The sequence below is a fragment of the Camelina sativa genome, chromosome 4 (genome assembly GCF_030686135.1).
Source record: "Camelina sativa cultivar CO46 ecotype springtype chromosome 4, ASM3068613v1".
Lineage (NCBI taxonomy): Eukaryota > Viridiplantae > Streptophyta > Magnoliopsida > Brassicales > Brassicaceae > Camelina > Camelina sativa.
The window spans coordinates 17,681,364-17,818,004 of record NC_141883.1 but is presented as its reverse complement, the minus strand read 5'-3'; the positions used below and the strand labels follow the sequence as shown (position 1 = coordinate 17,818,004).

Genomic DNA, 136,641 nt, shown 5'->3' with positions numbered 1-136,641 from the left:
TCATTTAATCTTTCTTCTTCGTCTTTCTCTTTACTTCTTAATAAAAATGTCAAACACACACACATGAAAAAAAACTATAGCAACTGTGGGAGCCAATCACACATTCGATGATCTTTGTGACCAAATACAAGTTGGATCTCAAAAACAAGTTTAAAAAAGAAATTTATATTATTGAGTTTTTGTCTTTGAGAATTGTTTGTCCCTCTAGGGGTTACAAAGTAATCTATTTATATTAAAATGCATAATTATTTCGATAATCAAAACAATTATTCTTCATAAATGTGACCGAATCTCTTTATAGTCCGAGAATCTCTCTTAAATCCCAAACTTCTCTCCTTTCATCTATCTCGGCTTCCGAGCTCTTCCCATGCTTTCCAAGCCAAACGGTCTCGAGATGACCCATCTCATCTCTGAAGTCACAGACCCCTGTATGATTGTCTACACGTGCCATAAAAGGGAGACCCAAAGTCAATGCTCTGCCGTTGACTTAGAACCCAAACCTGCAGGGTGTTTTTGTCAACCACACATTAATTAAAAGAAAACTCAATTTTGTTTTTAATCATAGTGTTTTTTTGCTTTTTCTTAATCATACTAGGGATTATATTTGTTGATATTAACTCTAGACAAATGATGCAAGCATCAGACCAAACTGGAAGAATGGCGAACCAACTGGTTCACACACTAAACCGATTCATGAAGAGCATCTTAGAGAATCTTTTTTCCAAATTGAGTACTGATCAAGCACAAGGAAAATTGTCAATTATATACCATCAAATTAACCCTAAGAAGTCCAATGGTTCAATAGGGAACAAGCATCACCAAGTCAAATCACCTCATTGTTTGGATACTGTTGCATTCTTTTTCCCTCCTTGTCTAGGGTTTTCTCAATGGATTTATCTAGAAAGGTTTTTAATAAGGTAACACTAAGTCATCAAGGAATCATTTACCATCCATCTGATTTGAGGATGACACAAGAAATCATAGATGATGTACTTGCTGATACACATGCTGAACTACTCGTTGACAGACTTGAAATACTCGCTGATGAATCAAACATCATTGCAAGCTATGAAGAGTTTTGGCCTTTTGACACTTGGACCAGCTCTAGAGGAAGCCCACATACCTATTTGATTCACCACAGGTCCCCAGCCAATGGAGAATAACCCAAGAGAAGACCCAAGTGTAAACCACCTTTTGAGTCATGTCCGTTGATCTACTTGGAGTTAAATAAGGAAACTTTCATTTGCCTTCACTTGGACGTGACCCAAGCTACATATGGAAACCAGCAAAACCTCTACAGACACCAAAGAATATTGGGAGAAGGTTAATATGGATGTTTTCCATGGAAGTGTTGGTGTCTGTAGAGGTTTTGCTGGTTTCCATATTGGGAGAAGGTTAATAAGGATGTTTTCCATGGAAGTGTTGTGGCAATGTTGGGGTGTCGAGCGACACCAGGGTGGTGTCGGTCGACACCAGCTTATTTTTTTTTGTGTTTTTTGCTCATAGGAGAACAATTAAAGTTAGGATTGTCGAGGGAGGATCGTTAGAGGTGATGTCGAGGGCATTTGTGTCGATTGACACCACATGTGTTGGATCGCAAGTGGTGTGATAGATGATGATCAACACTAGGTGGAGGTATTGATCGAAATTGGATAATTTGTTTGTGATTCTTATGCTTCGAATGGAGAAAGCGTATCAAGCAGAGCAGATCAAGTGGAACAAGAGCGGACCAAGCAGCTCAAGCAGAACAAAAGTAGATCAAGCAGATTTGGCTATTTAAGTACTAATTAAACAGTTTTAAAAACTTAAACTATATGTTGAATGGTGAAAACGGATAAAATATTACGGATCAAATGTTTATATAGTAAAAAAAATATTAATTTTATTTAAATCGCTTTTTAATTTGGATATCATATAAATTTAAATTGTTTTATTTTGATGCTTATAGTTTAAATTATATTTTAAATAGGCTATAAAAATTATTAACTTAAATGTCAAGTAATGTGGATAATATATATGATAAAAATAAAATAATCTTTTAGCTTTTTCTTTCTTTAAATCATGCATAGAATAATCATGTTTAATCCAAATAGTGAAACATCATTGATAAATAGCTCAAAACATATTTTTGTATTTATCATATTTTTGACAAATTAAAATTTCAATATATATGGTTTATGGTTTTTTTTTCAAGACTACTGTTCATGAATTTTTTTTTGAACTACCCTGTTACAATGGTGTTCGGTCTGCTCTGCTTTATCTGGTAAAAATATGACCATAAAATAAAATCCTTTTTTAGTTGTAGAACTTTGACGTTTGAACCACAACTGTAAATGATACTTTTTTTTTTGTGAATAGGAAGTGAAATGCACTCCATCTGTTCCACACCATGAACTGCTTAATATCCGTCTCTCCATTCATACCCTTAGTGTGGGTTGAAGCGGATTATTGGTGAGGTGAAGTTCGTGGCTGGAGTGGAATGGAGTATTCCAGTCCATCTCTCTTGATACTTGGTCGCTTAGAGGTGGTTGGTTGTGCGAGTAAGTACCAAGATGAGGTGGTGTTCGAAATATATGATTTAAGCGAAGCTTGTTCATGGAGGTGGAGACAAGTGGCTTGTCTGGTCGGATGTCGAAGGAGTTTCATGCGTAGTATAGGTTAGTTGGATCTAATGTTTGTGGAGGTTTTTGTAAGGAGCGATTTTTATGTTGGTTGTCTTGTCTGAATTATGGGACTTCAGTGAGATCGTTTCTCGTTGATCCTATGAGAGGATTGGAAATCCGGGTGCGGTCATTTTAGTTTGGTATTAGAGCATATACAGTTCTAGGACACGCTCTTCAATGGAAATAGACTTTTATAGGTCATTTAGACGCGATAAGTGCTACGGAGAAGCACAAAGGAAGTTTGACTAGTGTGTCAGAGGAATATGCAGCTCTAAAAATAGAAAGTTCTCTGAATAGTTAGAAATTGTCTATTTCAGAGGAGGCATGTTCAAACACTCATAGTGGCTAGGATGTTTAGAGGTATCCCTGAAGAGTGTTCATTGATGTGGTTATATTCCAGTGAGGGAATATGGTAGTTGGTAGGACATTGCAATGTTTTACGTGGACGATGATAAGTAGTTATGGTCAGGAGATGTTTATAGACGTTAAGACTTGGTTGCTCTAAGTACGGTGGGTCCTAAACAACTTGTGAGGAGATGATTAGTCATCCTGAGGGGATGAAGGTTCCCTTGGGTATCGATAGCTCGAGGGGCTGTGGCAGAGGAGATGGTAGTTCTTTTATGGAGATGATTAGTTATCCTAAGAGGATGAATAGTTCCCCTGATACCGAGATCTCGAGGATTGCGATCTAAGAGTGAGACAATATGAGTCAAAGACAGTGGTGTGAGAGTGAGAACGGTATAGATCAAAGGTGTTGACCTGAGAGTGGATGAGTTGGGAGTAAATATTGTCCAAGTCCTCAAGGTGAATATAAGCATAATGACTGGATGTAGACCTTAGAGGTTGATGGTGGTTCAATCTGGAGATTGGTTGTGTGGGCCTGATGGTCAGGGTTATTGGTTGAACCATTGCGATGGTGGTAGGATGCATCTTATGGATAGACGGTGTTTTAGATTCGAGGACGAATCTATTGTTAGAGGGGGAGAATTGTACCGCCCGTGAACCAATTTTCAGTTTTGGAGGTTGGTGTCGACCAACACCAAGGGGGTGTCAGTCAACACCATAGGGTTTAAAAGTTTCAGGTTGGTTCATCTCTGGTTTTAGAGGGGCTTTAGTGTGCTTTTGGAGGAAACCCTAAACCTTCCCTATTTAAGGAGAACTCCTCTTCGTTTTAGGGGTTCCTTCCTGAGCATCTCATGCCCTAGAAGAAGAGAAGAGAGCTATGGTTTCTCTCTTGGGGAAAAGATGAGAAAGAGGATGGTTTGGAGATGGACGGAAAAGGGAAGGAGTTCTCGGCGTGAGGGAGAAGAGGATACCGAGCAGTAGACTTAAGGGGGAGCTTCTCTTGTCGTTCATCAAGGATGTTGGAGGAAGAGATCTTGTGCTTGGGCATAAGAGGAGGACAAAGGAGATCCATCTTCTTTATGCGTGTGGGGAAGGATGTGATTATATGGTGGTGGATTGGGAGAGATAAGGAGGCTCTCTCATGATTGTTTTCCATGTAAGTTATGTTGTTTAATCGATTATGGAATCGATTGTTGTGAGGATTTGAGTTTTATGGTGAAAATGAGCTTAAAGGGAGGCTTTGGTCGTGGTTTATGGGTTGGTGTCTTTCGACATCATGGTAGTGTCGGTCGACACAAGCACTTACATACGGACAGTGCGGACTAGTCCGAGATGGCTACTTTAGGGCAACGTTTGATGATGAAACAGAGTCCAATTTGGCTGAAATTTGGTGAGGAGCTTCATGGTGATATAGACTTTATATCTGACGGTGGATTTGTCGAATGAACATTAGTTTATTAAATTAATTGAAATTTATTATGGACGTTTTTCATGGACGTGTTGTGGCAATCTTGGGGTGTCGAGTAATACCAGGGTGGTGTCGGACAACACCAGCATGTTTTTTTGTGTTTGGCTCGTAGGAGAACAGTTGGAGTTAGGATTGTCGAGGGAGGATTGACAGAGGTGATGTCGAGGGCATAAATGTTGATTGACACCATGTGTGTTGGATTGCAAGTGTTGCGATGGATGACGATCGATACTAGGTGAAGGTGTTGATCGAAATTAGAGAAGTTGTTATGCGATGTTTAGTGTGGGTCAAAGTGGATTGTTGGTGAGGTGAAGTCCGTGGCTGTGGACTATTCCAGCCCATCTCTCTTGATACTTAATCGGTTACGGGTGGTTGGTTGTGCGGCTAAGTACCAAGATGAGCTGGTGTTCGGGATACGTGATTTAAATGAAGCTTGTTGATGGAAGTGGATACAAGTGGCTTGTTTTGTCGGATGTCGAAGGAGTCTAATGTGGAGTATGGGTTAGTTTGACATAGCCTATGTTTATGGAAGTTTTAGTAAGGAGTAATTTCTACGCCGGTTGTCTCGTCGGAATTATGGAGTTTCGGTGAGATCGTGTAACATCCGCGAACCGGAATCCCGGTTTAGGGTGTGGATAAATCGATGCAAGGATGGTGTCGATTGATGCAAAGTTGGTTTTCGTGAACGAGTTTAAGTTAAACGTTGCGTTTTGGGTTGGGAAAACCCTGAAATCGTGTATAAAAGAAAGAACTCGAGGGTGTGGCCGTTTATGGAGAAAAAGAAAGAGAGGAAAAAGTTCTTGAGTGTTCTTGGGAGTTTTGAGAGATTTGGGGTTGTTCCTGTAGAGATCTGTAGCTGGGATCATTGTAGGAACTTCCTAGGAGCGTAGATCTTGTTTGAGGGTCAGAATCTTCTTGGCAAAGGTGAGTGCATGACCATGGCTTATCTAAGCTTGAGATTTCTCTGATTTTCTTGTTTATGTGTTTATTTGGCTTGTTAGAATGTTGGTTAGTCGCAAAAGGCTTTGGGAAGCTTCTTTGTGGCATTGGTTTGTGTGTTTTGGTGGTTTAGGGACAGAGATCCGGCAAGAAGCTTTGGGGAAAAATGATGCTCGGCATGTGCATCGGTCGAAGCATTTGGTGTGTCGGTCGATGCAATGCGAGGACAGCGTAGTTTGACATAGGAGCATCGGTCGATGCTATGTGGCGGCATCGATCGATGCAATTAGGGATTTTGTGCAATGTCGAGCATGTGTCGGTCGATGCAGTGTTAGTGTTGGTCGATGCAGGTGAACCTTGTATCGGTCGATACAAGCTTGTGTCGGTTGATGCAACCCCAGTTGGTGTTGGTCGATACATGGGTTGGTGTCAGACGATGCAATGTCCTAGTTTGTTGATTGTTGCTTGATGGTTAGAGGTATCTAAACTGCTTGTGTGTATAGCCCAGTAGATGGGAAGATTGCCCCACTGATTGTTTATAAAATACTCACGCATCTCATATGTGTTGTGGTGCAGGTAAAGGCAAAGTGTGATCATGGAATGAAGGCGATGACGAGGAGGATGTTCTAGTGGCTCATTGATGTGTTGTCTGGATTTTGTTAGGTTGCTAGAGTTGAGTCAGTAGAATATTGATAGGTTGCAGATGTTATGTTTTATGACTTGGTTGAATTATTACCGTTATTGGTTTTTTGTTATTGGTATCTGTTGATTATTTTACGTTGTTTGGTTGATTGTGGTTAGGTGGCTAATGGATATGAGACTACTAGTTAATTAATTAATTATTATTATTAAAAAAAAACGGGTCGGATCATTTCAGATCGTTTCTCGTGGATTCTGTGTGAGGATTGAGAATCTGGGTGCGGTCATTTCAACGAGATACAAGGCACACCTCACTTGTCTTACTTGGACTGATTCTACACTTAGTGGTCCAACGTCATATTTTAGTTAATTATTGTGATTTGTCTATTCTTTCTAGCTCTAGAACGTGTGTATTCAGCCTATATGTAGGTTGATCGATCATTAGTCTCATTGTAATGGACACTTGATCGTTTTTAAAGTAATAGAAACGTTTTCTTCTTTACAAAGTTTGAGTTTTTGTATTGCTTGTTCTTTAGTTCTTTGCGAGTGATTCACTTAGTGCTTTAGAAACATGTGGATTAAGTTTGCTGAGTGATTCAACATCCTTCATTCGTTCATTGATCGAGTGACTATATTATCCTACTGATTGAGTGAGTCAATCACCCAGCTATCTATCATATCACCCCTTAATTCATGAGAAATTGCTTTAGAGCCAACTCGTGAATTTAATCTTCCGTAAGTTAAGTTTGGAATCTCTTGATCCTTGTATGGTCTTAAGTTGGAGTGATTCCAATCTTATAATAAAATATTTATGGAGAAAATCTAACTCCTTAACAAATTTTATTGCTCATACATGTGATAGTAGTCCTGTTAATGGTGTCAATGCACCATCATCCATATATTGTAATTTGTTGACAATAGTTATTTACTAAAGATTAGCTAATTGACAACTAAATTAAATACAAATTTTTAATTTTTTAAAGTTAAAGTGTTCAAAATTTCTGATTTTTATTTAGTTTTTTTTGGAGACTTTATTATTGCATTAGTCAGTTTCATTTTTTTGTAGTTTTTATCTAAATCTTGCGGACGTGTAACAACTATGTGATATGAAAAAGAGAGAAGAAAACAGTGTGTTGCCACTTGAATAGATTGTTTATGAAGATGTTTTTGTGAAAAAAAACATATATATATATATATATATATATATATATAATAAAGTAAAGTTTCTTCCAAACACAAACTCTAAAAACCTGACATGTTATACTTTTCCTTTTGATGTAGGTCTTTTATTTTTAAACTCATGTACACTAATAGCTATTTTCATTAATTTTAATTATATCATTGTATTCAAAACATATATGAGAGACACACTTAAATTACATTTCATTTTGGAGCATTTGAAAAAATACCTTTTTCTATACCTTTTTGTAAAAATACCCTCTTCTTGTTGTTCATTTCAGTAATACTCTTTTCTATATACAAAATTATTAAATTCTACGTCCTAAACTCTAAATACTAAACATACCCCCTCAAAACTATACCCTAAATGTAAAATAAAGAATCCAAACCTTAAAAAAAAAATTTAAAAATCAATTTAACACATTGTAACTACGTAAAAAGGACAAAAATGAAAATGACAAAAAAATGTATTTTTGAGAAAGTGTATCTATAAAAGGGTATTTCTAACAATTTCTCTTTTATTTTTCATCATTTCTAGTAAAGAAATATGATTAGTATTTTAATTTTAATTTTGTAATCTTAGAATTTTTAAGTAGTGTTCATTCACATATTTAAACAAATATATTAGATGTATTTTTTGTGCAAAGGCTTTTTCTCATTAAAACGAAGGGCCTGACCCATTACAAATGAGTGAAGAGATATTTTGGCCCACAAGTCGATAGTTATATTAAATCTATACTATTTTATTTCTTTATATGAAAATAATGGTGAAACAAGCGAATTTGTTTTAAAAACATAACACTAAACAAATTTTAAATTATATTTTTAGTTTTAAAATCGTTAAAATGAACATCATAGAAATTGATAATTATTTTTTTTATGATGTGTGATAATTAAAATCCCACACTAAAAAATGCATGTCTTTAGGCTGACTCTAATAACAATAAATTCATTAAAATGTAATGATAATTTGTATGATATTAGTACAATTAAATTTATTCATAATGGTATGAGACAATTTTTAAAGATGAATACTTGTAATGCATAAATCTTCTTTAACTACATAACAACACAATTAATTTATAATCTTCAGAAAAAAATTTTATAGAAATTGTAAGATATACTTTTCACTAACCATCACAAGTCATGTCTCACATAATTTAACTTCTTATCAATGGTGTTTCGACCTTTTTTCGTCACCTTTTTTGTAAAAATGTCATTTCAATTCTTTTATGCTATTAAAAACATAATGGGATCATATAATTTTGAGCTTCTTATATTTTTTTAACAATATTTTGTGTATTTTTTTTTAAATAAGAACTTTTAGAATCCTAATTAAAATTATCCCCTCCAATTGTAGAACTCTAATTGGAGTTCTTATTTTGGAAAAAAAAATCTTTTCAAAATAAAAATATTTTAAGTAGAATATAATTAATAGAAATGTTTAAATATTTTAGATTTTATAAAAATAGAAAATTATAGCATTTCATAAATTTTTAAACATACAAAACATAAAACATATTAAAAATAAAAGTACAATTCATAAATGGGGGAAAAGATTAAACAATTCATAAATGGGAAAAAGATTAATTGTAATCTTGATTGTAAAAAGTGCAAACCAATGATCTCTTCCTCGAGTATTTGATATAAGAAGATAAATATCTTAAGGACCTAATTGTAATTAGTAATAAGCTAAACCCTAGTATCTAGTCTATATATACATTGTAAATCATTCATCCTAATGTATCAAAGTGTATTTGATCATATGGTATCATAGCACCTAAAGATCTAAAAGACCTAAAAAAATATATTTTCTCTTCTTCTTGCCGCTTTTCATTTCTTTTTCTTCACGCTTCTTCTTCTTGGCCATGGCTGCTACTGCCGAACTCGTTGCCACCTCTGCTGACGCCTCTCTCGTCAATGTCAACACGTCCAACATACCAAACTCACTGCTACAAACTTTCTGATATGGAATCGCCAAGTTCATGCTCTCTTGGATGGTTATGATCTGGCCGGCTACCTCGATGGCTCGGTTTCTTTACACGATGCCACTCTCACCACCAATGGTGTCTCTACTCCGAATCCAGCGTTCAAACTCTGAAAACGCCAAGACAAACTCATTTATTCTGGCCTTCTTGGAGCAATCTCTGTTTCCGTTCAACCACTTCTATCCAAAGCTTCGACATCACGTGATATTTGGGTGACACTCAAAACACCTACGCTCAGCCTAGCCGTACACATATCAAGCAGATCTGTGATCAGCTTACACACTGGAAGAAAGGTACCAAAACGATTGATGAATATGTTCAGGGTTTCACAGTCCGTTTTGATCAGTTAGCTCTTCTTGAGAATCCCATTGCTCGTGAGGATCAGACTGATTACATACTTGGCGGTCTCTCCGTTGACTATAAGCGCGTCATAGATCAGATCGAAGGCCGTGATACTGCTCCCACCATTACCGAGGTTCATGATAAGCTTATCAATGAGGAGGTCAAACTTCAAACCTTGGTGAATTCTTCGTCCTCTGTTCCTATCACCGCGAACACTGCATCCTACAGATCTGGTGGTAGCCAACACTCTCATTCTCAGCAGCGGCATGGTTCTCGTGGACAACACCAATACTATCCTCGTGGTGACTCTCGTGGTACGGGACGCGGTACCAAGGACGGTGTCAGCTGTGCGGTGTCTTTGGTCATAGTGCATGGCGCTGCTCGCAACTCCAGACCGGTGGTGGTTATTCTGGATCACAGAACAACTACCAAACATCTCCTGGAGGTTATCCACCTACTCCCATGACGCCAAGGAAACCTCTGTGCAAATGTTGCCATGGCTCCAGCGTATAATCCGCAGAACTGGATTGTGGACTCCGCCGCTACACACCACTTGACCTCTGACTTGGCAAACCTCTCGGTACACCAGCCATATATCGGTGGAGTAGAAGTTACCATTGCTGATGGTTCCGGCATTCCAATCGCTAAAACTGGTTCAGCCTTACTTCCGACACCTTCTCGTCCTCTTGCGCTTACTGATGTGTTATATGTCCCTAATGTTTGTAAGAATTTAATTTCGGTGTACCGGCTTTGTAATGCTAACAATGTCCCCGTGCACTTCTTTCCTGCATTTTTCCAGGTAAGGGATCTTCACACGGGGTCCGGTTACTCCAAGGGAGAACTAGGAATGAGCTTTATGAGTGGCCGTTAAGCACCAATAATACCATCACTAGTTTTGCGGCCTCACCAACCCCAAAATCTGATTTATTCTCTTGGCATTTTCGGCTTGGCCACCCATCTTTACTAGTTTTAAAAGCGAGTGTTTCGCAATTTCTCTTCCATTTGTCTTCTACCAAACAAACACAATTCTCTTGTTCGGATTGTTCTATAAATAAAAGCCATAAATTACCATTTCACTCAAACACCATTGTGTCCACACGTCCTCTTGAGTATCTTTATTCAGATGTCTGGACATCGCCGCTTGTTTCTATCGACAATTACAAGTACTATCTTGTTCTTGTTGATCATTATACGCGATACACTTGGTTATATCCGTTGAAGCAAAAATCTCAAGTTAAAGAAGTGTATGTGGAGTTTAAGGCTCTGGTTGAGAATCGGTTTGCAAGTCGGATTAGCACACTATATACTGATAATGGGGGTGAGTTTATTGCCTTACGGTCGTTCTTAGCATCTACAAGCATCTCCCACCTTACTACGCCTCCACATACGCCAGAGCACAATGGCATATCAAAATGCAAGCACTGTCACATAGTTGCAACTGGTCTCGCTTTGCTTAGTCACGCCACAGTTCCCACTTCGTATTGGACATATGCTTTTTCAACGGCGGTATATTTAATCAACCGTATGCCGAGTAATGTCTTACATGGTGTGTCTCCATATGCCAAACTGTTTCAACAACCTCCGAACTATTTGAAGCTTCGTGTTTTTGGCAGTCTCTGTTACCCTTGGCTGCGACCGTACACCAAGAACAAGCTGGAACCGCGGTCTTCTCCCTGTGCTTTTATTGGTTACTCTCTAACACAAAGTGCATATCTTTGTTTGGAGATTACCACTGGACGCATTTACACGTCGCACCATGTCCACTTTGTCGAAGATCAGTTCCCATTCGCCGTTGCTACACCGGTTGTATCCTCACCACCTGATGACACTCGCATACCATTGCGTGTTGTCTCTTCGATCATACCGCCACCACCAGCTCATTCCTCTCTCCCCCCGTGTACGATCCTTCACCCATCGCCACCACCAGCTCCGCCATCTACAACGAGCTCGTCACCGTCTCTGGCATCCTCGTCCGCTGCAGGATCCACGCCACCGTCATCACCAAATCCTCCGTCATCATTGTTGTCACCAAATCCTTCTTCGGGCTATCTAGGTCCCACGACATCACCTAACCCAACTTCTCATGGATCCCTTAATCCACTACCAGGCCCACGAACAAGCCCATTACCGACATCACCCTTATCCAATCCAATACCAGTCTCACCATTACCGAGTCCATCATCCGATTCATCATCTTCGTCTTCTCCAAACACCACCTCCTCGTCATCGACCTCGATTTCCCCTGAGCCCACTTCCTCCTCCTCTGTTTCCCTTCCACTGATTCCAAACCAACCTCCACAACCACCGTACAATCATTCCATGCAAACCCGCTCCAAGAACCATATAACCAAACCAAATCCTAAATATAACCTCATCGCCACAACAAATCCTCTTCACCCAAAAATTCCCACGACGGTGGCACACGCTCTCAAAGATCCTAATTGGCGAAAGGCGATGTCGGATAAATACAATGCTCAAATGCGATATCACACTTGGGATGTTGTTCCTCCGGCTCCTTCACATAATGTTATTACATGTAAGTGGATCTTCACTATTAAATATCATCCTGATGGCTCTATTGACAGATATAAGGCGAGATTGGTGGCCCGTGGATTCAATCAGCAGTATGGGCTGGACTATTCGGAAACGTGTAGTCCGGTTATTAAATCAATGACTATACGCATGGTTTTGGAGGTGGCGGTCAAGCTCAATTGGAATATTCATCAGGTGGACATTAATAATGCTTTCCACCAAGGCACCTTGAAAGAGAAAGTGTTTGTTACTCAACCTCCTGGGTTCATTGATAAGGATCATCCGCATCATGTCTGCCGTCTTAATAAAGCGTTGTATGGTCTCAAGCAGGCCCCAAGAGCCTGGTACCAGGAACTCAAGGCTTTTCTTCAACAACTTGGGTTTAAGAACTCTCTTTCCGATACATCCTTATCCATTTATCATAAAGGGACTGATCTCATGTATGCCTTGGTGTACGTGGATGACATTATTATTGCAGGATCACCACCACATGTTCGATCCTTCAGTGTTGCTCTTGCTAATCGGTTTTCCTTGAAGGATCTTGGACCCTTAAGCTATTTTTTGGGCATCGAGGTTCACTGCACAGCTAAAGGGATGCACTTAATGCAACAGAAATATATTATTGATCTTGGTTGATGCGAAGCCTGTCACTACACCAATGTCATCAGAACCGAAGCTCACACTCGATTTGGGTACACCACTTAGAGATGCAAAGCTTTTACCAGACCTGATATTGCCTTTGCGGTTAACCGCTTGTCTCAGTTCATGCACAAGCCTACGGATACTCATTGGCAAGCTGCAAAGCGTATTTTACGGTACCTTGCAGGCACCACCACTCAGGGTATTTTCTTACGCTCCAATACACCTCTCACCACTCATGCCTTCTCTGATGCAGAGTGGGTTGTGATCATGACACATATACTTCTACGAATGCATACATTGTCTATTTTTGTGCTAGTCCCATCTCTTGGTCGTCTAAGAAGAAACGTAGTGTTTCCCTTTCTTCAGCGGAGGCTGAATTTCGGGCAGTGGCCAATGCTGCTTCGGAGCTTCGCTGGATCTGCTCGTTGTTGTCTGAGATGGGCATTCACTGGCCCGTTGCACCGGTTCTCTATTGTGATAATGTTGGAGCCACATACCTCTGTGCTAATCCAGTCTTCCACTCTCGAATGAAGCATATCGCCATCGATTACCATTTCGTCCGTGAATTCATTCAATCCGGGGTACTCCGTGTCGCACACGTCTCCACCAAAGATCAACTGGCTAACGCTCTCACCAAACCATTACCACGGCCACAGTTTCAGGACCTTGTTTTCAAGATTGGAGTCAAATTATTGCCTCCGTCTTGAGGGGGTGTATAAGAAGATAAATATCTTAAGGACCTAATTATAATTAGTAATAAGCTAAACCCTAGTATCTAGTGTATATATACATTGTAAATCATTCATTCTAATGTATCAAAGTGTATTTGATTATATTTGAAACTACATTAAAAAATCTACGAGGGTCTCCACTCTCCACGTTGAGTGGTCTAAGAAATCCCTTTTGGTTCTTTTACTTGCTTCAAGTTCAACAAGCTGTAAGTCCAGCTCCATGATACAGGAAATGGGATGTATCAAATATGGTGACACGTGGGGTCTGGTGATTGGTGGAAGTGAGGGAAAATACGTGGGCGACTGCAATTGGAGCAAGCTGAACTTGCTAAAGACTTTAAGATGAAGCTGTTCATCGTCGTCTTCATTATGCAAAAGTATCATTTGATAAAAACTTGTAAAACTCTAAAAATATCTGAGACTCTTGCTAGGTTTCTCTCATCTTGGGAGCTAGCTATGTTGATTCTGTGTTTCCTATGAACATTGGATCGATTGGTTACCGTTAAGGTTTGTTGGTGAATTGATTTGTGTTGATTGTGAGATTTTGCTGTTACAAAGGTATCATAGCTTCGTCTCTCCTCGGAATCAATGGTAGAAACAAAAGCTAAAACGATGGTGGAAGAGGATGTGGTTCGTGAAACGACGGAAGCGTTGGGGTTACGAGTTAAGAATATTCATCGGAGAATTTCATGGGAATAGTTTAACGAGAGATGGTCCAAAGGCCTTTGTATGTTTTGCGATGAATTGGAAACTCCAGATCACCATCTCCATCACAAGAATTCAGGAATTTTCATTATGAATTGTGAGGAAGATCAAGCGCTCGATGATAAAAAATTGGTTGAAACTGAAGTTGCTAAAGAAGTGATTGAAAGTGAGGATTGAGAAGTGAAAAACGAAGCAAACACAAAAGTGATTTCAGCAAGTGATACAGAATAATCGATTCCACCATTTCAGATGGTGACAGAGGAATCTACTTGTGTTCAGCATACGACCTTGGTTTTACAACATCAGGTTCTTATCTCTTTCTTGGAACGTAGCCTTAAATTTTGTAAACCAACTTTGGATGTTAGTGAGGATTGCCAAGTGTTTGATTCAATGCCACTAAGGACATCTCCAACCCCACTCTATTTTAGAGTCAAATCTCTATTATACAGCAACATTTCCTCTAATCCTACTCTATATTTTACTGTAAAATAGAGAAAATGATAGGATTGCTCTATATATAGAGCAACTCTATTTCCACCTCTATTTTTTTATACTAACTCTATTTTAGAGTTGAAAATAGAGTAATTCATTGGAGGAAAACAAAGCTCTATTTTTGAGTTACTCTATTTTAGAGAAAAAAAAATAGAGATACACATTGGAGATGGTCTAAGAACAAAACTGTTGCAAAATTTGAGGAAAAACGGCTTTCAAAGACTTGGTGGTCCAAGTTCAAAAAACTTGATGTTATGCACGAAGATTTCCAGCAAGTCTCACTGAATTTTCAACATAAGAGTGATACTGAAACAAGATATGATAAGGAGGAACATGAAGAGACGTTCAAAGTGGCAAGGGCTGTAGGGGTGAAATGTTGGTTGCTTGGTAAAATCCTTGGGATAACAGATAGTAGTCCAGGATGTGAACAACAAACTGTTTTTGAGAAGATTATAATGGCGAATGAGTGGCTAAACCAAACCGGATTTGTTCTTCAACGAGTAATGAGAAGCAAAAAGTGTAAGTTTTCTAAGAGGTGGTGGTTCGAGTATAACGCTGTGGTAGACGGACTGCTGCAGGATTTAAGCAATGATGGGGCTTCAGAAGAACCTCTCTTATGGCTGCAGAAGAACTCTAAGAAAATGCACATACCTATAGAGCTTGAGAAAGAGAAAAAGAAACTAAAGTGTCCCAAATCTTGGAAATTTAAGTTTAAAAGTAAGGATTTGTGTGGTTGTGACTGGGACATAGAGAATTTTATGTTTCAGCACCGTTTGTGATTCATTGGGCCGTGAAGATGGTTAACAAGGATTCAAGGATGTGAGCGATGTCATCTGTTTATTAAGCTTACATATGGGAAGATGGTGGTTCAGTATACAGAGCATTTGCTTCAAATAATGATGCCATTGAGTGTGGTTATTTTCATGAAGGTAACTATTAAGCTGATGAATGCTGAGACATTGCTCTTTCTGAATGCACTGGTCATGTTAAGGAAGTTGACTCACACCGCAATCGTTCTGCAATGCACATATGATCAAATGCAAGGAGAGGTGGCATCACAATACAAACACAAGACTAGGCACCTACGTGCAGTTTCTGGATTTCACAATGCATCACAATACCAAGAGTATTTGTTCTTATGCAAGAAGACAGCTCACATGTTATTCCTTAGAAGGAGCTGACTGCTGTGAAAAACCAACATGTGGGACGGCTACGCCTGGAGCATCTCACTTATTTGATCAATGTTCTCTAGTGGTACAGCTGAATGTGGGGAAAAAGGTTCCTAGTGTTGATATCATTGCAGCAACAAAGCAGCTTAAGAGGTTTAAAATCAAGCACAAATGGCGATTAAATTTTTTGTCATTGGTCATCAAGCTGGAGTTCTATTTGGAAGGTATTGGCATTAAAATGGAATATACAATCGCAGTCCACTTGCCAAATCAGTAGCCATTCTCTACCAAACCTTGAGGTCAAGGTTTCTTGAGAGGGGGAGATTCGATACAGGAAATGGGATGTATCAAATATGGTGACACGTGGGGTCTGTTGATTGGTGGAAGTGAGGGAAAATACGTGGAGGGCTGCTATTGGAGCAAGATGAACTTGCTAAAGACTTTAAGATGAATCTGTTCATCGTCTTCTTCATTATGCAAAAGTATCATTTGATAAAAACTTGTAAAACTCTAAAATATCTCATACTTGTTAGGTTTCTCTCATCTTGGGAGATAGCTATGTTGATTCTGTGTTTCCTATGATAATTGGATCGATTGGTTACCGTTACGGTTCGTTGGTGAATTGATTTGTGTTGATTGTGAGATTTTGCTGTTACACTCCATTCTAAGGTTTGATTCATGTCCCTTTTGGTTCTTTTACTTGCTTCAACTTCAACAAGCTTTAAGTCCAGCTTCATTCTAAGCTTTGATTCATGTTCCAACAAGTGCTTCAAACTGTTGAATCACATCTAACAACATATATGTTTTATAAAGTAAAGCATAATCGAGAAAACCTATGCTTTTAACAACTTAAAGAAGATAAGAACATTGACTGAAAAAAAAACGAAGAAGGAAAAGTTGGATGATGATATGAATAAATTGCCAAGTACCAAACATCTTCCTGTACATAGTCTTATAGATAAGAAAGAAACCATTAAACCAAATTGAAATCATTTATTGCAAGGGTTTACCTCAACCTTTTTATATCTAGCATTGAAGTAACGTAACCGAGTATTGAACTTGTATCCATCATCTCTACTTGTGGAGGAAAATGCACCGACTCCATCCACCGTGGGAGCACCAATTGTAAAAACCTAACATAAACTTTAAAGCCGCATATATCATCCATAGTCTCCTCACAAATACACTGGTTCAAGAAACAATCTTGATGATGATGATTTGTATCTCTGAGGATTATGTTGTTTTGTGTTTGCAAGTTACATGATACCACATGATGATTATCTTGACTCCATAGATAAACAATGTAACTATCAAATGATGCATTGCCATGGGTACATAATCACTAATGAGTTGAGGAGGGAGGCAGATATTCTACAAAAGTTGCCAAGATGAATCATTGTTCAATCTCCAAGCCTTGAATTGTAACGCTCCGACCGCCACCTCTCAGTGGGCCCCATGTCCAATCCCAATCCATGGGCCCACTTTCCTTAATGGGCCTCATGTCCTCTCACTAGGGCCATGAGCCCATCGATGTCTGACGGCCAGTTTGCTATGTTCGGGAGGTTTTTAAAGACTTGTTACCATCCCTACAAATCACCACATGATCTTTCTCTGTGTTTTGTCTTCACTCGCATAGTTCCAACAATCACTTCCCAGAAGGTCACCCATCCTGATACTACTCCAGCTCAAGCACGCTTAACTCTGGAGTTCTCTCAGGATCCTTGACCAAAAAGATAAGTGCACTTTGGTGACATAGGTGGCCAAATCAATTCATTTAAACCTCTTTGCATGTCCCTGAAACCGGGGTGTCGCAATTCACCCCCACTAACAACTCGCAACGTTCTTGTTGCGCACCAAGACCGTCACCCCCTGATGGTGTGAGCCCACTCGACTCCACACTCGAGTGGGTTTGGCTCTGATACCACTTGTAACACCCCGACTGCCACCTCTCAGTGGGTCCCATGTCCAATCCTAGTCAATGAGCCCACTTTCCTTAATTGGCCTCACGTCCTCTCACTAGGGCCGTGAGCCCATCTATGTCTCACGGCCAGTTTGCTACATCTGGGAGGTTTTTGAAGACTTGTTACCGTCCCTACAAATCACCACATGATCTTTTCCTGTGTTTTGTCCTCACTCGCACAGTTCCGACAATCACTTCCGGGAAGGTCACCCATCCTGAGACTACTCCAGCTCAAGCACGCTTAACTATGGAGTTCTCTCAGGACCCTTGACCGAAAAGATAAGTGCACTTTGGTGACATAGGTGGCCAAATCAATTCTTTTAAACCTCTATGCATGTCCCTGAAACCGGGGTGTCACATGAATACATTAGACGACGACGATTGAGCTAATGTTTTGATATACATGCAAACCCTCACTAAACGTGAAACCATTTAAAGCCTCACTAAACAAGAATTCATAGTATTAGAATGAGAAATTTACCATGAGAAATAGGTTTGATCTCCTCCGATGCCAATTAATTCAATCTCTTTCGATTGAATCGACTCCAAATTCAACCTCCTGTGATACAATCTCGTCCAAGTTCAATATCCTCCGATTCGAATCTCCTATGATTCCAATCTCGTCCGATTCCATCTCCTCCGATTGAGAAATTCGCAAGTTCGAGTGAGAGAAAGAGAGAGAGAGAGAGGAAGAAAAAGAAATCAATCGACCAAATTTTTTTTTTAATATCATTTAAAATGTTTACCCAACTATTTGGTGGCACGTCACAACCTCTTATACGAAATTGAGCTTACTAAATAAGAGAAGCTCTTCTTTTTTTTTTTTTTCAACCAAACATTAATCTAGAAAATAACTCCAAGGTTGGTTGCCCAAACCGGAGGGTAAGAGTTTACAAAGGAAGCTTCAAAAGATAAAGACCTCGAAGAACGAGCAAGGCAGTCTGCCCGTACATTTGACGTCCGCGGGATCCTCGAAAGCGTGAAGGATGGGAAGGATGGTCGAAGTAAGCTGAAATAATCCAACAGGTTGGAGAAAGCTGTCCATTCATCGGGAGAATGCACCATTGCCATTAATTCTGTACAATCCGTCTCAAAACTCTGACAGTCAACACCTGCCGCCAGTAGGGATTCCATCACCCAAATCAAAGCCTGAAGCTCCGAGTGAAGGGGGGAAGGACTGCATCGCTGACTCTATGCTCCCAATAAAAACGTAGTATCCTCACTATTACAAAACCACCAGCCCAGACCTACAAAAGGATAAGACGCCTTCCAAGATCCATCGACCTGACACCGGGGAGAAGGATCCCGAATCTCCAAGAGCAAAGGATCTAGGGAATCCGAGTAGAAAGACTTGGCCTCTTCCCATAACAAATTATCATTGGCCGCCTGATTAATGACATCAATTGGCTCTGCCTCAATTTCCTGAAAAACGTTTTTATTCCTATCCTTCCAAATTGACCAGATAAGCCACGATAAGCGGGGACATATATCTGGTGCGTTCGACGGGGTTGGCGCCCGCCAAAATACGAATAAATCGAACCAAAAAAGAAAACCCCCAGAATTTAAATCCACCAGGAATAAGTCCCATATCCGGCGCGAATGGGAACACTCAAAGAGTGCATGATTTATAGTCTCCACCTCCGAGAAGCAAAACGCTCCATCACAGGAAGGGAACCAGAGGCAATCTGCCAGAAAAAATGTTGAACCTTCGGAGGGACCTCAAGTTTCCAAGCTTGTGCCCTAAGGGCCGAACACGATGGTCCATATTCAACCTCTTTAATTAATTCACGTGCTAGCCGATAATCCGATTTGACCGAATATTTCCCTGATTTAGTAAAGTGCCGAATCAATTTATCTGGTTTAAAAAATTTACTGATCTCCATAGTTTGAATAATCTGGACATCCATCGGGTCCATGAACTCCTCAAGGATTGGCATATGCCACTCCTTAGTGATTGGATTAATCAAATGATTAACCATTAAATTGGGATGTAACAATCTCCCTCGGCCATTAGCTGGTCTTGGCTGAATATCCGGTATCCAAGGATCTCGCCATACCGAAACATGACAGCCCGAACCTATCGCCCACCTTGATCCATGTTCCACCAAACCTTTAGTTGAATAAATACTCCTCCAGTAAAACGACGGGGAGTATGGCTTCTTAGCCTGTAAGGGATGTTTATTCCAAAACTATCTACCTTGCAAGACCCGAGCCATAAGGGAATTCGGGAAATGAATTAGCCGCCAATAATGCTTAGCCAACATTGCGTCATTGAATTTTTCTAAAGCACGAAAACCCAAACCACCTTCACATTTGTCCTTACACAATTTATCCCAAGCTACCCAGTGCATGCCTCTTGCCTTATCATTGGACTTCCACCAAAATTTTGAAATAGCACTCATTAATTTAGACGTTAACTCATGTGGTAACTTATAACAAGACATAACATGGGTTGGAAGAGCCAACGCTACCGACTTAATCATAACGTCCTTTCCACCTTTCGATAAATACTTCGCAGACCAACCATTCACGCGATCATCCAACCGCTCATTGACATAACTAAAAACCTTTGTTCTCGAACCCTGTAGATTTTCAGGAATACCCAAATACGAACCCATACCCCCTTCTTTGGATATACCCATTACAAGTTTTAACTGAGTCCTTATTTCAGGTAAGACTTTCTTGCCAAACATGATGGAGGATTTCTCCAGATTAACCTCTTGTCCCGACGCTTTCCCGTAGTATCCTATAATCTCCATAACCGTAGAGCAATCAGCCGCCTCAGCTTTGCAAAAAAATAAACTGTCGTCTGCAAACAACAAATGTGAAATAGTGGGACAATCCCAAGCTAAACTGATACCCGTAATTCTATTCTCCCTTTCCGCCTTTTTAATATTGGCAATTAAAACCTCTGTACAAATTATAAACAAGTAAGGAGATAAAGGATCCCCCTGACGTAAACCCCTTTGTGGCTTAATAGAACCCCGAGGCTGTCCATTAAGAAGGACTTGATACAAAACCGATGATACACACCACATAATCCATGAGATCTATTTCCTATTAAACCCCAATTTGACCATAACCGCTTCTAAGAAATCCCATTCAACACGCTCGTAAGCTTTACTCATATCTGTCTTAAAGGCCAAAAACTCAGATTTACATCGGGGATTTGTATTTAAACCATGAAACATTTCCTCGGCGACAATAATATTATCTGTGATTAACCGACCAGAAACGAACGCCGATTGTGTTTCTGAAACAAGAGATGGAAGAAACCGCTTAAGCCTGAAACATAGGACCTTAGATATAATCTTATAACTCACATTGCAAAGGCTAATCGGTCTAAATTTCGTCATACGTTGAGGCCTTTCATTTTTCGGGATGAGACAAATATTTGTTTCATTTAACTGCAGATCAAATTGATCCGTACAAAAGAAATCTTTAACCAAAGCCACCAAATCTCCCTTTAGTGAAGACCAAAAACGCTGAAAAAACAAAGCTGTCCTCCCATCAAGTCCCGGTGATTTCTCGAAATGCATAGCAAACAAAGCTTTACGAACTTCTGATTCCCTAATGCCCCTTGTTAAGCCTCGATTCATACTATATGTAATTAATGGAGAAACTTCCTGAAGCATCTATGGAACCCCCCTCACCTCAGACCTCTTAAAAAGGTCCGCAAAAATATTTTGATGCAATATCCTCCATACCAGATTTCGTCTCGGTCCAGACATCGTCGGGACCGTATAAACCAGCATTCTTATTTCTTGCCCGCCGCTGTTTCGTGGACGCATGAAAGAACTTAGTATTTTTGTCACCAACTCTTAACCAGAACTTCCTACTTTTCTGTTGCCAATATAACTCCTCATCCCGATAACCCTCCTTTAGTTTCCTTTCTATACTCCGGATTTCTTCTTGCGAAATCGAATCATCCATTTTTGCCTCCTACAAAGCCGCCTTGAACGAGGAAACAAGGGTCAGCCCAGAAAAAACAATGTTTTTTCGCCACCAAGAAATCGTATTATGGCAATTCCTTAACTTATCCACAAAAACCGGAGTCCGAAATTTTTTTGTGCGATTCCACCCAGACTCCACCGCCCCAGCTAAACCATCTTTCCCTAACCAGCGCTTATCAAAGCAAAACTGTTGATGCCGCCGTAAATCCGTTTTAAAACACGTGGCTAAAATAGGACAGTGATCAGAACCAATCATTTCCAGATAATCAACCTACCTCAAAACCGTGACTTATAAGGGTAAAGATCGGGTGGCGTTGAACACCAAGTTGACACCGCGTTACATGGGACCGTATCGAATCTTGGAGAGGATCGTTACGATGGCCTACAAGTTGGAATTGCCACCGGCCATGGCAGTTTTTCATCCAGTGTTTCATGTGTCTATGCTAAGGAAATGCATAACGGGACGGGAGAATGTGATCTCTGAACCACCGCCTGATCTACAGTTAAACATGATAATCATCGGACGACCGGTTCGGATAACTGGTACCAAGATGAGAGGTCCGCATAAGAAGAAAAAGCTGAAACTGATTCAAGTTGTATGGGATTGTGAAGGAGTGGAAGAGACAACTTGGGAACCGGAAGAAGTTATGAAAGTAAATTTCAAGAAATGGTTCGAAAAGAGGGAAGTTCCTCGGAAGGAAAGCAAAGATTCGAGGACGAATTGGCCTTAAGTAGGAGAGAAATGTAACAACCAGCTTCCTCGGTACCGGCGGTTCGTGCGATAGTACGAACGCGGTATGAACACGGTACGAATGCGGTACGAGAGATGGTACATGGACGTATCCGGAAGGATCAGGACGTATCTAGAAGGATCAGGACGTATCCGGAAGGATCAGGACGTATCCGGAAGAATCGGGACGTACTTGATACAAACCTCAGAACGAGAATAGGACAAATCAGGATCCGTAAAGGACAACGGCCGTGATTCGATAGCCAATGGTTCCAGATCGAAAGGGAGAGTTCGAGACTACCGAAGTAGTGAACAGATGTTTGAACTGAAGAAAACGAATTCTAAACCTTACGTTGTAGATGATGCAGGCATGTAATTTTCTGGATGGAAATGGGAATATTCGGTACTTAGTCTAAGTGATAGTCCGAATGATAGTGGGAGTGAAAGTCCTAGTGATGGTGATAGTGAGAGTGAGAGTGATAGTGAAGTAGGACTATCCGGAAATGGTCGCATCAGTAAACGATGGATCGGGCCGATGGACAAGGATGGACCGATCAGACCATGGGCCGATGGGTGGCCCGGGAACTCGGAAATCTTGCGAAGATTTAAGCCGACTCAGGGGAAGGAAACCCGCGAGAAATGGAAACTCGCGGAAAAGGCAAAAATTGGTCGGATAAGGATAGATGCGAAAAATTAGGAAGTTGGGGGACGATACGGCTTATCGTTTTGGGGCAACTCAAGGCGGTTTAGTCGACTCTATTTAAAGGATAGAACCCTTAGAGAAATTCTCTAGTTTTCGCATAAGACCTTTTTAGCCACCGCAAGAGAAAGAGAGAAGGGTTTCCATCGAGCTTGGCCGAGAATTCTTAAGTCTAGATCGAGAGAAGAACGGTAAGTCTTTCTCCACCTTGATCCGTCGATAGTATATGGTTCATACATCTATGGTTAACAATGTAGATCTGTCCGTGTAGAGGCGGGGATCAGAATTGGGCATAGGGATCGAGAGATTAGCACCGTAGGTCAAAACCGAAGGTGAGTGTGTGACTGTGGCCAAGTTCCATGGTTGATTCTCTTGACCCGTGGTTTATTTAATCTCGTTAATTGCTTGTCTTAGTTAATGGTTAATGTGTTCTATTGCAATATGAATGGTGGTTGGTCTAAACGACTTGGACAACTAACCTATGTGAATTGTTTGACTTGCGTGACTTGATTGGAATATACCCTGTGTCGGTTTGAGATTATTGAACTGAGCCTAGTGATGAGACGGGATGACCGCTCCACTAAGCAAACTTGTTTGCTTACGCCTCCTTTATATGGACGCAGGAAAAGAAAGGTCCGGTGAACAGGACTTTAGTGGCTGACCAGCTCGTGTGACGGAGGCAAGGGAGGAAGAGGATGGTGGCTTTGGGTAGTTTAAATTATGGCTTTTATTTCTTAGGATTGTATTGGTACCATGCATGGTGTTAAGAATGGTTGTTAAGGATAATTTGAATCTGTAAATTAATGAATGCGTATTGTTAAGTTATTGAACCTGTTATACTTTTTCCGTTGTTGCATATTGTTAAACGAACGAGTAGATATTGCATAGGCCCTAAAAAAAAAATTATCGGCTTGTACGACCATGTACGCGTTTTTAGGGTCGGGGTCTTACACATATCCTCAAACTTGTACCAAATAGCATCATCAACTTTGTACGTTCTTAAATGATTTACAACTTTTTTTATTTTCCTCTACAAATCGAGTCTTTTATGGATTCTCCTTCTTTTAAACAATTCATATCTTCATAAAAATGTTTATCGATGCTTTTTTTTATTAATTTTCACATAATATTTCAAGTGTTGAAAACAAATTCTGTAATTTATATCGTATTATATATCTACTAAGCAAACAAAATATATCATATATCAATCTTCAAGCATAACTTTATTTATATAATTTATTTAATATATATACATTATATATATATATATATTATTTTCAAATTATGTACAAAAAAAGCATTCGATACCGCTTAATTATGCATTGCCTACACATTTACATAATATTATTTATCAACAATTTTTGTATAAATAGCAAACATATCAGTAATCATCACCATCAAATGCCCCATAAATTTTAATTTTATAACATCGCTATTCTATTGAAGTAATGGTGTTTCATAAAATTCTTATATAATTGTGTAAATTTGGAATCAAATGTTGATTTTAGTTTGTATATGTTACATATTACAATGTTTATAAGGGGTTTAAGTGATTCAATAAGCTATAACGATAAAATATGATACATAATTGTGTAAATTTGGAATCAAATGTTGATTTTAGTTTGTATATGTTACAGATTACAATGTTTATAAGAGGTTCAAATGATTCAATAAGCTATAACGAGAAAATATGGTTCGTGTTTTAATTTTATTATATACTTTGATAAATTTATAAATTTACCGTTTTCCTTACCTTTAGTTGTCATTATAACATAACATTGATGTTTTCGTATATATATATATATATATATATATATATTATATTTTTAAAAAAAATCTCAAATATTTTTTTAATGATGAAGAGAAAGAAGAATCAGAGAATGAAGATAAATTTATTAGTTTTTATCTTGTTGATTATATTGAGACTGATGATGGTTTGGATGAACTTTTTGATGGTGATATCGAAGAGAAGATTAATCTCCATTTTCATAAATCTAACAGTAAAAAAAACAGTCACTCAACTGTGAATTAGTTATTAGGTAAACATTGCTTATTCGAGAATGGTTATGAAAGCAATAATTTGCATTTCTATAGTAGCGTCATTCATGCGTTACAATGAAAAATATCATGATATATACATAATGCTATTTCATTAAATTATTTATCCATATTTTGGGAAATTTATCTTATATCCTCATAATTTAAATCATATAAGATACAAAGCAAAAATGTGTACTTCACTTACCCACAAAGAATTGAGTATAAAGGCATGTACAATGTTGACAAAAAAAACTATGATCATTAATAAAAAAAAAAGTATATGTTATGATAGTCTTTCTAACTAATCGGTATTAATAAGTAACCAAGATATGTATTTCATTAAAAAAAGAAAAAGGGGAACAAAAGATAAGCAATGACAATAATTGTAATAAGAAGTAACAAAGAAAATAACAAAAAAAAAACGAATCTAATATTATAGTTATTTATGATATAACTAATATATTTTAGTGAATTTATTTTCATATATATTTTTGGTACAAGATTTCTTCTATATATACAATAAAAATCACATGGCATTTTGCAATTTAATTAACGTTAATTTTATAATTAGGGGTATAATAGGTTATAAAACTTATTTCACCAATCCAAACAAGATAAAGCATATATGGACAAATTGAAAATCTATACTAGTATTTTTGCAGCAGTTTTTGCTCAAAAATCGGTTTTGAAAAGTTTTTACATTTAATGCCGTGTAATGCTTATATTCATATCCAAACAAGTTTAGTTAATTCTCTCTACTATCCTTATAACCAAACAAAATTAAAATATTTTAAATATCCATATATAAATAATATTCTATAATTAATATAGATATTTAGAAGATTTATTTCATATTAAGAAAAATTATTTTCCTATCATCTCTTTTTGATTTTAAAATTTAAATGTAGTGAATCATCATATAATACATAAAGTTGATAAAAATGTATATTCTTTCCTACATATATTGTGATTTGAATTTTTTTAAACGAAAATATATTACTCAATTAATATAAAAAGTGTGTGTTCAACATACATATATCCTAAATTTACCGTATATAGTAAATTATAGAATTTAAGAAGTTTATAATTTATAACTGATATATCTAAACTTGATAAAAAGTTTAAAATTATGAATATTTAAACATATTAAATTTTCAAAATAACACAAACGAGTTATATTACATGACGGGTTACATGATATTATATGATTGAATTGAAAATACTAAAAGATAAAATATCATTAATATGATACTTCAATACAGGTTAAATCCTTATTTTACTATTTTAACAACACCAATATAATATGATACTTCAATACAGGTTAAATCCTTATTTTACTATTTTAACAACACCAATATAAAATATGTTGAATCAAACTGATTTAATTAAAATTGTATTAAAAAAAATTGGTGTGCAGTATACCACGAATTATATACTAAATCACTAAAATTAACAAAAGTGTACATTAGCAAAATTAATATTAAATTAGTACATCAAAAAAATTAAGAAAAAACTTTCCTGCGGTATACCGCGGTCATAATCTAGTATATATATATATATATATATATATATTTCCTTTATTTCCAGTTTTCTCTATTTTTTTCATGGGCAAAACATGTATGTACACAAATCTTAGTATATTAAGAAGTCTTTCCAAAATTTGATTGTTATTTCTGCATTGAATCTTAGTATATTAAGATTTTGGAAAGATTTACGTGTGTGTGACCATGGAATCAAGTGTAGTACCCACTATCCAGTTTGATTTTGAATGCAGCTTTAAGCATATGATCTCCACTGACCATCGCTCATGGTCATGCCTTCTCCCCGGCAAAATTGTTACTCATCTTGCCTCTTCTTTGTTACATCTCCACTGAGTCACTGTCTCACTGACCATCGCTCGTGATTCAAGTTGGTTCTTATAGCCAACATTCAACGTTATAACTTATAATGTTATGACTTAGTTTATGTTTGTTTCTGCAGTTTAGAGTCAAATTGGGCCCAAAGAGAGGGTTAGAGCCATTCGGTTAGTTTGTATGGTCTATTACCAGAATTACTGCCACGATCGAACACTAAAATTTACTTGAGAAAAAAGAAACATTTTTGATCGTTTTAAAGTTTTATGATTGGTGTTGTGGTGCAAATTTATTCTCTCTGGTCATAGTGCTACCAACGGGCAATAGGGAAACGTTGATAAACAACACCAAACGTCAAATTACAACATATTTACATGTAACAATTATTGAATCATACTCATTGAACCATACTTTGTATATGCTTACTCAACCAAAAGTATATTTATAGAAGGACAACCAACTCTATGTCATTTGGCTACATTCTACGTAATGGTTGTACATGTATCATTATCAAACACCTGTTTTGGCTTTGTTATGGCCGTCTACCACAGACTTCGGGTTTCTCCACCGAGCCACTTTCTTCCCCATCTTTCTGTTTGGGCAACCCCATCCTTGAACTCCTAAGACAACATTAGTTGATTAAATATATCGCCATTCGCCATTAAAAGAACACGTAAATCCCAAAGTCACCTCAAATTCTATAGTTTAATAAAACTGATGTGACTTTTTGTGATTATATTGTAAATTTCACGAGGACTTTCCGGTAAAGAATAAAAGTGTAGACATCGTGCCGTTTAACTACTCACAGTCTCTCACCAATCGTTGGCACTTGGCATGGTACAACTAGAAAATGTCATTTAAAAAAAAATAAAAAATAAACATCGTGCCGTTTCACCTACAACGAAGCGAATTGATTGTCGGCATTTACCTATCAGTATTGCAAGAAGAAGACCTCATCAAAGCAGGAACAAGTTCCTTCTTACTCTCATCAATCAAGCTACCACTAAAATACTCTTTCTCTTCCAATTTCACCCTTCCAAAACTCCTTAATTCCTTCTCTGCCCTCTCGAGCCTATAACTCCCTGTACCTCGTTCCACCGTACTCCTCCTCGTGCTCCCATTCATTAGCATCGTCGTCGGCCCACATTTCCTAAACGACATCGCACCGCACGATAACAGCTGCATCAGAACAGCCGACGGCCGCATCTTCTCAACCGTCCGATCTTCTTGACGCAATACCAACCGTCCATCTGCTTTCATCAATGATTCTAAGGTCTCCGGACTCGAATCTGACTGTGGAGGTGAAGTAATCTCTTCTCTACTCAGCTCCGTGATCTCATTCACTTCATCATCCACCTCTTTCGCTATATGTTTCCTCCGCCGCCGGTGATCGTCCGTCTGAGTGGAAGCATCCGCCGCGAGCATAAGACTTGACGACTCAGCGGAGGCTTTGTAGACTTTGTACTGATCAGTAGAGCTCCAAGACTGGTTACGTCGGTGAGTGACGACGGCGGAGAAGTTAGATTCTTTGCCGGAGTTGCTGTTATCAAGGTCGAGAATTTGAGAGCCTTTGAGTACATATTCTTGGCCATGAACGGGGAAAATGAAATCTTCTTCCGATAAATCGTGCCATACGAACCCGTTCTTGTATGTTCTGACATTAGAAACAGAGTAGTAAGTCAACAAAAATATTATGAGAAAGATTTACAGATCCAACGGTGGAAAAGTGAGATATTTACCGTTTTGAGGACCACGAGTAGAGACAAGCCATTCCTTTGCCTCTTAGCTCGTTCAATCGATTGATCACATCTGAGAGAGAAAAAAAAAAATCAAAACTTTATGAAACTAAAAACAGAGCAAAAACAGAGGATTTTTTTGCTACCTTTGAGATAGAGACCGTTTTGAGAAGAGAGAGGTACTTCGATGAAGTGTGGGTGATCGAGTTGACCATTACGGCTGAGATAGTAAACGACGGAGACTTTTGGTTTTGAGTCTAACTCGTGGTGATTCATTCTGCTGGGATCTATGATGAAGTTGTCTTGTGTTGTTGTAGCTCTTGAACTCATCAACGCCATTTATGTTGTTCGGTGTATATAAGTATATTGGAGCTGTATTGGGTTTGTTCAGTTGTTCTTCTGCTTCATAAAGTGAAGAAGTAGAGGAAATAATGTTGAAGACAGAGTTTGAATGTATTAAAGAGAGAGAGACACAAAATGAGAGAGATTTGAGAATGAGAGACAAAACAGCAAATACGACTTTTTGTTTCTATCTTTGTCTTTTTTTATGACCGGCGCTTACTTCTATGATATAAAACGTAATCATTCGTGCAAAATTACTATCTGACACAACGTCGAGTTTTTCAAAAATTTAAACATAATTGAAAGTTTCTGTTTTTTTTTCTTTGTTAGCAATCATCGAAAACGTTGTAAGCTTATGTAAATTGCGTTCCAAAATCATTAAAAACTTATGAATTTGTGGTGGTCAAAAAAGTTATACTAATTGAGAATTCAAATATTTAAGAGTTGAGTAAGTGAGTCCACTCAGAGTCATACCCTCACAAACTTTGACTACATGTCTAAACACGAGAGCCACGAGTGGAGCCCGTTGCAACGTGTTCATAGTTTCACATGCCATTAAGAAAAGAAAAGTGTTATAATTACCTCAAGTTTTCAATTTCTCTTTATGTAGAATTATGTTAAATAACATCTCTCGGCCTAATATTTACGTATGTTTGAAACAAACAAACAAAAAAAACTCTCTTCATTCAAAAGATTTATGTTTTGTTTTTTTTTGTTGGCAAATGTAAAATTTTTGTTGTTTTCTTTCTCTTCAGTTCACGGACGATTTATGTGGCCCCTGATAAGATTTGAGAGATTTGATGAATTGGTCAATATCGACTAAAACGTTTTTTTGTAGTCAGTTGCATGTAGTATCAAACATTTCACACTTCGTACAATTAATGATTCTGGTCAGTGGTCACCGTCAATTTGTTATCCTCATAATCAATCAGAGCGGAAATGAACTGAACCAAACTGATTGGGCTTTAACGGGAAATGAATTGAGCCCATTATAGGCCCGTTCGTTCATCTTGTTATCTCTTTTCTTCTGCCTATTCTATCTCTCTCACTCAGCTGCTGCAATCGAAAAAGAGATGCGAGGAGCAATTCATATGCTCGTGACGACGCGATTGAGTTCGAGCTTTAGGCCAATTCTTCTTGACTTCGTTTTTCCTTGTTCGCCTCCTTGCAACTTCTCTATCCCTAGGCGTTTAATCTGTGCCGCCGCGACCAAGGCCAATGGAGGAGGAGGAGGAGGCAGGTCAGGTTCGATTGTGGCTCCTCCGTTGTTGACTCAAGACGAAGACTTTCAGAAGATCGATGTCAATCCTCCTAAAGGAACTCGTGATTTCCCTCCTGAAGATATGCGCCTTCGCAATTGGCTCTTCAACCACTTCAAAGAGGTCAGAGATGATGAAACTCTACTTGTTCCTTTTGGTTCGATGAAAGTTGAATACTTTGTTCACTCTCTATTCAAAGTTTGACACTTTAATCTCTTTGAAGGTCTCACGGTTATTTGGGTATGAGGAAGTAGATTTTCCAGTTCTGGAGACGGAGGCATTGTTCATCAGAAAAGCAGGGGAAGAGATTAGAGACCAAGTTACTATTTCCACCTTTATCTTTTTAGTTTAGGACTGTTCAATAACCTCTGTTTACGTAGAATTGTTAGACTTAGTTCCTTGGCTTGAACTCTTGCAACCTTGTTATGTGTAGCTTTACTGCTTTGAAGATAGGGGAAATCGCCGTGTAGCATTGAGGCCTGAGCTTACACCTTCTTTAGCCAGGCTTGTCATACAGAAAGGGTAATAAACCCCACAAGCCTAATATAATTTTTCCATGAAATCTTTCAAAAGGACAGATTTATTTATGTTGCTTGTAATTGTATCCAGGTATGGATGTGAGAAATGTTGATTACCATATTCTTTTTGGTCCAGAAAATCAGTTTCCCTTCCGTTGAAGTGGTTTGCTGTTGGACAGTGTTGGCGATATGAGAGGATGACTAGAGGAAGGCGACGTGAGCATTACCAGTGGAATATGGATATCATTGGTGTGCCTCAAGTAACTGTACGTATCTCTCAACTCACAACTTCACACAATCACTCTAAGGCCTTCGAGTTTCTTGCTATATTAACCTCACTTGTGTTTCCCTCAAACCTTTTCTTTTAGGCTGAAGCAGAACTAATTTCATCTATAGTCACCTTCTTCAAGCGTATTGGAATCACTCAATCAGATGTGGGTTTTAAGGTTTCAAGCCGCAAGGTATTTTTGCTTATTTTTCTCTTTCGATGTGGATTATATGATCGTCTTGTTATTGGTTTTCCCTCAAGATACAGAACCAAGGAATTTACTTGCAATGGCTGATTGTTTTGCACGATCTGCAGCATCTGAATATCTACTGTAGCTATCATTTCCCATAACTTCTTTCTTGTACAGGTTTTACAAGAATTGCTAACTAAATATGGTGTACCGGAAGACATGTTTGGAAGAGTTTGTATCATTATAGACAAGGTTAGTGGTCTAAACATCAATATACTACTTTGAAATCTAGGCTACTTCATCTACTGATATCAATAAATACTCCAGCTTTACGAATGTTTCTGCTATTGCTGATTTTGCCACCCTACTTTTTTATATGTTGCATGCTAAATAGATAGAAAAGATTCCAATTGATGAAATAAAAAAGGAACTTGGGTTCACGGGAATATCAGAAGATGCTATTGAACAGTTACTGCAAGTGCTTTCTGTAAAGTCCTTAGATGATTTGGAAGGTATGTTCTTTCATTAATTCTAGCGAGTCGCTTTCTCTGAAAATTGCTGCTGATAAGAACCTCTAATTTGTATAAGCAGATATACTTGGTGGAGCAGGAGAAGCCATTGCAGATTTGAAACAACTCTTCTCACTTGCTGAAATGTTTGGTTATTCAGAATGGATACAGTTTGATGCATCTGTTGTTCGCGGTCTTGCTTATTACACTGGTATCGTCTTTGAGGTTAGATTTTATGACATAATCTTCTCCATACATGGATACTTGTCCTTTGTTTTATGATAACAACTGATAGAAATGTTTTGTTACAGGGATTTGATCGGAAAGGGAAGCTACGAGCTATATGTGGTGGTGGGAGATATGACAGATTACTCTCTACTTATGGAGGTGATGACATTCCTGCCTGTGGTTTTGGTTTCGGCGATGCTGTAATTGTTGAAGTAAGTTAAACTTGTTGGTCATTAAGTTTCTATTACCCGCAGTGAAAAGTTGTGCGTCTCTGAATATCTCTGGTTCTTATTTCCCACACTTCCATGTAGTTACTCAAGGAGAAGGATTTGTTACCAGAACTGGGACAACAAGTAGAGAACATTGTGTGTGCTTTGGACAAAGATCTCCAAGGAGCTGCAGCCACCGTTGCAACTGCTCTCAGAGACAAAGGCCAAACGGTTGATTTGGTATTGGAGAGTAAACCGCTGAAGTGGGTGTTCAAGAGGGCAGCTCGGGTAAATGCAAGAAGGCTGGTTCTGGTTGGGAAGACAGAGTGGGAAGATGGTTCGGTAAGTGTCAAGGTGTTGTCTTCAGGTGAGCAGTTCCAAGTCAAACTCAGTGACTTAGAGTAGTATTTAAGGCTATTTAATAACTTGAACCATATTGCTTCATTGTCCTTACTCCTTTACATTCTTAAAAGCAATTGAGTTGAGATTGGATCTTGTATCTGATCGTGGAAGTTTTTATCAATGGATCTTGAATATACTTTTTCATTACGATAACAATGATTACAAAATATACCCTTTGACTACATTACATGATTAGTTGGAAAATGGTTCTGAAACTTACAATGAAATTGGGCGAGAGAGACAAAAGAAAAGAGAAGTGATCCTGCAAAAGTGCAAACTGTCTATATGTAGTTAAACTATATAGTAAAAGGACTAAATCATTCATATCTCTAATCGTCAAAGTGGATATAATACTATTGATTAGGGATTCCAATTATAGATCGAATATAATTAAGTAACCATGTTTAAAAATCTAAAAATCTTATTATGTTATCAGGTAAGAGACTAAGAGTAAGATGCTTGTACAACTCTTAGGTGTAGTAAAATTCAACAATCAAGTGGTTTATATTCGGTGATCTTACATAGATAATTAAGCTTTATACATTGGTTTTCTACTGGAGTATGAATATGAGAGAGAAATTTTAGCGGGATATAAACTTAGTGAAAAAGAGACATGTTAGTTTGTGTGTTCTAAGAAGAAACCGCGTTGGAATATATCAAAAATGTCGCATCACATCACTCTCTCCTTTTCTTAATTTCTTCTGTTTTGCTTCAAAACATTTCTCTCTAGTTTCCGTACAACCCACCACTTTCACACTTTTTTTTTAATTCATAATTCTCATCTTTCCGAGAAACACACACACTCACACACACACCTCTTCTTGTCTCTCATGTACGTTACTGTGAGAAAAAAACATTAGATTGAATGAGAATATGAGATGACGATCTGAATAAGTTGACGCGTGCATTCCATTATTTATATGTGGTTTAGAAGTTGATAGGAATTAGGATATATGGTATCCAACCAAATTATGAACGAATAAATATCAATCATATATATGGAGATGTAAACATAACAACATATATCAAGTTGTAGGTAGTTTCGTTGTCTTAACTAGATCACAGGATGGTCCCGGCCATAAGAAGGTCTGACTACACAAGCCCGAGTTTCAAATCTTCTTGAAAAATACAAAATAACAACTCATAAGAAAACGCCAAATATATAGGGAGTGATCTAGTGGTTTCAAGTCCTTTCAATGAAATGAGGTTGAACCTAGAGACCCCTAGCTAGTTCGATCTGTTCTCCGAATTAATGTTATTTATCCGTTCTGAGTACCCATGAAAGTATGTAAAAAGTTCTTCTAGTCTAGCAGCCAAGCCGGCAATAAAAATGAAGGAATTCAGCATCTCCATCCCCCTGTCCGATTCTTGCCTTGTTGACGTTCCTCGAAACTAATATTTTTACTTTACTTCAAATCTTTAGATACTATTATAAGAATATAAAAAGTAAAAAAAAAATGTCCTTAACATTAAAACTAAAACAAAGAAAAGTATATAAAAATGAATAATATATGATGAGTAGATAAGTTTAACGAATAAATATTGACCATCCAACCAAGAAAATTCTAGTTGTATATATCTAGACTGTGTATAAAGTAGCTTAGTAAATTCATTTGCTCAATCCATGACGACGAAGATTATAGTTGAAGAGTAAACTTATTAGATAAGAGAAACTTCGAAGACCAAAAAAAAAAAAAAAAGATAATTAATAAATTAATAACTTGTTCTTCTAGACGACAAATATTGTATTGTGTAAAGGAACGCACCAAGAACATTCCTTTTTCTTAACTTACGTATAACGACTTATTCCATTTTGTTCCGAGTCAGTCTCCTAAAGTGTTAACGCGGTGACGCAACTCGTGACGCGGTGACAATGATTTTTCCATTTCTATACACCTCAGATTACTTACGCAGCAAGCCACAAAGGGTAGTTACGTTATTTAACATTCGTCTTTTACTAAACCCATTTCGATATATAAATAGGAGTACTCATCACACAACACAACACACAAACAAACTAAAAAATCCCAAACAACCCTAGAAGTGATCACTCAGTCAAATCCAAAGATGGTTGCGAGAAGTGAGGAGACTGAGAAAATGAACGATACGGCGGCTAGATGTCTGATGTTGTTACCGCGAGTTGGAGAATACGGCGGAGGAGAGAAACGCGTTTTCAGATGCAAGACTTGTCTTAAAGAGTTCTCGACGTTCCAAGCTTTGGGAGGTCACCGTGCAAGCCACAAGAAACTCATTAACAGTGAAGATCCATCACTTCTAGGATCTTTGTCCAATAAAAAGACTAAAGCGGCGATGACATCTCATCCTTGTCCGATATGTGGCGTGAATTTTCCAATGGGACAAGCTCTTGGTGGTCACATGAGGAGGCATAGGAACGAGAAAGTATCAGGCACGACGTTGGTTACACGATCTTTCTTGCCAGAGGCGACTACGGTGACGACTTTGAAGAAGTGTAGTAGTGGGAAGAGAGTGGCCTGTTTGGATTTGGACTTAGATTCGATGGATAGTTTGGTTAATTGGAAATTGGAGTTGGGTAGAACGATCTATTGATTTCTTGTTCTTTTCTTCGTATTCGTTAGGTTTTTAGTTTCATCTTGTAGTACTCTTTGTTGGATCCATTTATAGTACCCATCGATGTGAATATTATCTTGATATATACTATCCGAGATTTCTTTTACTGTTTGCTAATTTTTTTGGTTTCCTTAAATTATACCCTTGAAGGTTAAATTGAGCTATGAATGGTTTAAGTAGTGTTGAAACTATAATATATTATCTAGTGTGGTCAAAACTAGAACAAGAAGAACCCATGTAAGAAGGAGCAGAGACGAGACTAAGCTAACAGTACTAGATCTCTTAATTTGTTGTTTGTTAACACAATCCTCAACAGACTTCACACTAACCTTCTTAATCAACTAGTTTTCTCTTAGTTGCTTCTTTAACTTTCTTGTTTTTTTCAAGCTTGTTGTTCTTCTTCAGTTCCAACTGTTCTTTTAGTTGAACTTAGTTATTCTTCATGTTTGGATCATAATCTCACACTATGTCGATCGTGTATATATTGAGATTTTAGTTCTGGTTCATAAGGGGTTTTTTTTGGTCACCCATTATCTTAAGACGAATATATTACAAAGAAATATCATTCAAATCCGTTATCGTCAAACTACAGTACAGATCATCATTGAATCATTTCATTGGTATTCTAATAAGTAATAATGGGTCGAATATAAATAATGAAGTTTATAATTAAACAGCCAAACTAGCACATGTAAATAATCAGGTAAAAGATGCTTATAAAGTCTATGTTTAGTAAACTTCAACAATCAAATTATATATATATATATATATATATATATATATTGATAATTCGAATGTTTATTATATTCATTGCATATATATTTTTATATGGATATTATGCTATATAGACATGCTAATCTATAATTGCTGATCTACGGGGAGATGAATATGAGAGATACAACTTTGTGAATTGAAAACCCTTCGAAGAGATATGTTATGTGCGTGTGTGTTAATGAAGGAATCGCGTGGAAGTGTACAAAAAATGTCGCAATCACATCACTCTCTCCTTTTATTAATTTCTTCTATTTTGCTTCTGAACGTTTCTCTCTAGTTTCCCTACAACCACCCTTTGATTTTCACATTTTGTATTCGTCCCATTCTCTACTTGTTCTTTCAAAAACTCAAGACTTGAGTTCTATTGATCATTGCAAGTAAACCAGACGTCGGATCAGAATATATCTGACTATAAATAAATGATATCCAAACATGTATCTATTAGTAAGTGATTTTAAATGAATAATAAACCAAATATATTGATTATATATCCAACCAAAAACCACTCTACATGCATGTACTCTGACTGAATATGGGATAAGTTGATTTTTTTTTTTTTACTTCTTTACAGTGAATATGGATAAGTTTCCAAGTAGATTTGCACAATCCACAATTCCACATCTAGAAGAGTTATTGTTAATTATACCCAAAAAAAAAAAAAGGAAAAAACCTTTATGGCGGCTTATATGAATAAAAATTATTAGTGAATCATTCATATTAATAAATAATTAGAACTTGTTCTATACAATAGTCTTTGAATAAATAATTTATTTTCTTATCAAACGATTTATTTCCATTTATCAGAGTATCCCAAGTATTAATTAACATAAACACCACTTACACTAACTTACGCACCAAGTCATGAAGGGGTACTTTCGTCACTTAACATTACGTCTCTTCCTTAAGGCATTTACAACGGGAGAACTCTTCCAGTTACTCAAAAAATAATATATATATATATATATATATTTTATTTAGTAACTAATAAAGAATTGATAGGTATAGAATTATTTTAAGTAATATTTCTTCTGTATGGAATTTGAGAACCGTTCTTCCTGTTTCTCTCTCTTGTATATTATTTTATTATTTTTTAATAAAAAATTTTGTGTGAGTAACTCAGTGAGCAACACCACTCTAAGACCATCTTTACTGGGGAATACTCTGTGAGTTACTCTCACATTTGGACCCCATTTGTGAATAAAAAATCCATTTTTGAGTCCATCAAGCAGAGTATCGATACTGTGGGAAGCCATTGGAGCAACCGATACTCTGCCTAATAAAATATTAAAAAAACTCTTCTCTCTCTCTCAGTCGACGAAGCTTCAAGCTTTGGTGGAACCAAACCAACGGAAGAGGATGCGATTCTCGTCTCCTTCAGCTACAGAGATCCTCGCTACTAAAAAATCACTGAACCACCAGCGACTCGCATCTCATCACCATCACTCTTAGGAAAAAAAACCGATCGAATGTATCCTCCGCGAGTCACCATCAAGGATCTGCGTCTCAGACGCATCTCCTCTCCGAGTCCGAACTCCACCGACGACAGCGAATTAAACGGCAAAGAAGAAACTGAAGCAAGGAAGAACAATACCATATATCTCGTTGCAAATGTCCGGATTCGAACAGTAAGTTTCTTTGATCTTTTAAGCATCTGTTAGACTTGGATCATAATTACAAGAATTATGGATGATGATTTAGTTTTTTTGTTTGTGGTGAAAAGATGGAATCAAAGCTCATGCTTGTGGATTAAGAAATGTAGAAGCAGAGGAGTTACTTCAAACGACGTTATAAGAGATTGCTTCCATACTTTATGTCTGGTAAGTCTTTGGTTTTATTTATGTGCATCAAACGAGGAATTGAAATTGAAATTGAGATTGATATGCTAATTTGGCAATTGTCTCTACAGATGGAACGTCATCAAGCCAGTGCTCAAACCTTTAAGCCAGAATCCTCTAGATATTAGTTTATCCTGTAACAGAGAAGCTGGATAAACTGGTGAAGACGTAGAGGAGGAAGTTAGTGAGTTGATGCTCATGGAGATGATTGTGGCAAATGCATTGTGTCACGTTTGCTAAGCTTCAAATCCTTTCATTGAAGCTTTTGTTATTGTCGTTTAGTTCTTGCTCTCTGCAAATAGGTTAGTTACTTTATATGTTGTGCAATTGTGTTTGAAAGAAAGAACATGTTTTGCTCAAAAAGGTTAAGATATTAGGGATGTCTGGTTAGTCCTCTGTCACATGTTTGATGTTAGGGATGATATATGCAAAGGTTCTTGAGATGTGGTGCTACACAGAGCGACACTGTTGACTGTTGAGTTTTGTTTTCTCCCCTAACACTGATGATTTAAATTTGTTACTTTTTCTGTGACTGTAGGCAATCTTGTACGTGCTATGCTTCCGAATGAGATCAGTCCTGGACGTTCCTAGCTTTCGATCGCAGCTTACACCATTGTTGTCAGTTTTATCTCACAAACTAGACCCGTTGAAGGTAACTGACACTATCATTTTTCCTCCCATAGCTCATGTGTTATATATATCTCAAGTGGTCTGAACCAAAGTATCAAATGCATAGAAGTGCCATCAATTGGTAGTTTCTGAGTTCCGTAAACAAGCCAAAGCAGCTGGTCTGTTCATTGTCTCGGAAGCCTGCATTTTGAATGGCCTACCCAAGTCTGAGCTCTCTCGTGAAAGGCTTGTTTTGTTCATCCCGTTCGACCAGTGCTTGCTACAAAAATCTAAAAGGTTCACTATCTTAACTGGTACGTAGATGAAGAGAAGCAGCAGATTGTTAAGATGGATGGAGAAGCAGCAGCAGGTTCACTATGCTAACTGGTACGTAGACTTGCATATTGGTACAAATGCAACCAGAAAAATCTATCAAGCATATGGAGGGATGATTTTGTATAAATAACATAAATAATTTGTAAAATTTTGTTAATTGAGCAACCTTCTTTGGGTTCTCTAGTGGAGGTATGTTTTTGCTAAAGTTCTCTTAGAATTGCTTTAATTAATTTAATATTAATTATATTATTAATTAATATGTTAGTAATTTAGGAGGGTTACTCCACTAATGATGCTCTAAATGGTCTTAGTAAACCCTATAAATATGCGTAGTGTATCCCAGAAACACGCACGAGACACACAAACTTAACACCGACACTTGAAAGAAACAAAAAACAAAAAAACCCTAGAAGAGCGTCACTCAACTCGATTCAAGACTTCGAAACCATGGTTGCGAATACAGAGAATCTTGAACCGACGATGGATAAGGCGGCGGCGAACTGTCTGATGTTGTTATCGAGAGTTGGTGGCGGCGGCGGTGGTGAAGGAACAACAGCTTTAAAAGAGAAACGAGTTTTCAGATGCAAGACTTGTAAGCGAGAGTTCTCTTCGTTCCAAGCTTTAGGAGGTCACCGTGCAAGCCACAATAAACCCACTAACAACGGTGACTATACTTCAATTCCTGGATCACCTAAGAAGAAGAAGCCGACTAAAACGACGACGTCGATTCATATTTGTCCGATTTGTGGCTTGGATTTTCCGATGGGACAAGCACTTGGTGGTCACATGAGGAAGCATAGGAACGAAAAAGAAAAGGCCTCAAACAACGAGTTGGTTACGCGATCTTTCTTGCCGGAGAACGCAACGCTTACGACGACGACTTTGAAGAAATCGAGTAGTAGTGGGAAGAGAGTTGCTTGTTTGGATTTCGCCGACTTAGCTGCGGTGGAGACTTTGGTCACTACGAATTTGGAGTTGGGTAGAACCATGTATTGACACACTTTCGTATCCGTTAGGGTTTTGTTAGTTTTATAGATTAACAAACACATTGCGTAGAGCTTTTACATGGTTTAATTAGTCTTCTGATGTTTTTATTTTATCTTTACAGATCGATGTGAATACAGATCGATGTGAATACAGTTCTATATACTATCACAAGATTTGTATTCTTGTTTCCTAAAATTTTTGGTTTCAGGTTTTATAAAAATTTTTGGATTCACGTTTTATGAATGATTTAACTAGTGTTGATCACTAGAGTATAAGTGTGATCAAGCTTAGTTACTGTGTTGCAACTAAATTATGACAAGTTTCGTGATCTCTGGATCGAAGAGATTATATGTTTATTTTCTCTTCAATCTGGCAGTGTACATGTTAATGGTTGTGTCAAAGGTAAGTGAAAAGAGAAACATAAGAATAGAGGATAGTATAAGAGAGAAGTGATGATGACCAACATAACAATTCAGCCACCGTCATAAAAAAAAAACAGCAACAGAAAAGAAAAATACATGTTTCGATTAAACCTTCGTACAAATAAGAAGGACAATTTAGAACGAATCAGAAGTGATGGAATAAAACAAAAATTACAGAAGCACCCAACGAGATATCTTAGTTTTTTTTTTCACTTCAACTCAAACTTTTTTTTAAGACTTAAACTTCACTTTAAGACTTTCAACTTCTAAGTTCCACAGCATGCAGACTTCTGTGTTGCCTGCCCGGCTCCAGCTGCCTGGTCTGTTTGGCTTATCTTGATAGTTGCAGGCTGCAATTGAGGACAACAATGCGTTTTCAGACTGTCGAACGAGTAACAACGCAAAGATGTGAAAGAGAGAAGAGAGAGAGAGGGATGTAACAAACCTCTGCCCTTGAGTCAGTGTCTGAAAGCCTCTGCTTAATGTCCCTCCCTATTGAGAAGAAAACTTCTTCCACGTTTAGGTTTGTCTTGGCACTCTGCAACAACATATATATAGCTAGATTTGTAAGCAATGTGTACACTACCTATCTAGTTTCGATGACTGAGAGCATTGTTAGACTTACTGTTTCGAAGAACTTGATTCCGTACTCATCAGCAAGAGCCTGACCCTTTGCTGTAGGTACTGCCTGAAAATTGTGACAGAACCAAGAAGCTATTATTATCAGGATTAGCCGTGAATAATGAACAGGGATAAAGGCTGTGTGATTCATACCCTTTTGCTTTCATCCATGTCAGCCTTGTTCCCTACCAAGATCTTGTTAACATTATCTGAAGCATGCTGTTCGATGTTACGAATCCAGTTCCTAATGTCTGCAATTACGTTAAGAAACTTGTGTGTGAAAGAGATGATCGTTTCAGTTTAAGGAGTTTTATAGAAACCAGTAAGTGAAAAGACTTGATGGAGGGAGTTTTACTGTTGAAGGATGACTCGTCTGTGACATCATACACCAGCAAAATGCCCATTGCCCCGCGGTAATAAGCTGTGAAAGTGCAAGAGAAAAAGAATCTTCAAACAGATGTAATGGAAACAGATCAATATTAACTGTCGAAATATCCCAACAATACTAACTATACAACACCTTCAAAAGTAACCAGCCAAAGAAAGCAAATCAGTAAAGTGACATTGCACAAATACATCCCCTTTACCTATAAGTGGCTACCTAACAGTCTAACACTACATATAAGATGTTTGTTGCCAATCTCATCTCGACAATCTTTCTAACTTGACTTCTATTATAATGGCCAATGCTAAGTCCAGTGATCACCAAGCAGATTTATATAAAGTTCTGAGATAGCCTAACAACACCAACTGTGCAAGACCTAGCAAAGTAACCAGCCAAATCAATCATTCCCTTTACAAGAGATCACAGCACATATAAGTGGCTATTTAAGAACTGTTATAAGTGTTCATCACCTTGAGAATCTATCAAATTTGATTCATAATAAGATGATTAATGCTCTAAGTACTGATTCAGCAAACAAAACTCACCAGTAGTGATAGTCCGAAACCGTTCTTGACCAGCAGTGTCCCAAATCTGAAGCTTGATACGTTTGCCATCAAGCTCAATCGTTCTTATCTTAAAGTCAATGCTACATCAAGGCAAAAAAAAATGACTCTGTAAGTAAAACGCCAAGGAACAAAATCAAAACACACATCACTGATTTCAAATTTATCCATAAACCGAGAGAACACAAACCCAATGGTGGTAATGAAGCTAGTAGTGAAAGATCCATCAGAGAAACGTAGAAGAAGACAACTTTTACCAACACCTACAACCAAAAAAAAAACAAACCATTAGGTTTACAGAGAGATCTCTAAAATACAAAGACCGATCAAATCTGTATCACCAAGTCCACACAACGATCTCATCACAAACCAACAAAATCAAAATCATCACAGTGAGTAGATCGATTCAAAACGAATCGAATCAGGAAAAGTTCAACGGATCCACTACGATCGAAGAGGTTTTCAGATCAACGAACGTACCGCTATCTCCAATCAGAAGAAGCTTAATGAGATAATCGTAATCAGCTCTGGCTCTAGCAGGTGGAGCAGCCATTGAATCTAACGGAAACCAAAAAAAAAAAAACTCAAAGATCAAAATCTGTATATCTTAGTTTCATCGAAATCGAATTAGATCAAACAAAAAAAGAGGGAGAAATCGAATGAATCGGCTGCGTAATGGAGAAGACCACGTACCGGAGAGGGAGAGAGAGAGAGAAGATGAAGAAACCGATGTAATCGGAGAGGAGCGAAGGTTATGGCGGACGGCTAAAATGCGCCAGTCCTGATTTAGCTTTTTCAGATATTTCCCGTCTTCTTCTATTTACTTCGTCTTCTTCGTCTTCGTGTGCACGATAGGATACACTGCGCACGTTAGTAATTGGAACCGAAGGAGAGAGTGTGCGCACAAAAAAGAGAGAGAGAGAAGAGATACTTTGGGGAGGGCCTATTGAAGGCACGAAGCCTTATGGGCCTTTTGTTAATTACTTTATATCCAAATCAATTAGCTGGACTAAAACAATAATATAATATTCTGATAAATTGTCAAAAATAGGGAGTGGACATTTCGGTTTAACTTCAGGTTCCGTTTGGTTCGGTTTATTCGGTTTTGGTAAAACTGTAACCACACTCAACCAAAGTTAGTTTGGTTTGTGTTCGGTTCGGTTTGGTTTTAGTTTAGTTTGGTTTTAATTCGGTTTAAAAATTATATTAATGTAACAAAATTTTATTGATTATGGTTTTATAATAGTTAATTAATCTAATAAATTAGAAAATATAGAAAATTAAAATTAATACCTAATATTATATATAGTTAAATCTATATTTATATTAAGTTAATTTTATTAAAGAAGTTAAAATAAAGTAAAATTAAAACTAAATACAAGTGGTAATAGATAAGATCACATATTTATAATTTCAATAATATTATTAATTAATTTAAGAAACACATTGGGTTATTGGTTCGTTCGCTTTTAAACCAAACTAAACCGAATCATTTGGGTTGAGAAGAAACATAACTTAATGGTTGGAGTGTAGGATTGGGTTTGGTTTGGGTCGGTTTGAGTTTGGTTGGTTCGGTTTGGTTTGGTTCAGTTCGGTTTAAATGCCCACTACTCAAAAAAAAAAAAAAAAGAATCTGATAAATCATTTTTATAAAAATATTATCTCTATATACAAAAGTTATACTAATTTTAAAATTTACTATTTTATTATTTTTTATTAGCTATAAAATACATTTCTAGGGGTTGTAAAAACTATAGATAATACAAATATATTATATTGTTACATTACATTAAATTATACTTCTATCTTAATAGAGATATAACCTAAATATTTTAGAATTTTCTTTTGCATTTGAAATGTATTATTCACTATTGTTTAACTTATATAATCGCTTCTATTTGGTTCAGAAAAAAAATCTTCATTCTAAAGTTTTAACGGAACTATCAAGCGATTCTCGTGAATTAGATATTTTGTTTCTTTAAGACTTCGAAAATACTAAAAAGAGTTATCGCCTCGATATGGTCCAAGACTTATGAAATCTTATTTTTTGTATTAGTAACTTATATGCTTGATCTCAGATTGTTTTCTTATATTGTTTTGTGTTCTCGTAAGTTCCATATCAGAGGAAGTCAGATCAAATAGATAAGTTACTAAGAAGTTCGTGAACAACATGCTTGTAATCTGAGCTGGACCAAACCAATATGAGCTGTTGTTATAATTGGTTCGAAATTGTTTCATAATGTTTTATTGGTCCATCTCTGCTCTCGTCTACAACATAACAAAATTTTCCACATCTGGTTTATGCTCTATCTATCCACATGATACGTTAACTTCTGTATCTATCTACGATCATCATTCTTTGCCAAGTTGTCGTTAATTTTGTTTACCAACTTTTATAACCAAAATACCAAATAGTTATTTAACTTGCTCAAAAATAAGAAAATAAAGAATGGTGAGAGAGGCAACGACTTTCATAGAGAAATTAAGTTTTTTTTTAGAAAATTTATGTGTCATGGAGAGAGGTGCTAAGTCAATTCCATATTGTTACCACCCTTAACCCTCTCTTTATATGATAGATGATTATTCATATAGTTTTGAAGGTTTAAATTATATTTGAGAACTTCATTCCATGTAGATTCAAGTGAGCATTACCCACTCAACGATAAACCTTTCACTAGCTGTAGTAATGTTGATGTTTATGTTCTTACGCAATTGCATATATAATAGTATAAAACTCACCAACATAATTTCGTTCGTTGTTTTAATATACTCGAGATGTTTTACACAAAAGAATTTAGTACTCTCGCTCAAAAGTTTATCATAAACTCCCATTGACCAATATGTCACAATGGCATAATTCACAAAGAAATCCAGAAAGAGGGTCTAATATATTACAAGGATACTCATTCTTAGTAAAAACATTCTCAGACCATTCAACAAATCCCCAAATCTTTCCAAAACCGCGTTTCTCAAATGAAATCTCTGCACACCAAGAGGGGTATTGAATTTGGTATTTTATAAGATTTTAGAGTATTCTTAAAATCCTATGTTATTCAACTTGAATTTATGTAAACTTATTTAAACTACTCTAGAATCTTTTGTTATTCAATCAATGATTTATAAAACTTACTTGAAATCTACTGTTATTCAAAATTTCACAACTTTTTTAAAAACTGATACTTTGAATGATTCTATGAGATTTTTTTCTGGTTTTAAGGATTTTCAGTTACTACTAGGCTTCCTCTGTTGTTTCTCTCTGGGCAATTGGAATGTCTACAGGTTTCCTCTTCTTCTCTCCTTCATCATCACCAGAGACGCTTAACAACTGTTTGATAGAATTCCTCATAGAGAGAAAAATAAAAAATGTACGTGGTGAAACGTGACGGGAAGAAGGAAACTGTTCGCTTCGATAAAATCACTGTGCGGCTAAGGAAGCTTAGCTATGGTTTTAGTATCGATCACTGTGACCCTGTCCTCTTCGCTCAGAAAGTCTGTGCTGGTGTCTTCAAAGGCGTTACCACTACTCAACTCGATGAGTTAGCCGCTGAGACTGCTGCTTCTATGACCACTAACCATCCCGATTACGGCTCCGTCAGTCTTCTTCTTTGTTTCTTCCCCTTTCTTTTTATTTTTAGTACTATCATTACAATTTGATTTAATTGGTGTTTTCTTGATTTGATAGATCAGTTTCGGATTTACATGTGAAATTGCATATTTGTGATTGACTGAGATTGTTACTTGATCTGATTCATGTTGTGATGCTTTCCAATTTTTATATTGTTATTGGACATTAGGCAATAATTTAACAATGGTTTTAATGTTTATAATGCCAGCTTGCTGCTAGAATCGTTGTCTCCAGTTTCCACAAGAACACTAAGAACTCATTTTCTGAAACGTGAGTGTTCTTTCTTCTGATCTCTAGACGTATCAGTGACTATTAGTTATTCATATGTGTTGTTGACTTCGATGGATTTTGGGAAATCTTCAGGGTTAGAGATATGTACGATCATGTCAATGAGAGATCTGGACTCAAGGCTCCTCTAATTGCTGATGATGTATTCGAGATCATTATGAAGGTAGTATAGCTTTTGTTATAATCCCTCTATCTGATGATGGCGTAACATTCTATCATTTTAGAGAGTGTTGGGATAATAGAGCCTGTGACTTGTGTATGACTGGGATAAACAATTTTTTTTTTTGTTTATGTTGTGAAATATTCTAAAATCACCCAAAGTTTAATAACAAAATCTCGTAGAATCACATTCATTTTCTTGTTTTTTAAATATAAAAACTTTAAAAAATAATCAAATCTCCTAAAAACTCAATCAAGTCTTTCAAAATTCTAAAATATTAAAATCCTACCAAATCCTACTAAATACAAGTTCAATACTCCCCTCCAAATCTCTGTTTTACATTCCTTGATCGGTTTGGAACCTAGACGATGGAACACCGCCGACTCCCACCAAACTGTTACTCTTCTTCCTCGATCGGATTTGGCCACCGAAGTTAGATAATCAGGAAAAGTTGGATTACCGGGCAGTCCTTCAAGCCCATCAACCTGACACCACTCAAGATTTCCATTTGGTTCATACTAAACTAACACCCCATCCAAAACCTTTGTTTGGTACATCATGTTATCTATCTCCACCAAGCAAATATTCCTCTGAAACTTAAGCTCTAATCTATTCATGTCATAAACTTTCCCATCTACACTACAAGAAAACAGCTCAGAACCGATAGATATATCTGTCAGTTAGCCGTCGGAAACACTCATTACCGACGAAAAACAGACATAAACGTCCGTCGGATCTAGATTGTCGAAAAAATTATTCTGTCGGAAATTCATAGGAAATTACTGACAGATTTCCAACAGAAATATAACCGATGGATTTCTGACGGAAGTTTTACCGATGAATTTCCGACAGTCGTTTTATTGACGGATTCCTGACGGCTAATGGTTCCAAAATTTCTCGTTATACCGACGGATTATATTTATAATTAAAAAAAATTTGGAAAAATAAAATTAGCATAATTATAAAATTTTAATTAAATACTAAATTATCTAAATACTTAAATGTTTAAATTCAGAAGTTTAAAAGTTTAAAAAAAATATATTCTAAAAACCCAAAACAAGAAATTGTTAAAAAAAAGACTAAAAATTGTTCCCAAAAAAAAACATTATATACTTAACAATATTAAAAATTCATAATATACATTATATACTTAATTGAAAATAAATAAAAGCAAAATTATCAAAATGTATAAAATCAATACTTAACAATTTTAGAAACCATTGCAAAAAAACTAATCAAAATATATCAAAAAATTATAAAATGTATAAAAATCTTACACCCACCCCTGTAAAAAAACTAAACAAATTCATCAAATCCAATTTATCAAAACCAAATCATCAAATTCAATAAAACCCAAGTCTAACAAATCTAACACACATCTCTTACAAACCAATTCATCAAATCAATAACACCCAAATAGAAAAAACTGTCAAACCTAACAAATCTATCTTATTCCTAAGAATTCTAAGAGAACTAACCAAATCTATAAAAAGATAAAAAGAGAACTTATGCTATAAGAAGTTGGAGAGAGTGGTAGGAGAGACTTGCCAGATTGTAAGGAAGTAATCGTTGGAGGTTAGATATAGTTGGAGAGAGGATTTGAGAAAGATTTTGAGAAAAATAAAAACAATCTGGGAAGAAGAAGAAAAGAAATATAAAAACAATCTAGGGAGAAAAAGATGAGAAAAATAAAAACAATTTGGGGAGAAGAAGATGAAGTTCTTTGGTAATATCGACAATACCGACAGAATAACCGACAGATAGCGCATCAGTTATGACTAAAAATTTCATTTTCCGCATCTCGAAAATTTATCTATATTGTCTCACAGAAATTTCGATATCCGTCGGTTTTGAAAATAAACATCTATATGATTAAATTAGAGAAAAAAATAATTTCAAAGACAAATGACAAATACTTACCCATAAGATGTAATACCACACCATAAGTACTTTAAGTAAACAACCTATTTTTTATAAAAACACAAATTTTGAAGAATGTAGTTTAAAAGAAGAGTCATTGAAAACTCATCTTTTATACGACACTTATAAAAAAAGTGCATTATGGAGCTAAGTAATGGAAGATTTTACATTATCCACATGTAAACCGTGAGTTATTTCTGACAGATTACCGACGGATAAAAAAAACAGACCAAATATTGACACACCCGACAGAAAGTTAATATTCGTCAGTTTTCTGTCGGTTATTTCTGACGGATTACCGACAGATTAAGAAAACACCGACCAAAATTTGACACACGTGAAAAAATTAGATATATGTGAGTAATCCGTCAGAAAAACTAACGGATTACCGACGGATTTTGTCCGTCAGTAATTTTCTGACGCACAACCGACAAACTAATCTTCTGTCATATAGTCGTCGGTAAGCCATTGGTAATTACCGACAAATTAGTGCCATCAATAAATCCGTCAGTTATCGCCTTGTTTTGTTGTAGTGCTATTACCAATCTACCTGGAACCACACTCATTTGAACGGTGAGATCTAGTGTTGTAGGCAATATTGGCTCCCACGTTTGGGTCTTTGGGTCATAAACCTCTCCCCAATCCTCGATAACGTTGGAACTAGAGCCTCTAATCACGCAGATCTTACCATCGATTACATCAGCTACTGCATTATCTCGAGGTACATGCATCTTGGGGAGTGTACGCCATTCATGGGATCGACAATCGAGTACTAGCACTCTCATGCTACTCTTACCCTCCGTGAAGCCTCTGATCATGTAAATCTCTGAACTGATTGATATAATGGTTGTTGAGAATGGACAAGAATACGAAAGGATGGGTTTAATTTTCTGTTTGGTAATCGGGGAAACTATGTACCATCCATCGAGGAGTATAGCTCATCCTATACAGGTCTAAGTAGACATAGAGGGAACTCTCGGTTTTTCTGATGCGAGATCGTGTTACGTGGAACTCACGGGAGGCGAGGAGTGATCGGAAACACTTGGAGACTAGGGATAGGTTTGGATAATGGAATCTCGAGACACGAGCCAAACAGTTGAGAACGATGTCTTTTGGTAACGAAGAGAACGACATCGGAGGAGAGTCTGATGATTTCTTCATCTCTTTCGTCGTCTACGTCTTCTTAGGTTTTTAGATCTAGGGTTTTATGCCTTTTCAGATTAGTTAACGAAAAAACCCTAAAATTAAAATAGCAATGTGAAGAACACAGATTCTTGGTTTTGGAAGAGTATGCTTAAGTTGAGGCCGCTCGTAAAGAATTTTATCAAATGCAGGGTTGGAAATGGAGACAAAGCTTGGTTCTTGCATGATAATTGGACCCCTTTGGGTCCATTGTTGGAGATATTTGGAGATTCGGGTCCCTCTACTCTTCAAATCCCTCGTGATGCAAGAGTGTCCGCAGCTTGCACTAGAAATGGCTGGAGACTAGCTTCTTCAAGGTCGGATCAGGCAGTGAAACTTCAAATCTACCTGTCCACCATTCAAATACCAAGCGTTTCTCAGGATACTGACTCTTATGAATTGTATATTGAAAACAAGTCATGTGACGGCTTCTCTTTGAGTGCAACATGGGAGGTTCTTAGACCAAGAGACTCCCTTAAAGACATGAGCGATTTTGTTTGGTTCAAAGGGTCAACACCAAAGCATGCTTTCCACATATGGAATCACAAACCTGGATAGGCTTCCTACAAGGTCTCGGCTAGTCTCCTGGGGAAAACAAGTTCCCATAATCTGTTGTCTTTGTTCTGATACAGAGGAGACTAGAGACCATTTATTTCTTCACTGCTGGCCAGTTTGCTCAGACTTTATGGAGATGCAGTTTGCCTATACGACTGAGACTCGCCCCAGCTATGTTTCCTGATTGGTCAGCTCTTATGGCTTGGGCTAAGGTTAATAACCCTTCCTCCCCTCAAATCCTCCGCTTGTTGCTAGTTCATGCTCTAGTCTACAGTATCTGGCGCCAAAGGAACAACCTCCTACACAATCAGATTGTTGTACCAGCTCTCACCATATTCAAGGATATTGATCGTCTAATCATCAACTCCATTTCAGCAAGGAGGAAGTATAAAAATTTCAGGAACCTTATGACTCTCTAGCTAAGGTACTCCATCTTTTTTCTTTGTTTCTCTTGAGAATGTGTATCTATATGCGTCCTTGTTTTTTATCTTTTTTTTGGCAAGGTTTATTTTCCTTATGCTCTGTAACACCTTTCAACTTATGATATTTACTATTTAGCTTAAAAAAAAAATAGCAATGTGCTTTTTTTTCTTTAACTACGACTTAGCAGCTAAAAGCCTAGATTTCATAAGCTTTTCTAAAATTTAGGAAACTATATGAGATCTTTACTATAATAGCATTGTGTAATCCTACTATATTAATTGAGAAGTACAAAAATGAAACTAACCTTCAAATGTGTAAAAAATTACATTCAATTGACTTTAAATTTTTTAATTAAGCTTAATTAATTAATTTAAATAAATATAATTAATTAAAAAATAAAAACATTCACATATTAAATATTAAAAAATCTAAAAAAATAAAAATAAAAAAATTTTCTCTCTCTAATAAATTATGGACAAAATTTGTAAATATATATTTTTTAAAAATAAAAACCAATTAGAATTTTAAAAACTAAGATTTTATATCCAAGTATACAATATAATTATTTTTAATAACTAAATTCGAAGATTTTGTTAAGATTTCAAATTATGATTTTCCTATCATCTTTATTTTATTTTATTTACAAACTGTTTAGAATTTTCATATAATACTTATGATTAATAAAATGCATAATTTTTTTCTGCATATGTTGTTATTTGAAATTTTTAAAAACGAATATATATTATCCAATCTATGAAAAATGTGTGTTTTAATTTCCACATAGGCCGGTTGGTAAAACTAAATTTAAATAGATGATAAATTAATAGTTTTTAAGGTTTGGTGCAAAAAAACACTTCAATTAATTTTTTTTTTGCAAGAATACCCTCCAAATCAAATAAATGCAGGTCAATACTATGAAATCAAAAGTCACCCGCAATACATCCCTCCACTGTATCGATGACGTGGCAGTTTTATTTGTTCTTTCCAGAACTGAAAAATGACAAAGCGTTGAGTTATATTTATTTTTAATTAAAAAATAAAGGAAAAAAAAATTCTTCTCTCTTCTTCGTTCTTCGTTCTTCGTTCTTCGTTGGGTCTCTTTCCACATGTTAATCAGATGCTTAATTCACAAACCCAAATTATAAGTGCTAAAATACAATTGGGTTACTAAAAATTCAAATCAAAAACTCAATGAAACCAAGATTTCTAAATTTCTAAACAACGAATCAAACAAAAACCAAAATTTATGCAAACAATCATTCACAACTATGAACTGGTTATGATAATACCCATTGAACCAAATCTTCATCGGCGATCCGCAGAGACGACCCGCAGTAGAGGTAATCGTACTTTGCTTTACGATTCGAGTCCTAGAGAGCAACATCGACGGCGTTTGGAGCTTCGACAAGGACGGGGATTGAACCGGTGATGTTCCGATCTATGTCTCCAGTGGTTGCGTGGAGGAGAAGAGTACCTCCGGTGTTTCTAGGGTTTCTCACGGTGGTTGATGGAAAAGTACACTTTAACGATACGGTTGTGTAAACCTTACCGTAACTCAATCGGTTAAGATTTTTGTATTGTCAGTTAAATCCGGTTATCAGATTGCTTAAGCGCGACATGAAGCGGTTTAGATGATAAACCGATAACGGCGAACATGTTAACGCCTCCTCTGCAATTTGTTTTGGATCAGGGGTTTAGAAACGAAGAACGAAGAAGAGAGAAGAATTTTTTTTTCCTTTATTTTTTAATTAAAAATAAATATAACTCAACGCTTTGTCATTTTTCAGTTCTGAAAACAACAAGAGTTTTAAACTGTCACGTCATCGATACAGTGGAGGGCTGTATTACGGGTGACTTTTGATTTCATATTATTGACCTGCATTTATTTGATCTGGAGGGTATTCTTGCAAAAAAAAATTAATTGAATGATTTTTTTGCACAAAACCCTAATTTTTATTTGCTCACAATTATAATATTAAAATTATTTTTTTATATTTTACAAAATAATGATGCAAGTATAACAAACAAACAAACAATATAAAACTGTAATAATATGTCAAAAATAAAATACTATAATATTCTAAAATAATTAGTATTCAAATAAACTAATAGATTTACAGAATAATTAAAAATAAATATTATCTCAAACAAAATATTTTTTTTAAAAAATATAACAATAACTTTTATTATTATACATTTTTTTAAAATGTTGATCCGTGCTTTAAGCACGAGATATCTCCTAGTTAGATGTAATTGGGAAAATATGGATTAGGGTCTTTAATTCCCTTAACCCTACACACCCAAATCATTCTTTAAATCCCATTAGAATCGATTAATTAACACATATTTCGATTCAATTAATTAGAAATTTTTTACATGTGAAATTCTTGTGAGTGAGTCCAAGTTTTTATTATAATAAGATTTTTTTAATGTTTTTTTAAAAAAAGAAAATACACTATTTTATTATTATTATTTTGGGTTTTACTAGTAATTCATTATTTTTGGTATTAGAAAAATGAGTTGATTTAATGATTGTTTTGTTTGTTAATTAGGATTCGGTGAGACATACCTTTGTTTTTTAATAATACTCGAGAATACAACGTTCAGACGGAGAACGCCGTTCCGACGATGAGTACAGACTTAAATCTAGAAAAATAACAATCTAACTAAATCATAGATATATCAGACGCGCTTTTGTTTTTGGATTTCAAAATCCAAAAATTAAAAACCTTTCTCAAAATTTCTATTAATTAGGTATTTGTTTGTTTCGAGATGACTATGGTAAAAGTAGTTTCTTTAAAAACATATGAATTCTAAGAGATGTTGTCAATTCTTTTATTTCTTTCATAAAATTTTAAAACCTGCTTTTATTAATTTATAAAATGTTTGTCGCGAATTCCTTTTTTATATAAATATTTATTTAATTACCGTTTTTTTTTTGTAAAATTTAAAATATAAAATGAAACGAAATAAAAATTGAAAAACTAAAAACCAAAACCTATTTATAGTCAGCTAAATATTCATGCAGTAATTTTGTAAAAGTTTTTCCCATTTATTTTTGAAAATTCCAAAATCAGCAAGCATCATATGAAACTAAATGATTCATATTTGGTCGCTTGGTAGTATTTCGAGATTACATTTATATCAACGTAAATATTTCCAAAAAATAAAGATTCATTTGAGACAATAAACTTTCATTATAAACAAACTGACATGTCATAATAAATATTTATAATGAAACTGACTTATCAAAATCTATATTATTATTTTTGAAGTACATTTTGTGTTATGCCCTTGAAGTTTTGGTTATTTAATTTGTTTTATTTACAACATTAACCCCTAAAACAATTCCATAAATAACATTACAGAGAAACTCAAAAACTAAACTTTCTTAAATTGACCAACATTTGTTACATTTATTGCCATAAAATCTTAACAACATCTATACATTCCGATTTTTCCAAAAACAACTCTACCCATTAAAGTTTTAACCCATTAAATCTCCAAAACTATTTTATGGATGCTAGAATCTCTCAAATTTAAATGACATACAACAGATTTTCCATAACAAAAGTTTACAATCTCCATAATTATATTAACATTAATAAATTTCCTAAACCAAAAATCCAATTTTATAATGATTTGAAAACCAATATTCACAAATATTTAACTTTAGCAGGAAGACATAAATTTAATTGAGTATATATTTTATTTAGAAACTGAATATTGTTTGGTAATAATATAAACAACTAAAAACAGAATACAATTTAATTTCGCTTTTATTGGTCTCGATAAAAGACTCCTTCCTCATCAAGCATATTTAGATATATAAATATCAACTTCAAAAACTATACAAAACATCTACAACCAAAACCTACAACCTCATATCTAAAAGAGAAATGGCTGCAACATTTGGTTTTTTGAGAGATCTCCGCCCTTACAAGACGGCGTGGAGGGTGCAAGTGAAAGTCCTTCACTTGTGGCGTCAATACACAAGCAACACTGCAGAAACCCTGGAGCTGATCTTGGCACTATAAGAATCACACAAAAACATAATTTCCATTATTCTCTTTTATTATTCACATGAATCTTACTATGTTGCTTTAATCATTTTAGAGAATGAAAATCCACACATCAGTCAAAAACGACATAGTTACACGGTATGTTTGATTATTTTGATTATTCTTTTACGCAAAAACTTATTTTGATTATTATTTTTTTTGCAAAAACTTATTTTGATTTTGGTGAGACGGATTGGCATTAATCCCATATAGGGAGTTAAGTAAAATTGTTTTTTTTTTAACACTTTTAGATGTGTACCAGGAGATAAATGTATTACTAGACTATACATATACCACACAGGTTAAAACTTTGAAAACACTACAAAAATCCTATACTTTGAATACTTATATCAAATAGCTGTAAAATTTTCTTTTTTTAAAATTAATAAAACAATAATAAAATAACAAATAAATATAATATATATTTTAAAATTAAAAATATTGTCTTGCGGTGTGCCGCGGGTTAAATCCTAGTTATATTTATAATATATATCCTAGTTTGCATAAAGTCAGAATTACATAGTTTTTATCAAACTATATATCCTAGTTTGCATAAAGTCAGAATGTTAGAATTTTGATCCAAGAAAGGAAAAATTTACATCGGTTGATTAATAAAAAAAAAAGGGGGAAATTTTTACATCATCGGGTCTTCTTTGAAAGTATTGTGAATGATTGCAATTTTCTAAAAGAATAAAAATTTCATTAGCTAATGTTCACTTCAAAATTCTTAACACATGCAATAGAATCGTGTATAAATTTCTTCTTACTTCTAAAATCTCTACTGAATTTGAGCAGCTCGAAGATTTGTATTTTAATGAAACTTTTCAAATTGAAAAGAGCTAAAGCCAAACGTTTTAAGAAAAACAAAACAAGAAGAGCACGTCTCCAAAATGGGTAAATGCCACATTTAACGATAAGTCAAGAAATTTGATTTTGCTTTCATAAATCGCAAGTCTAACGAATTCAAAAACTGAAATAAATTTGTCTACTCATCTCCAAAGTTCTTAAGCATCTGAGTAAAACGACATACAAAAAGCTACTACTTTTAACATTGAGGTCACAATCCAATTACTACTCCCTCCACATAAGGAGAATCGAAATATAACCCGATAAGATAGATCTCAAGAAGCTGCTTCAGTAAAAGAAGCCAAGAACTTTGCCACCAACATTCTTTCTCCTGGCTTCTTCGTGATCCATGATTCCCGCTGAGGTCGTCAGAACAATGTAACCAAACTGCACATAGAGAGATGTGTTCAATGAAGATGTGACATTGAAAGATGAAGTAAGATTATGTTCTACAAGTAATGCCACTTAACACCTAATTACACCCTAAAAGGAACAGCAGTGAGCAAACTGATTATGTTCTATTAGTAATGCCACTTAACACTCGATTACACCCTAACCGGAACAGCAAAGTGATTACGTTCTATTAGCGATGTCACTTAACACTCGATTACACCCTAACCGGAACAGCAAAGTGATTACGTTCTATTAGCGATGTCACTTAACACCCGATTACTCACTAACAGGAACAGTAAAGTGAGGCACCCGATTACGTTCTATGAGAGTATTACGTCGAATCTTATGTTCTAAACCATAAATGATCGGTACCACAAACACAGAGTAAAGGCTAGTGTCTTAGACTAACCTGTCTGGAAGGAAGTAGACGAGCAGTCCATCCTTCAATCTCCTTAACACCAACATCAAAACGAGGACTGATGACTCCACACTTGTTCAACCTTCCATTAAGCTCAACAACAATCTTACCAGACCTGTGGTCATCAACATACTCAAACTCGCCAATGTAACCTACAAAATTCCAAAACACAAAGCATCATCATTACACTTGGAAACAACAGTACACACACATGAAAGCAAAGTAACACAGAGTTATAACTACTAGCTCTGCAAAAATCACACATACCGTGCTTTTGCATGACGATAAGGAACTTGATGATCACTTTAGAAGAAGGCCTGATCATGACCTGCCTCTTTCCCCTCTTCTCAGCATTGTACATACTCTTAAGAGCATCATTGAGCACACTGATTCTCACCATTCTTTCAAAAATTCAAAAAAAACTGCAAAATCATAAACCAACAAATCTTAAGCTTAGTGATATTTTCATAACACTACACACACCATGGCTTCTGAAAATGACATAAAACGAAAGCTTCAAACCTAGATTCTCCAGAGAAACAATTAATAAAACGATAGTTCCAAAAGAATCAATAGAGCAGTTCATAGAAGTTGAGGAGAGATGAAGATTCCGGCGATTACTAACTAACCTGACACCTAAGTAGCAGCCGCCTCCGACGTCGCCTCTCGCTTTGCCTTCAACAGATTAAAGAACAGAGAAGATGGAACAAAAATTAGGGTTTCCGCTTATATCACTTCCACGGGTTCCATTAGGCCCATTATAGATACATAGTTAGAGCCCATTTACGCCCGTTATAAGTGTAGAGTCCAATTAAGCCGATTTTTCTCGTTAAACTCGTAATTAATTTTGATTCTGCGTATTTTAAACCGTTCATTTGTTCTAATCTAACGGTACGTAAGAGAGTCCATGTCATCAATCCTCGTGAAACCAGAACTAACCAATCAGTATCTAATACATACTCGTATATATACATCAGCTATGGAATCGATTGAACAAAACAAGACACACGACAAAAAAAAAAGCTTGATCTCACAATTTTATCCTTTCTAAATTCCGAAACTTTTCTTTTCTCTGATACTTTGTTTGAAGAATGGCTCCAAAGGCAGAGAAGAAGCCGGCAGAGAAGAAACCAGTGGAGGAGAAATCAAAAGCCGAGAAAGCTCCAGCGGAGAAGAAACCAAAAGCCGGCAAGAAGCTCCCAAAGGAAGCTGGAGCTGGCGGCGACAAGAAGAAGAAGATGAAGAAGAAGAGCGTCGAGACGTACAAGATCTACATCTTCAAGGTTCTGAAACAAGTTCATCCCGATATTGGTATTTCGAGCAAAGCTATGGGGATTATGAACAGTTTCATCAACGATATCTTCGAGAAGCTTGCTTCGGAGTCGTCTAAGCTCGCTAGGTACAACAAGAAGCCTACGATTACTTCTCGGGAGATTCAGACTGCTGTGAGACTTGTTCTCCCTGGTGAGCTCGCTAAACACGCTGTTTCTGAAGGAACCAAGGCTGTTACCAAATTCACCAGTTCTTGAATTGTGTGGATCTATCTTGTTGGAATCGATGACTTGGTCTTTTAAGGTGTTTGTAAAATTAGGGTTTTGACTATTAGAATTTGTGTAATTCGATTTCTGTTTCGTGATCTTTTGGGTTTTCTTATTGCGATGTAATATCAAACTAAGATCCAATCACTCTCTATAATCAAATACTAAATCTTTCTTCTGAAATTATCTTTTTGTTCTGTATCCTCTCTGCAAAATGTATCGAATTAGCATCTGGATTCATTGAGAACGTCGTCGTTTTCGAACGGAATCTGTGTTTTTTACCGAAACGCCACCGTTTCGCGTCTAACCTAAAGTGTTTCGCAGTGATTTCTTCTTCTCGAAACAGTTCGGATATAGCTGATAATAACAACGATGGCTAAGAGAATCTCAGCTCAACTCTTCGTAAGCAGTATGATAATTGTTTACTCACCATCTCAAATTTTAGATTCTTCTTTCGTTTTAGTTTGCTACGGTTTGATCAGATTTATATCTTGTGCAGGGTTATCAGCTTACACTACAGATCAATCTCTGAGGCAATTGTTTTCTCCGTTTGGTCAGATCAAAGAAGGTATATATAATAAGCACGAACTCGAGTATGTTTAAGAAGGCTCAGTTAGATTTATATCTTGTGTTTTTGGGTTTTGGTTAGCTCGGCTTATTAGAGACCCAGAAACGCAGAGACCAAAAGGGTTCGGCTTTATCACATTTGAGTCTGAAGATGATGCTCGAAAGGCTTTGAAAAGCTTAGATGGGAGGGTAAGAAGAAAACCCAATTGACTTTTTTTTTTTCATTTCTACAATAACATTTTTGCCATTTCTTCGTTCTTTGGATATGAACTTTCAGTTGATGTTTTTGTTGCTGTGTTGTTTGATGTACTACTACTGACTTTTGTTCTGTTATGAAATTTTACATATCCTGAAATAGTTTTCTTTGGATATTACTGTCTTAAACATCACTAGTCAGTACTCTTTGGTGATAGATGACTCTCTCTATATCCATTTATTTACAGTCTCAGTGTAGAAATGTCGATTAGGGTGGTGAAGCTATATAGATTTTGTTCCTTTCATTATGATGATAACGTTGATGAGATTTCTTAACAAATGTACTGAAGTTTATAATTAGTTCTTTCGTTTGTTTCAGATCGTAGATGGTAGACTAATATTTGTTGAAGTTGCCAAGAAGGCAGAGGAAGTGACAACGGATACCAACAGTAAGAAAGCCCATGACCGCGGGTAATTTAGGCAAAGAGAGAATCACTGTTATCATGTACACTTGTTTACAGAATTGATCTGAGATCATTAGTTCCCATGTTCACAACACTAAAAAGAACAGATGCCATTTATGATATGGTTTGTAATCTTGTTTGTAGAAGAATCCTTGACCCTTGAGGTGATCTGGGCCTGATTTAGTTAATGGGCTTAAAGATAATAAGCGGTGAGGCTCCGGTAGGAAATATCTGTCGCACAAAGCAAACTCCGAAATCTCCACGTGTCTGTATTTGATTAGTTCTTCTCGGCTGCTTCCCATCACCGCTATAATGAAAGTTGAGCGTCAAAGTGGAGCCAACCTAGAGAGGTACCGAAGAGGCACCTTTCATTTAATTTCGATTTTTCAAAATATGCAAAAATATTCAATGGCAAGAGATATTCATTTTGGCTATATGGAAGATTTAATTTAGTGGAATTTAATTTTTTTTTTGGTTCATTTGAAAAAAAATCCCAATTTCATTTACATAATGCACACATACCAAATGTGATGTGTAACATTTTTTTTTGGCTCCTAAAGTCTATCAGCATTCATAAATGGGACCAGTAGTAATTGAATTTAAAGCTTGTAAATTAAAGTACAAACTACTAATAAAACATTAATTTATGTTGGAACTTTTGTAAATCTAATCAGCGAGATGACAACCAACTAGTTTATTCAAATTTTGAAACTGGATACATGAGGTACCAATTTTTGGTTTGTCACAATTTTTGGTTTGTCATTCAAGTATCTAAGTAGAGCTGTCAAAATGAGCCGGCTGTCCATGATCTGGCTATGTCCAATTTATTATAGACCGGTCATTGACAAGTTCATATTTGGAGTGGATCTAAATAGTCTTGGTCGGCTTTTGCCCATAGATAAAACTGCATGGACAATGTGGATATTAGACGGCCCATATTACTTAAAAATTTAGGTCAAAATCGATTTGGGGAAAAAATTAAAACACAAATATGTTTTTGGATATTTGTGTTTTTTTCTTATTTTACAAAATATGTCGTATGTTGTCCAATGGACATCCATAGACAGCCCATAAAAATATTGTCAAAAGTGGGTATGATCGTTTATGGACCGGTCGTTAATGGATACGGTCATTTATATAATTTTTAAAACATTTAAGAATAAAATTATTAACAAAAAGTTCAATGATATTATTGAAATACCTAAAAAAAAACTTAGTTCAAAAGATAAATCTAATTATTGTATTGCATTAAAAAGATCAATAATATTAATGAAATACATACCAAATTATATGGTTGGACTTGGACTTCCGAATAAAAATTGAAGAAAGGAAGAGAGAAAAGAAATTGACAAGAAAAGAAAAGAAAAAAAAGGTGACCGTATTCTCTCTGTCGATTCAAGCCGCCTGAAGAAAAAATATCTTCTTCTTTCTTCACCCCTTCTCGTTTAAGCACGAATTTGCTTTGATACTAGTGTTGTTTCCAGCCATGGTGAGCTCAATTTCATTTTTTTTTTTATATACCTTTCGATCTGTAGCCTCTCGATTTGTGTTTGGGTCTCGTATACAAATCTTCTGGTTACGATTCCTTTACTCGTTGTTTTCGTTAGATCTGTAAATGGAATTTTGGGTTTTAGATATCTGGGATTTTCGGGTTTTTGTGATCGCTGTGTTATAGTTTACTGTGGATTTTTTTTTTTTTTTTTTTTTTTTTTTTTCCGATTTCTGGTAGCTAAAATTTGAAATCATAAGATATCAGTTTGATTTTAGGGCTTAGACTTGTTGGAAAAATGTTTATTAGGTTGTTTGATCCATTTCTCCTTCATCACTTTCACTCCAATTGATCTCTAGTTTTGTTCTGCTTGCTGATCTTTTGATCACTGGTTGGATGTTGTTTCTATTATGGATTCATCAGTTTCATGTAAATCAAAGTCTGTATCATGTTTTACAATAGAGGTTTGAGAGTAAGCTGTGATGATCTTAAATGCTATTTCTTGGGAATGAGTGATTGATTTTATAGACATTTTGGATTGTGTTTTGTAAGAACTGTTTTGAGTATGTAGTGTGAAAAAAGATGTTCATATTAGGTGTTCTCTTTTGGTTTAAAACAGGCGAATGCGGCATCTGGAATGGCTGTGCATGACGATTGCAAGCTGAGATTTATGGAACTGAAGGCGAAAAGGACACACCGATTCATTGTTTACAAGATCGAGGAGAAGCTGAAGCAAGTGGTTGTTGAGAAAGTCGGTGAGCCTATCCAAACCTATGATGACTTTGCAGCCAGCCTCCCAGCTGATGAATGTCGTTACGCCATTTACGATTTCGACTTTGTCACTGCTGAGAATTGCCAGAAGAGCAAGATCTTCTTCATCGCCTGGTAGCTATAAACTATGTGTCTTCTTTTCTCATTATCTTTCCAAAGGTAGGATTTATCTTAGTATATGTAAATGCATAATTATGTTGGTTTTTTTGCCAAAGGTGTCCTGACATAGCCAAGGTCAGAAGCAAGATGATCTACGCGAGCTCGAAAGACAGGTTCAAGAGGGAACTAGATGGAATTCAAATAGAGCTTCAGGCAGCTGATCCAACCGAGATGGATCTCGATGTTTTCAGAAGCCGTGCCAACTAAAAAAAGTAAACCCCAAAGTTTATTATTATCCCCTTGAAAGATCTATATTCTCTTATTCTGTGTTGTTTCCGAGTGATGTTACCCCCTCTTTTATATTATACATTTTTAACTGTGAAGAAGGTATGAACCTAAACAACTTCCATTTAAATCGGTGTTGTTTTCGTCTTGTGTTCGATGTTGTCTTTGGTTCAAAATGGTGTGTGTGTAAGGACCCAAATCTTCTATTGAAGATGAAACATTGAAACCTTTTTGGTTATCATTTATAAAAGAATATGTATGAAACAACTGTCTAGGGCCGGATTGACCTACTGATATCTTTGTTTTGGTCCACAGGTACACAACTCATATGATTACACACACACACTATATAGAATTGAAAACGAACTTATCCACGAATTTATGAATCGATGACATTTTCAATAGATGTAGGATCATCATTTGTAATTATGTCATAATCTGATATCAATAATTTCTTAATTTACTAGATAAGGATTTGTCCGTCCGTTGTGCGAGTTTAAGGTTTTGTAAACTAAATTAAATTTTACAAAAATATATTAAAAATTTATGTATGTTGTTTATAAGTTTTATGTTTGCTATAATATACAAATTTATATCTATCTACAAATATTTTATGTATGGTAATATTAAATACGTATTTTTCACACTTAAAAATAGTGTATGTTATAAATATGTTCTTTACCACCACCTACAAAATGTATGTATGAACACGTTAAGCCAAATATTATATGTCTGTTTATTTTCACTTTTCCATACCGTTTTTAATTACCAAAATTATTTGACTCAAAAAATATTTCGAGTAAAAAATATATTACATATTATATTAATCAATTACGTATCATCACAATAGACTATTGTCAATAAGTGTATAACCAACCATGGAGAGAACCTCGGCTCCGCCCTCCTCCCTATGGAGAGAACCTTGCTTCCAACCTTCTCCACCATGAAGAGAATCTTGGCTCCACCTTACTCCCTCGAAGAGATAATTTTGCGTCCAACCTCCTCCACCATAGAGAATCTCGACTTTGTCCTCCTCATGTGTAGAGAGAATATGTTCACGTCTTTTAGCTATCTCAAAATGGCTTGCTCCAACAACCAATGAAACTAAAGATCCTTTTCGAACGTCACAAAATCTTTTGACAGTAACTAATGTTAAATTTTCTAATGTATTCGTGGAAGTGTTTTTCATACCATGATGTAGCCTTTGTCTCTGAAATGCCCCGACTGCCACCTTGCTTAGTGAGCCCATGTCCATGGGCCTACCTTCCTTAGTGGACCCACATCTAGTCATCCATCCTGAAACAACTCCAGCTCAAACACACTTAACTCTTGAGTTCTCTTATGACCCTTGATCGAAAAGATAAGTGCACTTTGGTGATATATGTTGCCAAATCAATTCTTTTAAATTTATCGGCAAACTAGGGTGTCACAGTCTCCGAACTCCTATGAATCTATCAACAACAATTTATGTTTTTCCAATCTATATATCTATGTTTCTTGTAAGCTTGTGTTTGATTAACCTATTTTATCTAACCATTAGGTTGATGAGCTTCTACTCCTATAATTCCCTTTGAGATTGAATGAATGATAACAATTATATTTGCACAAAAAGGTTTATGACCAACCAATCAAGGTTGAGAAATTAGAAAAAAATTAATTTGACATAAATATAGAAATAATAAAAAATTATAAGCAAGATAATATATTAATCCCAAATAATTTAAAGGTTAAAAGATAAATTAAATAAAATAATCTAAAAATACTACATTAAATTTAAAAATACAGTATTAGAAAAAGAATACACGTATATTAATTTTTTTTCTGGATCAACATATTAATCTTATCTATTCCAAACTGAAAAAAGAGAAAGTAGGAGAAAATTTTGGTTTTACAAAATAAGAAAAATGTACCTTTCCATTAAAAGTTTCTTACCAATAGAACAAAGTTGAAACCAATATTTTTTAACAATTATTTTTTTAGATGAAAAATATGAGACTTATATAGAAGTAAGTATTTACAAAATTTAGAATTAATAATTAACTGTATATTTTCCTTAATCCCATTTCTATTTTTTTTGTAGAATTAATAACTTAAAATTAAAAATAAATGTTGTAATTTAGAATTTTATGAAATATATGTATATATATTTATCTATAATCTCCTTATAATTATTTTAGAAAATTTAATTTTAGTAATTTTTTGATAATTATCTTTTTACATTATTAATATTATTTAAAACAAAATATTTTGTTTTTTTGTTGTAATCTCAAATATTTTCTATTAAATATTAACTTTTACACATATTAAAATCAAATATTAATATAAACTTGACACATGTTAAAATCATATTATTGGCTAACTTTTAAAAACTAACTTTATATAATAAGATATTACTATATTTTTCTTATCCATATAATGATAATAGTAAGTTAATAACCATTTGTAAAGGAGAAACACATAAGCAAATGGACCATATGTTATGTTTTCCTATATAAATAAAAAATCTTAGGATAGCTTACAAATAACGCTGCTACAAAAAAAAAATAAGAGAGAAGAAACAGTGAAGAAAAGAAAAAGACATATCCATAGATCTTTGCCGACCGGAGAAAAAAATATCTTCTTCTTCCGTCTTCTTCACTTCACCAGGAGGAACTTTTCTTTGAAATCGGTTTGATTCAAGCCATGGTGAGCTCAGTTTCCTCTGTTCTTCTCTTTCAAGTTCTTCGCTTTGAAGCTTGCTTTGCTTGTCGATTCGAGTTTCAAATTCCGTTTTGGTTTCGTCTATTTTTGATTACAGTCCTCGCTCGTTAGATCTAGAGAATACAAAAAAATATATTTTTTGGTTCGATCTTTGGTGTTCTTGTATGTTGCTCTGGTGTGTGATCGGATTCATATACCTAGGAGGACTAGAAAATCAAATGAAGAACTCGTAATTTTTTGTTGTGATTCTTCTTCGCTAGTTAATCTGAATTCAGGAGGAACTTGTTGTTATTGATCAGTGTTTAGTCAATTGTTCCATCTTTGTGGTGCTTTCTTATCTCCTCAATTGAAGTCAAAATCGTTCTTTAATGTCTCCTTCTCTTACTAAAATGTTCAGGGAAGCTACTTTGTGTTTTATAAATGTGTTCTTGAAGAGATTTGCATCATCTTCTCAGTGGCTTGTTTTGTTTGTTCTGTGTATTTGAAATGATAAACAGGCGAACGCGGCGTCAGGAATGGCAGTGCATGATGACTGCAAGCTAAAATTTATGGAACTGAAGGCGAAACGAACATTCCGTACCATAGTCTACAAGATTGAGGACAGGCAAGTGATTGTAGAGAAGCTCGGTGAGCCTGAACAGACGTATGATGACTTTGCTGCGAGCCTTCCAGCTGATGAATGCCGTTACTGCATTTACGATTTCGACTTTGTCACTGCTGAGAACTGCCAGAAGAGCAAGATCTTCTTCATCGCTTGGTAATAAAATTTTATTCGCTAAAACTCAATTCATGTTCTTTGATTTGTTTGTGTTGTTTGATCATCATCAATGTGTTTTGTGTGCAAAAAGGTCTCCGGACACTGCTAAAGTGAGAGACAAGATGATTTACGCGAGCTCTAAGGATAGGTTCAAGAGAGAACTAGATGGGATTCAAGTGGAGCTTCAAGCTACTGATCCAACCGAAATGGGTCTTGATGTTTTCAAAAGCCGCACCAACTAAGAAGTAAAAAACCCCTGCAAAAGGGTTCTTGAATAAGTTTGTTTCTGGAGTGAGATATGTTTCCTCTGACTGTTATGAAAAAAAAACTTTTTAACTTCATTCTATTTGGTATTGCTGTCTGTCTTTGATGTGTTTAATCTATGATAACTATGGAGATGTGTTGCCCTTGTGATGGTTTTAAATTAGTTTACATTTGTACAATACTTGGAATCAGATATTGGCTTCAAGCGATCATCCCTCTGATTTATCTTATATATCCGTATCTGTTTTGACTCCCTATATCAACAATCTCCTTTAACTAGAAGATGGCTATGTTCTTTGGTTTCTTGGTGTTGGTGATCAGTCTTTTGGGTCTTGCGAATCACGACGTAAACAGAGTCAAACACGTCAAGCTTAGATGTGAAGATGAAGCAGGCTAGGCTTCAGTTACAAATGGAGATGGAGAAATTGGATTAATGGTGGTGAAGTAATTAAGGGAAGGTTTCAGTTTCAGGTTTGCTATCATTAACAAAGTCCATTGTTAAGGGAAGGTTTCAGTTTCAGGTTTGCTATCATTAACAAAGTCCATTGTACAAATCAAATTGGCTCTAATCCTATATTTCTTTCATAACCTACATCAAACATATATCTAAGAAGAGGTTAGCTTGGACCAGAGAGCGTTCATCACAATATAATTAACGAAGATAGCCATGTTGGGGGAATATATATATATCAATTTTTATTGAGTTTAAGATATGGTTTCAGTTTCGAGTTTTAGTTCAATATATTCTTATTTAGCTTTCCAAAACAATTCCAAACAGTTGAGTGGGAAATATAACCAACTACTGTAATCCAAAATTTGCTACTACGTACGTACTACTATGTCGCAAGATAACTCATCAGTTTATGCAAAATATTATATCCCATAGTTAAACCAACTATAAACATGTTTAGATCTGAAACCGTAAGATTCATTTCAGTTATAATAAGGATATTTTAGTATAATAGCTACAAACTATATTATATTTTTACATTTTGAAAATAGGTAAAAAAACAAACATACGTTTTTCTTAAAAAAAAAATATATATATATATTCTTATAATTATATTTTTACATTGAAAAAACAATTTTTTTGTCACTAACTAACAAAACTAACACTTGTCACGATTAATAAGATAACAACATATTTTACTGCAAAATCAATTAGAAAGGTTTATGAATTTGTGTAGATAAAGATGGAAGCATATTTTTGGAATATAATAAAATACTTAAATCTCATGACAATGAATTATTGTGTATTTTTTACCAATATATATATAGTATATATTAACTGGCACAAAAAGATTATCAAATAAATAAGATTATCTTTAATTATCAAAACTTCATTTATTTTGGAATTGTTATAGCATGAAGTAAATTGAACTTTGTTTTTAACAATAAAAAGAAAAGGAGTAGATAAAAACGTGTCTTTCATATTTTTTTAGTAGAATGATTTAAATAGTTTCAATAAAAATTAATAATAATATATTTGGATTTGAGAGGATATATAGACACATATCAGAAAGGGATATGTTACGTATCGGTTTTGTGTTTCCGGGAAATCTGACTTTACTTACTATATAAGATTGGAATAGGTATATATATATATATGTAGCTTACAAATTAAAACGAGAAAAAAAATCATCTTCTTCATTTTATTAAGATTTTTCTGTGACATCGGTTTGATTCAACCATATGGTGAGCTCATTTTCCTCTTGTTTATGTACAAGTTTGATTTTCCCTTGTTTTACAAGATTCAGGACATGCAAGTGATTGTAGAGACACTCGGTGAACGTGAACAATCATATGATGAATTTACAGCAAGTCTCCCAGCTGATGACTGTCGATACGCCATTTTTGATTTTTAATTTTGTCGCAGGAGAGAGCAAGACTTGCTTCATCGCATGGTAAACTTACTTGCTACTTTTTGCTAATTCATATCTCTTGAATTGTTGTTCTTGTGATCGTCAATGTGTGTGTTTGTTTGTTTTTGTGCCAAGGTCTCCGAAAACTGCCAGAATTAGAACCAAGATGATTTACGCGAGCTCTAACGATAGGTTCAAGAGAGAACTCGAAGGGATTCAAGTGGAGGTTCATGCAACCGACCTAACTGAGATGAGTCTTGATGGTATCAGGCGCTACATCAACTAAAAAAATAAAAACCTTGCATGGGCCTAGAATAAAACTTGTTTATGGAGTGATATGTTTCCTATGTCTGTTATAAAAACTTTTAACATGATTTATCTACATGATTATGGATTCAAGACTTGTCTCAATACCTAAATTTTTAAAAAATGATTGGTGTTATTGATATATTTATGTTAGGAAAAAAGATTGTGAGCTACACAGAGTATCGCGGAACACATGGCTACACATACGAAGTAAACTAATGTATACTCAAGTACACCAACTAAATGTTTTGCATGACCACATATACTCAGGTATATGATGTCATCATTGACATAGAATTCCGGGTAACTGGTCGCCGATCTCCAACGTTGACTCGCTGTTGACACATCGAGACCCTTAACTAAACCTGTTTGATGAGTACCGACCCGAATCCAATACCCAAGACCCGACCCGGTTAGCTATTCTTCATGGATCAAATTAAAATGGGCCTAAATTATATCTAAACCCGGTATTCTCTTCTTAAATCGACCAACGAGACAGTTTTTCTCCCAAAGATAATATAATTGATTTTTAGGGTTCTTAGTCGAAGGAGAGAAGATGGAATTGAGCTTGGGATCTTCCAGCAACATAAGATTTATAGCACAAGTAGTTTATGATTGTGGATTACCGGCAGAGATTTTCAAACAGAGGGACATCATTTAGTCTCCTTCTCTTTGCCTGCTCTCTGGAGACTATGAAAATAGAAAGAAATCAAAACACCATGAAAATAACAAAATGAACAATCAAACATTCATGAACAACAAATACCTCATGAGGATATTTTCTTGAATTATGCCCTTTTTCACCACAGAGACCACAAGTCATGACTCTTCCTTTTCGATCAACCTTTGTCTCAGACTTCTTCTTGCGTGGTGAATCAGTAAGACCCTTGATCCTGGCCTTATCTTTAGGTCTCCCAGCAAGATGTTTATAAGGAGGTGCATCAATGTGGGGTCTTCCAGACTTAACCCAAAATTTGGATCCATTAACAGGTCTTAAACCTCTCCTATATGTCACTTGTCAAGTAGTAGTCCGATATATAGGGTGCAAATGGTTGCACAATTGAAAAAGTTGAAGGAGTTGAAAAAAATTATTCAACCAAATTTCACTATTTGAATGGAAGAGGTTGAAGAAGTTGAAAATAATTATTCAACTCATTCAACCTAAAAAGTTGAAAAAATAAACTAATCCTACTGCAAAAATGTTCAACTTGTTCAACCACTATTTTGGAGATGAATGAGTTGAATATTATTCAGCCCAATTTTGTTCAACTTAAAATTTTCAATTCTTTCAATTTTAAGCAACCATTTGCAGCCATAGTCTTCCACCTCCAGATTCATTTTTCTAATTGCACATACAACATGACGACATGGTGTACCTGTCAAATCCCATTTTCTGCAGGCACAAGTACGCTTTCCCAATACCACTGCATAACATGTCCCAAATTCAACAATCTCATACTCCCCACCTGTGATTGAAATCATTGCACAGTATTTTGCTTCCTCAAATGATTTCTTCAGCTCTTTCCTTGCCTTTTTTTTTTTTTTTTTTTTTTTTTTTTTTTGTATATTGCAGCTTCTTTTCCAGCAATAGTGGAATTGTTGGCAACTCTTTGCATAGCATCCCTTCTAACCAGTTCTAACATTTGAACAAATGGCTTCCTCCTTGCAATCTTCAAAGTTCTATTATATGACTCAATATGATTCTTGTGTGTATCATTACAACAACAATCGACCCTAAAGAATGCCCTGCACCATGTAGCTGGATCCTTATGAAGTAAAGTTTGGTGAACCTACGAATCAAACTCCTTGAATATTGCCAAATTTTCATTATAATCAGCTTCATTGTATCTGCTAGAAACTCTCCAGAACAGGGGCTTCAACATATCTGACTTGTGAAAAATTTCAAGTTTGGGTAGATGTGCCTAGCACAAGCTCGATGCTCTTCCATTTATAACTCAGTCGCAACACTATGAATCAATCCTCTGTGCATGTCAGAGATGAGAGTGATGTTCTCACCTAACCCCAAGCCCATGTCTTCCTTTAGCTTACGAACAAACCATTCCCAATTGGGATTGTTCTCACAATCCACCACAACCCAAACTATTGGAAATATCTGGTTATTTGGATCCCTTCCAACGACAATAAGCATAATCCCTTTCATAGAGTGCTTCAAGAATGTACCATCGAGACCAATGATTGGTCTGCAGTTCTGCTTCCAAGCACTTCTCAATGCCTCAAAGCAAATGTACATGTGTGAGAACGCTTCACTACCATCATCCCTTGTTGTTGTATTAATTTCCACAGTAGTACCATCATTCATTGTACAAAGCTGCAGCTCATAGTCTCTTAACCTTGAAAACTGCTCATCACATTCTGCTTGGAGCCTATCCAATATGCGTCTTCTAGCAACTTTAGCCTGATTTGGTGAGATAATAATGTTATACCTCCTTTTCATCTCATATTTTATCTCTGAACCACTCATCTCCGGATCTCTTCTTATATCTTCCAAGAAGAGATCATCAATTATAGGATTCTTTATAAGCTCACACCTTCCTGTTGGATGACATAGATGTTCATTATAATAATGCTTCACCATCCACTTCCCAATATGATTTTCCACGGAACAATAAATTTCCCAATGACACCCTTTTCCTTTACATTTAGCCTCGAGCTTCTCCTTCTCCCACCTCGCATAAACAACATTATGCCTCGTCTTCAAGATATATTTGATGATGTTCTTCTTAAAATCACTCCCAGAACAGAACAATTGCCTCAAGCTGAACACACCATCAAGTAAATCTCTTCTAACCAACCTCTCTGCTTGTTGTTCTTCATCACCAGATTCATCATCAGTTGCAGGGATATTCTTCATCTTCATCCGGAATATGTTCCTCGTAATTTTCATTGTTGAAAACTTGTATGTCCTCCTCAACAATCTCAGCATCATCCTCACAAATCTCATCTTCACCCTTCGAGTATGATGATTCAAATAAACCAGCATCTGATTTTTGTCCATCACTACCTTCATCTTCACTCATATTCTCCTTAAGAACTAATTTTGCATCTTCTATCACCTTTTCCGCAGGTAATGTGTCCTCAAGTGAATCTGCGTGTGCCTTTTAAAAAAAAACTGTCTATCTCTCCCATCCAACGTCCTTTTGCAACCAACTTTTTCTTATTAGCATCAAAAATTTTGAACAGTGGCAACCTATCTGATACTTCCTCAAACGGTAGCTTGTACCACATTTTCCCAATGTTCTTGATTCACTTTTGAAGCAAATACATGAGTACATCTTCGAAGATTGTGACAGAATCCACCTCTACTACTTCAACTTTTCCATTAACATAGTTTAACACTCCACCCTCGGTCTTGAAAATGCCAGAATGATGACAATTCACCTTAACTTTAATCTTCTCACTACAAAAATGAAAAGATAAAGATATAAGCCAAACAAGATAACTAAAACAGTGTCTGCAAATTATTTTTCTCCCAATGTAAACAATGTATAAAGGCAAAACAAAACCCAAAAAAAACGTGACAACTTTTCACTTTAACCCAACAACTATTAACATAAACAAAACCCAACAAGACCCGACATTTTTTTTTTTTTTTTTTTATTTTATTTTATCTCATACCTTTATTCTTCTTAATCCCAAGAGGGTGGGAACCCTTTTACAACCTGGTGCCTCCTAAACAGAGATACACCTACAATGGTAACAAGAAAAAGATTACAACCAGCTTAGAAGCTTACAAGAGTTACTGAAATAAACGGAACCAAGAAGGAGTCCGAAGGTGATGATATTCTCTGAGCTCGTGACAAACGATCGAGGTGACACCGAATAATGCTTTTAACTTTAAGAAGCCAGGTTGGAGCCGTGATAAAAGTGTTGGTATGAATACGAGAGTTGCGTTCCTTCTAGATTATGTAAACCGAAGCTTGACACGCTAGCCGAAGAATCAAAGCTGTGTTTTTGTCTCTGCAAGGATTCTTCAGCCATGTAACACCATCCTCAAACACAGCATGAGGAGAAACATCGGCTCGTGTCGTGAAATACTTCCAAATCTCCGAGGAATAATCACAATCAAAGAAAAGATGCTATCGAGACTCATCGTGAGTGTTGCATAGCAAACAGAGAGAAGGTACCACTAGTCCCCAACTGCGAAGTCGATCTCTCGTATGTAACCTGTGTCGAGAGTTGAGCCAAGCAATAAAAGCATGCCTAGGAATCCTTCCTTTGAACCAAACCGCCTCATACCAAGAAACTCGTGGTCCAGGAGGATTCAAATAAGACCAAGTTTTCGAAGTAGAGAAAGTATCCGAGGCCACAACATCACCAATCTTCCAGAGAAACACATCATGCCCTGCATCCGGTTGTGAGTTCACTATCGTCGGGAGAGGAAGACACTCTTTTAAGAGAAGAACAATGGGGTTGCGAGTACGACAATTAGATATCCACCATTGGCCTTCTCTAACAGCGTCTGCTACCGTAGCATCCTGGTGAAGCCCTGCAATGCGAGGACCCATTTCTCCCGTGATATCCAAGAGAGGTCCCAAGGATGTCCAATTATCCTTCCAAAAGCTGCAAGTAGAACCCGATATCACCTCACACACGATAAAGGATCTCACTATAGGGCAGAGCTTGCACAAGTCCAACTCCCTGAGACTGATGCATCTAAATCCCAGAAATTCCGGTGACCTATAAGATGCCTCCGAATCCATGCAACCCAGAGAGAACCACTCATCGCAAATACCATCCAGATGAGCTTGAGAGCCAAAACCTTATTCCAAGCCGTGAATCTTTTAAGGCCTAAACCTCCACATTCCTTGGGCGAGCAAACAGAATCCCAAGCAACCTTTGCACCTCTAGCTGAATTTGGAGCACCTTTCCATAAGAAGGCGCACACATGCTTTCAATCTCCTCCATGCAGTTATTGGGAAGAATAAAGATCGATGCCCAGAAAGTAATGGTGGAGTAGATAACAGACTGAATCAGCTGAAGACGTCCAGCAAAGGAGAGATGCTTGACGGTCCAAGCTGAGAATATTTTACGAATGCAATCCAGTAGAGGGTGGTAGTCCTGCTTCCTCAGTTTTTTGGAGGTGAGTGGCACTCCTAAATACCTGACTGGGAAGGAACCCTGTTGAAGGCCAGTAGAGTTTGCCAGCGACTGACTCGCTTGGGTACTATCTCCATCAAGGAATAGTGCCGTCTTGTCTCTGTTAATGCCGAGTCCTGAAGCTTGCTTAGAATGATCAAGGATCTCAAGAATAGCCAGCAACGATCTCTCACTTCCATCAAAAAAGATGAGAATATTATCCTCAAAGCTTAGATGAGTGATCGACACACATAGGATGAGGAGCAAAGGAGTTTTCAACCACTCCCTTATCCAGCTTTTTTGCGAGGACGTCCATTGCAAGAACCAACAGGAGTGATGAGATGGGGTCTCCTTGTCGAAGGCCTTTTTTCCCAGGGAAATAGCCAATCAACTCTCCATTAAAGGTGATGCTGAAAGATGTAGACGTGTAACATTCTCGCAGCCAGGCAATGAATATTGGTGGAAGCTCTATTGCTTGGAGGATGTTGGAAAGAAAATCCCAATTGAGGCTGTCATAGGATTTCACTAAATCCACTTGCAAACATCCTCTAGTGGTCGGTCCCGAGGCATGAAAGTTAGTAACCAGTTCCGAAGCTAGTAGCACATTCTCGCATAGGTGGCGTCCTTGAACAAAGCCCACTTGGTTACCCTGAACAGCATCAACAATAAAGGTCTTGAGTTTCTGCCTTAACAATCTCGCAATGATCTTATAAACTGTCGTGCAACAAGAGATTGGTCTGAACTTGGAGAGTTGATCCGTCCCTGGAACCTTGGGGATCAAAGTGATGGCGGTTGCGTTAAAACACCTTGGGAGGTGACCTGAGATAAAGAAGTCCTTCACCGCTGCTACCACATCTTTGCCAACTACATCCCACGCCTCCCAGAAAAACTCTACTGGAAACCCATCATGGCCGAGGGCTTTACTCTTTGGCATAGTAACCAGAGCTCTCCTAATTTCAGCATCAGACGGAACCTGCACCAAGCTATCAGCTAACTGAGGTTCACATCTGAATTGAGTTAAAGCTGATATATCGTCTATTGACATAGGCTGAACTCCAATACTCTCCGAGCCTAACAGATTGCGGTAGTAAGCCACCAACATATCCTTAATCTGATCCATATTGTGAATTCTCTCGTCATCATCAGCTCTTAGATACTTAATGCAGTTACGACCTTGATTTGCAACCACTGACTTATGAAAATAGGTCTTAAGCCACCAACTTACTTAAGACCTGACATTTTCTTATCTCGAGTTACAGCAAAAACCCAAATCAAGCCCATAAAGTTCCCGACAATAACCCTACACACCCACTTGCTCAGATCCACAAACATGTAAAGAAATCAAAACCGTAAGAGAAAACTTAAAATTTACCTCATTGGAATGAGAATCAATACACGACTTTTTCTTCTACCTCGATTTCAAGTAGCGATTTCACCAGATTACCCTTCTGTAGTCTCAATCATTTCTTTTCTCAAAGTAAACTTTAAGTGAAATAGGAGGTTTTTTCTTTACCACAGATCTATAACCGATTTATTTTTAACTTTTTAGTTGTTATTGTCGATTCAGTTTTTGTGTAAGGGAAAATGAGCCGGGTTTAAATATAATTTACACTCATTTTAATTTGATCCATGAAGAATAGCTAACCGGGTCGGGTCTTGGATATTGGATTTGGGTCGGTACTTATTAAACGGGTTCAGTTATGGGTCTCGTTTACACGTCGGAGATCGGCAACCAGTTACCCAAAATTCTATATCAATGATGTTAAACAGATGACCTTATATACCTCATACATGTGGTGATGCAAAAAATTTAGTTGGTGTACTTGAGTAGACATTAGTTTAATTCGTATATGTAGCCATGTGTTCCGCAATAGTCAGTGTAGCTCATAATCTTTTTTCCTTTATGTTATTATGGCTTCAAGCTTTGTATCAACATTACATTGTTGGATAAGCTTGAGGATTAAGTTAACCGAGCAATGGTTAAGGGTGATAAGGAAAGTATATTTGAGAGATATTCAAATATACATATTGGAGTTATAGGAGATATCTAAATAAGTTATGTTTCCTAATTGTTTTTGGAAAAGTGTCTTTGAGGTTTTATATATATAGAGTTGCCAAGGTGTGGTAAACCTATGAGTTTACGAGAGAGAGATTGAGTGGCTTTGTTTTAAGATATTTTCAAAGCTAATAAAAGAAGTGCTTTTATATCTTAATCTTGCTATATAAATTCTAGATTTGGTATCAGAGCAACCCAGAGGTTCGTTTTGATATTCAAACACCTTGCTAAAAACATATTGATCATAAAAGAGAGATGAGTGAATTGGCAACTGCAACAACTACTAACAAGACAAAGGAAGGAGGTTCTTTGTCTCAGCAATGTCCGATGCTTGGCAGCTCAAACTATTCTGTTTGGGCTATGAAGATGACGGTGGTACTGCGAGTAAACAAAGTCTGGGAAACTATTGATCTGGGTTTAGAGGATATCGAGAGGAATGATCTTGCCAAGGCTTTGCAGTTTCAATCCATACCATAGGCACTACTTTTGCAAGTTGGTAATCATGAGAAGTCCAAAGCCGTCTGGGATGCCATTAAATCAAGAAACGTTGGTGCTGACAGAGTGAAAGAAGCTCGACTACAGACCTTGATGGCTGAATTTGATAGATTGAAGATGAAAGATACCGACACAATTGATGATTTTGTAGGTAAACTCTATGAAATATCTAGTAAATCGGCATCTTTGGGAGAAACGATTGAAGAAACAAAAATTGTTAAGAAGTTCCTCAAGAGTTTACCTAGGGCAAAATACATACACATAATTGCTGCTCTTGAACAATTTCTTGATCTCAACACAACAACGTTCGAGGACATAGTTGGGAGATTATAAACATATGAAGAAAGAATTCAAGAAGAAGAAGATTCACAAGAAGGCCAGGGTAAACTCATGTTTGCAAACGCTGTTTCACAAGAAGGACAAGGGAGGCTTCTGTTTACAAATGCACCTGCTCCACAGCTACAAGAAACCTATGACGGAGGCAGAGGAAGAGGTTTTGGTCGTGGTCGCGGAGGAAAATTTAATGGTGGACGCTCTGGTTATCAACCAAGAGAATATGGTTATCAAACAAGGGATAAGTCCAAGATAACATGTTTTCGGTGTGATAAGTTAGGACATTATGCCTCTGAGTGCCCAAACAGATTACTTAAGCTAATTAAACTTCAAGAAGTACAAGAGAAGGAAGAGGAGGACACTCACGAGGCAGAATATCTTTTGATGCATGAAGTAGTGTATCTTAATGAGAAGAATGTCAAGCCAAAAGAGCTTGATGCGAATTCAGACAAAGTGTGGTATCTTGATAACGGCGCTAGTAACCACATGACTGGAAACAGAGCATGGTTCCGTACAATCGACACAAGGGTCACAGGAAAGGTGCGCTTTGGTGATGATTCACTTTTTGATATAAAGGGAAAAGGCTCTATTTTGTTTATAATCAAGAACGGAGATCAAAAGATATTAGCAGAGGTTTACTACATTCCAGACCTTAAGAGCAATATCATCAGTCGTGGTCAAGCAACTGAATCTGGTTGTGATGTACGAATGAGGGAAGATTTTTTAACACTGCATGATCGAAAAGGAAACTTGCTAGTGAGAGCTATAAGATCGAGAAACAAACTGTACAAGGTAGATTTGGAGGTCGAAAACACAAAGTGTCTGCAGATTGCAGGGTCAAACGAAACAAGTAAGTAGCATGCTCGATTAGGACATGTCAACTTTGAAACTATTAAGAAGATGGTGATAAAGAACATGGTTACTGGAATATCTAATGTTTCTAAAGGTGGAGAACCGTGTGCATCTTGTCTGTTTGGTAAACAAACTTGACAAACATTTCCAGTAAGGACCTCTTATCGAGCAAAGCAAGTATTAGAACTCATTCACGGAGATCTCTGCGGACTGATTTCATCGACTACAGCTGCACAAAGGAGGTACATTTTTGTATTAATTGATGAATATTCCCGTTATATGTGGACTATTCTTCTCAAAGAAAAGAGTGAGGCGTTTGAAAAGTTCAAAAGCTTTAAAGCGTCGGTCGAACATGAAACTGGAAGCACTATCAAGCACTTCGAACTGATAGAGGAGGAGAATTCACATCTCAAGAATTCCAACTGTTTTGTGAAAAGGAAGGAATCACTAGACATCTTACCGTACCTTACACACCTCAACAAAATGGTGTAGTAGAAAGACGAAGCAGAACATTATTAGGAATGACTCGGAGCATCCTAAAACACATGAACATGCCGAATTACTTATGGGGAGAGGCGGTGAGACATTCAACCTATCTTATCAACAGAGTGGGGACAAGAGTGTTGGAAGATCTTACACCATACGAAGTTTTTAAAAAGAAAAAGCCAAATGTAGAACACCTTTGTGTGTTTGGTTGCATTTGTTTTGCTAAAAGCGAGGCTCCACATCTGAAGAAGTTAGACGACAAATCGAGAATGTTTGTTAATCTAGGTACATAACCTAGTTCTAAAGCTTATAGGCTTCTCGATCCTGCCAGTCGAAGGATCATTGTTAGCAGGGATGTTGTGTTCGATGAAAATAAAAGCTGGATGTGGAGAAATTCAGAAGAATCTTCTATGGATTCAGGGATGTTCACTCTCAGTTTTGGAGCTTTTGGGAACAATGGAATCAGAGAAAAAGAAGTGATTGCAGAGATATTTCTCCAACATGGGTGATCACTAGAAATGTGTTTCTGAAGAGTTGTGCTACTTATTAGCTTCTCTTCTCAGTGTTTTTTTGTTTAGTTTTATCTATTGATATAACGACACGCTAACACAATATCAGTTGGTTGTGCATGAGGATTGCAAGCTAAAATTATTGGCACTGAAGGAGCAACAAATATATTGTTTCATAGTCTACAAGATTGAGGACATGCAAGTGATTGTAGAGAATCTCGGTGAACGTGAACAATCATATGATGATTTTAGAGCAAGTCTTCCAGCTAATGAGTGTCGATATGCCATTCTTGATTTCGACTATGCCGCAGAGGGGAGAAAGACTTGCTTCATAGCATATAGTTTACTTTTGTTTTGTCCGTGATTTTTTGTTGTTGTTATGATCATCAATGCACTTAATGTATGTGTGTATTTTTCCCAAGGTATCCAGAAATTGCCAAGCTGAGAAACAAGATGATTTACGCGGGCAGTAAGGAAAGGTTCACGAGAGAACTAGATGGAATTCAAAAGGAGTATCATGCAACCATTCCAGCCGATATGAGACTTGATGTTATTAGACGTCATATATACTACAACGATGGAGAGATTAGGGTCATATACTTACAAACTCGTACAAGAAGAAGCTAAATTAGAGAAAGTCGCGACAAGATATCACATCATCTTGGTCGCAAGTCGCAACTCTGTATTTTCTGTTTGGTTTCGTTTATACAAAACGAGAACATGATTGATACCTTTGAGATGTGAAAACTAAAGTCTCCCTGAGATTAGTGGTTGTCGTATTTAGCTTGGATTAGAGAAAGTTATTCATTTACGGGATGTTTGAAAAACTGACGTTATTCATTTACACTGTTATGTTTGATGGAGATGAAAGCAAAGTGAAGATTGTGGAACAACACGTAGAGCTTTTACGAAAGAAACGTTGGTTTAGAGCTTTTTTTTCATTTGTTGATTCAGCATTCAATTCGTGACTTCTGTTACTCTGTCTACACTTTCACAGAAGTGAAAACACAATTAAAATCCAAATATAAAGATGAAATGCAACATCTAAAAAATACAATTTTTTGGACAATCACAATATTTTAATATAATTTTTTCTTATCTGTTATAATATCATAAATAATAATATCGTCTCAAAAAGATAAAACGTTAATTTTTCCAATATATATATAGTTAGTAGTTAAAAACTTAAAATAAAATAATTAACAAAAGGTATTTCATAAAAAAAAAATCACAACTGTTTTTCCTTTTTTCTTTTGTTAGTTTTCCTTTTACCTTAACAAAAAAAAGAAGCTAAATTCTCTATATAATCGATAGAATCTTAACCAAATGATTAAACAAAAAAAAAACACAAACACACACACACAAATATACAATTTTAGGTTAAAAGTTTCGAATTGAGAGGACGAGGAAGGAGGTTGCACTGGTCGTATCTCCATGTTGGGATATGCGCACCTGTCCCGTTCCCGATGGCTATGAAGCTGTTCGTCCCTACAACAAATGTTGACATTACTAGCACACCAAAAACGCTATTACAGAAATTTGGTAGCACTTTCATAAACAGTAGAACATAAGGAGCTATAATAGCCCTTTCACATATCAGTTTGCTATTTTATATTTTATTCTAGCATATTTTCAGTGCTATTATGTTTAGTTTTATAGCCAATATTTTGAGCTTTTAATATATTATAATGACACATTCGATGTGTTGTTGAAAATTGTTTCGTGACATATGGTTCTCAAATTTACCCTTATAGTAGCACAAAAAGTTTGCTCTAGAAAAGTATTGTATAACGATTTTTATTGTTATTTTGTAAATTTTAATGGCTATTGTACATTGCTATAACATCATTTATAATAGCGTATGGGAAATGCCGTTGAATATTGTTTCTTATTTTTGTTTCGTGATATGATATACGTTGTCTTGGCTTATGTAACATTTATCATGGCAATGAGAAAATGGTGTTTAACTTACAATGGTATTTTGATCTATATTGAATCTATATTGAATTGCATCAAATATATTTTGTTATTTGAAACATTGAATAAAATGTAATTTTCTTTATTTTATGAAAGACAATGAAATCATAAAATATCATATTACATAAAGTTTTAAAGTTAACAAAGTCTAAACATAACATGAACTCTAAGAGTGGTTGCTACCACGCCATTATTCTTCAAGGAGCGTTGCCTCGTGAGGACCCTCCTTTTCTACTTTTGGGCGTTTCATAGGAGTGGAGTTGAGTGCATTGTTTTGGAGGTTTCGGAAACATCTCTTGAACAGTGGATCAATGTCTTCTTTGTCTTCCTCGATTCGTATTAAGTTGTCTCGATGAGCAAGAGAATTTCTATACTCTAGCTTTGTTATCTCCTTCACATCACCATCCACATCACTTCCTTGATCTTTCTCACCTTGTTGTGTGAGTTTCGGTATAACGTTCTTTGCGGGGATGCAGCATACAATTTCTTTAGCTTCCATTGAAATAACTGTTTCTGCATTGATAAATATGATAGTTATTTAGATAGGTTTCTTTTTATTGATCAACAACAACAACAGTCAACAACAATTTTGGGTATAGATCTTCTTGATCTTGCTCACCTTGTTGTGTGAGTTTCGGTACAACGTTCTTTGCGGGGATGCAGCATCCAATTTCTTTAGCTTCCATTGAAATAACTGTTTCTGCATTGATAAATATGATAGTTGTTTAGATAGGTTTATTTTTATTGATCAACAACAACAACAATCAAAAGAAAGCAATTTAATTCAACCAAAAATTATAACCTTGGCTTGAATGAAAAAATGTGTTAGAACCTGTTACTGTGATTTTGAGCTCCAAACATGAAAACGAAAAGATCTATTACAATTGATTATACACAGAGGAAAAAAATGAAGATCTAAACCCAAAATTAAAAGATTGAACAAAAAGAGAAAAAGAAAGATCTATACCCAAAACTAAACGAAAATATTTATACCAAAAATTAAACGAGAAGATCTATACCCAAAATTAAATGATTTAGGACTACAATCGATTGAACAAAGATCTGATTCAGCAGAAAGAAAGAGAAAAAAGGAAGAAAACCTTTAGATTCGTCAGAGATGATCAAAGGGATTCGAGTTTCTCAGTAGATTCAATCGACGATTTAGTTCAAGCGTCAATGAAGCTTCCAGACTCCAGAGTTTATTGGATTTGCATCGCCATTATCGATTAAGTAGACAAAAAAAAAAGATATCAAGATGTACAAAAGTAAAAGGATGAGATTATTAAGAGTTGATTGATGACCGTTAGATTTCTTCTAATCAACGGTAGATATGAAGAATTTGGTGATCCACACCTTAATGAATTAGCCAATGAAATAATTGTTTAAATATTTATATGTTAATAGTATAATATTTTGTTATTATTATTTATATTAATTTTGGAATATGGTGTAAAAATAAAATAAAAATTGAAGTTTCATATTTTAGACTTTAGAAAAATTTTAAAATTAAATTATATTTAATAAAAGTTTTATACATTAAAGATTGACTACATGTAAGATTATTAAATGTAAAATTAACGTATTTTTTTTAATAGTTTCAGATGTATACTTTACATTTGTAAAATGACTATACTTAAAAGTTAATTTGTTATAAGTTTTACATTGTCAATTTCATGTTTTATATACTAGTTTACAATGCTTTCAACAAAGAGATATAAATTTAGGATTTAGTATACGAATGGTGAATCACCATTCGTACGACTGATGACTCACGTCCTGATACGCCCAAATTCGAGGATCACTCAGCCGGTTTAAAAAGAATAGAAACTCGCCAAGGTGCAAGGTGAAATAGAGAGATTTGATGGATTGAGGGGTCGCACAGAAGTTGTGGAAGGCTGCTGATATTCCCAACTCCAATCGCTGCTAGATATGACACACTAGTCCAACAAGAGGAGGCTGTTGCTTGGATATTACACACCAACAAACAAAGAAATGTTCTAGACAAACAAAGAGATAGACTCTTAAAATGAAAAGGAAAATTGATTGATGATTATCAAATGAGATTACATGTGTTTATATAGGGATACGAAACTTGGTAACAAAGTCAAGTATTTATTGAAACTAAAAAGACAATAAAGATAGTAGGTTGAATGAAGACCCAACTCTTGGTGCATGTTTCCTTCCAAAGGTGTCCTTCCCAAGGTGAGTTGAACTCCATTTTCGTCATCCCTCTTTCACCACAAAATAAAGTGATTATTTTGGGCTTTCTTGGACATAAGAGATCCATTAAGTTCCTCCAAGTGGTTTCATGTCAAAATTGTTTCTGAGTTGATATTTGTAATAGGATCTTTGGATCAGACGTGAAATTGGGACTGAGATAGATCCACTGACTTGAAATATTCATATCTTTCACATATGAACTGATCTCAATGTGATTCCAATTCTCCGTGGTTATGGAATTGATCAAGATTCCAGAACAGTTTGGTTCATATCTTGAATCCTTTTGACTTGGTCGGAATCCTCCGTTGAATGCTCGTAGGTCCAAATCGCGTAGCCATGAGATCACCTGATTTGTAAAATGAATACCTCCTTCATTCGAACTATTATTGGACTGATTCCACCTTGAGATATGCTCTAGATGAGGTAAGAATGTATCCCAAATAGTAGTTTGTCTGGAAGAGTTGATATTTGACTTCGTGTTGAGCAAGACTCAAGCGTCGTCTTGGATGGTGTCATGATCATATCATATCCCTCCTCTTGAAAAAGTTTCGTCCTCGAAACTGTAAGGACATGGGTTGGAGAGTGTTGAAGTGATTCTGGTGGCTTCTCTTTGCGAGAATATATGGTTCCATATTGTATACCATGAGGCAGAAGTGCACCACTTTGAGTAAAACCTTTCATTATTCTCTTAAAATCTCAAACTTGCTCTATCTTGCTCGACCGGAAGTGTATCGTTGGCTTTCCTCTACTTGGTTCCATAACCTCTGCTAGTAAACTTTTTATTCTGTTTTCTGGTTTGAAAAATACTGATTCTCCAATAACAAAGTCCACTGCTTGCACCATTTTGAAATCAAAGGTATATACTTCAAGTGTAGAAAATATTGGATACCTCTTTGTTGGTGCATTAGCTGAATCATCCATACTGTCAAGGTTGTTAATGATATGCCTTCTTTCGCGGCTTCCTCACTCTGATCTTTGCTGATCTCTTTTTTGCTCTGGTTCCTCGGCTTCTGTCTGCTCACTCAGTGAATATGTAATAACCAACAGATTATCCTTTACTAGCACCTCCTTATGCTCCTTTGGTGATGGTAACAAAACAAAAGCAACTTTCTCTTCTTTAGAAACAAGAGACATCATTGCTTGTTGGTAACTTGGCGTGAGAGTAGACGCTCTATCAGTTGGTCTAGAAGTCCTTCTTAGCATATGAAGGCCTTCTTAGAATTGGCATAGCAAGTTTGAAACAGATATGAAAATTTGCTAGTAATTAGCGACGTCGCAAAACAGTCGCAACATTTGCGAGCAATGTACTATGACGTACATTGCAACGCACTTGCTAGAGATACAGTCCCTTGCAAATTGCTTGACAGTTGCGAGATTTTAAGTCTCTCGCAAAGTGCGGTAGATTCGCGAAGAAAATATTCCCTCGCAACTAGCGTGGGATTTGCGAAGAAGTATATTCCTCGCAAAATTTTGCAATGTTATTCAATTTGCGAGACGCGATTTACGAAGAACCGGTGTGACTCGCGAACCGGTGTGACTCGTAAATCCCTTGCAAATGTCTATTTGCGAGGGAACTGTGATGGTTTCTTCTATCGCAAATCGATTGTTTTCTTGTAGTGACATAACTCAACAAAAACAACCACAACCAATCATGTAAATTTTATCCAAAGCCCATCAAATTATCTGTAAGTTATTAAAAGAAGGTACATGTGATTTGCGACGAGGAGATGCCTCTATTAGAGTAGGTTTTCATTTGGCTGAAAGTTTCTTCAAAGGAGCTTTTGGAGTTATTAGAGACTTGTCATTCTGAGAACTTGGACTTGCTGAGTTAGTCGAAGATACTTTAATATGAGGAGATTTAGAAATTACAGGAGACATCTCATTATGAGATCTTGTACTTGCTGCTTTAGATGGCGATGATTGACGAACAGAGGATTCATTCATTGTTGTCTCAAACACAACTCTATTTGGAGGCCATGCTACAAAACAATTCAAAGAATCCTGCAAAGTTCTCATGTTAACTGTAGGCCTCCATAGATATGCCTCTGGGTTTACTACCACATCCTCATAAAATTTGATTGCAATTGGACTAAGAGGAAGTCCATTTACCAATGCTTTAGGTTCTCGAGACTGCCATCTACCTTCAGGGATCACTTCATCATTCCTAGCATAATCCATGAGTTTGCATTATTTAACGAAGTATAAATTTATACAAAAAAAATAAAATAAAATAAAAAACACTTAACCTTAGGTGCAATGTCTTATGCAATGACACCTTCAGCTGGAACAATACATAAATCGACATCCCATGCAATCATTTCTCCAACTACATCCTCAATAGTAGACATATAAGGTACATGTCTCCATAGAAATGCGTCTGGCTTGGTAGCAGATTCAATTAAAACCTTCACTGCATTAGGTCTAAAGGAATCCCATTTACTAATTCATCAGCATCATAAGAAACAACATGCCCCTCAATAACATTCTCATCAGAAGAAGTCTAGTCAACCAAATAACCCTTAGGAAGTGATCTGGTATTTACCCTCTTAAATATAGAGTTTTCACCAACATCAGCCTCTTGTCTCTACAATTTCATAAATATATCATTCAATTAATATAACTTAGTACGTATTACTATTAGTAAACAATGTGTATATAGTAGACTAACTTGGTTATGAAATTTTTAATTAATTTGCTCTAGATCGTGAATTTTATTCTCCATTTGAATCTAATTTTCTTCTATTGCAGCCATAGAGTTGTTGACATGGAAACAAGCTAGTTTGGTCAATTTCATGCCTCTACCCATTGCCCATAGTCTTCCTGTATTATCAGGTCCCAAAATCTGTGTAAGCAAAATCTTCCTTTGGATTCGTTGTAGCTGAATCCTGAGTACCTTCAATGTCTATCTCTGATGATTTTCTCTGCAAACAAATACCAAATTAATGTACATCACCCATTAATGATGTTCAATTTATAAAGTAATCTAAAAAGAAGAAGCATAACATACAATCTTTTCAGCCGCATCGATGTTTAAATGAGTACCATCTTTCTTTGTCCGTGACTTCACCCACACTCTTAGCCTTGTCACCTTGGATGGTCCTGAGCTACTCATGACCAATTCTTCTCTCAATCTGACCATTCCTTTACGACCACAAGTATGAGCTCTTCATATATAAACTTAGCAGCTTTGAACAACCCTAAAATCTCTTGCTTACACTGACTTGCGTTCTTTCTACATTCAGTCCCTGACTTCACTTCTCCATGATGATACCAGTCCTACCACAACTTGTAAGTCCAATCCATTTCCCTTATTACTAGATGATCAACAACATCACCGGCTGAGTGACGATCTACGTTGCGACAGTCAATGCACATGCAAATAACCATCGCATTTTCTCCTAAACTGCAACCACAGACCTTACAAAATCCCAAACACCTCTCTCCTAACCAGGATCAGCTTTGCGGTGAAGTAAGATGAAAGCAAAAAAAAAATCAATGACAACCTTTAAAAACTCTTTAACATAACCATTAAACCAATAAGTACATAACTATAGAATGTTTTCACATACCTGTTAAGATGAACCCATGTCTTTTCAACCATTATATGTGCTTACCCATAAGGATAACTCAAAAACCAAACAAACATATTCACATTCACAGTTTATAAAAACGAAATATCAAACAGCCAAGTCAGCCAACTCTTAAACTAATCAATCAAATATCATATTCATTGTGACAGCTAACCTATGTGTTTAGATGACAACAGGCAGACGATACGGCTGATGAGATGTGATTACCTTTCAATGTTTAAAACAGTGAAGTAATCAAATACTAGTAAACAGTCAATGTTATTCGGCTTTTACCATTTGATGATGAGCAAAATACTGCCTCCAATCCTATAGACTATCTCGTCTAGGAAATTTTTATTGGCAGATGGAGTGGATTCGGTCGTACTCGAGGAGGGCTTTGATCAGGAGGACCTCGTTTGGTCTTGCGAAGTCTGCCTTTCTACTGGCCGAGGCTTTGACAATTCTTGTATGTGCACCTCGATGATCAAGATGAAGAGGAAGAGGAATAGGAAGAGTGAATACCTCATGTTCTGAACATTCTTTTAAATCATTTCATATCGTGTATGCTTTGATGTACTTAACAACATTAACTGCTATTGTATCTTATGGTTTGTGACTAATCAGAAATTAACGAGAATCACCATGCCAATGTCAAAATTATCTACTGACATTCATAAGCTCAGAAATTTTGGAAATCAATAGTAAGAATTTATATCATTGACAAAAAAAGACCCAATTTTGACACCACTAGCTAGCTTCAGAATATCAAAAGTATGTAAATGGAACCGGATTTGCATAAGTACTAATGAAAACGTTCAAAAATTTAGGATGGAAATACCGTACAAAAAAAAAACATTTAAGAGTTTTTTACTTATTTTAAATACTGTATTAACCAAATAACAATGTTAACTTGGATTAGAGAAAGTTCATCACGTAAATGAATAACATCAGTTTTTCAAACCACTGTAGCTAGCTATGCTTAAAAAAGGAGCCAATTGGTGGTTTCATTCTACTACTAGCCTACTAGGCTTAAACAAAAAGAGCCAATTGGTTTCAAACAACTCATATATCACATTTATACACCTTAGATGATAAGATAAAATCTCTAAAAATCTTTAATGATAGAATCAAATCTCCTATGAGAGTTTAATATCTCATAGATAAAACTACAAAGTTATCACAAATAGGGAAATTTACTCAAATAGCTTAGAAATCTTACAAAATTACTAGTTTTTGTTTTTGTTTTTTTAAAGGTATTTTCACCCCTTACAATTGTGCCATTAAAAAAATAAGCCACGTCAGCGCGTTTGTTGAACAGTGATCGAAAGTTTTAGAAGAAAAATTCCCGGTCATTATAATAAATCTATCATCTATGTGATGATAGACTTATTTTGGCGACAGTTTGTACAATAGAGTTATAATTGTGATAGATTTTATCAGTAGAGTTATGATATGCGGCAAATTTAATTGACAAGCAAAATTTCAGTAATGGTAAAGAATAAATCTTAGGTAGATTTAAACAAAATGACAGAATTTTATGGTTTGATTTTCATCTAATCGTGGTAGATTTATGTGGGCCAATAAAGATATTAGACAGATTTATTGTAGTGGTGGCAAAGTTTTGTTTTTATGGTAGACCTATGGAGGAAAATAAACAAAGGTGATAGATTTATTTTACACGGTAGCAGACATATATAGTAGTGACAAATTAATGCGGGAGATTTATTGTTTAGTGATGGCAGATATTCAAATGCAGATAGATTTATAGGATATCTACAGATTTAATTGTTATTGTAATGGTAGACTTATGTCTTACTATAATGGAGTTAATTACTAGGGACTTTTTTCAGTGGCATTTATAGTTTTGTCATTTCACCTGAAAATTTTTAGATTTGTCATTTTTTAAGATTTATAAACACAGATCTATCTTCATTTGAATATCAGCAATCACTAAACAATAAATCTCCCACATTAACGGGTTCTCTTGGTTTCATTCTTTCTTACAATTTAGTATTTGATATGAAGTATGTATTTTAGCAAAAAAAAAAAAAAGAACACATATTTTGAAAAATTAAAAAATGACAAATCTATAAAATTCAAAATGAAAATGTCATATTCATAATATTTGAGTGAAGAAATGGTAAAATCCCTAAGAATCTCTACTATAATGACAAAAGATTGATAGAATTATCATATTTTTATTATTATTGTTTTAGGTCAAACAAGTTTATATACAGTTTATATATGGTTCAAACTGATAGTAACATCGTAAGACAAAGTAGTGCAGTGGTTAAAGTCTTTTTAAAATGATTCAAAACTATGATTTGAATCTTAGCAGTTACCAAACATTAATTTTCACTTAAAAGGATAAATTAGTAATTTTACTCATGTTATCTTCTTCCCAAAAATCCTACCAGCCGCCATACAGTTCATGTTCATGCATTTTGTTTTTCAGATTTTTTTTCGTCCCTTTCTCACATATTTTGTCACATATCTTGTGACTATTTTATTAATATGTTGGCGCAACGTACTTGGGATAGAACCTTATGCTCGTTGATTTCTGGGAATAGCCGAACATAAGGATGTCTAGTTGTTCATTAATTCGAAGAATAGCCGAACAAGAGACAAGAATTGAAGATCGTTGATTCAATGAATAGCCGATGTTCAAGAGAATATAATGAAGCTGAAAGCTTTGATTCTTATTCAATAATATGTGACCTCTTCTCAACACAAAGGAGACAAAGAAAGATGTCAAAAACCCTAGGCCTAAAGACAATAAGAAAAGTGACATAAAGTAAAGCCCACATAACACATAAAGCTAAACAAAATAAAGAAACAGAGTCCATCAAGTAAACTCTAAAACAGAGATGATGTTGAGATGCGCTGCATCATGTCTCCCCGGATAGGAGAAGATTCGCCTCAGAATCTGGAACTGTGTTGTTGCCTTGATACTTAGATAGGTACTTGACGTTAAAAACGTTAGACGTCCGCAGATGGGAAGGAAGCTGCACCCGATAAGCAGTATCATTGATGCGCTTGAGAACCATGGACAGGGCCAACTTTCTGGGAACGCAACTTGTTGTACTCAAGCAGCGGCAGTTGATTCTTGGTGAGAAAAACCCAGACCAAGTCACACAATGCAAAAATCAACTCACGACATCTTGTATCCGCCTTAACCTTGATAATTTTGGGCCAAAAGTTCAAGGTGTTTCTAAGCCTTCTGGTGCGTTGACTGGAAAACCTCATCAAACTCAACAGCTCGACCATTCATACGGCGAGGGTCCAGCACCGCTGTCAAATCCAGGGGACCACGAGGAAGCAAACTCTAGACAATTCCAGACGGATTAAACTTGGAACTATGATTAGTCGCATGATTGTGTGCAAACTCAGCCTGACACAAACGAGCCTCCCATGAACGAATATTTTCACCAACTAGGCAGCGTAACATATTACCCAAATGCTCTATTAGTGACCACAGTCTGACCATCTGTTTGTGGATGATATATATATTGTGCTCAAATCAAGAATAGTGTGTAGCATTTTCCAAAGTGACTGCCAAAAATGACTCAAAAACCTAGTATCCGATTAGAACAATCGATGAAGGAAGACCATGGAGGCAATATATCTCTTGGAAAAACAATTGAGCCACCCTGACAACATACGTAGTCCATTTACACGGCACAAAATGAGCCATTTTGGAAAAACGATCGACAACAACAAAGATTGAATCATTACCCAACTACATACGTGGAAGTCCCAAAACAAAATCCATGCTCAAATCCGTCAAATGCTGAGTAGGAATTGGCAAAGGAAGGTAGAAACCAACATTAGAAGCAGACCCTTTAGCCAGTTGACACGCTCAACAATGCTTAACGAACCTCTCAACATCACAACGTTACGTCGCCAATAGTACGACGTAGACACCTACTGTAGAGTTCTATCACGACCAACGTGGCCCTCGGCATGCAACTCTTCAATCATCTTCAAGCGAAGGCTACAATCCAACACACAAAGCTGAACACCACGAAAAAGAAAACCATCTGTGAGTGTGAAATCAGAACGCGAACCCTCCTTCACCGCTGCCAATATTGGGCTAAATAATGGATCCATATCGTATAGGTCGAAAAAGGAAGCAAAACCCGGCACCACAACATGCATCGTGGTCAACAAGGCATGATGTCGACTCAAAGCATCTACAACACGATTTAGCTTGCCGGACTTGTGACTTATAGAGAACGTAATCTGTTGCAAATAAGCTATCCAAGAAGCGTGGCATGAAGATACCTTCACTTGACTATCCAGGTGCTTTAAAGAGTCATGATCGGTGAACAAAATAAAATTACGAAGAACTCGATAGTGTCTCCAATGTTTAATAGCCTGGAAAACCGCATAAATCTCCACGTTGTACGTACTATAATGACTCCGAGCCCCTGCTAATTTGTCGGAGAAATACGCAACTGGTTGCGACTCTTGACTTAAACCTACTCCAATTCCCAACTTAGAAACATCGCAGTGAAGCTCAAACGGCAAGGTAAAATCCGGTAAAACCAATAGAGGTGTCGTCGTGATTTTGTGCTTAATAAGATCAAAAGCTTCTTGTGCCTTAACAAACCATGAAAACTTGCTAGCCTTCATACAATTCAGTCGTTAAATTTAGCGACTATGTTTTAAGTCGCAACATGGAGTCGACAATTCCATGTTTTCTTGTAGTGTTTTAACGATTAAATATCCAAGTTAGTAACTCATCAGATCGTGACTTGTGTCAATTTTAACGGTCACAAATCACATATCAAAGTTAGTAACTAATCAGATCGTGACACATGTCAATTTTAACGATCATAAATCACAGTTTTCCAGCTTGGTAAAACGATGCATAATATAATTGTAATCTTATTATATTAAATTAACTTTGTTAATTCTAAAAGGAAAATGATTGTAAATATCATCCTCTATATAAGCAAATAGATGATGACATATTTTTTACCAAACAAAACAATTTTGACTAGCTTTGTTTTTCTTGGTAAAATTTTCTTCTTTGTTTTTTATTATACCTTTTGTTTGACACATCATCGTTCTTGAACAAGTCTCGAAGGTAATTTGTTTGTTGTCTAATCGAAACAACTATATTAAAAGATTCCTAAATATTACCACGTGTTTTCGTCGTCGTTTCTTTGAATTTTGTTTCATTTCTCAATTTCATAATGCATACTACGCAATCTTTGACTTTGAAGTGTTGACAAAGTTTCTTATGCATAATAACTTTTATTAACAAATTTCTCACGGTGTTATATTTATTTATATTAATTTGCAAGACAAGTAGCATAAAAAAAAAGATGAATATACAAATGCAAGATAACAACAGAGATTATATAACAATAGATCTACTAAACCGAAAGCGTTATTATCATTGAACGATAGTATGTCTTACAAGAAAGTGGGAAGCAAGAAATTTTTTTAAAAAACAATGAGCTCATTGGAATAAATTTTCTCATAAAATAGAAAAAGAATTAAGGAAAATATACAGAAAATTATTAATTCTAAAAAATGTAAATACTCACTTCTATATAAACATTGATTGTCTTATATTATTCATCTAACAAAACAATTTATTCAAAAATATTGTTTTCAACTTTGTTCTATTGGTCAAACTTTTTTAATGGGAAGACAAATTTTTCTTTTTTTTAAAACCAAAATATATTCCTACTTTATATTTTTTTAGTTTGAATAGGTAAGATTAAGATGTTGATAAAAAAATAGGAGATTAATATATGTATCTTCTTTTTCGAATAGTGTATTTTCAAATTTATTGTAGTAGTTTTATGTTGTTTTATTTAATTTATATTTTCATTTTTGAATTATTTGAGATTCATATATTAACGTGCTTATAATTTTTTATTATTTCATTAATTATGTCAAATTAATTTTCTTCTAATTTCTCAACCTTGATTGGTTGGTCATAGACCTTTTTTTATTTGTGCAAACATAATTGTTACCATTCGTTCAATCTCAGAAGGAGATAAAGAGGAAAAAGTTATCAACCTAATGGTTGGATAAAATAGGTTAATCAAACAAAAGCCTACAACAAACATAGATAGGTTGGAAAAACATAAATCGTTGTTGATAAATCTATAGGAGTTTGGAGACAGAGGCTACATCATGGTTTGTCAAAGAAATTTCCATGAAATACAATGGGAAATTTAACATTAGTTACTATCAAAAGATTTTGTGACATTGGAAAAGGGTCTTTAGTTTCATTTGTTGCTAAATCAAGTCACTTTGAGATAGCTAGAAGACGTGAACATGTTCTCTCCACACAGGAGAAGGGTAGAGCCAAGGTTCTCTCTATGGTGGAGGAGGTTGGACACAAGTTTATCTCCCTGATGTGATCATGGATGGAGCTAAGGAGGATGAGCTTGTAGCTGAGCTTGAAAATGAGGAATATGTAGCTGAGCTTGAACCCGAGGAGCTTGTAGCGGATGAACCATTGCTTGTACCTGAAGGACCAATGACTAGAGCAAAAGCTAAGCAGCTAAGGAATGCACTTAATGAGCTAATACAAGAGCTTATGGCCAAACATAGCATGGGAAAATCTATTGGAGATGAAACCTATCAAGTCCAGCCCACTTTTAGCCTAATACAAGCCAAATAATGCCCAAAATAATCACTTTATTTTGTGGTCAAAAAGGGGTGACGAAAATGGAGTTCAACTCACTTTGGGAAGGACACCTTGGGAAGGATACCTTGTGAAAAAATCCTTGGGAAGGAAAACTTTAAGAGTTGGGTCTTCATTCAACTATCTATCTTTAATGTGTTTTAGTGAAACGACCCGACCCGTTTTTTTATTAAATAAATAAATAATAATAATAATCATAAACTACAACTAGTGGTCTCATACTCACTAGCCAACTAACCACAATCACAACCAACAACAGAAATAACCGAAACCAATCATTATTCAATACTTAAATAACCAATAATCCAAGTATAACAATTCCAACAACCAAACATCCAGAAACATAGAACCAGCAACCTAGCAATGTTCTAAAGATCCAACTCTAGCAACCTAGCAAGCCAGACAACATCCAATCGAGTCCCTAGAACATCCTCCTCTTCACTGTCTTGATTCCAAGATCACAATTTGCTTTTACCTGCACCACAAACACAAATTGAAATGCATGAGTATTTTATAAACACTCAGTAAGGCAATCCTCCCATCTACTAGGCTATACACACAAGCAGTAGAGATACTCTAACCATCAAACAACAATAAACAAACAAACCAGGCACTACATCGACCGACGCCAAACTTGCATTGACCGACGCCAAAGGGGTTTGCATCGGCCGACGCATGATCTGCATTGACCGATGCTCACATTGCATCGACCGACGCATGCTTGACATAGCACGAAATCCCTAGTTGCATCAACCGACGCCTCCAAATGGCATCGACCGACGCTCCAAGGTCAATCTATGATGTCTTCGCATTGCATCGACCGACGAACAAAGTGCATCGACCGACCCACATGCCGAGCATCGTTTTCCCCAAGCTTCTCGCCAAATCGTCGTTCCTACAAGCAGCAACTCGATCCCAAGCCACAAGAAAGCCTCACAAAGTCCCGAATAACATACTAACAAGCCAAACAACACATAAACAAACAGATCAGAAAAATCTCCAGCTTAGATAAGCCATGGTCATGCACTTACCTTTGCCAAGAAGATTCTGAGCCTTGAACAAGCAAAAAAACGCTTCCAGGAAGCTCCTACAACGATCCCAGCTACAGATCTCTACAGGAACAGCCTCAAATCACCCAAAATTCTCAAGAACACTCAAGACCCTTTTCTCTCTTTTATTTTCTCTCCAAAACGGCCAAACTCGCCGAATGAGACAAAACTCGAGTTTAAGAGTTTTCCCTAACCCAAAACGTAGCGTTTAACTTAAACTCATCCGCACATAACCGGCCTTGCATCAACCGATGCAATTTCGGTTCGTGGACGTTATAATTCTCCCCCACCAACATAGATTCGTCCTCGAGTCTCGAACAACCATCAGCCTAGGACTCCCGTGCAACCGTCTCCACGGTCCGCACTCCTTCGACCGATCTACGAAAGGTCACCTCTAAGCAATAGACCTACGTTCCAGGCATTATTTGCTCTCGACTTTTGGACTTTCCTTTACTCATAGGCCTAAACCTTGAGTTTTTATTGGCTCCTCATCAGACCTAAGCCTGCATGCCATAATGTTGGATCCTCATCGGGCCTAAGCCCGCATGTATATATAAAAGGAAGTCCACTATTCGTCTCTCGGGTTGCCACCCTACAACGCGCCCCCGGATTGTCATCCGAAGTCAATATACCAACCATACTCCCAAGCCACAAAGTCTCAGAGTATGGTAGTACTAGGAGGACTAAAGTCCCCCAAGAGTCGCGAGCAAACAATTCTGAACACGTCTTAGCCCTATCTCTATCCAGGTATCCTTTCTGTCGCTCGCGTAAAACAACACAATGTCCTACCAACCACATATCCCCTCACTGGAATACCTCATGACCACACATGGATCATCTCACTGCCACTAGGGCCGCCACAAAGGCCAAACAAATGTCCTAAACAGGACCGCCACCAAGGCCAAACAAATGTCGTAAACAGGACCGCCACCAAAGCCAAAGATATATCCTAAACAGACCGCCACCAAGGCCAAACAAATGTCCTAAACAGGACCACCACCAAGGCCAAACAAATGTCCTAAACAAGGCCGCTACCAAGCCCACTCATCCCGAAGGACCATCACGAAGACCACTTGTCCCGAAGAACTGCTTAAACAGGCAACTTTAGCTAAACCGTCCGCTACAAAAGCCACACAATAGCTAAACAGCCCGCCACAAAGGCCACACACAGCTAAACAGCCTACCACAAAGGCCACACCGGCCTTTCCAAGGCTCACAACCACTAAAAATGGACAAATTCTAACTCACATAAAGCTTTCCATTTTTAGACTTTCCACTTCTGGAAACTTTCCACTTTTAGAAACTTCTAATTCAGGAAACTTTCCCTTAAACCACCGCCTCACGGAAATTTCGTACCCCGAACACCACCTCATCTTGTTACTTAGTCGCACAACCAACCACCCCTAAGCAACCAAGTAAATAAGAGAGATGGGCTGGAATACTCCATTCCCGCTCTAGCCACTAACTACAATTGGGACCAGGCTAGACAAGTTCAAGTAGCGACCTGCTTCTCGAACCACTTCTTGAACATTGACTTCATCCTCGCCTGTGGCTCCCAAGTCTGATCCTCAACACCATCACAGTCCCATAGGACTCTCATCAAAGGAACCTCCTTCTTCCGAAGTTCCTTGATCCTCCTCTCGAGAACCCTCACTGGTCTCGCCTCCAAAGGCATGTTAGGCTGAAGATCCTCAGGAATCTTAGCTAACAACAAATTATCCTCACGGGGACACTTACGCAACATAGACACATGGAAAACCTTATGGAAAGCACGCATAACCTCAGGTAACTCCAGTCTATATGCCGCCGGTCCTACCCGCTCAATCACTCAACTTAGTCTCTGACAATGACCTGTTCAGACCCCGCAACATGGCCATCTTGAGGTACACTCTATATTCCAACTGAAACTCAAGATCTCTCCTCCTCCTATCGGCATAACTCCTCTGCCTATCCTGAGCTTCCTTCATGTTCAGCTTGAGAACCCGAATCTTCTCTGAGGTCTCCTGAACAAAATCTGCCCCGTAAATGCTCCTCTCCCCCACCTGAGTCCAGCATAATGGTGTACGGCATGGCCTCCCATACAAAGCCTCATAAGGAGCCATCTTAATACTCGCCTGGTAACTGTTGTTGTAAGCAAACTATACCAAGCTCTAGTGATCTGCCCAATGGCCACCCCAATCTAACACACACATCCTCAGCAAATCCTCTAGCATTTGGATCGTCTTCTCTGAATCTCCATCTGTCTGGGGATAATAAGTTGTACTCATATGCACCTTAGTGCCCATCTCTGCCTAAAACGCTTTCCAGAACACCGAAGTGAACTTAGAATTTCTATCAGACACAATACTTGCTGGCACCCCATCCAATCTGACTATCTCCTTCACATACTTTTTAGCCAAGACCGCTACTCCATCAGTCTTCTTAATGGCTAGAAAATGTGCCGAGTTAGTCAACCGGTCAACAATGACCCAAATAGCATCAAACTTCCTGGACACTGGCAAACCCACCACGAAGTCCATAGTAACCCTCCTGGGACCTGATGCTCAGCCTTCACTAGCTGACACACATCGCACCTCACGACCTAACTAGCCACACCCTTCTTCATTCCGACCCAGTGATAGTACCTCTTGAGATCACGGTACATCTTAGTCGCTCCTAGATGAATAGAGAACATGCTCGCATGAGCCTCTCTCAGGATCTCCTGCCTTAACTCCTCATCCTTAGGCACACAAATCCGCTCATGCACCAAAATAGTACCATTAGTTAAGACCTGATACTCTGAATCAACATCCTTAGAGGCATCCACCAGCCCCAAATCCTTCTCCTGAGCCAACCGCACCCTGCTCAGAAGATCTGCTCTATCAACCGCCTCCAAACCCAATGGTTCCTGAGACACAACACACAAACTCAACGCACTAATCTCTCTCCTACCAGATACTCCATCTCCTGCTCCTGAGCCGAAGCTACCCTCTTCCGACTCAGAGCATCTGCAACCAAGTTAGCCTTACCAGGATGATACGCTATCTCCAAATCATAGTCTGCCACAAGTTCCATCACCCGCCTCTGTCTCAAATTCAGCTCAGGCTGAGTGAATATATACTTCACGCTCTTATGATCTGTAAACACATGTACCTTTGCACCATAAAGATAAGATCTCCAAATCTTCAGGGCAAAAACTACAGCACCCATCTCCAAATCATGGGTAGGATATTTGTCCTCATGCTTCCGCAACTGCCGTGAAGCATAGGCTATTACCTTCCCATGCTGCATCAACACACACCCCAAACCAACTCTGGATGCTTCAGTATAAACCACATAGGGTTCTCCCTGCTCATGCAAAACCAACACTGGCATAGTAGTCAACATCTCCTTCAGGATTGCAAAGCCCTCCTCGCACTCCTATAACCAAACAAAAGGAACATCCTTCCCTGTCAACTTAGTCAACGGACGTGCTCTGCTCGCAAACCCCTGCCCAAATCTCCTGTAGTAACCTGCCAGACCAAGGAAACTCCTGATCTCTGTGGCACTCTGTGGTCTAGGACAATTCCTGATAGCCTGACTTTTCTCCGGATCTACAGAAACCCCCTCTGCAGAAAGGATATGGCCTAGAAATCCCATCTCCCCCCGGCAAAAACTGCACTTGCTCAACTTAGCAACCAATCTCTGCTCCCGCAGCTTCTTCAGAACTGCCCTCAAATGCACTGCATGCTCTTCATGACTCTTCGAATATACCAAAATGTTGTCGATGAAAATAATGACAGACACGTCCAGAAACTCCTGAAACACGTTGTTCATCAATCTCATAAACGTTATTGGCGTGTTAGTCAACCCAAAAGGCATTACCACTAACTTATAAACCCCCTACCTCGTCCTTCTACTTGACGAACAACACCGATGCTCCCCACGGTGAAGTGATAAGAAGAATGAATCCTCACCCTCTAAAAATCAACTCCTCTTGCCTGTCCAAGAGCCTCTAGTAACTTGTCTCTTGGGGAAACTTCCACAAGATAGCTTAATCCAAAATTAGCTTTCCGCTTAGCAATTATCCACAACAAATCATCAATACGAGCGTAATAAAACAAACAAGTACCATACGTTCGGATATTCCGATTCACTGTATCAAATGCTTTGCAGGCTGCCAACTCAACCTACTTGACCTTTTTCCCCCCAACAAGCTTACCAAAACCATGAATCAAGCAACCCTATCCATCTCCACTGAACTTCAACCACCATCGTCGCAACAATTAGTTTAACCTGCCATGAAGGCTTCTCGTGAACTTATGTATCTGGCAAACATGCCTTTCCCGGCTCATACCTGCGGCAACTCCCCTTCCTGGGACTCCAGCACCATCGGCCGCACAATCCTGGCGCAACAGCCACACATTCATGACCGCTCCTGTAATACCCCGTACTAAACCTAAAAATATACGGGCAGGACGCGAACAAGACTTTTCGACCAACGAGGGAAATAAACCAAAGGAGTGGAAGATTGGTTAAAAACTAAAGGAACAACGTTGTTTGAAGCTCAGTAGAAGGAATCCAGAGCACTTGTCCCGACAGATTATTACTCAGAAAAATAATCTGATTACGTCTTTCGCAGTAAGATAGTCGAACAACCTAGCCGAGAAGAAATTGTTGAAGAGGAGAAGTTCTAAGAAAGACTAGAGTCAATCAGTAGCCAAGAGGGCTGACATCCAAAAGCTCTGCAAAGATTATTTAAGGATCAACGCTAAGGTTCAACAGGAGCCGATAGCCGTTTAGCAAGAGACGCTATTTTCCGATAATTAGTCCAGCGACTAAAAATCAGTTTGGAAGGAAGAAATGAAGCATTCAGTGGGCTAAGGCATATGATTAAACCAGAAAAGAATCTTGAAAGGTTTTAGCCAAGAAGAATCAGTCAGTTTCAGATTTCCAGAGAATTGATCCAGAAGCTACTTAAAAGAGCGCTAAGGAGCAGAATTAGAATTTTGTGCTAAGGACAAGCATGAAATAAATTAAGAGGACCTTGAAGAAGTTGAGGATGCTATATCAAGAAGTAGAAAATCAAGTTGAAGCTCAGAATAATTTTCTTTTAGAAAATCAAGTCGCCACAGACTCTTTTAGCCGTTCGGTTAGAAAAAGTGAAACGGTTAATTTTATTTGAGCTTGAGGATTTTAGGAAAGCTAAAGAAAGATAAAATAGGGAATTTTATCTTGAAAAATCAGAGTTTTCTTGGAGGAATTATTTTTAGAGCAATGGCACATAAAATTGGTCGAAACGAGATATTTCCGGCAAGAAACGGTTAACGATTTGTGGAAGTTTGGCTTGGAATCGGTTAAGAGTGTTTGGTTGGCAATTAAGTGACCAAGTAGTTCAATTTTTAGCCAAAGAAATAGGATGAGGGCGTGGTTGAGCTGTAATGCCATGTGTTGGCATAGAAATTGGATAAGTATGGTGAAAGTTTAAATGGCGAGTTGTGATTGGCTGAGAACTGAACGAAAGACACTTGTTTAGGTGACTAATCAACCTCATCACCGACCCTAGACGAGTATAAATACCCACCCACCGTTCATTAGCTTAAGTAAACCCAAATTCCACCTAAAACCTTAGTTAGAGTTCCTTGTTTGTTCTTGGAGATAAGGAAAGTCTTCAAGTAGCTAAAGGAGTATTCAAGGAAGGTTAGCAAGGTTTTTAGTCAAGTAGCCTAGTCTTAGTTCAGTTTCCTTTCTAGCTTTTCTTTTTAGACCCCAGCTAAGCGGATCTTGATGATGCGAAATCCAGAGCTTTCGAGTTCGCGCGGATCTAGCTAGTCGGAAACGTGAAGCAAAGCCAAGTTTCAGCCTAAACCCTGTGAGTACCGAACACATGTGAAGTAGCACATGTCTAGGATTTATTTCCTTATTTTGTGTGAGGTTAAGTTCGGTTGTTGTTTGCTTTGTGTGGTTGTTGTGTTTATTATCGTAATTTCTTAGGGTATGTGTTGCATGTTAGGTTCATGTTCTATTTTGGTATAGTTCATGATCATTTTTGTGTGTTTAGTTTGATGTGGCTATTATTGTGTGATTGTGTGGTGTGAGTAGTTGATCCTAGTATAATCGGTTATGCTATTGTTATAGCCGTTATGCTGCTCGTTTCTTGCGAGTCAATAATTGTAGTTATTGACGAGCTTGAGTTGTTTTGTTTAATTTTGTGTTTTATTTGTTATTTATTATGATAGGAAGCATGATAGTTGTTGTGTGTTGTTTGTGATAGTCTTGCTTGTGCATGGCTAATGTTTGTTTTATTGATTGTTAGTTTATGTTGCAAGTATTCTTAGTTTTTAGAGATACTTGTATTTTTGGGTTAAGTCATTAGTCTTGTTAAGACTTGGGAAGACGATAACGTGATTGTCCCAATGGCTCGGAGTGGTTAGCTACCAACGAGCACTACTTGACGAAGTAGTAAATTTTACCGTAAGGGAATAGGTCCCTTATACCCGGTTTTGGGAAAGGGATGTGATCCTTCTAGCCTATGTGGCTGAGGGTCGGGGAAGCATTGCCTAGTGGGAAATCCATATCGCTGAAGATTAAAGACCTTAAGGCAAAGTGGCAAAGTTTATTAGTATCGTACAAGTGGTAATGTGAGTCGTTGTGCAGGTACTCTGTATTTTAGTACTTTAGCTTCTTTAAGCATTTGTCTGATTGCGTGATTCTCTTATTTACTTAATGCATGCGTTGCTTGCATTATTTGCTTGTTTGTTGATAGAGTCCAAGTTGGGGTGTTGTTTAGAGGTTAGTTAGGCGGGCTCACTGAGTAATCTTAGATTACTCATGATGCTACCTTTTGTTTTTGCAGGTATTCCCTTTAGGTAAACCCCTAGCTGCCGCGGTGATCATAGGCTGCCCAGGTTAGATGTTTTACAGCTTTTTGCCAAAAACTCGATAATTGTATTATGTATAGTTTTCTTTATGGGCCCAGGAAACTATACTTGTTTTGTAACGATTTAAAGTACGATACTATAATAAATAAAATTCGGTTTTATTTAAACCTGAAAGCGTTCGAATGATATATTAGTCCTGTCCGGACTGACACAACTCGCGACCGTGGTACGGGTTGAAAAGCCTTAATCCATGATCGAGAGGTAAAGATACTCGAAATTGGTTGATTTGGGCAAACGGATTCGTTCCGAGAACCTTTGTCAACTGATTATGGGCGTTATACTTGACGCCCTTGTTCCGTTTTAGTTATAGAACGGTTCGGGGGTGTTACAACTCCGGTCATAAGACCCTAACCCACTTGTCAACACATCCAAAACCCAAGTTTAAACCACCATCACTCTCTCGACGTCTACCCTCAGTCAATATTTTTATACTCACGTCCTAGGCATTGCTTGCTCTCAACTCTTCCACCCTTAGGTCAAAACCTTCGAGCCATACCGATCTCACTCTCAGACCACCATCTTCGAGTTATACCGTCTCACTCTTGGACCATAATCCTCAAGATCTCGGTATCAGGAGAACTAATCATCCTCTCAGGGGAACATCTTCCCCTCTACCACTCTCGGAGCCCACAGCCCCTCGAGCTATCGGTATTCAGGGGAATCACCCTCCCCCTTAGGAGCAACAATCCTTAACGACTATAAACATCTCCGACCAAAAATACCTCCTGTGGTCCGGGTATAACATTGCAATGTTACATCTGCCCACTCAACTTCTAATATCCAACTAGATTACCCACAGAGAAATATTTGCTCCAACTGCATAAGACCACCTATCCACCTCTCTAGGCCCGATACCTCTCGAGAAGAATCTCGTACCGGTCATCTACAACTGCTCCATCCTCCTAACATAAGATGGAAAATCCTCAACATCCGCAGCCCTCGGCTGCACCCCGCCACATGCGGCACAACTGGAGCCTACACTGGTACCCCTCTCAGTAACCGCTCCAACAGATCCGACAAGCGATCATCTCGACCCTGGGATTCACCTGCTGCAACCCCACACCTGGGTTCCCAGAACATCCGACACGCTCACCGGCTGAAACCCCCTCTGGTCCCTCCCGATACGCTTGCAACCCTCTGACATACATCCTCGTGGAACTCAAGACCACACACTCGCTGGAACTCGCCCGACCACGACCACGACAACGCCCACGTCCACGACCAGAAACTCAACCACCTTTAACCACTGATCTTCCAAGAACAGAGGCTAACAAGCATAGAACAAAACAAAACCACACAAAGAAACATAACAATTACTCACCGTAGAATCTCATTGAAGGCTCGAAGAGGATGTTCTAGGACTCCATGCCACACACAATTGACTAACTCACATAATCAATCAAGATATGCAATCCCAACATCTACAACACAAAGCCTAGTGAACCCATACCTAGAACCGTAAGGGCTCTGATACCAAACTGAAACGACCCGACCCGTTTTTTTTTTAAATAAATAAATAATAATAAACTACAACTAGTGGTCCCATACTCACTAGCCACCTAACCACAATGACAACCAACAACGGAAATAACTGAAACCAATCATAATTCAATACTTAAATAACCAATAATCCAAGTATAACAATTCCAACAACCAAACATCCAGAAAAAAACCCACGATCGATGCAAATAACCGACCTTGCATCGACCGATGCAAATAGTGCATCGACCGATGCAATCCCTAAACTGGGATTTCGGTTCTCGGATGTTACATATAGTTTCAAGAACAATTAATATTTGGCCTTATTAGCAAGTTTATTATCCCTATATAAACACATGTAATCTCATTTGAGAATGATCAATCAATTTTTATTTTATTTTATGAGTCTATCTCTTTGTTCTTTGTCTAGAACACTTTCTTGTTTCTTGGTGTGTAATATCCAAGCAACAGCCTCCTCTTGCTGGACTAGTGTGACATATCTAGCAGCGATTGGAGTTGGAAATATCAGCAGCCTTCCGCAATTGTTGTGCGACCCCTCAATCCATCAAATCTTCCTTGTTGCACCTTGCACCTTGGCGAGTTTCTATCCTTTCTAGTCCGGCTGAGTGATCCTCGAATTTGGGCGTATCAAGTGGTATCAGAGCCACTCAACCGGTACTTGTCTGTTCATCTTCTCATCTTCCATTTCTAAATACTTCTTCTTCTTTCTATCTTAAATCTGGGTCATCTCCTTACCTAGGCCATCTCTATTTTCAAAAAAAAAGAAAAAAAAAAGAAAAAAAAAAAAAAAAGAAAACAAAAAAAAAACAAGAAAAAAAATCCTAATATGTAAAAAAAAAAGATTTGCATTTGGCTAGGTGGTGGAAGAGAAATCCTGCTGGCTGAGGAGAAATCCAGTCTTGGAGTGGTTAAAACAGATTTCACAAAATCCTCTTGTCTTTCTATCTTCCTTCTTCCTTTGTTGCTTGGGAATTCTATTGGGTTGCTTGGATTTGTTCTCTTAGAACTTAGGGAGAAAGCTCTTGAGTGACCTACCAAAATTGAGAGAAACACTTTTGTGTGTGAGGATTTTTTATCTGCTAACTTTTGGTGTTAAGTTTTCAGGAAACCATGGAAAGTGATGGAGAAAGAGATCGACCAGGAAATTATGTCGCCGGGCTATCGGGCATTGAATGACACTATTACTAACCTTATGAATACATGTCTAGAAGAACTACACCAGAGGCTCGACGAGATTAGAATAGCCAACAAACCCGTTCTAGATCCGCAGCTAGGAGAGAACGTTCAAGGAGGACTTACCAGCCGGAAGAAGAAATTGAAGAAGAGGAGTTCCATCCAGAAGATGATCGATCCATCAACTGGCCTAGACGAAGTCATAGAAACCGTGACAAGGTGATGTTAATCCTTTTGGTACAAGAAATGACAATTTAGGAGGTTTAAAACTTAAAATTCCAACTTTTGACGGTAAAAATGATCTGGATGTTTACCTAGAATGGGAAAGGAAAATGGAGTTAATGTTCGATTATCAAAAACTTTCTGAACTCAAGAAGGTTAGGGTAGCAGCAACTGAGTTTATAGGCTATGTTATTAAGTGGTATGATCAAGTTATGACTCACAGGAGAAGGACAGGTGGAAGACCAATAGCTTCATGGGATGAGCTCACTACATTGATGAGGAAACGGTTTGTGCCGGCTCATTACCACAGAGATCTCCACCAAAAACTCAGACGTTTGCTTCAAGGAACCAAATCTGTGGAGGACTATTTCCAGGAAATGGAAAGCTTAATGATCAAGGCGGACGTAGATGAAACCTTAGAAGCTACCATGGCCAGATTCCTTGCAGGCCTCAACCGGGACATTCAGGACAGAATGGATATTCAAGAATATGAAGGCTTGTAGGAAATGTTGCACAAGACGATTCTAATCGAACAAGAAACCAAGAAGAAGGGTTTCTCTAAACCTTCCTTTGCTCCAAAACCAAATTATCAAGATAAAGGTAAGTCTTCAACCCCATCAAATTCAGTTTTTAAGACTAATGCTCCAGTTCGTCTTGATAAAGGAAAGGTAGTCGAGACCAACAATCGGGCAAGGGATATTCGGTGTTTCAAATGTCAAGGACTTGGACATTATGCCAACAAATGTCTGAATCAAAAGGTAATGATCCTCCTAGACAACGGCGAAGTGGAGTCCGAGGACGATAAAGAAAAAGAGGAAGATCTCGGTCCAATCTTTGACGAAGAGGAAGAACAGTTTGAATATCCAACTCAAGGGACACTTCTCGTCACTAGGAGTCCATTGAGCGTTCATCCTAAGTCCAATGATCGATAACAAAGGGAGAATCTCTTTCACTTTAGATGTTTAGTTCACAATAAAGTTTGTTCTTTAATCATTGACGGTGGAAGCTGTACTAACGTTGCTAGTGATACTCTTGTTAGGAAACTTGGACTTGAGACCAGACCTCATATGCAGCCTTTTAAACTGGAATGGTTGAATGAAACAGGGGAACAGTACATCAGGGAGCAAGTCACGGTTCCTCTTACCATCTACCGATATGAAGATGAGATCCTGTGCAATGATGTGCTTCCCATGGATACAAGCCATATTCTTCTAGGATGACCTTGGAAATTTGACAAGAGGGCGATACATGATGGCTACACCAACCGGCATTCCTTTAAGCATAAAGGAAAGAAGATCACTCTAGTTCCTTTAACTCTGTTGGAGGTCCATCAAGACCAAGTCCAGTTGAAGAAAAGCCGAGACAAAGAAATTAAACCAGCAAACCTGAGGTATCTCCTAAGAACTTCAACTTTTTTGTCAAAGAGAGTCAAGTAAGGAAATCTTTGTACTCTCAACAGCCATTGCTTTTGCTTGTGTATAAAGAAACACTAATAGTATTTTCTGACCTTACACCGGAGCTCCCGAGTGAATTAATAGATGTTTTGCAGGAATTCTCAGATATCTTTCTAGAAGAGAACCCTAACGGTTTGCCGCCAGTATGAGGTATAGAACACCAAATTGATTTCATCCCAGGTGCGTCACTTCCAAACCGGCCGGATTATCGAACCAATCTGTTGGAAACAAAGGAACTTCAAAAGCAGATTGGAGAACTTCTTGGAAAAGGTTATATCAAGGAGAGCCTAAGCCCATGTGTTGTACTTGTTCTTATTGTGACTAAGAAGGATGGCTCTTGGCGCATGTGTGTAGACTGTCGTGCCATCAACAATATTACGGTAAAGTATAGGCATCTGATCCCTTGGCTAGATGACATGCTAGATGAATTGCATGGTTCTTCTGTTTTCTCAAAAATAGATTTGAAAAGTGGTTATCACCAAATTCGCATGAAAAAAGGTGATGAATGGAAGACCGCATTCAAAACTAAGCTAGTATTGTATGAGTGGCTTGTCATGCCTTTTGGCCTTACTAATGCACCTAGTATATTCATGCGTTTGATGAATCATATCTTGCGATCTTTTATTGGTCATTTTGTTGTTGTCTACTTTGATGATATTCTTATCTATAGCAAGAACCGTGAGGAACATAAGCTGCATTTAAAATCTGTCCTAGACGTCCTTAGGAAAGAAATGTTATTTGCAAATCTTAAGAAGTGCTCTTTTGGAACAGATCACGTGGTTTTCTTAGGTTTTATTGTAGGTGCTGATGGACTCAGGGTGGATGAAGAAAAGATCAAGGCCATCCGTGATTGGCCTAGCCCCAAAACCGTTGGATATATAAGGAGCTTTCATGGGCTAGCTGGGTTCTACTGGAGGTTTGTTCAGAACTTCAGCACAATAGCAGCTCCACTCATAGAGGTAATCAAGAAGAATGTTGGTGTTTAGTGGGAACAAGCACATGAGGAGGCGTTTCAAAACAAGCATAGGTAACTCAGGCTCCTTTAATTACACTTCCGGATTTCTCCAAAACTTTTGAGATAGAATGTGATGAGTTAGGAGTGGGTATTGGTGTTGTGTTGATGCAGGAAAAGAAACCCATTGCCTACTTTAGTGAGAAATTGGGAGGAGCCACACTCAATTACCCCACTTATGACCAAGAGCTATACGCTTTGGTTAGGGCACTCCAACCATGGCATCATTATCTTTGGCCAAAGGAGTTTGTAATTCACACAGATCACCAATTCTTGAAGCACCTCAAAGGCCAGCAAAAGTTTAACAAAAAGGCACGCACGTTAGGTTGAATTCATTGAGACCTTTCCCTATGTCATAAAATACAAACAAGGTAAGGAAAATGTGGTGGTCGATGCCTTGTATAGAAGATATGTTCTTCTTTCAGCTCTTGAAACTAAGTTGCTTGGTTTTGAGTTCATTAAGGAATTGTATGCAACTGACCAGGATTTTAAAGAGATTTATAGAAAATGCTCTAAAGTCGCTTATGGGAAATATTATCAAATGTCTGTTTTCCTATTCTTTGATAACCGTCTTTGTGTGCCCCAATGTTCTTTGAGGGAGTTATTTGTCAGGGAAGCACATGGAGGTGGACTAATGGGACATTTTGGAGTAAAGAAGACCCATAAAGTGGTTCATGAGCATTTCCATTGGCCGAGCTTAATGAGAGATGTTGAAAGAATATGTGGGAGGTGTGTCACTTGTAAGCAAGCTAAGTCTAAACTTCAACCCCACGGTTTGTATACTCCTTTACCCATTCCTACTGAACCTTGGACTGATCTATCAATGGATTTGTGTTAGGATTACCTAGAACCAAGAAAGGTAGAGATTCTGTCTTTGTGGTTGTTGATAGATTTTCTAAGATGACACATTTCATTCCATGTCACTAAACTGATGATGCTACAAAAGTTGTTGATTTGTTCTTTAGAGAAGTTGTGCGATTATATGGCATGCCTAAAACTATTGTTTCTGATAGAGATACTAAGTTCTTAAGCTATTTCTGGAAAATTTTATGGTCTAAGTTAGGAACTAAGCTGTTGTTTTAAACTACTTATCATCCTCAAATTGACAGACAAAACGAGGTAGTGAATAGAACTTTGTCAACTCTTTTGCGTGCTATCATTAAAAAGAACATCAAATCTTGGGAAGAATGTTTGCCTCATGTTGAGTTTGCATATAATCATTCAGTTCATTCTGCTACTAAGTATTCCTCTTTCCAAATTGTCTATGGTTTCAATCCTCTAACGCCTTTGGATCTAATCCCTTTGCCTTTGAGTGAAAGAGTTAGTATGAATGGGAAAAAGAAAGGCTGGACTTGTTAAGCAGATTCATGAGAAAGCCCGACTCAATATTGAAGCGAAGACAAAGCAGTATGAGAAGCAAGCAAACAAAGGAAGACGTCAGCTGGTGTTTAAAGTGGGAGATCTAGTGTGGATACACTTGAGAAAGGAACGTTTCCCAGGTGAAAGAGAGTCTAAGTTAATGCCTCGGTTCGATGGTCCATTCAAAGTCTTGACGAAAATCAGTGACAATGCTTACAAACTCGACTTGCAATGTAAGTACAAAGTGAGTTCGATTTTTAATGTTGCTGATTTGGCTCCATTTGTTGCTGATGATCCAGATTTAAGGTCAAATCCTTTTCAAGAGGAGGGGGATGATGTGATCATGGATGGAGCTAAGGAGGATGAGCTTGTAGCTGAGCTTGAACATGAGGAATATGTTGCTGAGATTGAACCCGAGGAGCTTATAGGGGGGAACCATTGCTTGTACCTGAAGGACCAATGACTAGAGCAAATTCTAAGCAGCTAAGGAATGCACTTAATCGACTAATTCAAGAGCTTATGGCCAAACATAGCATGGGAAAATTTATTGTGGATGATACCTATCAAGTTCAGCCCACTTTGAGCCTAATACAAGCCCAAGAATGCCCAAAATAATTACTTTATTTTGTGGTCAAAAAGGGGTGACGAAAATGGAGTTCAACTCACCCTGGGAAAGACACCTTGGGAAGGACACCTTGTGAAGGAAACCTTGAGAAGAAAAACTTCAAGAATTGAGTCTTCATTCAACTATCTATCTTTAATGTGTTTTAGTTTCAAGAACAATTAATATTTGGCCTTATTACCAAGTTTCTTATCCCTATATAAACACATGTAATCTCATTTGAGAATGATCAATCAATTTTCTTTTCATTTTATGAGTCTATCTCTTTGTTCTTTGTCTAGAACAATTTCTTGTTTCTTGGTGTGTAATATATAAGCAACAGCCTCCTCTTGTTGGACTAGTGTGTCATATCTAGCAGCGATTGGAGTTGGAAATATCAGCAGCCTTCCGCAACTGATGTGCGATCCCTCAATCCATCAAATCTCCCTTGTTGCACTTTGCACCTTGGCGAGTTTTTATCCTTTCTAGTCCGGCTGAGTGATCCTCGAATTTGGGCGTATCACTCCCCAAGGGAGGAAGATGGGGGTGGTTGGACACAATGTTATCTCCCTAAGAGAGGAAGACGAAGCGAAGGTTCTCTCCATGGTGGAGGAGGTTGAAAGCAAGGTTCTCTCCATAAGGGAGGAGGACAGAACATAGGTTCTCTCCATAGTTAGCTATACACTATTCTGATGTAATTTATTTTCTATTCAAAATATTTTTTGAGCAAACAATTTTAGTGATTAAAGAAACTATGCAAAAGTGAAAAGTAAAGAGACATATAATACTTGGCTTAATTTATTCATATAGATATTTTCTAGGTAGTGGTAAATAATATATTTGTAACATACATAAAAGATTTGTATATGAATATAAATCAGTTTATTATAGCAAAAAAATATATATAAATAATGTATAATAAAATTTCATATATTTTTACTAAATTTAATTTTTTTTACAAAACTTTAAACCCGCACATCGGGCGGGTCCTTATCTAGTATCATATAATTTTTAGAGTTTTAAATATTGTTATCAATATATTTAAAATTTATAAAAATTTAAAATTTCAATAAACTTCTAAAATTATTAAAATATTTGGGCGGGTTTGGATCAACATTAATACAAATTTAAAATATTATTAATTTGGAATTACAACAAGGATTAAATCCATATTTAAATACACAGATTAAAGTTTGGATTAAATTTTAAAATTTTAACTCTAGTTAAAGAAACTATAAAAATTTAATATTATTATATTTAAATTAAGAAATTTTAGTGTACTACAAATAATTCCTAGTTAAGGACTTAATTTTTTTGTGCCCCTCTATCTAAAATTCTTTTCTACACTATCCTCATTAATTTTACATACCTCAGTACTTTCACAATAATTCTAATTCTCATTTTTGCCCTTTCTTTTAATATTTCTTTATTTATATAAATAAAAATTATTCATAAAAAACTTAAAAAATAAACCAATCATAATGCACCTCTTTTTTTCCATCACGAACTCGTCCGTACAACACAGCACCTCCACCATTAAAGCTCCACCAAAGCTCAATTTAGGTAAAATTTTTTGGCTTGTTAACTGTTTTTGTAAGATTTAACGTGTTTGAAAATCATATATGATGTAGGCACACAGATTGTTGTTTAATTTGTACTCAATGGAGATTGTAGATTTTAAACAAAATCTACAAATAACAAAAAGAGACGCCCTAGACCTGAAGAAAATAAAAAAACCAACATAAAGGTAAAATCCACTTAACACATAAAGCTAAACAAAATAAAAACAGAGCCCATAAAGTAAACGCCAAAACAGAGATAACGTTGAGATGCGCTGCATCATATGTGAGATTTTTTTTTTTTTTTTCTGACATCACCCACATATATGCTACTTTGCAATTACCTTTTATAATTTTGGTGGAAAACACACAATTTTATGATTTTATATTTTCCGGTTTTGTTGAGAAAACACAATTTTACGATTTTATCTTTTACAATTTTGGACAGAAAACACATTTCTCCGATTTTTCAGTTGTGGTGGGAAAACACATTTCCATAATTTTCTCGCCAAAATCGTGATTTTTGGTTTTGGTTGAAAAATGGTATTTTGCAAATTTTCTTGCAAAAATCATGACTTATAGTTTGGCGTAACACAAAGTTTGGTAAAAAGATTTTGTATCGATGGAAACCCCTGTATTTTTTATATTTTGGTAAAACAAAAAAAAACATAATTTTGAGATTTCGACGGAAAAATGATAATTTGTGACTTTACAAGTTTAGAAATTTTTTTGGTGCATATATGTGATTTTGAGAATATTGTCATTGAAAATATTTTAGATGTTTACAATTTTTGGAAGTATATCTCCATATGAATCCACCACTTAAAATCATCCACATTTTTTCTACCTTTTGATGAGTTTGACAAATACATCTAGATGATGAGTTTAATTGCACTAAACAAACATCATTTTTCATCTGCATCACGAATATCATTTTTCATCCGCATCTAGGTTGACCAATTGGAAGAACAAATGAACATCACCTATATATAGTTTAATGGTTTTCGCAAAAAAAAAGATATTTGATTTGTAGGATTAGGAAAGCAAAACTAAATATGTAAAACAATAATGTATATTGTTCAAGTATGTTTTTTCTATGTTTAAATTTGTAATCTTAACTCATCTTGATTTGATTTAAGACGATATTCATAATTTATGACCATCAACAAAAATAACAAATCAAAATTAGTTAAATAAATTATTTTATTTAATAACTTGTTATTAAGCGGTGGAGGTGCTCCATTGCCACGACCTTTATGATCTGAATACCATGTTCCTTGGAAGTCATAAATTATGAATATCGTCTTAAATCAAATCATGATGAGTTAAGATTACCAATTTAAACATAGAAAAAGCATACTTGAATAACATACTTTATTGCTTTACATATTAGTTTTTCTTTCCTAATCCTACAAATCAATTAATTTTTTTTTTGCGAAAACCATTAAACTATATATAGGTGATGTTCATTTGTTCTTCCAATTGGTCAACCTAGATGCAGACGAAAAATGATATTCGTGATGTAGATGAAAAATGATGTTTGTTTAGTGCAATTAAACACATCATATAGATGTATTTGTCAAACTCATCAAAAGGTAGAAAAAATGTGGATGATTTTAAGTGGTAGATTCATATGGACATATACTTCCAAAAATTGTAAACATCTAAAATACCTTAAGAGTTTTAGTATTTGATCGTCAAAACTTTTGAAAACGACTAGGCTGAAAGGAGGACAATAATGAACAAGACCAATATAATTTGTTCACTCAAAGAATCCGATAACAATAATATAATATATTCACTCAAAGGACGAGTACAATAATTATATACAAACAAAAGCGTTGATTCATTCACTCGTAAGAAGTTGAGGACAATAATACTTGCGACAATTCACTTTCTCGTGAACCCCTCCTTTAATAACATTGTTATCAAAGATTCATGCTACACGTGAATCCCCCAAAAGCCCTTCAACCTAATCACTATCTTCCTAAAATAATCAGACACATATGTATTGTTGTACCTTTCACTATTCTAATGCCTAAATCATAATCTCACTCCTAAATAATACCTTATTGCTAATGCTATTGAACCGTTGAAGCTTAACAAAATAAAAACAGTTGAATAACATTACCAATAAGGTATTATTTAGGAGTGAGATTCTGATTTATGCATTAAAATAGTGAAAGGTACAACAATACATATGTATCTAATTATTTTAGGAAGATAGTGATTAGGTTGAAGGGCTTTTGGGGGATTCACGTGTAGCATGAATCTTTGATAACAAACAATGTTATTAAAGGAAGGATTCACGAGAAAGTGAATTGTCACAAGTATTATTGTCCTCAACTTCTTACGAGTGAATGAATCAACACTTTTGTTTGTATATAATTATTGTACTCGTCCTTTGAGTGAATATATTATATTATTGTTGTCGGATTCTTTGAGTGAACAAATTATGTTGGTCTTGTTCATTATTGTCCTCCTTTCAGCCTAGTCGTTTTCAAAAGTTTTGACGATCAGATACTAAAACTCTTAAGGTATTTTAGATGTTTACAATTTTTGGAAATATATCTCCATATGAATCCACCACTTAAAATCATCCACATTTTTCTACCTTTTGATGAGTTTGACAAATACATCTAGATGATGTGTTTAATTGCACTAAACAAACATCATTTTTCATTTGCATCACGAATATCGTCTTAAATCAAATCATGATGAGTTAAGATTACCAATTTAAACATAGAAAAAGCATACTTGAATAACATACTTTATTGCTTTACATATTAGTTTTTCTTTCCTAATCCTACAAATCAATTAATTTTTTTTTTGCGAAAACCATTAAACTATATATAGGTGATGTTCATTTGTTCTTCCAATTGGTCAACCTAGATGCAGACGAAAAATGATATTCGTGATGTAGATGAAAAATGATGTTTGTTTAGTGCAATTAAACACATCATATAGATGTATTTGTCAAACTCATCAAAAGGTAGAAAAAATGTGGATGATTTTAAGTGGTAGATTCATATGGACATATACTTCCAAAAATTGTAAACATCTAAAATACCTTAAGAGTTTTAGTATTTGATCGTCAAAACTTTTGAAAACGACTAGGCTGAAAGGAGGACAATAATGAACAAGACCAATATAATTTGTTCACTCAAAGAATCCGACAACAATAATATAATATATTCACTCAAAGGACGAGTACAATAATTATATACAAACAAAAGCGTTGATTCATTCACTCGTAAGAAGTTGAGGACAATAATACTTGCGACAATTCACTTTCTCGTGAACCCCTCCTTTAATAACATTGTTATCAAAGATTCATGCTACACGTGAATCCCCCAAAAGCCCTTCAACCTAATCACTATCTTCCTAAAATAATCAGACACATATGTATTGTTGTACCTTTCACTATTCTAATGCCTAAATCATAATCTCACTCCTAAATAATACCTTATTGCTAATGCTATTGAACCGTTGAAGCTTAACAAAATAAAAACAGTTGAATAACATTACCAATAAGGTATTATTTAGGAGTGAGATTCTGATTTATGCATTAAAATAGTGAAAGGTACAACAATACATATGTATCTAATTATTTTAGGAAGATAGTGATTAGGTTGAAGGGCTTTTGGGGGATTCACGTGTAGCATGAATCTTTGATAACAAACAATGTTATTAAAGGAAGGATTCACGAGAAAGTGAATTGTCACAAGTATTATTGTCCTCAACTTCTTACGAGTGAATGAATCAACACTTTTGTTTGTATATAATTATTGTACTCGTCCTTTGAGTGAATATATTATATTATTGTTGTCGGATTCTTTGAGTGAACAAATTATGTTGGTCTTGTTCATTATTGTCCTCCTTTCAGCCTAGTCGTTTTCAAAAGTTTTGACGATCAGATACTAAAACTCTTAAGGTATTTTAGATGTTTACAATTTTTGGAAATATATCTCCATATGAATCCACCACTTAAAATCATCCACATTTTTCTACCTTTTGATGAGTTTGACAAATACATCTAGATGATGTGTTTAATTGCACTAAACAAACATCATTTTTCATTTGCATCACGAATATCGTCTTAAATCAAATCATGATGAGTTAAGATTACCAATTTAAACATAGAAAAAGCATACTTGAATAACATACTTTATTGCTTTACATATTAGTTTTTCTTTCCTAATCCTACAAATCAATTAATTTTTTTTTTGCGAAAACCATTAAACTATATATAGGTGATGTTCATTTGTTCTTCCAATTGGTCAACCTAGATGCAGACGAAAAATGATATTCGTGATGTAGATGAAAAATGATGTTTGTTTAGTGCAATTAAACACATCATATAGATGTATTTGTCAAACTCATCAAAAGGTAGAAAAAATGTGGATGATTTTAAGTGGTAGATTCATATGGACATATACTTCCAAAAATTGTAAACATCTAAAATACCTTAAGAGTTTTAGTATTTGATCGTCAAAACTTTTGAAAACGACTAGGCTGAAAGGAGGACAATAATGAACAAGACCAATATAATTTGTTCACTCAAAGAATCCGACAACAATAATATAATATATTCACTCAAAGGACGAGTACAATAATTATATACAAACAAAAGCGTTGATTCATTCACTCGTAAGAAGTTGAGGACAATAATACTTGCGACAATTCACTTTCTCGTGAACCCCTCCTTTAATAACATTGTTATCAAAGATTCATGCTACACGTGAATCCCCCAAAAGCCCTTCAACCTAATCACTATCTTCCTAAAATAATCAGACACATATGTATTGTTGTACCTTTCACTATTCTAATGCCTAAATCATAATCTCACTCCTAAATAATACCTTATTGCTAATGCTATTGAACCGTTGAAGCTTAACAAAATAAAAACAGTTGAATAACATTACCAATAAGGTATTATTTAGGAGTGAGATTCTGATTTATGCATTAAAATAGTGAAAGGTACAACAATACATATGTATCTAATTATTTTAGAAAGATAGTGATTAGGTTGAAGGGCTTTTGGGGGATTCACGTGTAGCATGAATCTTTGATAACAAACAATGTTATTAAAGGAAGGATTCACGAGAAAGTGAATTGTCACAAGTATTATTGTCCTCAACTTCTTACGAGTGAATGAATCAACACTTTTGTTTGTATATAATTATTGTACTCGTCCTTTGAGTGAATATATTATATTATTGTTGTCGGATTCTTTGAGTGAACAAATTATATTGGTCTTGTTCATTATTGTCCTCCTTTCAGCCTAGTCGTTTTCAAAAGTTTTGACGATCAGATACTAAAACTCTTAAGGTATTTTAGATGTTTACAATTTTTGGAAATATATCTCCATATGAATCCACCACTTAAAATCATCCACATTTTTCTACCTTTTGATGAGTTTGACAAATACATCTAGATGATGTGTTTAATTGCACTAAACAAACATCATTTTTCATTTGCATCACGAATATCGTCTTAAATCAAATCATGATGAGTTAAGATTACCAATTTAAACATAGAAAAAGCATACTTGAATAACATACTTTATTGCTTTACATATTAGTTTTTCTTTCCTAATCCTACAAATCAATTAATTTTTTTTTTGCGAAAACCATTAAACTATATATAGGTGATGTTCATTTGTTCTTCCAATTGGTCAACCTAGATGCAGACGAAAAATGATATTCGTGATGTAGATGAAAAATGATGTTTGTTTAGTGCAATTAAACACATCATATAGATGTATTTGTCAAACTCATCAAAAGGTAGAAAAAATGTGGATGATTTTAAGTGGTAGATTCATATGGACATATACTTCCAAAAATTGTAAACATCTAAAATACCTTAAGAGTTTTAGTATTTGATCGTCAAAACTTTTGAAAACGACTAGGCTGAAAGGAGGACAATAATGAACAAGACCAATATAATTTGTTCACTCAAAGAATCCGACAACAATAATATAATATATTCACTCAAAGGACGAGTACAATAATTATATACAAACAAAAGCGTTGATTCATTCACTCGTAAGAAGTTGAGGACAATAATACTTGCGACAATTCACTTTCTCGTGAACCCCTCCTTTAATAACATTGTTATCAAAGATTCATGCTACACGTGAATCCCCCAAAAGCCCTTCAACCTAATCACTATCTTCCTAAAATAATCAGACACATATGTATTGTTGTACCTTTCACTATTCTAATGCCTAAATCATAATCTCACTCCTAAATAATACCTTATTGCTAATGCTATTGAACCGTTGAAGCTTAACAAAATAAAAACAGTTGAATAACATTACCAATAAGGTATTATTTAGGAGTGAGATTCTGATTTATGCATTAAAATAGTGAAAGGTACAACAATACATATGTATCTAATTATTTTAGAAAGATAGTGATTAGGTTGAAGGGCTTTTGGGGGATTCACGTGTAGCATGAATCTTTGATAACAAACAATGTTATTAAAGGAAGGATTCACGAGAAAGTGAATTGTCACAAGTATTATTGTCCTCAACTTCTTACGAGTGAATGAATCAACACTTTTGTTTGTATATAATTATTGTACTCGTCCTTTGAGTGAATATATTATATTATTGTTGTCGGATTCTTTGAGTGAACAAATTATATTGGTCTTGTTCATTATTGTCCTCCTTTCAGCCTAGTCGTTTTCAAAAGTTTTGACGATCAGATACTAAAACTCTTAAGGTATTTTAGATGTTTACAATTTTTGGAAATATATCTCCATATGAATTCACCACTTAAAATCATCCACATTTTTCTACCTTTTGATGAGTTTGACAAATACATCTAGATGATGTGTTTAATTGCACTAAACAAACATCATTTTTCATTTGCATCACGAATATCATTTTTCATTTGCATCTAGGTTGACCAATTGGAAGAACAAATGAACATCACCTATATATAGTTTAATGGTTTTCGCAAAAAAAAATTATTTGATTTGTAGGATTAGGAAAGCAAAACTAATATGTAAAACAATAATGTATATTGTTCAAGTATGCTTTTTCTAAGTTTAAATTTGTAATCTTAACTCATCTTGATTTGATTTAAGACGATATTCATAATTTATGACCATCAACAAAAATAACAAATCAAAATTATTTAAATAAATTATTTTATTTAATAACTTGTTATTAGACTTATATTTTTAATTTAATGATTATAATTTCAATCGCCGCGGTGGAGGTGCTCCATTGCCACGACCTTTATGATCTTGAATACCATGCTGCTTGGAAGAACTGATATCAACTGAATCCATACCATAGAATTTATACACGCAAATATGGCGTTTTCTTGTCGCAATATGCTTCATCACAAAAACAGTTTTGCATGCATTTCTCGTCTGTATCGCACTTATCCACGTATGCAAAAATTTGTCCTTAAAATCACCAAAAATTAAACAAATTTATCTTTGAAATAAAAATATTAAAATTAAATTTAGAAAATGAACTAAAATTTTTTTTTTTTATGTATAGTTTTATTGTAATCCTGTTTAGGCTCAACTCATTTGTTAAATGTTTTTTATTAACACAGACTAGTCTCAAAAATTGGTAAAAATATATGTAAAATTCTATTGGTTTGTTCGAAAATGTTACTATTGGTAAAGTGTGCACACTTACCGAAGAAGACGACGCAAGAAGAGAAACCAATAGCATACTTTTAAATGAAATGTTTTTCATTCTCTAAGTAATTGTTTTTTTATTTCTCTAAGTAAATATTCTTTTACTTTCAATGGTGAAGTTAATGGTTGCACTTCATCTCTTGTCAAATTTATATCAATTTATATGTTCGTATCAAGATTTAACTTACCAAATATATATATGTGCAATTATTTCAAGATTTGATTTATCAATATTTTTTTCTTTGTATCCAGATTTTTTTCTTTGTATCCATTTATAAGTGAAAATCTGATATGTGTAATTATTTCAAGATTTGACTTACCAACATTATATATAAAGATGGATATGCATAAAATTTTAATTACTATTGAAATTTTTATAAACATATTTATATCAAATCATATTATAATGAACCTCCTTACTCATATTTAATTCATATTTTTATGAACGTCCTTATTCACCCCTATTAGCTTAACCAATAAAAATAGAGTAATATGCCACCTTATACTATATTTAAAAATAAATCAAAATTAAAATCAGAAAAACAACATATTATGGAAACAAACTATGTATATATAATCACTATTTTATAAACCTAAACCAACATATAATTTCATTTAATTGTAAAATTTAAAACTCTAAACACTCTTTTATAAACCTAAATTGATATTTAATCTTGTCAAATTAAAAATATAAAGATTGTGTTTTCTTAATATGTTTTAGTATTATGTAGCATCTATTTTCATTGGTTAAATTACTCAGATCAGCTTTGGATCACGCCCATTTAATTAAATGAGCCCAATAAGAAAGCCCATTAATAATTTTAGTGGAGCGGGAACGGAGATTTTAACGCCGCTCAAACATACACCAAATATTTGACACGTCAGCGATCCCGCTTCATGAGCTGACCTAGTTTACAAACATTCTTATTAACCGTCGATTAAAAACACAATCAACGGCTAGGGTCTCCCACGTCACCGATCTTCGTCTATATCTAATAACCAATAGAATCAATTACTCGAACTACTATAAAACCAAAACTCATCTTCATCGAATAAAGATATCCAAAAAAAACACAATTCAGATCTGTGCTTCTTCATCTTTCTTCTTCTTCAACCCAGAAAACACAAAAGTCAAAAACAATGGCGCCGAGAGCAGAGAAGAAGCCAGCGGAGAAGAAACCAGCCTCCGAGAAGCCAGTAGAGGAGAAATCAAAAGCCGAGAAAGCTCCGGCGGAGAAGAAACCAAAAGCCGGCAAGAAGCTCCCAAAAGAAGCTGGAGCTGGAGGCGACAAGAAGAAGAAGATGAAGAAGAAGAGCGTCGAGACGTACAAGATCTACATCTTCAAGGTTCTGAAACAAGTTCATCCAGATATTGGTATTTCAAGCAAAGCTATGGGGATTATGAACAGTTTCATCAACGATATCTTCGAGAAGCTCGCTTCGGAGTCGTCTAAGCTCGCTAGGTACAACAAGAAACCTACGATTACTTCTCGGGAGATTCAGACTGCTGTGAGACTTGTTCTCCCTGGTGAGCTCGCTAAACACGCTGTTTCTGAAGGAACCAAAGCTGTTACCAAATTCACCAGTTCTTGAAAAAATTGGGAATCTAGGGTTTTCTAAATCTTGTTTTAGGGTTTCTACTTTCGTTTGTTATCTGTTTTTTTTTTTTAATTCTCGTTTCCCCCAGTTGTAAAGTAATGTTATGAATCAAGATTTGCGTTGTGTTCTTTAAAACTCAGTTAAATAAACAGCTCTGTTACACATTAGATATATATATATATATAATAAACCTATGAAGAGTGTGTTTGCTTGTGCCTAAAGAATTGAGATTTTGAATTGAGTTATTACTTCCAGATGTGAGCATCGCAGGGATCACAACCTTCTTGAGCAATGTCTGTGATTTGAACACCAGCGTCATAAGTCTTACCAGCTTCCCAATTAGCTGGTAGAGCACTCTGAGCCCAAATCATTTTGCCGTCGTAGCCTCCTGTAACTATGAACCTGAACTGGAGTGCTCCGGTTGGTACTTTGTCAGTAGTCCACACGGCTCCGTGGCTTCTGCTCATGTAACCCCAACGTGATGATCCAACTTCTGCAATGTCGATGGCTACTACTTCTGTTTGACCTCCTTGGTATAAAAGCTTTATCTCCAAGTAGTTTGGCTGTTTGCTTGCTTCTTCCACTCTCACGTTCATGTTCTTGTTCCCGTAGTCGCAAGGAACTCTGTTTTTATCATTTACCAAAGTCTTCTTGTTACTTAACTAAAGCGATTAAGAAAAGCAAAAAGAGTTAGGGGTTAAAAGAAGGGAATCTAACCTTTGGTAATCAATGTCGACAATGCCTTGTTTAAGAAGATCTCTGTCAGCACCAGCAACAGGTTTAGCCATAGCTCTAAAAGCTCTGCTACTAAGGACAAGATCGGTTTGGTTACTCTTGTTCAAGTCTGTGACCATCACAATGGTTCCTTTATTGCTACACAGCTTAGGGTTCTTGCATCTGACTTGGAAGCAAGCTCCACAACCAGCACCATCTTTGTGGATTGAAGGTGTAGCCGCTGCAATGTGTCCGGCGAAGAATCTAGTAGCCATAGAGCCATAAGCACAAGCTCCAGCTGCAATAAAAAACAACAAATCATGAGAAAAGAAACAAACAGATGGACACAGATGGTAACTTATAAGTAAGAGAAAGAAGATTTACAAGAGAGAGCAGAAGCAGAGGAGAAATAAGATCCTTTAGAACGGTGAAGACATCGATCACATGCGTTAACTGATGAAGAGAAGATGATGAAGATGACTACAACAAGGTAGAGAAAGCTTCCCATTCTTGTGTTTTCTTTTTCTTGAAGAAACAAATAATATCTATAATGATCAAATTAGAGAGAAGAGAGATATGTGAATAACATGAGTTTAGAGAAGAGAGGACAAAGAATGGGATTATATAATAGTGATGAAGATTGAAGAGAGAGTTGCTGCCAGCTCAGCGTCTCCATATCTAACACGCACGGTCACGTCATAGCTGGGTATGTGTGTGATGTGTAGCTTCCTTAATTACGCGTTTTACTCATTTGTTAATAAAGTGATATCTTTAATCACTTTCATTAGTCCAACCAAAGTAAAAGAACAAGTGTGAAAGAGAGAAGATTTAGTTTTACCAATATGAGTCATGGGGTGGGACGATGACATGGCCAGTTCACCGACTCTTTTTAGCCTTTTGTACATGTCGGTCTTCTGATTAGGTGGTAACAAACATATGGTAAAGTATTGAAAAACTAATTAAGAAACGAAACAACCCATAAGTATTTGTTTTTTTCTTTGTAACCTAATCAAATACATATATTAAATTTTTTGTAGTTGATTATTAATATTTTGAAGGAACATACATATATTTCTTGTTTGGTGATAAAAACAAAATTTCGGAAATGTGCCAGCCAGAACTCTGTTTATAAAATAGTATGATTATTGGATTTTAGTTGATTTGGAAATCTAAACAAAATCATGTATTATTAGATCATTGTTTTTTAAAATCTTTATAAACAATCTTTATAAAAAATCATGTATTTTTTTTTAATAATTTCATTTACTAGTTGAAATTCGATATTATAACTATTCTTAAATTTAATAAAAGTTCAATTTTACATTTGATTTTAACTGATTTGAAAGTATTTTCAGATAGACAAATACAAAAGTTTGAATCCCAATTTTTATTATTACTTTATAGTCCATACATTTGATATTAAAATAAGTGGAGTATGTCCGTAAACACGTCTTACCCTATAAAGTTAATTTTTAATATAAGAGAGAAACCTAAAAAGGGGATGACTTTGAGAAGGATGGTAAAGATAAGAACAAATTCCAAAACCAATTTCACTTTCTTCCTTTTTTCCCTAAACCCTTTTCATCACTTTCCTTTACACACATTTTTGTATCATTGGTTAATGTAAAAATGATAAATCTACCCAAGTATTTTATCTTTTTTATTAATTAATATATATATATATATATATCTGTCTTCCTCACTAATTAAAATTAAATCCTCTCACTTTTGTCTTATGAAAGAACTTTACATTTGTTGTTAAAAGTCACTAGGAAATGAGAGGTGTACGTGAACTTAACATAAAGGATTAGGTTTTCTAGTCCATAACAACTCATACCCACTAACAACCAAGTGTATAAAGTATAAACACAAATAATAATTAGGATGTAGAGCACTATAGCCTCTCCTCTCATTTTCAAGAGATTTATCACTAAACTCTTATCTACTTGTGTTGGTATTATTAATTATCATTTAGCGGACATATCATAATTTTGTTTGTTAAATTGTTGATTTAAGTCGATGAAATCTTCAAAATATTTCAATAAATATAGGTATGCCATTAAACATATCCATGTGAGAACGACTCTGTCATATCCATGGCATTGATTACTACATGTGAATATATATCTTCATACTACTCCCTCTCTTTTTGTTTCATTGTCGGGGGTATACGAAATATAAGATTACGATTCTATTTTGTCTAGATTCTATATCAATTACTGAGTATTAAATTAATTAAGGGAATGATGCGTATTAACATATAGGAACACTCATGTCCTCTTGAGGTTAGTACTTAATTGAGATTTGGTAAATGTTAATGTCTAGTAACAAGAAGAGTATGTCTTTGAGATCCTCTTCTCATTTTTTGAAGTGGTGGGGCTGCGAAGGAGTCCACTGAGGTGAGCATGACCAATGCCAAAACCAATGCATTTTCACCTAATCTTAGCCTTCTTTTTGTTTAAGTAAGCACATCGTCTAGTTCGGCCAATTCAAGCCAGTAATTTTTGAAATGTTTAAAAAAGACTTACACTTATTTTTGTAACATCTCTTAAAAATTAAAAAAAATATCCAAAAAGACTTTGGTAATCAAAATTTCTTAGAAATTAAACATATTCAAATCAGTTATTTGTTTGATTATTTTTTTTCAACATGATAAAATTTTCCAACTCGCAAAGTATTTCTTAAGAAAACAAAACAAAACAAATATGATATGAATATGATTCTGTTAAGGCAACCCTTGTGCTTGCTTGTTGATGGACTTGTAAACTGGCGTTTGTACGTATGATGAAGAGTCACAGGGGATCCCTGTCGAAAATCTGATGATGTTTCACAAAAAAATACAAAAGTGCTCGTTCCATTGTTCTTGCTGGTTTCTCTTTGGCGGTATTATAAAAGAATCATTAATGTCTCTTATAACAACTATCGCAATGGTTGCATTGCGTGTGACATACAAAAAAACTCCAAACCCTTACGATCGAGCTATATTTGGCCTGCTTGAAGATCAAATAATTGCAAACTCAATCAACACCAAGGACAAAAGCCAATAAATTATAAAGTTAGATGAGACATTACATCGCCATATGTATGAATAGGCAAGAATATTTTTGCCGATTTATTCTTGTTCCACACTAACAGTTTTGCATTACCTGAGATAACTAAACTGCATTTTAAGTATGTGTTTGAGTCTTGCCCATTAGATTAAAGAATCCTATTATAGCTCAAAAGTCTCCAGCACGTTTTGTGTATTAGAGTTGAATCAATTGATAACAAATATTTCATCAAGATGAATAAAATGTACTAAACTAAAATAAAGATAACAGTTATCAAAGAATTAATATCTCCAGTTCAACGCATATATTGCTGGGAACATTTAAGGAAAAATGATCAAAAACACAGATATGGCTTCGCCCGGGTTCGAACTGGAGACCTTCAGTGTGTTAGACTGACTTGATACCAACTACACCACTAAACCTTCATGCCAGGTTTGAGTTACTAAAAATAATCAACGAATAATTACTCTCTTGCCATATACAATATCTATATATCTTATTATATAAACCTTGGTTTTCAAAGTTAGTAACTCACCGGATCGTGACACGTGTTAGTTTTAACAATTAGAGATCAAAGTTAAAAACTCACCAGATCGTAACAAGTGTTAATTTTATCGATTAAATATCAAAGTTAGTAACTCATCAGATCATGACATATGTCAATTTTAACAATCAAAAATTACAGTTTTCAATCTTGGTAAAACAAAGCATAAGATAAAACATAAAATAATTGTAATCTTATTATATTTAAAAAAGAACAACTAAGATAAATATATTATGTGTCATTCACATCAAAGTTTCACTATTACAAAAATTCCCAACCACTACATGCTAAAATAAATATACTATATGTCATCCATATTTGGTCGTATAATTATACTATATAACCTAACACATTAAATTTTATGTCTTTGTTTGCACAAATAAATAAATAAATAAATTTTATGTTTCTATGGTTAGCCAATTTCGTACACTGAGTACTGCAACAAGATTTGTGAAGGCAGTCTTAGGAAAAAAGCTTGAATTGAAGTCTGAACTAATTTTTTAATTTTATGTCTTTGTTTGCACAAAAGAATAAATAAATAAAATTTATGTTTCTATGGTTAGCCAATTTCGTACACTGAGTACTGCAACAAGATTTGTGAAGGCAGTCTTAGGAAAAAAGCTTGAATTGAAGTCTGAACTAATTTTTTTATTATATTAAAAAATTTATTATATAAAATTGGGTTTTCAAATTAGTCATTAACATGATCATGACACATGTCAAGTACACTGATGAGATGTTGACACGTGTCAAATGTATTATTTTTCAAAACAACTAATTAAGAAAATAACATTAAATCCAAATAAAATTTACATGTTTATATCTAAAAAAAATTCTAAATCAAAAAGGAAAATTAACAAATCTAATCTATTTTCCATTGTACGTTACTTATATTATACGAGTTTTCTCAATAATATTTTGACATGTATAAACAAAAAAGTAATTCACTAAGCATGTATATTATTATTAATAAATAAATAGTGAATAATAAATTTAAAAAGAATAACATAAGTTATGTCAAAAATATTATTTTTTTGAAACATAATTAGAGCTAATTAAGAAAATAACATTATATCTACATAACATTACATGTTTATATCGAAAGCTTTGATCTTTGATTTTTTTTTCTCATACAATTTTGTCGATCTATTGTGTGGGTCTTTGATTCGTGCGAGTTTTTAAATGGAAGTTATCAGATGCAATGAAGAAATCGAAGTATAATGCCTGCTAATTTAATCGAGGATGGAGACACTGATGAAGGTTCCAAAAGTGATTCTACAGTTAATAGCATTATAAGTTTAGAAGATAAGTCGGTGGTTGATGTTTCTGGTCAAAATTTAGAGTTATTTTTTCTGAATAATGCTGATGATTATAGTACTGAAACAAGAGCTGCTTGATCGAGTAATTGAGAAGCGGTTTCAAATTTGGGAATTTGGAATGGTATAACATTTTAAAATTGGTTTCAAACCGAATTTTTGTGGTTTTCTATCGGATTAGGTTCGTAAACCGTTTAAACCAGGTATATGGAGAAATATATGAGAACTTTTGATTCGGGTAAAAATAAGTTGAGAATATTTGAGACGAGGTCATAGCTTTAAGTTGTTTTGGTACAATTGGATACCTCTGAAGAGTAAATAGGTCGTTGATCCTTAACGTGATTATGACATATGTCATGTTTTGGATTGTATAGAAAGTTTCTATTTTGTATATCTGCTCTAAGACTTATATATACCATCCTGATTATAATTTTCAAATTTTTATTTTTATTATATTATATTAACTTTCTTTCAATTTCTCAACTTTTATTGGGTTATTCATAAAATCATTGTAATCGAATAAATAATTTTCACCAGTTGTTCATCCAAAATATCTTTAGAGTAAAAAAAAACTTCATGGTTAAAGAAATTATGTCACAAAACAATCTTAGTAATTATAAGAACTATGATTATGCCAAAATGAAAGTAGAGCAACATAAAATTTGTTTAGAAGACATTTTATAGGTGGTGATAAAGAGCATACTTTAACAATAAAATAATTTTGGGTGTAAGAACATATTTTTAATGGTAAAATATAGAGTAAAATTGTATGTGGTTACTTATTAGATGTTTCTTTGATGAATTTGTTGCATGTAAAATATTTTGTGAATAAGTTGTGAAACGTTTTTGAAATTTGACAATAATAAAATTTGTAATGATGAGTATTTGGAAAAAGTTTTAGTGGAATATAATTTAGCTTTAGATTATTGTAATAATTGTTATAATATATTAAAAATATATAAATGTAAACAAATGTATGAAGGTAGATACAATAAAATTTATTTATATATTTTCAAACAATTGTTTAAGGTTTAGGATTTATTCTCTTCAACAATTTTTAAACCCGCATATCGTGCGGGCCCTTATCTACTATATATATAAAGTTAAATTTCCTCTCTTCTCCTTCCTCCACATCATCATCCACCTAATCAATATTTTTTTTGTTTTTGCATAAAAAATACTATTTTAAATATTCATTAATTGCTTATTTATTATTTATAACTAATAATAGTAGAAAATAAATATAAACGAATTAACTAAAGGTAATTAAATTATAAAATAGTATACACAATTATGTAAATTTATTATGAAGTAAATAATAAAAATAATAACTATATAAAATGAATTAAGTAAAAGAAATGGAAATTTTAAAATAGTAAAAATAATACTATGAATTGGTTTTAGTAATAATGTTATTATTCAAATTATAACCAAAAAATGAACATATTCCAAAATTTAGAATGGGTTAATGAGTTTTAGAATGGAAGTAAGATTTTAATGCATGGTAAAGCAAAAAAAAATAATGTATGTAATTGTATTTATAAAAATCTAAACAGAAAAATAAAATTGAAGTGAAACATATACTACAAAGATTTATTGTTAAATTGCACTTATAAAAAATAAAAAATTAATTACTTAACTCAACTTAAAAGTTTTAATCTAAAACGAGGATATTGTAAGGGTCACACTTTTTTTTGGGAAAACTATGAAAAACATTTTTGAAAAAAAATCCATCTAAAAAAAATCAATGGTCAGAAAATATAGAAAAAAATATGTAAGGGGTTACAAAAAGTGACATTTGATTTGTGTAGTATATCTCATAAGGTATATTATCAACTAGAGGTACGATTTGATAACATGATAAAAAAAAAAAAAAAAACAAGCTCGAGACTTCATCAATTTTATCAAATGATTTTAACCCAAAATATTGGTAAAAAAAAAACATATTTAAAGTGCACTATGTTTTTTTTTAGAAGACTAAATTGAGGTTGCATCACAAAATTAACATCTACAAATAACATATGAGGTTTTAGAAAAAAAATGTAACTTGGATTATGTTATTGTCGGGTTTAAACGTTTTACCATTTAGACATTCTTAAATTGGTAGGAAATTCTATTATGGCAGATGATGCACTTGTACATAGTGAAGGTCAATTGGTGACAGCTTGTCCTTTGGGAAGGTTGTTAAAGGGTGGGGACCAGAGTTCGAGGAACGTCTGGCGTACCAATAACCTACTGGTAGTTTAGATGAATAGTTCTTTTCCACGGTGAGGGGTTAGGATCGATGCCCTACAGGGCCAGCTTGAGGTCCATGGGGGCAAGCTAGCGGTGGGCTAGTGGGGTCACGGGACGGGTTGTCATACAAGCTAGCCACCTCTTGTTGGGAAGACCTTGGCAGTTTGATAAAGGAACTTCACATTGCGGCCGCACTAACCAGTATACATTTGTACACGGTAACAAACATATAAGCTTAAAGCCTTTAACTCCAACACAAGTTAGAGAAATGCAAGTGAAACTGTCTAAGGATTCAGACTCTAAAATGAACTTCCTTATCCAATCAAGTGATGTTAGAAAGTCCATTAAGGACTCTAACCAACTCTTATTGATGGTTTTTAGAGATTTGTTGGTTGAAGGAACATGTGGCTTCGAAGATACGCTCTCGGACTACATCAAGGACGTACTTAGGCGATACTCGGACGTGTTCCCAGATGAATTGCCCGAAGGTCTACCGCCTCTACGGGGCATCGAGCATCAGATCGACTTGATTCCCAGAGCACAACTGCCCAACCGTCTCACGTACCGAGTAAACCCGGAGGAGGCCAAAGAATTGGAGCAACAAGTGTTTGAGCTCATGTCCCAGGGTTATGTCCGAGAGAGCCTTAGCCCTTGTGTCGTTCCTGTCCTGCTCGTCCCGAAGAAAGACGGATCATGGCGCATGTGCGTCGACTGCCAGGCCATAAACAACATCACGATCAAGTACCGACATCCAATTCCGCGTCTTGATGACATGTTGGATAAGCTCAGCGGATCAACCATTTTCTCCAAGATCAACCTCAAAAGTGGTTACCACCAAGTGAGGATGAAGCAAGGTTTGTACAAATGGTTGGTTATGCCATTCGGATTATCAAATGCCCCTTCGACCTTCATGCGCTTAATGAACCATGTGATGAGAGACTTTATCAACAAGTTCGTTGTGGTTTATTTCGATGATATTCTCATTTATAGCTCTTGCCTAACTGACCACGTCAAGCACTTGGAACATGTTTTAAACACCCTCCACGAAGAGCAACTGTACGCCAACTTGAAAAAGTGCGTCTTTGTTGCCAATGAACTTGTCTTCTTAGGTTTTGTTGTCAGTGAATAGGGACTTTAGGTGGACGGTGAGAAGATCTGAGCCATAGAGGAATGGCTCAAGCCCACCAACATCTCCCAATTTCGATCGTTCCACAGGTTAGCCAGTTTTTACCGACAGTTCGTGAGAGACTTTAGCACGGTCGTCGCCCCCTTACCGCGGTGATCAAGAAGAATTAGGAGTTCAAGTGGGGAGCCGAACAAGAACGAGCCTTCTTGGAGATCAAGAAGCGTCTTACTCAAGCTCCTCTCCTTGTCCTGCCCGACTTCAACACGACCTTTGAGGTGGAATGCGACGCATCCGACGTTGGCATCGGAGCCATCCTCACGCAAGGCGGTAAACTGGTGGCCTATTTCAGCGAGTAGCTCAGCGGTACAACCCTCAACTATCCCACTTATGACAAGGAGATGTACGCGCTGGTCCGTGCCATGGAGACTTGGTAGCATTATTTGCTAGCTCGGGAGTGTGTAATCCACACGGACCATGAGACTTTAAAACATTTGCACGGCCAAACCAATCTCAAGAAGAGGCATGCCAAATGGCTGGAGTTCATCGAATCCTTCCCATACGTTATCATGTATAAGAAAGGAAAGGAGAATGTCGTGGCCGATGCCCTTTCCCGAAGACACGCCTTGATCACCACCATGAACCGCCAAAGTATGGGGGTTCCAAATGGCTGGAGTTCATCAAGAACGCGTACGCAGATGATGCTGAGTTTGGGGAATGTTTCAAGAACTTTGGCAAAGGCAACTATACGGATTTCTATGTGTATAAGGGCTACTTATTCAGAGATCGGCATCTTTGCATCCCAACCGGCTCTATCCGCGACCTATTGATCTGAGAAGCGCATAGTGGAGGTCTGATCGGACATTTTGGCGTGGCTAAAACTTTAACCATACTATAAGAGCACTTCTTCTGGCCAAGGATGCAGATCATGGTCGAGAAGCATTGCGGCCAGAACGTAGTATGTCGAGCCTCCAAATCCACCACTCATCCGCACAGACTCTACACCCTGTTACCGGTCTCGATAGGTCCTTGGGTCGACTTGTCCATGGACTTTGTCCTTGGATTGCCACCAATACATCGGAAGGACAATCATGGTAGTGGTCGATCGTTTCTCCAAAATGGCGCACTTCATTCCATGCCACAAGAGCCACGACGCAGTGCACATAGCTGACCTGTTCTTCAGCAATGTAGTATGTCTTCATGGCCTTCCCCGGACGATCATCACTGACCTGGAACCAAAATTCCTTGGCAACTTCTGGCGTACCTTGTGGAAGAATTTGGGGGCAAAGCTACTCTATTCCACTGCCGCACACCCTCAAACCGACGGATAGAACGAGGTCGTCAACCGGACTCTTGGCGCATTACTCTGAACGGCTATCGCAAGAAACAAAGGAACCTGGTTAGAGTGCATCTCACTCATCGAGTTTGCCTACAAACAAGCGGTTCACTCGGCCACGAAGAAGTCACCGTTCGAAGTGGCCTACGGATTTAAACCGTTAACTATGATGCATTTGGTACCATTGCCACCGGACGAGATTGAAAGCCAAGACAGGGCCACCAAGGCCGAATTGGTCAAGTGTTTGCATGAAGAGGTCCGAGCCAACATCGAGAGAAGAAACGAGCAATACGCACGTTATGCCAACAAGGGACGCAAGCCAATGTTTTTCCAACCTGGTGATTGGGTTTGGTTACACCTAAGGACGGAGCGGTTCGCACAAAGACGGAAGGACAAGCTTAGCCCACGGGGCGACAAACCCTTCCAGATCATCGAGAAGATCAACTACAACGCCTATCGCCTTGAGCTACCCGGTGAGTACAATACATCAACATCGTTTAATGTTGCTGATCTTGTTCTGTTTGATGCAGGTGGCGGCGACGATGTTTTGGGGACAAAACCTTCACAAGGGGGAGGGAATGATGTGAGCACCAGACCGGACATGTGTCTAGGAACACTCGCACCAGACGAAGACACCAGCGGAACACCCGTGGGAAAACTCGAAGCCAGCATGCCTAGGATGATTCCCGGTGCAACCACTCGGACCAAGAGCTCATCCAGGACTTCAAGACACAGGATCAACTACTTCGTCCAAGCCTTCGTCCAAGAAGACCAAGAGATCAACTCGGCCAAGGCAACCATCGGCAAGACCGTCCGTACGGCCTTCGTCCTTACCCAAGGATGAGGGCGCCAAAGACGTTAGGATCATGACTCATACTCTTTTTCCTTACTTCAGGTTTTTTCCATGAGGTTTACCAGAGAAGGTTTTAACGAGGCGACGAGTCCTAACGCACAACGTCGCGTTTAACTCAAGGATGCATGCAACACTGCGTTTAACATCTGTGACGTGACAATCCGCACTCAGCCTAAGGACGCGGCCTTTCTTTTCTGTCCTTTTCCTTTAAACTTTGCGTTTTGAACCTTTCTAGACTCTTCCCTTGTGAACGTTGGAATAGTGTGACGTATGTGGCCTTGTTTAAACCAAATATAGGGCTACGTGTTCACCGTCTGAGGAGACGCGTCAAGGGCAAACGTATGCGGACCATAGCGAGTTCGCGTGTCCCTACTCCCCTTTCAACCGTTACACTATTAAAGCTCCCAACGCCACTAGCTTAGGTTCTTTAGACTTGAATGAAATTATAATTTTTTCAAAGAGTGAATCTTTGAGTTCTTGTGATGTGATTCTCCCAAGGAATCGACGCTCTAAGGTAGGTAGACTGATAGTCCTAGAACTCCGATGGCTGGCGAAGCTGGATGATAAGGCGTGAGATAAATCGAAAATCCTTATGCCCCAAACTCTCTTTAAACAAACTAAACAAAGAAAGGCGGTGGAACTTTAGATAGAAGCTTCACGGAGATAGATGACAAGGCGTGAGACGAATCCCAAAAATCCTTGTGCCCTAGACTCTCTTGTAACGACTCTTCAATCCTCAGCTAATGAATGGCAACGTCAAGTGCGGCGGAATCACTTGATATACCGAAAACTCTTTTATGTAACCCACCAAGGTGAACTCTTTGATGTAACCCACCAAGGAGAAAGAACAAGTTCCAAAAGGAACAAAGGAGTTAACCACTCTCAATAAAAGATAAAAGATTTCTTGATTGAATGATTTCTCAAATGAGATTACATGTGTTTATATAGAGATAGAAAATTTGGTCACAAAGCCAAATATTAATTATTCTTGAAACTAAAAACATTAAAGATACTAAGTTGAATGAAGACCCAACTCTTGGTGCATGTTTCCAAACTGACTCTTGATGCATGTATCTCTTATTTTCGTCACTCTTCTTTGACCACAAAATAAAGTGATTATTTTGGGCTTTCTTGGGCTTGTATTAGGCTCAAAGTGGCCTGAACTCGATAGATATCATCCCCAATATAATTTTCTATGCTTTCTTTGGCCATAAGCTCTTGAATTGACCCATTAAGTGTTTCCTTGATCTTCTCTCTCTTTGACTCCTTGATCCAACTTGTTGATGAGAAACAACATGGGCTGTACTATTTCTTCCCCTTGGGATTAGTAGAAACACCTCCTGGTTGTCAAACATAATTTTGGAAGCACCTAAACCAATTGGATCTAAACCTCTTCAGGTGAAGAACTAGATTGACCTCCTTTGGCAAATGAAGCGTAACTTTGTGGTTTGTTGGCCAAATCTTGTATTTCTGATCTTTTTGGAAACATAAGAGATCCATTAACATCCTCCATATGGTTTCGTGTCGAAATTGTTTCTGAGTTGATCTGTGCAACTCGATCTTTGGCTCAGACGTGAAACTGGGACTAGAATGTGATTCCAAATCTTCATGGTTGCGGAATGGATCAAGATTCCAGAACAGTTTGGTTCATAGCTTGAATCCTCCTGACCTGGTCGGAATCCTCCGTTGAATGCTCGTAGGTCCAAATCGCATAGCCATGAGTTCACCTGATTTGTAAAATGAATAACTCCTTCATACGAACACTGATTGGATTCCACTTCGAGATATGCTCAAAATGAGGTAAGAATGTATCCCAAATAGTCGTTTGGCTGGAATAATTGATCTTTGACTTCATTCGTGTTGAACAATATTCAAGGGTCTTCCTGGATGGTCTCATGATCATATCATCTTGTCTCACCCTCTTTCTCGCAACCTAGTCCTCGAGCTAAACTTGAAAGAAACCCTAGAAGGATCGATTCAAAGTCGCTCTCCTTCTAGATGGCGTACGACGTCCCCCATCACTCGTACATACCGCCGATTCATCCCATTTCGCAACCGTCCTCACGACGCTCAATCAGAATGTTGGAGATCCACTTCGACTCCATCTTTTCTAGTGAATCAAGGTCGAGTTTCTTACTTGGTTCGCTAGCCATCGTCTGATCCCGCTGTTACAATCCATCCGCAACCGCGTCCGCTTATTTGTACTATCGCCATCGTACCCTCATCGTACCACCCCACGTTCCACTCGTTCGTTTATCTCCAAATCTCGTCCCCACGGTTCATTTCCTCTCTATTATCGTTTCCCACTGTTTGGTCTGAGAGAAGCCACCGTCTTCCTAAGCGTCCCACAGAATTGAACTCCGACCGAGCCGGTAAGCCGACCGGTGCTTCCATCACATCCTCTAACACATGGATGAATGTCTAAACTCTCTCAAAAAAAAAAAAAAACCAAACCAAGATTTGAGAACCAATCGACCTGGCAAAACACTCAAGAGCAAATAATTTATTTTCGAATCTGACCTGTTTTTGAATTATACGGAGAGGATTTTAAGAAGAGAGACTCTAGCAGGACAAGACAGAGCGTAAAACAAAACAAGTCATTACACTCTCGTCTCTTGAATCAACAATCCCCTGCAACCCTTGTGGTGATGATGATGATTCTGTCTTTAAACCTTCGGTGACGACTAGCGCAGGAGAAGACACATAGCGTAACACAAAACAAGTCATTACACACTCGTCTCTTGCATCATTTTAACCAAAGCATTCACCTCTTGATCATCACCATCACACCAACCAAACACTCTCCAAAGACGCGTCTATCTCTCTTTCAACATTATCATATATATCTCGATCTCCTTCTTGATATCTTTCCTCGACGCCATGTAAAAACATCTACGTCACTCTCAAGGCTAAACTTACGACGCCATGTAAAAAAATTGACGATGTCAAAATATAGCCGATGTATCATATACACGTTGCCAAACGCCCAAACCCAACGAGCATCCCAAGCAAAAGCATCCCTAAGCAGTGTAAAAAGTTTCAATAGCACGGTGGCTTGTTGATTCAATAATGGGCTTGGGCTGTAAGAGGCTGGATTCTAGTTTGAGTCAAATATTTTTTGAGTCACTTATTATCTCAGACCATTTCTAATGTATATCTCTATTTTTTACTTTAAAATTGAGTAAATCAAAAATAGAGCATTGTTTTGCTTTAATGTATTACTCTATTTTCAACTTTAAAATAGAGTTAGTGTAAAAAAAATAGAGGTGAAAATAGAGTTGCTCTATATAGAGCAATCCTATTATTTTCTCTATTTTAGAGTAAAATATAGAGTATGGTTGGAGCAAATATTGCTCTATAATAGAGATTTGACTCTAAAATAAAGTGGGGTTGGAGATGCCCTAACCACCATATTAGGAGATTTTATCTTATCTTATTCAAACATATCAGTACCAAAAATCTTTGATAGTATTAATTTTACTAAAATAACACACTCTATCCTATATAAACGTTAACATTGTACCATATATTGTTATCTTCTTCACCAACTCTTTCTAGTTCTACAAACTTATAAAAAAAAAGAAAAAAAAAGAAAAAAAAAAAGAAAACAGATTGACATGACGATGGGAAAATCTTTATCGAAGGCTGCTTTCATTATCTTTTTAACTTTTATTGGTAAATTCAATGTTTTATATAACATGGTATTAAAGAATTATATTGTGTTAGTAATGTTTATGATACACTTTTTGTGTTGTAGTGATGATATCCGTAACAGTTGAGATCGCCGAGGCGAAACGTCTTTTACTTGAAGAAACTCCTCTAGACTTATCGCATCACGAAGCTTCTTCACTGACGGTTAAGCCACTTGGTAGGTTTGAACGTTGTACGCCACCATGCAAAGAATTATGTTTTGGTACAGGCTGCTACTGCGTTTGTGAATAATGTGATCCATGTCTCAAAAGTATACATTGCAATCGCAACAGAATTAAAAAAAATAAATAAATAAATAAATAAATAAATACTGGTTCTGTTTGGTATTGTTGTTTACTTAGATTTTTATGTGAGAATTGTGTGAATCAAGCTAAGAAAAATATGTTCTTGGAAGTACCGCCAGGTCCTATGGATCTATCAACAACGATTTATGTTTTTTCAATCTATCTATCTATGTTTGTTGTAAGCTTTTGTTTAATTAGCCTATTTTATCCATCTATTAGGTTGATGAGCTTCTACTAGTTATCTGTTTTTGAAATTGAATGAATATTGGTAATAATTATGATTGCCAAAAAAAAAAAGGTGTTTATGACCAACCAATCAAGGTTGAGAAATTAAAAGAAAATTAATTTAGTATAATTAAAGAAACAATAGAAAATTATAAGCATGGTAATATATGAATCCTAAATAATGCAAAAACGAAAATATAAACTAAATAAAACAATCTAAAAATACTATAATAAATTTTATAATACAGTATTTGGAAAAGAAGACGCATATATTGATTTTTTTTTTTAGGTCAACATATTAACCTTACCTATTCCCAACTGAAAAAGGAAAAAGTATGAAAAAAATTTGGTTTAAAAAATAAGAAAAAACTTACCTTCCCATTAAGTTTTTTTCAATTAAACAAAGTTGAAAGAAGTGTTTTTGAATAAATTATTTAAATATGAGATGATGTTTATATAGAAGCAGTGAGTATTTACAAAATTTAGAATTAATAATTAACTGTATAATTTACTTAATCTCTTTTTCTATATTTTTTTGTAGAATTAATAATTTAAAAGTTGTAACTTTTGTGCTTAGTTGAAAACGGTAAAACAAATTTTGTCAAATTTAAGTCACTATTCTTCGAATTCTTTTAATCGATTATTTTATTTTCAAAATATCTTAATGTAATAATTTTTTTTTTCTTTTTCATCTTCCTCACTATAGTTGTCAACCAAAATGGTTGTCACAATATATTCCACTCATTTTTTTTTTTCATCTCATTTTTTTTTTTAGTTGAAAACCATTTGCATCCAATATGCGTGTTTAATAGCTTGTACAAGTTAAGAGATGTAGACGACTCTATGTTATTTTGTTTTCTTGTCGGATTCTTTAATTTGCTTGCATATTGCAATGATATGACTCTAGTTTTTTTAGAATGAACTTTGGTTCTTGAGTAGTGTACCGTGTACATATAACATATATATAGATCTTCTTAGTCGTCCTCTTGTTTCGTATAAATGAATTCTAATATATAATCGAATGGTACTTGTTTGTTGTTTGCCTAAATAAATAGAATTGTAATGAGTCAGTTGACTCAGTTCCATATGTGACTGCATGTATCACAACCTTCTTGAGCAATGTCGGTGATCTGAACCCCGGCATCGTAGATCCTCCCCGCTTTCCATGAGGCCGGAAGAACCCTCTTCGCCCAAACTGTTTTGCCATCGTAGCCGCCTGTCACCGTGAACCTAAACTGTAGAGCTCCGGTTGGTACTTTGTCAGTAGCCCACACGGCTCCGTGGCTTCTAGTCATGTAACTCCATTGTGACGAACCAACTTGAGCAATGTCGATGCCTACCACTTCGGTTTGGCCTCCTTGGTATAAAAGCTTTATTGCCAAGTAGTTTGGCTTTTTGCTTGCTTCTTCCACTCTCACGTGCAAATTCCTTTTACCGTAATTGCAAGGAACTCTGTTTTCATATCCAAAATGTTTTTATTAGTACCAAAATAAATCAAGTGACCATAAAAAAACCAAGAAGTTGGGTGTTTCAAGAATGGAACCTTTGGTATTCAACGTCGACGATGCCTTGTGTGAGAAGATACTTGTCAGCATCAGCACCAGGCCTAGCCATAGCCCTAAAAGCTCTACTACTAAGGACAAGATCGGTTTGGCTTCCCGTGTTCAGGTCTGTGACCATCACAACGGTTCCTTTACTGGTACACAACTTGGGGTTCTTGCATCTGACTTGAAAGCAAGCGCCACAGCCAGCACCATCTTTGTAAATGTAAGGTATAGCTCCCGCAATGTGTCCGGCGAAGAAACTGGTAGCCATGGTAGCCATAAAGCAATAAGCCCAACCTCCGGCTGTGAAAACACATCAAGACATGAGAAAAGAAAGAAACAAGTACTTTTAAAAGAAGTAATGAGAGAAGATAGGAATGTTTACAAGAGAGAGCGGAGGCAGATGAGAAATAAGATGCTTTAGAACTGTGAAGACATCGGTCACAAAGGCGGCACGGACAGTCTCCTAATCCAGCAGCTCGTATAATCACAACAGTGGATAGACAAATAAGAGATCGGTTGTTATCTCTTCTACTCTTAGGGGATAGAAGATATGACAAAGGCTTGCAAGCCTGGTTCTCCTCTCGTTCTTGATTCTCACTTAGTTTTTTAAACCATATTACTTTTCAATAACATGTTGCACAAGTTGTAAAAAACTTTTTTTATTATTTTGAATATAATTTAACATTACATTAAAATTAAAAAAGAAGAAGACATCGGTCACATGCGTTAACATATGATGAGAAGAGGGACACTACTACGAGTAGGTAGAGAAAGCTTCTCATTTTGTGTGTTTTTTTATTGAGGAAACAAATAATAAAATCTGTATGAGCAAAAGAGATTGAAATGGAATCTATATATACATTTTCAAAGACATTTATAAAAAAAATCCTGGAATTGGTACTTATTTACAAAAAATGCCATTAAATTAATTTTTTGAAATTGGTAAGTTGGGTTCGACGACATAACTCCTTCCTACTAAAGTCCAAACCTACTTGAAATCTAAATTTTTGTCTTCAAGATATTAAGATAATAAACATTAAATAGAGACAGATTTTTTAACCTTGGAGATGATCACGACCTAGATTTATGATCAAATCTCTTGATTCCCAAATATTTCCCCCTAATAGTTTATCTTAAAAAAATAAATATTAAATAGACAGAGATTTTATTATCTTCTATGATGATCCTAACCGAGATTTGTGTTCAAACTTCTTGATTCCCACCAATCATTTATTTTCTAAATTAATCAAAAGAAACAGAATTAAATACCAAAATATATCATATCCCATAAAAATTCCATAAAAAACCAATATAGTTATTATCTCCCTAATTTTTTGCTTGATCAGATATTTTTTGGAGGTGTAAAGATGTGTTGGTCGACCTAATCGTTTGCCTATAAAACTCGATTATGCATAAGCAATCACATCTACACTCACAATAAACCTTAAACACTCTTTCATTTAAATCTCTATGGCTGCTACTTTTGACTCTTTTTGATCCCTAGAACAGGGTAACGAAGCAGAAAGAGAAAGGAGCGAGGAATAAGAGGCGAGACTTACCTTTGCTGATGTTCGCGGCGGCAATATGACGTGATGGGCGGTGACATGATACCACAATTCTCTGTTTGCTTCTGATTCCTTGAGTTCTCGTCGGACAGAAGGATCGCCGTGATGCAAGAAAGAGATAGAGAGAAAGATACATGGGTTCGCTTTCGTTGGCTCTAGATCTGGAATTCTGGGGATGAAAACGATTTGTAGTTTTGGATATAAGTCATACGTTTTTAGATGTAAAACGAAAAACTATAATAATCTATTCTTTCTATTAAATATTCTGTTTGATGAGAGCATCTCCAATTCATTTCTTTATTTTTTTGTTCCAATTTGGTGTTTGGTTTTCCTCCAACAAATTCATCTATTTTTTACTTCAAAAAAGTACTATTTGAAGTATTGTATATAAGTATTGATTTGTTAATGACTCTTTTTTATTGAAATTACAAAATTAACCCAAATATCTTATTATATAAAACATGATGTCAAAGTTACTCATTACAAAATCATGATATGTATCAAATCAAATTAACAAGATCATGACACATATCAAATCTATTGATTATATGTTGACACATATTTATAAACATAGTAGGACACCTAATTATATTTACATAATTTTACATGTTTATATTTAAATAAAATATTTTTCTAAATCAAAAAGAAAAACTAACAAAAATAATATATTTTTCATTGTATGTTTATTATATTATACGTGTGTTCTCAATAAAATTTGACATGTGTAAACAAAAAACTTAATATATATATATATACATA

General features: G+C 36.2%; 15 protein-coding genes, 4 long non-coding RNA genes and 6 pseudogenes across 25 annotated transcripts; 13 read left to right on the top strand and 12 right to left on the bottom strand.

Annotated features, from left to right (window-relative positions):
• Positions 1-22,124: 22,124 nt before the first annotated feature.
• Positions 22,125-22,478, top strand: LOC147945908 (uncharacterized). The gene has a single exon (XM_087509403.1). It carries the CDS (start codon positions 22,125-22,127, stop codon positions 22,476-22,478), a length of 354 nt encoding a protein of 117 aa, XP_087365529.1.
• Positions 22,479-27,375: 4,897 nt separating this feature from the next.
• LOC104780427 (protein SOSEKI 4) lies at positions 27,376-29,528 on the bottom strand. 2 transcript variants are annotated; one of them, XM_010504922.3, is made up of 4 exons: positions 28,953-29,396; positions 28,810-28,879; positions 27,999-28,724; positions 27,376-27,690 (listed from the first exon to the last, which is right to left on the bottom strand). In XM_010504922.3, exons 1-4 carry the CDS (start codon positions 29,143-29,145, stop codon positions 27,603-27,605), a joined length of 1,077 nt encoding a protein of 358 aa, XP_010503224.2. In that variant the 5' UTR covers positions 29,146-29,396; the 3' UTR covers positions 27,376-27,602. The 2 variants fall into 2 exon arrangements, with proteins under 2 accessions (XP_010503224.2, XP_087366399.1); XM_087510273.1 differs by lacking the exon at positions 27,376-27,690 and having other exon boundaries at positions 27,795-28,724; positions 28,953-29,528.
• A 470-nt stretch (positions 29,529-29,998) lies between these two features.
• LOC104780426 (histidine--tRNA ligase, chloroplastic/mitochondrial) lies at positions 29,999-32,852 on the top strand. Of its 2 annotated transcripts, XM_010504921.3 has the most exons (10): positions 29,999-30,530; positions 30,631-30,726; positions 30,841-30,929; positions 31,062-31,191; positions 31,294-31,386; positions 31,561-31,635; positions 31,778-31,895; positions 31,975-32,117; positions 32,204-32,332; positions 32,432-32,852. In XM_010504921.3, exons 1-10 carry the CDS (start codon positions 30,222-30,224, stop codon positions 32,732-32,734), a joined length of 1,485 nt encoding a protein of 494 aa, XP_010503223.1. In that variant the 5' UTR covers positions 29,999-30,221; the 3' UTR covers positions 32,735-32,852. The 2 variants fall into 2 exon arrangements, with proteins under 2 accessions (XP_010503223.1, XP_087366397.1); XM_087510271.1 differs by lacking the exons at positions 29,999-30,530; positions 30,631-30,726 and having other exon boundaries at positions 31,017-31,191.
• A 1,866-nt stretch (positions 32,853-34,718) lies between these two features.
• LOC104780425 (zinc finger protein ZAT8) lies at positions 34,719-35,426 on the top strand. Its single transcript, XM_010504920.2, has one exon. The coding sequence runs from the start codon at positions 34,799-34,801 to the stop codon at positions 35,297-35,299; it is 501 nt and encodes a 166-aa protein (XP_010503222.1). The 5' UTR covers positions 34,719-34,798; the 3' UTR covers positions 35,300-35,426.
• Positions 35,427-38,027: 2,601 nt separating this feature from the next.
• On the top strand, positions 38,028-39,131 carry LOC147945907 (uncharacterized). Of its 2 annotated transcripts, XR_015596806.1 has the most exons (3): positions 38,028-38,231; positions 38,468-38,581; positions 38,666-39,131. It is a non-coding gene; the product is annotated as an uncharacterized LOC147945907 (long non-coding RNA). The 2 variants fall into 2 exon arrangements; XR_015596805.1 differs by lacking the exon at positions 38,028-38,231 and having other exon boundaries at positions 38,238-38,581.
• Positions 39,132-39,262: 131 nt separating this feature from the next.
• On the top strand, positions 39,263-40,098 carry LOC104780424 (zinc finger protein ZAT8 pseudogene; annotated as a pseudogene). Its single transcript, XR_015596807.1, has one exon. The product of XR_015596807.1 is annotated as a zinc finger protein ZAT8 pseudogene (transcript).
• A 184-nt stretch (positions 40,099-40,282) lies between these two features.
• On the bottom strand, positions 40,283-42,850 carry LOC104780423 (ras-related protein RABE1c). Its single transcript, XM_010504918.3, has 9 exons — positions 42,546-42,850; positions 42,333-42,410; positions 42,043-42,115; positions 41,835-41,935; positions 41,260-41,325; positions 41,058-41,155; positions 40,909-40,971; positions 40,729-40,821; positions 40,283-40,633 (listed from the first exon to the last, which is right to left on the bottom strand). Exons 2-9 carry the CDS (start codon positions 42,403-42,405, stop codon positions 40,550-40,552), a joined length of 651 nt encoding a protein of 216 aa, XP_010503220.3. The 5' UTR covers positions 42,406-42,410; positions 42,546-42,850; the 3' UTR covers positions 40,283-40,549.
• Positions 42,851-44,670: 1,820 nt separating this feature from the next.
• Positions 44,671-49,012, bottom strand: LOC109132491 (putative F-box/kelch-repeat protein At3g46050 pseudogene; annotated as a pseudogene).
• LOC147945906 (ribonucleoside-diphosphate reductase large subunit-like) lies at positions 44,938-46,118 on the top strand. The gene is made up of 3 exons (XM_087509073.1): positions 44,938-45,443; positions 45,686-45,747; positions 45,841-46,118. The coding sequence occupies exons 1-3, from the start codon at positions 45,216-45,218 to the stop codon at positions 45,935-45,937; spliced, it is 387 nt and encodes a 128-aa protein (XP_087365199.1). The 5' UTR covers positions 44,938-45,215; the 3' UTR covers positions 45,938-46,118.
• A 123-nt stretch (positions 49,013-49,135) lies between the features above and the next one.
• LOC147945905 (uncharacterized) lies at positions 49,136-50,001 on the top strand. The gene is made up of 2 exons (XM_087509402.1): positions 49,136-49,522; positions 49,660-50,001. Exons 1-2 carry the CDS (start codon positions 49,136-49,138, stop codon positions 49,999-50,001), a joined length of 729 nt encoding a protein of 242 aa, XP_087365528.1.
• Positions 50,002-54,980: 4,979 nt separating this feature from the next.
• Positions 54,981-56,530, bottom strand: LOC104780422 (small ribosomal subunit protein uS8z/uS8w). Its single transcript, XM_010504917.3, has 4 exons — positions 56,353-56,530; positions 55,991-56,145; positions 55,715-55,875; positions 54,981-55,299 (listed from the first exon to the last, which is right to left on the bottom strand). Exons 2-4 carry the CDS (start codon positions 56,121-56,123, stop codon positions 55,201-55,203), a joined length of 393 nt encoding a protein of 130 aa, XP_010503219.1. The 5' UTR covers positions 56,124-56,145; positions 56,353-56,530; the 3' UTR covers positions 54,981-55,200.
• A 284-nt stretch (positions 56,531-56,814) lies between these two features.
• On the top strand, positions 56,815-57,444 carry LOC104780421 (histone H2B.7). The gene has a single exon (XM_010504916.2). The coding sequence runs from the start codon at positions 56,815-56,817 to the stop codon at positions 57,250-57,252; it is 438 nt and encodes a 145-aa protein (XP_010503218.2). The 3' UTR covers positions 57,253-57,444.
• Positions 57,445-57,531: 87 nt separating this feature from the next.
• LOC104780420 (uncharacterized) lies at positions 57,532-58,690 on the top strand. Its single transcript, XM_010504914.3, has 4 exons — positions 57,532-57,670; positions 57,761-57,829; positions 57,911-58,017; positions 58,403-58,690. The coding sequence occupies exons 1-4, from the start codon at positions 57,634-57,636 to the stop codon at positions 58,496-58,498; spliced, it is 309 nt and encodes a 102-aa protein (XP_010503216.1). The 5' UTR covers positions 57,532-57,633; the 3' UTR covers positions 58,499-58,690.
• A 1,048-nt stretch (positions 58,691-59,738) lies between these two features.
• On the top strand, positions 59,739-61,395 carry LOC104780419 (actin-depolymerizing factor 1). Its single transcript, XM_010504913.2, has 3 exons — positions 59,739-59,976; positions 60,596-60,861; positions 60,963-61,395. The coding sequence occupies exons 1-3, from the start codon at positions 59,974-59,976 to the stop codon at positions 61,111-61,113; spliced, it is 420 nt and encodes a 139-aa protein (XP_010503215.1). The 5' UTR covers positions 59,739-59,973; the 3' UTR covers positions 61,114-61,395.
• A 448-nt stretch (positions 61,396-61,843) lies between these two features.
• On the bottom strand, positions 61,844-62,969 carry LOC147945904 (uncharacterized). Its single transcript, XR_015596157.1, has 2 exons — positions 62,323-62,969; positions 61,844-62,235 (listed from the first exon to the last, which is right to left on the bottom strand). It is a non-coding gene; the product is annotated as an uncharacterized LOC147945904 (long non-coding RNA).
• A 568-nt stretch (positions 62,970-63,537) lies between these two features.
• Positions 63,538-65,064, top strand: LOC104780418 (actin-depolymerizing factor 2). Its single transcript, XM_010504912.2, has 3 exons — positions 63,538-63,816; positions 64,329-64,588; positions 64,680-65,064. Exons 1-3 carry the CDS (start codon positions 63,814-63,816, stop codon positions 64,828-64,830), a joined length of 414 nt encoding a protein of 137 aa, XP_010503214.1. The 5' UTR covers positions 63,538-63,813; the 3' UTR covers positions 64,831-65,064.
• A 1,435-nt stretch (positions 65,065-66,499) lies between these two features.
• On the top strand, positions 66,500-67,162 carry LOC104780416 (putative actin-depolymerizing factor 11; annotated as a pseudogene). The gene is made up of 2 exons (XR_015596156.1): positions 66,500-66,756; positions 66,850-67,162. The product of XR_015596156.1 is annotated as a putative actin-depolymerizing factor 11 (transcript).
• Positions 67,163-67,677: 515 nt separating this feature from the next.
• Positions 67,678-70,593, bottom strand: LOC147945903 (uncharacterized; annotated as a pseudogene).
• A 344-nt stretch (positions 70,594-70,937) lies between these two features.
• On the bottom strand, positions 70,938-71,741 carry LOC147945902 (uncharacterized; annotated as a pseudogene).
• Positions 71,742-78,886: 7,145 nt separating this feature from the next.
• Positions 78,887-80,077, bottom strand: LOC104780415 (uncharacterized). The gene is made up of 3 exons (XR_015596804.1): positions 79,926-80,077; positions 79,445-79,525; positions 78,887-79,338 (listed from the first exon to the last, which is right to left on the bottom strand). It is a non-coding gene; the product is annotated as an uncharacterized LOC104780415 (long non-coding RNA).
• Positions 80,078-82,794: 2,717 nt separating this feature from the next.
• LOC147945901 (uncharacterized) lies at positions 82,795-84,184 on the bottom strand (annotated as a pseudogene).
• A 31,072-nt stretch (positions 84,185-115,256) lies between these two features.
• On the bottom strand, positions 115,257-115,979 carry LOC147945900 (uncharacterized). The gene is made up of 2 exons (XR_015596337.1): positions 115,779-115,979; positions 115,257-115,537 (listed from the first exon to the last, which is right to left on the bottom strand). It is a non-coding gene; the product is annotated as an uncharacterized LOC147945900 (long non-coding RNA).
• A 941-nt stretch (positions 115,980-116,920) lies between these two features.
• On the top strand, positions 116,921-117,543 carry LOC147945899 (histone H2B.6). The gene has a single exon (XM_087510272.1). It carries the CDS (start codon positions 116,921-116,923, stop codon positions 117,371-117,373), a length of 453 nt encoding a protein of 150 aa, XP_087366398.1. The 3' UTR covers positions 117,374-117,543.
• Positions 117,494-118,838, bottom strand: LOC104780414 (expansin-like A1). The gene is made up of 3 exons (XM_010504910.2): positions 118,478-118,838; positions 118,097-118,391; positions 117,494-118,003 (listed from the first exon to the last, which is right to left on the bottom strand). The coding sequence occupies exons 1-3, from the start codon at positions 118,599-118,601 to the stop codon at positions 117,625-117,627; spliced, it is 798 nt and encodes a 265-aa protein (XP_010503212.2). The 5' UTR covers positions 118,602-118,838; the 3' UTR covers positions 117,494-117,624.
• A 14,873-nt stretch (positions 118,839-133,711) lies between these two features.
• Positions 133,712-135,107, bottom strand: LOC104780411 (expansin-like A3). 2 transcript variants are annotated; one of them, XM_010504906.3, is made up of 4 exons: positions 135,039-135,107; positions 134,700-134,777; positions 134,314-134,617; positions 133,712-134,222 (listed from the first exon to the last, which is right to left on the bottom strand). In XM_010504906.3, the coding sequence occupies exons 1-4, from the start codon at positions 135,097-135,099 to the stop codon at positions 133,847-133,849; spliced, it is 819 nt and encodes a 272-aa protein (XP_010503208.1). In that variant the 5' UTR covers positions 135,100-135,107; the 3' UTR covers positions 133,712-133,846. The 2 variants fall into 2 exon arrangements, with proteins under 2 accessions (XP_010503208.1, XP_087366396.1); XM_087510270.1 differs by lacking the exon at positions 135,039-135,107 and having other exon boundaries at positions 134,700-134,887.
• Between the last annotated feature and the right edge of the window lie 1,534 nt (positions 135,108-136,641).

Bases quoted from the DNA above. Each gene is read 5' to 3' on its own strand.
- LOC147945908 (XM_087509403.1), top strand. From the start codon at position 22,125: ATGGCCTACAAGTTGGAATTGCCACCGGCCATGGCAGTTTTTCATCCA.
- LOC104780427 (XM_010504922.3), bottom strand. From the start codon at position 29,145: ATGGCGTTGATGAGTTCAAGAGCTACAACAACACAAGACAACTTCATC. The intron at 28,880-28,952 runs GTAGCAAAAAAA...TTTCTCTCTCAG, and splicing joins AAACGGTCTCTATCTCAAAG to ATGTGATCAATCGATTGAAC. The intron at 28,725-28,809 runs GTAAATATCTCA...TTCTAATGTCAG, and splicing joins TACTCGTGGTCCTCAAAACG to AACATACAAGAACGGGTTCG.
- LOC104780426 (XM_010504921.3), top strand. From the start codon at position 30,222: ATGCGAGGAGCAATTCATATGCTCGTGACGACGCGATTGAGTTCGAGC. The intron at 31,192-31,293 runs GTACGTATCTCT...CTTTTCTTTTAG, and splicing joins TTGGTGTGCCTCAAGTAACT to GCTGAAGCAGAACTAATTTC. The intron at 32,333-32,431 runs GTAAGTTAAACT...ACTTCCATGTAG, and splicing joins GCGATGCTGTAATTGTTGAA to TTACTCAAGGAGAAGGATTT.
- LOC104780425 (XM_010504920.2), top strand. From the start codon at position 34,799: ATGGTTGCGAGAAGTGAGGAGACTGAGAAAATGAACGATACGGCGGCT.
- LOC104780423 (XM_010504918.3), bottom strand. From the start codon at position 42,405: ATGGCTGCTCCACCTGCTAGAGCCAGAGCTGATTACGATTATCTCATT. The intron at 40,822-40,908 runs GTAAGTCTAACA...ATGTTGTTGCAG, and splicing joins GAATCAAGTTCTTCGAAACA to AGTGCCAAGACAAACCTAAA. The intron at 40,634-40,728 runs GTTTGTTACATC...CCTCAATTGCAG, and splicing joins ACACTGACTCAAGGGCAGAG to CCTGCAACTATCAAGATAAG.
- LOC147945906 (XM_087509073.1), top strand. From the start codon at position 45,216: ATGTACGTGGTGAAACGTGACGGGAAGAAGGAAACTGTTCGCTTCGAT. The intron at 45,444-45,685 runs GTCAGTCTTCTT...TTATAATGCCAG, and splicing joins ACCATCCCGATTACGGCTCC to CTTGCTGCTAGAATCGTTGT. The intron at 45,748-45,840 runs GTGAGTGTTCTT...GGAAATCTTCAG, and splicing joins AAGAACTCATTTTCTGAAAC to GGTTAGAGATATGTACGATC.
- LOC147945905 (XM_087509402.1), top strand. From the start codon at position 49,136: ATGCTTAAGTTGAGGCCGCTCGTAAAGAATTTTATCAAATGCAGGGTT. The intron at 49,523-49,659 runs GTTTGGTTCAAA...GTTCTGATACAG, and splicing joins TTAAAGACATGAGCGATTTT to AGGAGACTAGAGACCATTTA.
- LOC104780422 (XM_010504917.3), bottom strand. From the start codon at position 56,123: ATGGTGAGAATCAGTGTGCTCAATGATGCTCTTAAGAGTATGTACAAT. The intron at 55,876-55,990 runs GTATGTGTGATT...GGAATTTTGTAG, and splicing joins TATCGTCATGCAAAAGCACG to GTTACATTGGCGAGTTTGAG. The intron at 55,300-55,714 runs GTTAGTCTAAGA...CTCTATGTGCAG, and splicing joins GTCTACTTCCTTCCAGACAG to TTTGGTTACATTGTTCTGAC.
- LOC104780421 (XM_010504916.2), top strand. From the start codon at position 56,815: ATGGCTCCAAAGGCAGAGAAGAAGCCGGCAGAGAAGAAACCAGTGGAG.
- LOC104780420 (XM_010504914.3), top strand. From the start codon at position 57,634: ATGGCTAAGAGAATCTCAGCTCAACTCTTCGTAAGCA. The intron at 57,671-57,760 runs GTATGATAATTG...TATCTTGTGCAG, and splicing joins AGCTCAACTCTTCGTAAGCA to GGTTATCAGCTTACACTACA. The intron at 57,830-57,910 runs GTATATATAATA...GGTTTTGGTTAG, and splicing joins GTTTGGTCAGATCAAAGAAG to CTCGGCTTATTAGAGACCCA.
- LOC104780419 (XM_010504913.2), top strand. The intron at 60,862-60,962 runs GTAGCTATAAAC...TTTTTGCCAAAG, and splicing joins AAGATCTTCTTCATCGCCTG to GTGTCCTGACATAGCCAAGG.
- LOC104780418 (XM_010504912.2), top strand. The intron at 64,589-64,679 runs GTAATAAAATTT...GTGTGCAAAAAG, and splicing joins AAGATCTTCTTCATCGCTTG to GTCTCCGGACACTGCTAAAG.
- LOC147945899 (XM_087510272.1), top strand. From the start codon at position 116,921: ATGGCGCCGAGAGCAGAGAAGAAGCCAGCGGAGAAGAAACCAGCCTCC.
- LOC104780414 (XM_010504910.2), bottom strand. From the start codon at position 118,601: ATGGGAAGCTTTCTCTACCTTGTTGTAGTCATCTTCATCATCTTCTCT. The intron at 118,392-118,477 runs GTAAATCTTCTT...TTTTTATTGCAG, and splicing joins CTCTGCTTCTGCTCTCTCTT to CTGGAGCTTGTGCTTATGGC. The intron at 118,004-118,096 runs GTTAGATTCCCT...TGATAAAAACAG, and splicing joins GTCGACATTGATTACCAAAG to AGTTCCTTGCGACTACGGGA.
- LOC104780411 (XM_010504906.3), bottom strand. From the start codon at position 135,099: ATGAGAAGCTTTCTCTACCTACTCGTAGTAGTGTCCCTCTTCTCATCA. The intron at 134,778-135,038 runs GTGACCGATGTC...CTGGATTAGGAG, and splicing joins CTCATCATATGTTAACGCAT to ACTGTCCGTGCCGCCTTTGT. The intron at 134,223-134,313 runs GTTCCATTCTTG...ATATGAAAACAG, and splicing joins GTCGACGTTGAATACCAAAG to AGTTCCTTGCAATTACGGTA.